Raw genomic sequence first — 110068 nt, 5'->3', positions numbered from 1 at the left:
GTTCATTTATGATTGGTTCAGGTGACCATATTGGAAAACCAGGTTTCAGGTGAAGGTGATCCATTTCTAAATGTAGAGTGCATTTAACTCAAGTATTAGTATTCTAGAACAGGGGTCTCCAACCTTGGCAACTTTACGACTTGTGGACATCAACTCCCAGAATTCCTCAGCCCTGCACTTTACGACTTGTGTACGTCAACGCCCAGAATTCTGGAAGTTGAAGTCCACAAGTCATAAAGTTGCCAAGATTGGAGATCCCTGTTCTACAAGACCTCCAAGGTTCCTTCCAACTCTACTCATTGATAGGTAGGTAGGTAGGTAGGTAGGTAGATAGATAGATAGATAGATAGATAGATAGATAGATAGATAGATAGATAGTGCTTGTGGCTAGAGAGATACAGAGGTGTCTTTGGCCACCTATCTCCAGCTGGCCCATGAACAACCAACTTCACAAAGACTTGGCCATCTTAGGCTTCATGGCTGCAGGGTGAACAGAAATTGACTGAGAACAATTGCCTTCTTAGGAACCCAGCGATGGTCTGGTGGTCAAGACTGTCCCATAGGACAATGATGGTGAACCAATGACACACGGAGCCATATATGAGGACACATGAGGCGTTGTCCTATGTCATTTCTAGTGTGCATGTGTGCTCTAGCCAGTTGATTTTTGGCCTTTTTAGCCATTTTCGCTCTTCCCAGGAAAGCCTCCTTGAAGCTTGAGGACAGTGAAAAATGGCCCAACCAGAGGTTCACTTGTGGTGCATCACCACCAACCTTCAGGAACTTCTTTGGCTTTGGACAGTTGCAGATAGGTTTCCCCCACCTTGGCCCATTTCTTCTGCAGCCAGCAAGGCTTTCCTGAAGACCTCTGCAGTTCATACCAGAGCTCCCAATCGATCTGGGGGTCCAGATCGATCTAGCCGATAACAGAGCTCCCGATTGATCTGGAGCTCTGTGATCGGCTGGAGAGGCCTTCGGGAAAGCCTTCCTGGCTGTAGAAGAAATGGGCCAAGATGTGGGAGGCCTGGTTGCAACTATCTGAAGATAAGTAGTAAGGCAGCTCCATAGCTTAAGTGAGGCCTGTGCGCATGGGTGGGGGGGAGCAGCGCATGAATTTGCGCATGGGTGGGATGAGGGCATTGCATTATGGGTTTGGGCACCCCTGTGCACACCATTGTGCATTCACGCATCCTTTTGTCACCCGAGCCAAAAAAGGTTCTCCATCACTGCCCTAGAAAGTTTCTTTCACGTATAAAAGTAGAAGAATACCATTTATATCTTGGATGTGCAGTTTGTTTTTCACTATAATGGTGTTGTCTTTGAGTAATGGCACTACAACTAGACATCATATCTAGGAGGTGGAGGAAGGGAAGTGACTGAAGGCCAGGATGCAGTTGATATTTAGGGCTTGATTGGCAAGACCCATATTCATGCCCACACTACACCATGGAGGTTTGCCTAGTGATACTGAAACAACCCAATTATTCTTGAATGGATGTGGAGTTAAAAAAAATCCTCTTAAATGAGGAAAGCAGAGTAGACATTTTACAGGTAGTCATCAACTTAAAAAATCTTTCAGTTTGATGTTAGAATGGCATTGAAAAAAATGACACACGACTGAGACTATTGCAACATCCCCATAGTCATGTGATCAAAATTTGAATGCTTGGCAACTGGTGCATATTTTATGACGATTGCAGGGTGCTGGGGTCACCTTTTCTGACCTGGCCAGCAAAGTCAACAGGGTTTTAATATAATTCTCTTTTGCATTCCTACAAAAATAATTTGGCAAAGCGGTTCATTGTCCTTATGTTTAAAAATGATAACGTGTAGCTATAAATGTAAATAACTCCTTAACATATGACTCTAATTGAGACCTGGATTTATCGCTGAGTGATACGGTCCTTACATGAGTTGAGTCTCATTTTACAACTTTTTTTTTGCTGTGGTCATTAAGTGAATCTGGGTTCCCCCACTGATTTTGTTTGTCAGAAGCTTCCTGGGAAGGCAAGAAACGGTGATCTTGGAAGCCATCGTAAATATACTGACTGCCAAGTGATGGAATTGGATCACATGGCCGATGTTGTGTTCGTCAGTCACCTTTTAAAAATTGCTGTGATAACTGACGGGTTGCTAAAGAAAGGACTAATTATAAAACAGTAAGCATCTTAGGGACAAAATGCTGTGAAAATTGTTCCTGAAACAAAAATGTTCAAATGTATTGTACACCGCTCAAAAAAAATAAAGGGAACACTTAAGCAACACAATATAACTTCAAGTAAATCAAACTTCTGTGAAATCAAACTGTCCACTTAGGAAGCAACACTGATTGACAATCAACTTCATATGTTGTTGTGCACATTCAACTTTGTACAGAACAAAGCATTCAATGAGAATATTTCATTCATTCAGATCTAGGATGTGTTATTTGAGTGTTCCCTTTATTTTTTTGAGCAGTATATATACATGAACATATGATTTTAATAATGGGGTGGAAGTTTTGCTGTTTGTGATGCATTTGGGCAATATTATTACTAAAATGGTGAAAGGAACGGGTCCGTCTTCCTTTGAGATTCTTCTGCTCAGTTCACTCAATATGTCAAGTCTTAAAAGTGTTTGCTTTGCATTCAGCGAATCCCCATAATTGGAGTTTATGCAATAAATACAGATATGTTGACTCCATCTTATTTGCACACACTATTCAGCTTCATGCAACATGCACAAGCTCATTTAGCAAAAGGTAATCTCTCTATTTGCATCACTTCTCGAGATTAATTCTTGTTACCCTGCTGATGGGTCTGATTCATATAACAAGCCAGCTTTGCCCAATGTGTTATCCACAACTCTAATCCTATTGTGTTGTTGTTGTTTTCAGACTAAGGTTCGTCTGGTGCCCAGGTTCGCCTGCTGCACCAGTTGCGGCCCTATTTGGACCGGGAGTCACTGCTCACAGTCACTCATGCCCTCATCACCTCAAGGCTCAACTACTGTAATGCTCTCTACATGGGGCTACCTTTGAAAAGTGTTTGGAAACTTCTGATCATGCAGAATGCAGCTGCGAGAGCAGTCATGGGCTTTCCCAAATATGCCCATGTTACACCAACACTCCGCAGTCTGCATTGGTTGCCGATCAGTTTCCGGTCACAATTCAAAGTGTTGGTTATGACCTATAAAGCCCTTCATGGCACCGTACCAGATTATCTCAGGGACCGCCTTCTGCTGCACGAATCCCAGCAACCAGTTAGGTCCCACAGAGTGGGCCTTCTTCGGGTCCCATCAGCTAAACAATGTCATTTGGCGGGACGCAGGGGAAGAGCCTTCTCTGTGGAGGCCCCGGCCCTTTGGAACCAACTCCCCCCCAAGATTAGAATTGCCCCCACCCTCCTTGCCTTTCATAAGCTTCTTAAAACCCACCTCTGCCATCAGGCATGGGGGAACTGAGATATTCTTTCCCCCTAGGCTTTACAATTTACGCATGGTATGTTTGTTTGTATGTATGTTTGGTTTTATAATAAGGTTTTTTTTTAGTTGTTTAGTATTGGATTGTTACATGCTGTTTTTTGTCACTGTTGTTAGCTGCCCCAAGTCTGCGGAGAGGGGCGGCATACAAATCCAATAAATAAATAAATAAAATAATCCAGGATGTTGTGCAAACCAGAACTAGGAGAAGTGTTTCTAGGTTTATTGAGGGGGTGGGTGGCTGGATGAATAAGACTCAAGGGCTAATTTTCCTGTCTCGCTTTCTGCTCCACTCCTCTCGCCTCCAGTGGTGAGTGACATGCAGGAAAATTCTTAAAATGCCTTGCACATTAATCCGAGCTGATCCCCCTTCCTTCTATTGTCCCACACCCTCCTTGCCTATTGCAGCATGCCCGCGAAAGGCTTTCCCCCCCATCGGCTGTGGCCCAGACTTCAAGGTTCCTTTGATGCTACGCCTCTATGGCAGGCTCTTAAATCCGATCTCTCCCTCTCCTGCCCCCTTCAGCAGCTGTTGCGCTTGGGAAGCCGAGCATCCTGGGGCTGCTTTGAGGCTCCTTTGAGGCTTTTCTTTGTCACCGAGTCCAACTACTCTCTGCCACCCGTGGCCGTTCCCTGTTCTGGTAGCCGAGCTCTCTGCTCCTCCTCTGGCTTCTATTTCAGGTTGCTCCGTCCTGCTTTTCTTCCAAGGCAAAAGGTGAGAAAGCCAAACAGGTTGAGTGTGTGTGTGTGTGTGTGTGTGTCCCCCTCCCCAAGTATTGCTGAGATGAAGAGAAAGGGTTCCTTGAATATCGGTCTAAGAGAAACGTGGGTTTGAGCCTCAGTGGGATATAAACAACCTCCCAGAAAGATAACAGCAAAATGAGTTAGAGCAAGTAGGAAAGGATGTTTAGGAGCCTCTGTTGAATGCGGGCAAGGCTGGATATTATGGCCATTTGGGCAGTTGTAATTCCAATGTATTTGGAGGGCACTATTGGATTAGGGAATGTTGATGTACATAGGATTTCTTGGTTCTGAGTTGGGGAGATCTTTGTCAACCTTCCAAGGTGGATCAGGCTATGAAACCAAAATTATGCATGCTAATACTGTCATATTTTTTTAAATTAAACAGTGGTTTTATGGGAACAGAATCTTGCAAGTCTGAATATGTTTTCCCCCCCTCCCTTTGTCTTCACAGGAACTAGGGAGGGTTTTGTCTGAGATGCTCTTTCAGTTTCCAAGGCTCAGATTTTATTTATCTGATGGTTGTCTTGTTGTGGCTCTTCCTCCTGTTCCTTAGAATTAGGTTTATGTACATTATAGCCCTTGATCAAGTTATTCTGTGATTCGACCATAGCCTGCCTAACCATCCACCCACCCACCCACCCATCCCTCCCTCCCTCCCTCCCTCCCTCTCTCCCTCCATGTCTGTCTATCTATCTATCTGTCTGTCTGTCTGCCTATCTATCTATCCATCCATACCTCTCTCCATCCCTCCATCCCTCCATCCCTCCATCCATGTCTGTCTGTCTGTCTATCTATATCTATCTATCTATCTATCTATCCATCCATCCATCCATCTATCATCTTTTATCTATCTCTACCCATCCATCCATCCATCCATCCATCCATCCATCCATCCATCCATGTCAACAGTTGTAATATTTATAGTACATAGATATGAGTTTTCTGTGCAACATCTTAACTGCTCCTACCACTACATCTTCTGGACCGAGAGCACTGATGCTTTTTCTTGGGATCTATTGGAGCCACTCTGCACAAGCCCTAGTGCTCCTACCACCACTGGAACCACTTTGGCTTTCAGTTTCCACGTCTTCTCTAGTTTCTCCTTCAGGGATGTCTGCGTGTAATGTATATATGTATACACATATATTTTTACAACCCTGTAATCCCTTATTTCAGGGTGGGGCAACTGGATGGAGTTGAGCATTTACTAGCCGGGTGCCCTTCCCGACACCGTGCAGAGTTTGCAGCAGATATTTTTTGTTTGTGCCCTAGGAGGGAGACACATCTGCCCTACCTAGGATTGAACTCTCCGAGTGGGAACTGAGCATCTTTACCACTGGGTCACCATGCCACTGGGTATACATATATGTATGTGTATATTTCAGAACAGAACAGAAGAACAGAACTCTACCAGTTAGAGTGCCTGTATTGTACGTGTCACACCGTCAGAGACAGGTGGAATAACAATACACTGTGCTGAAATTTTCAGCATGCTTAACCAGGTTACTGAACTAATTACTGGATTTGTACCAAAGTCTCTAGATATCAGATTCACACAATGCATGCAAATTAAACATATGTGGCATGCTGGATTAATGTGATGATTCGGTTCATAGTTGACCTGGTTAAGGATGTTGTAGGAATACAACTGTCTTTGTGTGTGTGTGTGTGTGTACGCTCATGTGTGCATGCTTGTGTTTCTAAGCTTTCTTCCTTGCCTGAGAAAGCCCTGGGATTTTTTTTTGCTAGTTTCCCATCCAAATTCTATCCAGATGCAAAATCCAAATGAGCAAAATCAGCTCAATGATCTAAGCTAGCCAAGCAGAACTAAACTCCATCTCCAGGAATAACTACATTTAGGAAATATTTTCTCTGGAGATCCAATGCTGATGATAATTGATCTTTTGGGGCTCATTGCACTTTGCAAACTACCCAGGGTGAGAATCCAGAATTTAAGCAAACGCTTTTCCGATTTCCAGTTCTGAGTCACTGCTTTGCCCTACATTTTCACACTTGGTTCTGAATGGAGGGTTTCCTATCAAGTCTTTTAAGGTGGCAGGAAGCAAAAAGTATTTGCATAATGAGGGAGAAGGCTGTCAGTGGCATTCCTAGAAGAATCCTCTTAGATTTCAACAAGGGGGAGAGTCGTGTAGAGAGAAATGTGGCAGGTTCTTCAAAGTTTACCTGTCAGAAATATTCCCACTTAAAAAAGTATATCTTTCAAGTGTTCGAAGCATTGATGGTGGATGCTGTTGAAAATGCCATAAATGATATTCCCCCCCTCCATCCTTAATATCAAGGTTTTATTTCCTCTGCCTGGCAAACTCATTTATAATAGAACAACTACATCAGTGGTAGACAGTGTGTTGCTTCTGCATGCAAAGACTTGAGCAAAAATCTGTCAAGCTGCCTCACCTGACTTTCCCAAAAGAAATTCTCCCTCTAACAGTGATGGTGAGCTTATGGCATGCGGAGCCATATCTGAGGGCACATGAGGCCTGGCCCTATCTCAGCTCCAGTGCACATCAGTGTTCCCTCTATTTTTTTGGGGGGGGGGGGGGCGGAAAAGTATAGTGTCTGAGCGGCAGTCCCTTTGGGACTGGGCGGCGCAGAAAAAACAAACAAACAAACAAACAAACAAACAAAGAAACAACCAACCCTGTTTTGCCTCAGAGAATTTCAAAATAAAATACTGTACTGTGTGTCTATAACAGTGAGCTCATAATAGGGCAACTCTATCAATATCAAAATGCCACTTAAATAGTTGAGCTAGTTTCAAACTAGATTTTGATTTTCTTTCTCTCTTCCTTACTCCCATTCTTTTTCTTTCTCTTTTCCTTCCTCTCTTTTTTCTATCTGTTTCTCTCTCTTCCTCTCTTCCTCTCTCTTTCCTTCCTTCTCACGCTTTCCCTCTCGGCTTCTGGGCAGGTTTGGAAAACTCTGAGTTGATGATTTTTAAGTGAGCGATTGCTCACTGCTTAGCTTAGAGGGAACTATGGTGCACATGTGTGCATTAACCAGCTAATTTTTCAACTTCTTTTCGGCTTCCTAAAGCCTGGGGATGGCGAAAACAGCCCAACCAGAAGTTCACTTGTGTGCATCACCCCCAGCCTCCTTCTTGCTGTCAGAGATCTTCAGGAACTTCTTCGGCTTTGGACAGTTGCAGCCAGGCTTCCCCCACCTCGGCCCATTTCTTCTGCAGCCGGCAAGACTTTTCTGAAAGCCTCTGCAGCTGATAACAGAACTCCAGATCGATCCGGAGCTCTGTTATCGGCTAGAGCAGTGTTTCCCAGCTTTGGCTACTTGAAGATATTTGGACTTCAACTCCCAGAATTCCCCAGCCAGCGAATGCTGGCTGGGGAATTCTGGGAGTTGAAGTCCAGATATCTTCAAGTGGCCAAGGTTGGGAAACACTGGGCTAGAGAGTCTTTCAGGGAAGTCTTGGCGGCTGCAGAACAAAAGCTGTGGGAGGCCTGGTTGCAACTACCTGAAGGTAAGCAGTAGGGCAGCTCCACAGCTTCAGTGAGGACTGTGTGCATAGGGGTGGGCAGCGCATGGGTTGTGCGCATGCGTGGGGGGAAGGCACTGCATTATGGGTGTAGGAACCCGCATGCACCCTATTGTGTGTGTGTATACACTTTTGTCACCTGAGCCAAAAAGGTTTCACCATCACTGCCCTATAATCTTCCCTATCATCTGAAATAAATACGATGCTGGAAGAAAACCAGACATCTTCAGAAAAAGAATAACAAGAGTTGGAAGGTTTTCTAGTCCATCACTCTATACTAGTGATGGTGAACCTTTTTGGCTTGGGCACCAAAAGGATGCGCATGCGTGCGTGCCCACACCCATAATATAATGTCCTCCCATTGCACATGTGCACAAGCTGCCACACACATTGACCCCCCCCTTGCGCATGCGCACAGGCCTCAATGAATCTTCCGGTATGCCTGCTGGATTTCACCCCTGCTTCCATGCCAGCCTAAGGTGACCAGGCGTCCCTCTTTTGGCGGGACAGTCCTGCCTTTTACCCATTTGTGCTGCGTTGTTTTTAAAAAGTCCCGATTTTTTAAAGACATACCAGCCCGTGGCTTGAACGCCAGTTGGAGATTGCGTTGGAGCTGCTTGTCATGCGATCATGTGGCTTGAAGGGACTGTCCGACAAGCAGCTCAGCTTCCACACTGGGGGGCTGTGATGGGCGCGAGGGACACCACGGAGGCTCCAGCGGTGACGCTGCTGAAGAGGCACTGAGGCCACTGCTCCTCAGCCTGCCTGGCTCATCACTGAGTGGCTGACAGTGCGCCCCCTTGCAGGGAGAGAGAGAGACAGGATGGGACGGGTGGTTGGCGAGTCCCGGCTGTCTTCCCATAGAAGCCAAAGCAACGGATTCGCCATCCTTGCCCTCTTCGCCATTCTGGCTCCTGCTGCCCGGGGGTTCATTGGCAGTGTGCTGGGTGCTCTGTGGATCTTCCCATCCAGCAGCTGCGTGGAGGAGCACGCCTACCAGGTCCGAGTGTCTTGGCCAACACACTGCTCTGCCTGCCAACAGGCATGGGCAAAATGCTGGTAGCCGCCGTGGTCATGTACAATTTCTACTGGTGGTTCCCTGGCAGCAAGATCCTCTTCCTGGCCCCTTCACTGAGAGCGAGCGAGCGAGAGAGATTGGAGGGTTGGAGAAGAGACTGAGTGCGTACCACTCCGCCATTCCAGAGATTTTTCAGTAGTGCCCCCACCTGTCAATGGTGTCCTGCTTTACCAAAATTATAACCTGGTCACTTTATGCCACCCCATCACCGAAATATGTTGATTGGTATGTGTGTTGTTTGATTGGACTGTATTGTGGGTTTTATAGTGGTTTTTTTTTATAGTTTAGTATTTATATTTGACTTATTATTATTGTATTGTATTTAATTGTTTTAAGCCACCCAGAGTCCCATGGTATTGGGTGGCATAGCTGTCGAATTAAATAAATAAATTAAATAAATAAAACAAAACACCCCCATTTACTTAGAACTGAGGAAGCTTCCTGGATAAGAAGCAAACTGTTTTTCTTCCTGAAGGAAGAAATCAGTTTGCAGACCCCATTTTGGGAGCAGAGCTCAATGGCCTGGCCGTGTGGGAATATTCTTATATACTATAGAGCAGTGATGGCGAACCTATAGCACAGGTGCCACAAGTAGCACACGGAGCCATATCTGCTGGCTGTTCTGTCGAGCTCTCTGGCAGACTCCTCCCGAAAATTCACAGGTACAAATTTCAGACACACACACGTTTGAAAATTCAAAACAATGTCTTTTATAATGAAAATTCACATAAACTAAGCCCTCTTTTGGTATAGCAAAGAGCATTTGTCTCCAAACAAACTGGTAATTTGTACAAGTCCCTTATCAGTTCTGTGATACTTAGCTTGCAGCTGTGAGGCAATTCACAGTCCTTCTTCTTTCACAAAGTGAAACACACTTTGCTCTGGTTTAGTTTCAAAGCGGGGGAAAATCAGCACACAAAAGGTCAAAGTCAGTAAAGCAGTCACGAAACACAACGATCAGATAATCCTCCACAATGGCCAAACCCACAGGCTGCTCTTTATAGCAGCCTCACTAATCACCACAGCCCCACCCAACCACAGGTGGCCTCATTTTCTTTGATAATAATCTCTCAGTTGTTGTTGCCTATGTATCGCTCTCCGCATGCGCGGATGTATCATTAACTCTTGTTCTGAATCTAAGGAGGAGCTAGATAATTGATCTCCTTCTGAGCTGTCTGCCACACTCTCCTCCCTGTCACTCCTGTCTTCTTGGTCAGAGGAGCCTTCATCAGCAGATTCCACCAGGGGCAAAACATGCCTGCAGCATGTGGATGTCTCCCCCACATCCACAGTCCTTGGGGCAGGAGCTGGGCCAGAGCTAACCACAACACTAGCACATGAGCCCTTGCCCTAGCTCAGCTCCAACATGCATGTATGTGTGGACCAGGTGTTTGTGGCTTCCAGAGATCCTCCGGGGGGATGGGGGAGGGTGTTTTTACCCTCCCCCGGCTCCAGGGAAGCCTTTGAAGCCTGGGAAGGGCGAAACACGAGTCTACTGGGCCCACCAGAAGTTGGGAAACAGGCCGTTTCCAGCCCCCAGAGGGCCGCCATGGGAGTGGGGGAAGCTATTTTCACCTTCCCCAGGCATTGAATTATGGGTGTGGCTGCTCGTGCATAGGTGATAGTATGCGTCCTCACTCTTTCGGCACCCAAGGGTAGAAAGGTTCGCCACCACTGCTCTAGAGTACTCTTACATAATATAGAGTGTTCTTCTGTAGCAGCCATTTGGGGAATGAATCCCCTGCACCTTATCCTCCCTCTGTGCTTCTATTTGGAGACAGTTTTGCAGGAGGATCCACAAAACCAGCATGGTAGCTACCACCATGCAACCAAACCCCGGTCACTGCTCCCTCTTTTTTTTATACTACTACTACTACTACTACTACTACTACTACTACTACTACTACTACTACTAATAAGGACTTGGAGCGGCTCACAAAAACAATACACCCTGTACAAATCTAATGTTAAAAAACCATTTGAAACCCTTGTTATACAAAGAAAACAATCACATAACCTAAGAGACCATACATGTTGTGAGCCGCCCCGAGTCTTTGGAGAGGGGCAGCATACAAATCTAATAAACAAACAAACAAACAAAAAAAAAAAACACCCCCAAACCACAATAGCTTGAGGTATATCAGTTTCCCCATGCCTGGCAACATAGGTGGGTCTTCAGGAGCTTTCAAAAGGCAAGGAAGGTGGGGGCAGTCCTAATCCCTGGGGGAAGTTCATTCCAGAGGGCCGGGGTCACCACAGAGAAGGCTCTTCCCCCGGGTCCCGCCAGATGGCAGTGTTAGTCGACGGGACCCGGAGGAGGCCAACACTGCGGCACCTAATCGGTTGCTGGGATTCATGTGGCAGAAAGCGGTCCCGGAGGTAGCAGTCGTGACTCTTTTTTGACAGCTGCAGATGTGCCTGCTCTAGTTCCAGATGTTGCTGACCTACAACATCCACCCTCTTTTGCCATTGGCCACATTTTCCACCTTTAGAATTTCTATTGCCATTTATGCCGTAGTAGAATGGCCTCTGATCTGATCACAATAAGTTGATTTTGTTTAAATTAGATGATTCATGCCTGGTAGCGTTCAATTTTTCACTGCAAATTGCTGTTATTCGTTTTATGATTCCAAAGCCTTTTCAATTTTTCTGGTGTTAAGCCAATATTTCTTTTTTTATTAGCGTGTCTTGATCTTTGCATTCTTACATATTTGCCCTTTCGTGTTCTTGAAATTACTTGCATCTGATCTTAATTTCTTTAGCCTGGCCTCCAGTCTGATCTTGCACTCGGGGATTGAATGTGATTTCTGCTTTTGGGTTGCTAATTTCAGCACACGGTTCTTCTATAACCAGCACTGTTGTAATCTAAGCAAACTGATCAGTCTGTTCAATGGAGGTTGTTTTCATTCTTGCAAGCGCCTCATTTACATCTTTCATTACTTGGGTCAGTGATGGCTCAAGCACGGGACTCCATATCAGTGATGGTGAACCATTTTTGGCTCAGGTGCCAAAAGGGTGCATTCACCGTTTGCTAAACAATCACAGATTAACGATCGATGCAAACATGTTAATCAAATAGGCTTGGTCGCCAATCCACATTTCAATTGTTAGGACATACAACCGTGGTGAGCAGGCTCCATTATGGTCATATGTTAAGGAATACTTGGGCCAGGACTTTTGGGGAAACACTACTTTTGAGTCCATTATAAGTATACTGTAATTTTAAGTTTATCTCATGCTCTAGGGCAGAGGTCTTCAATTCTGGGAATTGAAGTCCACAAGTCTTAAAGTTGCCAAGTTTGGGGATTCCTGTTCCAGGGTTACAACTTTTTGGAATCTAATTTGTTGGATCATCAAAACCGTAATTTAATTTCCACTCTTTGAAAAGAGTGCAGTTTCGAGACTAAAACATATGGAGAACAGTTGCAGTAATTGTGTATGTCTAATCTAGTGATGGAGAACCCTTTTTTGCTTGGGTGCTGAAAGAGCATGCAATAGCCATGTGTATGCATGGCCACACCCAAATTGCAATGCACTCCCCCGTGCATGTGTACACAAGCCCCCCCTCTGCACTTCTCATCAGGTGCACAGGCCTCACTGAAGCCCCTAGATTTCTGGTAGGCCCATTGGGCTGTTTTTTGCCCTTCACAGGCTCTGGAGGCTTTCCTGAAGCCTGGGGAGGGTGAAGAATGGCCCCCACAGGCCTATTGGAAGTTCATTTCCAAACGTCTGGTAGGGGCGGAGGGGCAGAGGTGGAGGCCATTTTTGCCCCCCTGGAGGGTTTCCTGAAGCCTGGGGAGGGTGAATAATGGGCCCCACAGGCCTATTGGAAGTTCATTTCCAAACGTCCGGTCGGGGCGGAGGGGCGGAGGCAGAGGCCGTTTTTGCCCCCTGGAGGCTTTCCTGAAACAGGAGGAGGACAAAAATAGCCTCTCCCCCCTCCGGAAGGCCAAAAATCAACTGGGCAGCATGCACATGCATGCTGGAGCTGACATAAGCATCTCCTCACATGCCCTCAGATATGGCTGTGCATGCCACCTGTGGCAAGTGTGATATAAGTTCACTATTACGGGTCTAGTCTAATGAAAAGAAGGAATTGTGGTGACTTCATAGCGGTGTTCCAATATTTGAGGGCCTGCCACAAAAGAGAGGTCAGCCTATTTTCCAAAGTACCTGAAGACAAAAAAGAAAAGAAAAGGATAGAAACTAATCAAGGAGAGAACCACCCTAGAACTAAGGAGAAACTTCCTAACAGTGAGGACAAATTAACAAGCGGAACAAGAAGAGACTGGACAGCCACTCTTCTGAAATGGTGTAGAGCAGTGATGGCGAACCTATGGCACAGAGCCAGAGGTGGTGCAGCAGGTAGAGTGCCTTACTGCAGGCCACTGAAGCTGACCATAGATCTGCAGGTCAGCAGTTCAAATCTCATCACTGGCTCAAGGTTGACTCCGCCTACCATCCTTCCGAAGTGGGTAAAGTGAGGACCCGGTTTGTGGGGGCAATAGGCTGGCTCTGTTAAAAAGTGCTATTGCTAACATGTTGTAAGCTGCCCTGAGTCTAAGGAGAAGGGCGGCATAAAAGTTGAACAAATAGATAAATAAATATCTGCTGGCACGTGAGCCGTTGCCCTAGCTGTTGCCCTCCTAGATGAGGAAATTAGAAGGCAAAAACAGCTTTGTTTCCCACCCCCCACACAAAAATTGGGGTGGCCAGAGGGTCTGGGAAGCCTGCAGGGAGCTCCTGGGTTCTGGGAGATGGCAAAAATGCCCCATTTGTTGTGAAAAATGACCCATTTTTTGCAAAAATGGGGACATTTTTGCCATCACCCAGCACCCAGGAGCTCCCTGCAGGCTTCCCAAACCTTCCGCCCACCCCATTTTTGTGTGTGTGTGTGTGGGGGAAACGTGGCTGTTTTTGCCTTCTAATTTCCTCATCTAGCATGACTGGAGAAGGAATTCTGGCAGTAGACGTTCACTAGTCTTAAAACTGTCAAGTCTGAAGTTTGTAAAAAGTGTACATGTTTGTAAAAAGTATTCTGCTACACTGGTGTTTTTGTGAAGAAACAATCCCATTTTTTTGCAAAGGTGTGATGGGGCTTTGAGACAGCAAAAATTATTGTATTCGGTGTATAAGATGAACTGACATTTCCACCCTCTTTTGGGGGGGGGGGGAGAGAAGGTGCGCCTTATACTCTGAAAAATACGGTAGCTATCTCTGAAAGTCCCATCTTCTTCACCAACCATTCCTCCATCATGGATAGTGCTGAATCTTTCCATGTTTTTCTTTCCGTCTTCTGCATGATTTGTGCACATGGCACTTCCACAAGTGAGATGTTCCTGGCCAAAGAGAACTGTTGACTTAGACGCCATCTCTCTGGCGGCTAAGGGCGGATTTTATTTTTCTTCTATGAATCAAATGACAACTGTTCCCCACCTGCCTGCTTTATTCCTGCAGGATATCCCCCAGCTGGTGCGAAAAATGACTCAAGTCATGACAAATAAACCACAGGCATTCATAACTGCCGCAGTAGAGACAACGGCATTTTGAGGGGCTTGTGTGATGTCTCGCATAGTTTTCAGTACTTTCTGAAAACAAGAAGACCTGAGCAAAGATGGACTGTGTTTGCTAGGTAAGACTCAGAGGTGGGATTCAATATTGTTAAAATTACCGGTTCTGTGGGCGTGGCTTGGTGGGCGTGGCAGGGCGAGGTTACTGCAAAATCCCCATTTCCTCCCGATCAGCTGGGACTCGGGAGGCAGAGAATAGATGGGTTACTACCGCTACAGTAAAGGATGGCGCACTGGTAGCGAACAGTGCGCCATGTCCGCAGCTTTGGTTCTCTTGCATGCACGTGTACATCTTAGCATATTTTTGCTTCATGTGCAGAAGCAAAATCTCATCAGGGGACATGCACGCAAGATTTCAGCGATTCTTTGCTTCTGTGCGTGCATGGAAGCACAAAAAATTATCACAATCTTGCATGCGCGCATGTCCTCTTGTGAGATTTCAGCACATTTTTGCTTCCTGCGCATGTGCAGAAGCAACATTGACTGGATGTTTCCCCCCAGGCCTGATGAGGAAGGGGAGGGGGCAGCAACAGCCCCTCCTGCCCCTCCCACTCAGGCTCAGCTGTGCTCTTCCTCGGCAGCAAGAGGGGGGAACTAAACAGCTGAAGGGTGTATCAGCGCTGGGGAGCCATTCTGTCCACAGCCCTCCACTTTCCTCCTCCACAAAGCTAAGTCCCAGCAGCTGCTGACTGGAGCCAGGAGCCAAATCTCCAATGGGAGCAATAGAGTGGGTGGGTGGGCAGAATGTCTACTGCCTGAAGCACCCCCACCCCCAGCTTGCAGCTGTACTCCTAACGTCTCCCATCAAAAATGCCATGAAGCAAAGCAGGCTTCTGGGAGCTGTCTCTGGAAGGGAACTTGCCTGGACTGGGAGAGGGGTTTCCCTTTCTTTGTGACATGGCATCTTCTAACTGTCAGCAGGAAATGAGGGTGCTCTGTGGGCCCCTGCCTGCCCCCTTGCTGCATTAATTTCCACCCTCTTCTTTGTCTGCTGGTCCAACCATTCAAAACATCCCATTTTGTTATCAGCAGCTTGATTTGATCCGGCGTATCCTGGGACCGCTAAGTTTATAGTCAGGGCTGTTCAGATGAGAATACGTTTTATAGAACATATTGGGGTGGCATGCAAAGGAGATGAACTCACTTAAGAATATTTCATATCAGTATCTTAGATTTGTTTAATATAATCCTTTGCACGAGTTATATTCTCATGTTTTACTACTCAATTTTAGCATATTATACTGCATTTTAACTTATTATTTATTAAAATTCCCTCTATTTTAGCCAATTTTATTGTATTTTAACCAGTCACAGTTTTATGACGACTGATGTGGTCCTTTTCCTCGCTTTGATATGGTCGATTGACTAATCAAATAAAGTTGATATTGATTGATACTTTCCATCCAAGCGGTGGGTTACTCCCGGCTCGGCCCAATACTGTGAACTGATAGCAGTGGTCGGAGGCTCTGCCCAGCCACTACTGAATTCAGCCTCTTCGTCAATTCAGCCAGAGGTGCTGGACAAGAGTCATCTCTTTGGTTCGCGTGCAGTGAAGGGCTACCAAAGTTTTTTACTACTACACTGTGGGCGTGGCTTATGCATTTTCTTTCAACATTTTTCAGCGCAAATTGGGTGCTCTGGGGTGGAGCTCCATTTTTTCTACCCCACTGCGTTCCTCCCCATCCAGGCAGTAGCCCACCCCTGTTTGCATGCCACAAGGATGTGTTCGTGTGTGCTAGCACATATGCACAGGCCCACACACATTCCCTCCCCCCTATGCATGCGAACCCCCAAACTGCCACCTCCGCAGGTGCATAATATCCATCGTCCCTGTGCATCTGCACAGGCCTCATTGAAGCCTGAAACGGTGAAAAATGGCTCAATGGGCAAACAGGAAGTTTGAAAAAAAAACGGGCTTCCAGTTTGCTCGTTGGGCTGTTTGTCGCACTCCGGGGCTTCAGGAAGCTTCAGCAGGGTGAAACAGCCTTCCCCAAGGCTGAAAATCAGCTGGCCAGTGTATGCATGTGGGCTGGAGCTAGTGAAGGGCTGCACTTATCTTTGTTATGCTGGGACACCTCTGGGCGAGCATGGGTCTTGGGTCCATGGGTGGTGGCCAGGAGCATGCGCCCGGTATGAAATTTTCTTCCTGCGCATGCACAGGAAGTGATATCTTGCACGAGGATGCACGTGACTGTGAGATTTTGTTACTTTTTGCTGTTTTTGTACTTCTGTGCATAAAAACGGTGAAATTCCATAGCTGCAGGCCTCCTTGGATGAGATTTCACTTCCTGTTCATATAGAGCAGTGTTTCCCAACCTTGGCAACTTGAAGATATCTGGGCTTCAACTCCCAGAAGCCCCCAGCCAGCTGGGGGCTTCTGGGAGTTGAAGTCCAGATATCTTCAAGTTGTCAAGGTTGGGAAACACTGATGTAGAGGAAGCAAATCTTACGCCAGGAGTGGACGTACGGCCGCCGGTCAGCTGGAGCTCCATTTTCACTACCCAGACGGCGTCCCCCGCATCTGGGCAGTTGCCCATTCCTGGCTGAGGCTGACATAGGGCAATGTGTCACGTGCCCTCCGATATGACTCCGCGTGCCACTTGTGGCGTCCGTGCCATAGGTTCGCCATCACTGGCCTGGTCCACCTGAACTCTCTGTCTCGGTTTTGTGTTTGTCTGTTTTCTAGCTTGACAAGCCTGTCTGGACTTGATGTGCTACATCCCTGTTCCCAGTGGAAGAGAACAGAAGAGGAAAGCAGGTGAGCTCAGAACAAAAATTAATTTGCGGTTCAGTTAAGTTAATTGGGGACAATTTTTGAACTTCTGAAAGTTTTATAAACCCTGCAGCCTTTGAAATTACAGATTAACAGAGTTGGAAGAGACCTTGTAGGTCATCTAGTCCAAATGCAAAAAATAATCTGTCTGTCTGTCTGTCTGTCTATCTGTCTATCTGTCTATCTGTCTGTCTATCTGTCTATCTATCTGTCTGTCTATCTGTCTATCTGTCTGTCTGTCTGTCTGTCTATCTGTCTATCTTTCTATCTGTCTTATCTATCTGTCTTATCTATCTGTCTTATCTGTCTGTCTGTCTGTCTGTCTGTCTGTCTGTCTGTCTGTCTGTCTGTCTGTCTGTCTGTCTGTCTGTCTGTCTATCTATCTATCTATCTATCTATCTATCTATCTATCTATCTATCTATCTATCTATCTATCTATCTATCTATCTACCTACTTATATGCCGCCCAATAATCCACACAGGACTCAGCGCAGCATCTTTCCCACCTTCTCTTTCTTCTCTCTAAGTTGTTTGGTTGTGGCCAGATCTTCTTTCTGTCAAGTTCAAAGCATGATTTTGCTATCACAGCCATTGCTGTTTTTGAGCTTGCCACCAAATTGGGAGTGGGGGGGGGGAGTCACTTTTGGAATTGTAGTTCCAGGTGGCAACAAGGAATAGTCCTGTGGGAACCAAGGTCATCTAACCAGATTTTTGGCAAAGACTGTTTCCATAACAATCCTTGGACAATGTGACCTACGCTAGTGGTGGAGGAGGGAATTCCTATTCTTTATTTGTGTGAAAACCGCGGGAATTAAATAGAGCTGTTTTTGCTTTCAATCTGTGCTGAGACGATGTACTCAATAAAGTTTTGCATTTGGAGATTGGAACATCTCGACAGTGCTTGCTTGGAGGATGTCAGCTGGAACTTTGACCCTTTCCTTCCTGTCTTCTAGAGTTGTTGGGATGAACAATTCCACCGTTGTGGGTCTGGCAGATGTCCAGTGTCAGCTCACCGATCCTCTGCAGCATGTCGTAGTGCCAGCCACGTATTGCCTGGTGTTATGTGTGGGATTGCCTGGCAATGTGGCAGCGTTGCTTGTTTTCCTTCAGAGTGGACGAGTCCGGAAAGCCATCCGCATCTACCTCCTCAACCTCACCTTGGCCGATATCTTCTTCAACCTCACCCTGCCCTTCTGGATCACCTATTACCTAGCTAAGGGACACTGGAGTCTTCCAGAAGTCTTCTGCCGCTTGGCTGGAGCCATCTACTATCTGTCCACCTACAGTGCCATGGCCTTCATGACCTTGATCAGCCTGAACCGATACTGTACGGTGGCCAAGGTAGAATTGGTTCTGAACCGGCCCCAGGGGGCACTGATCAGCTGTGTGATGGCCTGGATTTTGTGCCTGCTTTGTGCCGTCCCTTCGTTGACTAAGCAGCAAACCCACCAGGGAGATTTCACCAGCTTGAAATGCTTTGAACAGCACTCTGGCCAGAGGACCTATGCCTATGCTATGGTGGTCATCTTCACCCTGTCTTTCTTGGTTGTGCTGGGGACGTACTTGTCTATCATGAGGACCTTGTCCACTGCAGCCGGCACATGTCAAGGTGGCCACCGGCGCAGAGCACGGGCCATGGTGCTGGGCATGCTCTTAGTGTTTGTGGTCTGTGTGGCACCTTATCACCTCTCCTTGGTTCCTTGGGTCACTGACCAAATGTCAGGCTTAGCCTGTAGTCCTCCATCATTCCTGGACAACCTTCACATGTTGAGTGTGGCTCTTCTGAGCCTGAACAGTTGCATTGACCCTCTGATCTACTGCTTCTCCATCAAGCGCTTCAGGACCGATTTATGGACAATGGTGCGCAAGACCACCAGCTGCTGTCCGGTCTCGTCTTCTCTGCCTCCACCTCTGCCAGCCCCATCAGAAAACCGAGTTCCACCCAATCTCAGGTCTTCTTCCTTAACCTCTTTATAATTGAGAAAAGGCCACCTCCCTCCAACCAGATGAAATGACCTCAACGTTTATTTTGCACCTTCTGGACTCAGGGTTTTTAATTGGCAGGTGCCTACCAACAGAAACATCTCTTGATAGGCTTCTACTTTCAACACACCAAGTTTTCTTGGCAAACTTTTTGGGACCAGCTTGCCAGTAACTTCTTCCTATAGCCCAGTGGCTTCTCAATTATTTACTGTTACTCCCCCCCCCAGGAAGAAGTAAACATTTTGTGCCCCCGCCCCCAACTCTCAGATCTGGGCTCCAATGGAATTTTAGTGTTAATATTTATTATTTTACTTATAAGTCGCAAGCAAACTATTGGCTAAGGAAGGTTGCTTTACCTATTTACCTGGGAGTAAGTCCCACTGAATTCAGTGGAGCCTGTTTTCAGTTAGGTAGGCATAGGCTACCGTGGTTAGGGCCTTCTTTTCATATGGGGCCAGGCCAGCTTCATCAAGCTGATGTTTGGGGTTCACCGGCCAGGCCCATAAGCACCGTCTCTGCAGGGCACTCACAGCGTGGAAGGAGGCTATAGGGTGCCATTCGAAGCTTTTGTCCTCCCTGCAGAGGATGCTACTCCTTGTCCAGGAGCAGGGTCGCCATGCCATTCATGGCTACCATGGCACCTGCCGAGAACAAGAACCCACGCAACTGCCCCACCCCGCCTGGCCTCCTTCTCTTCCGGGCTTGGAGCAGCCTGCAACTGGGAAAACACTCGTTGTTCAGGGGAATTGATCGAGAGAGACCACACATGTTCCCTGGGGTGACACATGCCTCCCTGGCATTGCTCTGTGCCCCCCCAGGGGGCGTCCCCCACTATTTGAGAAGCATTGCTATAGTTAAGTGTTTCCCAACCTTGGCAACTTGAAGATATCTGGACTTCAACTCCCAGAATTCCCCAGCCAGCATTCGCTGGCTGGGGAATTCTGGGAGTTGAAGTCCAGATACCTTCAAGTTGCCAAGGTTGGGAAACACTGCTATAGCTGAAGAGTGACTAACCCAAAATCATCCATCTGTCTTCTGTGCCTAAGGCCAGATTAGTATTCACTGTCTCCCTGTCAATTAACCATTAGACCAAATGGGCTTTCAGGTCAATTCTCATTCCCTGGTTCAAACAAAGAGACATTCCAGAAAGATAATAAAAAGCAGAGGCCAGGGATTTGTGAGACTTATGGATTCAAACCCTGAAGTCACATATCATTTGGAAGAAGCGTTTAAGAGTGAAAAAGTTACGTATCTGGAATGAGAAATGTTCTCTCTGGATATCGATGGAGAGTGTTGTCAGTGCTGAGAACAAGTTAACAGAGAATTTTATCCGTAAGTTGAATTTATGGCTCTGCAGTGAAAAAGGCAAAGCAGTCTTTGTGGATTTTATTCTGCTAATTGTTGCAGACTATAAGGGATGGTGCTCCTCTCCATTTCAATGCCATCGAGCCAGCCCTGTCTGAAGACATTTCTGTGGTCATGTGGCCTGCAGGATGTCACAGAACGTTCTTGCATTCCCATCAAAGTGATACCTGTTGATCTACTTGCATCCCCATGCTTTCAAACTGCTAGATTGGTAGGAATTGAGGTGAAGACAGGAGCTCAGCATATCGCATGGTGCTCGGGCCTCAAACCCAGGCTTCCAGCTTTCCAACTGACAAACCCAGCATCTTAACTGCTGAGCCGCCCCAACTGGATCTGCAGTGGGAAGCAAGAAATATTTTCCTAAGCGAACATAGCTCAGTGGGTTACGATTGCATACCATTTGAACGAACAATGGAAGGTAAAATAATATTTCTTCCCTCTTAAATTATGAGCTGCCCACAGTCTTTGCTGAGATGGGTGGAAACAAACAAACAAACAAATAAATAATCCAGGAATGGACAGCGAATGCATGACAGGTAGCATTTTACAAACTGTGCATCCTATCAGCCAGCTTCTTTGTTGTAGAATGGAAATGATTGAAAAGGTGTTTGGCTCTCTTTTATAATCTAAGTAGATGGTACTGATCGATCCCTTAAGGCTCTGATGGCAAACCTATGGCAGGTGTGCCACTGCTGGCACGCAGAGTCTTCTCTGCAGGCATACAAGCCATTGCCCAACTCAGTTCCACTGTGCATGTGTATGCAGTGGTGGGCTCCTATGGGTACGATCAGGTACGCAGTACTGGTAGCAAACATTTTGTCAGGTACACAGTACCGGTAGCAAAATTTTGATTTTTTTTCTTTTTTTCCCCTTCTGGGCTCTGGGTATGTTTTTTCCTATCACAGTAAATGAGGTTGAATGTGTATAATTTTAGAAGAGCTGTGCATTTGTGTGTGTACATACACTTTATATAGTAGGGAATCAGGGGTGGGCTCCTGCCCGGATGGAGGGGAATGTGGTGGGGTAGCAAAAATGGAGCTCCACCCCAAAACACCCAATTTGCACTAAAAGATGTTGAAACAAAATGCATAAGCCAAAACACAGAAAATATGGTAGTAAATATTTTGGTAGCCCATCACTGTGCGTATGTGCGCTGGCCAGCTGATTTTTGGGATGTGTGGGGGTGGGTGGGGTGGATGCAGGAGGCATGCGTGCATGCTCGGGGATGGCATGAGGGTGGGGTGTGTGGTGACCATGCAAGGGTTCCCTGTCGCCAGCACTCCCGGTGCACTCCCGGTGATTGGGTGGGTGTGCATGCGTCTGTGCGAGATTCAGAGTCTGGCATGCGTGGAAGCAAAAATCCACCAAAAACTGGTGAAATCTTGCATGCGCGAGCATCCTCATGTGAGATTTGGCTTCCTGTGCATGCATGAAGCTGAATCATGCGCAGGTGTGCATAGCCACCCACTGGTCACACAGAGCTGCATGGGCAGCTCCATTTTTGCTACCATTCTATAGAATGGCCCATACCAGCTTGAACGCATTACTGGTGCCCCCCATGGCCCGGAGGCTGCGAGGAGGCCTGCTAGTCCCAAAATAGGGGGAGGGGTTGCACATGCATGCGTGTGTGTGTGTGGGAAGCAGGGGATTGTGTGCACACGCATGAGTTGCATTGCATTATGGGTGCCAGCACATGCCCTGCTATTGTGTGCACATCTGCACACTTTCAGCATGTGACAAGGAAAAGGTTAGCTATCACTGCCTTAAGCTTTTACAGTGGGAATTTCTTAGATGTTCTATTATGTTGTGCCCCCATGTACAAAGCTTTGCATAACATCTGCTTCCCCTCCCCAGATTGGAGTAGGGAACTGGTCTATTTTCACACAATGTTATTTTCTCTGGGTTGTTTCCTCCTCCCACCTCAATTATTCTGAGCACCAGGAGGCAGTATGCTCTGGTTTTATCTCTTTAAATCCATGCTTCCAGTTCCTGGTCCAAGGTTTGAAGCTATCGGATAACATCTGGCTACCTTTGTCTAAATACAGTGGTACATCTATTTAAGAACGCCTCTACTTAAGAACTTTTCTAGATAAGAACTGGGTGTTCAAGATTTTTTTGCGTCTTCTTAAGAACCATTTTCCACTTAAGAACCTGAGCCCGGAAAAATTTCCCAGGAAATTTGAGAGTGGCATGAAGGCCTGGCCAGTTTCTGCCATTCCCCCTTTAATCCCGGCTATCTCAGGCTTTTCTGGCCTGCTAGAGGAGCCTTTCGGTGGTGCTTAAAGAGGCTTTGGCAGTCCAGAGCGAACGAAGCATTTTCCTTTCTCTGGGTGCTTGGAGAGGGAATAAACCTCTGCCAGTGCTCAGTGAAAAGAAACGCTCCCTTCGCTCTGGGCAGCTGGGGAGTCACCACAGTGAAGGAAAGGCACCGGCTACAAAGTGAGCGAGTGAGAGGAGGGGGGGGAGCCCTTCAGCATGGGAAGGAAGAGGCAGCAGGTAGCAGCAGCAGCAGCAGTAGCCAGTGTATGGGAGGCAGTGTATGGGAGGTAGCCTCGCACCGGGTGTATCTCTCTTCCGCCCTCGAGCCCACTTTGGAAATCCCCGCCGCGTCGTGTTCCTTTCTTTTTTTTTCCTTTCGGCACTGGCGAGGGGGATTGAACGAGGGGACGGGCCTCCGCCGGAGCTCAGTCCCCGCCCCGCTCATCATTTGGGAGTCCCGCTGGGGGATTCTAGCGCTTGTTTGTGTGGTAAAATCATTCAAATGAAGCTGACTTCAAAACCCGCGATGAAGTGAAGCCGCGGCAGGTGAAGCGCGATATAGCGAGGGACTACTGTAAATGCATCTATCAATAAATGGCCACATGATTTGGTTAACAACTCCAGTGGTTTGCTTAATAAAAAAAGTTTGCAACATTGGACTCAACTTGCTTAACAGCTGCTTCGCTTAGCGATGGAAATGCTGGCCCCCATTGAGGTCATAACCCGAGCTGTAGTGAGGCAGAAAGGCAACATTTCATCCATTAAACTAAATCTTGGTTTGTAACTGTAGACTGTTGGCTGTGTAGGAATGCTTCGTGTTAAGATCCAACAGATAAAACAGGTTCCCCTCGCACATATATGCTAATCATTCCTGGCTCTAGGGGGCGGTGCAGTGCTCATCTCCATTTCAAAGCTGAAGAGCCAGCGCTGTCCGAAGATGTCACTGTGGTCTTGTGGCCGGCAGGACTAAACACCAAAGGCTCACAGACTGCTGCTACCTTCCCACCAAAGGTGGTCCCTCTTTTTGTAGTTGCATTTTTAACGTGCTTTCAAACTGCTAGGTTGGCAGGAGCTGAGACAAGCAACGGGAGCTCAGTCGGTTACGCGGCGCTAGGGATTTAAACCGCCAAACTGCCAACTTTTCTCATTGACGAGCTCAGCGTCTTAGCTGCTGAGCCACAATGTCCCCTGTGATAGGGACACGTCCAGGGGTGGGCTGCTGTCCGGACAGGGGGAAACACAGTGGGGTAGCGAAAATGGAGCTCCACCCCACAGCACCTAATTTGCACTGAAAGATGTTGAAAGAAAATGCAGGGCGTCCTGCATAAGCCACGCCCACAGTGTGGTAGTAAAATTTTTGATAGCCCTTCACTGGACACATCCAACAGATAGGTAAATGCAAATCCATGGGGAACATTTGCCCTCATCCCTGCCTTCAGAAAGCTCTAATCTTGAAAGGGGGCAGAGCTAACACGCCTGCCTTGAACATCAAAATAGCTTTTGGGTGGCACCTTTGCCAAACCAATGGCCAATCCCTGTAGAGAGGAACACGTTTAAAAAATAAAACAAAAGCCAGAGGCGAAACTTCAGACTTGACCATGCTCTTCCAAGCAATGCTCTGGGTCAGTAATATTCAAAGTGTATGTTTTTTAATTATGTTCATTATTGGAATTATTATTGTTATTATTATTATTACAGCTAAAGTCATTACAATAAAAATGGAACCACATGGCACAATTACTGTACAGTAGTTTATTTTGCCTTACAAGTGGAAGGCCTTCTTCTTTTTCAGGCACATCGCTAAGAACTAAGCTATGGACCTAGCCCGAGAGGGGTGACCAGGTCTTAGTCTCTGGCCATCAAAGCAGAGGAGATTGAATGGCCCAAGATCCCTTTGTGCCTTTAGCTGCTGGCAGATCTCAAATCGAGCGGACCTGCTTCCTGGGAAAAGTTCCTGAGATGTACCTAGTTTTAACAAGTTGCTAAGATATGAGGTTGTGCTAAAGTCCCTCCACGTTTGACCTCAAGGGTGAGAAGATTTGGACACCTCCCGCTGGGCAGCTCTATGTGGAAAGGATGATTCGGTGAAGTTTGTTTCAAAGGCGCTACTTCCTCTACCCCTAGTAATCTAAAACCCACTTGGGGATATCTGGAGAGAAAGTTCCTTGTCACCGTCAACTGGCAAAGCTAGTTTTTGCCCTCTCAGGACCGCTGGCTCCATTGGAAATCCATCTCTCAGTGGACAAGCAACTACCAATATTGAACTTTCTCCAGAATTTTATTCAAACATTCGTTCAAAACATTATTCCAGAAAGAAAAATTGGGAGGTGGGAGAGAGATTTTATTTTAAGGGTGGTTTTAAAGACTTACCTGATTTCTTTTTAAAGGAGAGGGGATGAAATCAAAGGTTGAAATTTGGTGTGAATTTAAAAAAAAGAAAAAGAAAACGGCAGAGAGTCCGGGGCAAACCTGTCGACGTGTTCAAATTCAATACCTAGGTCGACATCATAATTATGGAAAAACATTACTAAAAGCTTGTGTTTATTGCAGGAAGCCTGCTGATATTCTTTTATAAGGTAGGAGCAGATGTCTAGGCTAGCCGCTCATCACTTCTTCAGCACCAGGGACTGGTTCCATGGAGATAGGTTTTTGTGTGGACTGGAGGGGTCAGAGTTTTGGGTACTGCTGGCATCCCACAGATGAGACTTCATTTGGGCTGGTCCATGTACGGGACCCCTGGTCTAGACAGAAGAGGATAGCCCTGAATTTAATGGAGACTGACCATTTTATCGTCAATTAGAACCAAATACCAGCCTCCTTAATCAAAAGGATTCCATGATATATGAGTGTAGCACTGCTGTTTTCAACAGTGATTTTGTGCGGTTCTTGTGGCCTAGGAAAAAATCTCATCATGGAGAGAGTTTTTTGGGGGTGGGTGGGTAGGTGGACAAATGCTATCAGCTTGCACCTTCTGAATTGTTAGGAGTTGCAAGCCCAGGATATCTGAGGCCCAAACTTAGAAAGGAAACTTGCTGTTATGAATTGGGCAATTTGTTGGCGGTTCTGGGTCATAAACCATATTTTGATGAGCCACGTGGAGCAAGGCAGCGACATAACATGGCAAGAGTGAGAGTGACTGAGGCAGGGATATGTGGCATGAGAGTGACTGAGGCAGGGATATCTTTCCAGGCTCTGCCATCCCCCAATTTTGGACAGGTGGGTTAGCAGAGTTTCTTTCTCTTTGAAGGTTATCCTTCCAGTGTGTTTCCTAACACCTAACAGTGGTCAGCGTTGCAATGGATTTTCTGCAGAAATGGATCCGAACATCCTCCCTGACGACTGTGGAGTTGTCACCCCTGATGTAAAAACCACTCCAGTTGAGGAAAGCGGAGGTACAAAGCGAGCGATTCTCCAGAAAGAAAACAAGAAAAAGGCTACACAGTTTGAAGAGAAGATTTGGCTACGTGGTTGGGCGCCTTTCTAAATGGTGGTGGTGGTGGGTTGCTTCTAAATCTGTACCTTTGACATTTTGGGTTGAAGGTGGATTGAAAATACTTTTTAAGCAATCATCACCATCAACATCTCACCATTATCATCATATTATCATATCACCATCATTGTCATTGTCATATCATTATTATTATCATCATCATCATCTCATTATTATTGTCATATCATCATTAATACCATAATCTCATCATATCATATCATATTTCATATCATATATCATATCGTCATCATCATCATCTCCATCATCATCATCATCATCATCATCAACGTCATCATTATCTTTATCATGGTCAACACATCATCATGTCATATCATATCATCATCGGTTCTACAATGTTACAGGTGAACAACCAGACCAAATAACCCAAGCAGGCTCAGCTGTTGTGCTTGTAGGTCACTTGGAAATCTTCCTTAGAAAAAGAACCCGCAGAGGAAAGGCTGTTTGCTCTGGAACAGGGAGATCTGATTTGTGCTCTGGAAAAAGCTGAAGAGCGCCTTGCTTACCCGTGTGTTTTCCCAGCATTCCTCGGGTAGGAAGGTCCTTGACAGTCCAGCCATGAACCCAACCAGGCATGGCATTTTTCAGGAGGTGCTTGCCCGGTCCTTGTACCTTAATGGGGACTGTGCCTTGCTTGAAAAATGTCCGTTGCGTGCTTTCCTTGGAACATTTCTTACAGAGCTTCTTCTAACTCAAGAGGTGGATGGAATTAAACAACAACAACAACAACACCACAGGCTCCCACCCACCCACCCCGGAAAGATTTTTCACAGTGCAATGGGGGCTCTCTGGTTGGAAACCTCCACAGATTGCGCTTGACTCACCACAGATGCAGGGTGGCCTTCTATCCCTGCTTCCCCGTTAACAAAACCCTCCTCTGATGGTGATAGAAAGTTGGCCACCTACTTTTCCTATGGCTCTAGGGATGTGACGGGGCAATTGACTTGAAAAACCATGAGCAGGCAAAGAAGGAGGATGAAAACTTGCAGGACTACTTGAAGGGCTCTGGACATACAGAGCACTCTTTGGCCTGGATGACCAAGGAGTGTTGGACTGCTTTCTCAACAACCTCTGCAGACTGGCTAGTGGGGTGATGGTCCACCATCTCAAGTGGAGGGCACCAGGCTTGTTACGGATGCCCTTCAGAAGGCCTTCCCACCAGTCTCAGCCTAATAGAAGATAATATTTGTAGCTCAGGGTTGAAGTCTGGGGCCCTTGATGTTCTCTGAGCTTGGTGGTTATTTTGCAGATGTTTCATTGCCAAACTAGGTAGCGTCATCAGTGCTAGAAGGGAGTGGGATTTGCTCTTATTTCTTATATGCTAATAGTATATAAAACCTGAATAAAAATAAGAGCAAACCCCACTCTCTTCAAACACTGATGATGTTGCCTTGTTTGGTAATAGCAATAACACTTAGATTATATACCACCTCATAGTGCTTTGCAGCCCCCTCTAAGCAGTTTGCAGAGTCAGCAAATTGCCCCCAGCAATTTGGGTCCTAATTTTTACCGACCTTGGAAGGATGGAAGGCTAAGTCAACTTTGTGCCTACTGAGATTCGATCTACCAAACTGCTGGCAGCGGGTGATAAGCAGAAGTAGCCTGTAGCCCTGCACTCTTAATCACTGCACCACCATGGTTCTGTAATGAAAAATTTGCAAGAAAATCATCAAGCTCTGTGAGCATCAAGGACTCTACAGTTCTCAGCCCTTTGTCTATTTCTTCCAACCATGCCCACAATTTTTTTTAAAAAACCCCTTCTTCAAACACTTGTTATCAGTTCTCCTACTGAGGATGAGTGGTGTGAAGATTTGGGGTCTAGGGGAGAAATCAAAGAACATTTTCAACCTTTCCGTGTCACTGCTTTAGATGAAGGATCTCCAACCTTGGCCATTTTAAGACTCGTGGACTCCAACTCCCAGGATTCCTCACTAGCTGAGGAATTCTGGGAGTTGGAGTCCACGAGTCTTAAAATGGTCAAGGCTGGAGATTCCTGCTTCAGAGGACTGACCCCAGCTACTCATTCTTCTCCTCTCTCCTCTGAATAGAAAAATTGGCTGATTTCTATAAAAGTTTACCTCAGAGTCTGTAAAAATGTGGGTATATATTTTTTGCCTGAGCAGAATTCTCCATCTCCATCTCAGATGTTGCTTGGGCACTAAATGTGGCAACAACTTAGAGGTCAGGGTGAAAAAAACCCTCTTCTCCCTGAGAAGCACCATAAATAATCTTTTAGCAACATTCCTACTTCCTAGAGATGTCTTGTTTGAACAAGAACTTTCTTACTAGCATGATGCAAGACAAATTTTTTATTAACAGCCTTGGGGGACATCAAGCCACAGGCATCAAGCACAGAAAGTGTGCAAACATCTGAGGAGCTTGCCTCTCCTGGTCCATATTATGTGGTTTACAATGTGGACATTGTAGAGGTGGATCTAGTGCAGTGATGGTGAACCTTTTGGTTCATGTGTCAAAAGGGGGTGTGAGTGTGCTTGCATGTGGCCGCACCCATTCCCTCCCCTCCCCATACATGTGCACAACCCCCTCCTTCTGTGTTCATGCACGCAGCCCTCACTGAAACCTGGGATGATGAAAAATGGGCAAACCAGAAGTTCGGAAAAGCGGGCTTCTGGTTTGCCTGCTGTGCTGTTTTTTGCACCCCGGAGGCTTCAGGGAAGCTTCTCTGAAGCCTCCAGAGGGCAAAACGGCCTTCCCCCACATTGAAAATTGGCTGGACAGTGTGTACACACATGCTGGAACTGACGTAGGGCAATTCTTCATGTGCCCTTCGATATGGCTTCGCATGCCACTTGTGGCAAGTGTGCCATAGGTTTGCCATCACTGTTCAAGTGTGTTGCCTTGATTATTTTACTGATTCTTTGTTTTCTTTGTGAGATTTAGAATTAATGCAAGCCTCAAGGGCCAAAATCCAAGATGCTGCAAGCCTTCTAATTCACTTTTCTCAGGATATTCCCTAGCCCACTGTATGAAAGACTGAATGTTCATTTATTAATCCTTTAGGCTGGAGCTCTCATGGAAGTAGTCAAATACACTACTGTCTGTCCTCTTTTTTCTCCCTGAAAATTTGTTATTTTATTTTATTTGTCATTTTCAAGGTACACAAAAATTTATTTTTAAATTTGGCTTGACGTTGTTTTTAAATTTATTTTCATGTTGCAGGTAACAGAAGCTGCTGCTGCTGGGTTGAGTTCATTGGCAATTATTTACACATTTCTCCATCATTCTTATTCTCCTGGTTTCCTACAATCCCTGATCTGAATAAGGGAGGAATTCTTTCCTGAAATCTTCTTACGGAATGGAACATTCCAAATTCTGGATCCCATGTGCCAAGGATGGGTGGGTGGGGAGCAATTCAGTTGCTATTTGTCATTGTGCTGAGCCATTTTTGTATTTTTGAGCCAATGCATGAACCAAATGTTAATTAACAACAGAATTGGGCACTTTTCAAGGCTAGGTAATGCTGTTTAGTAGTTTTTTTTTAAAGTACATGAAGTAAAAAAATCTTATGCAGAATGAGAAACGCACTTATTCCTGAAAAGGGTGTACAAAATTACATGGTTTGAGGGAAAACTCTTTGCAATGTGACTGTAGATGCACAATTTTTGCAAACAAAAATGCTTGGAGAAATGTGCACCGAAACACAGCCAAACATTTTCAGGTTTGACCAACACTACTTGACATCTTTAATCCCCCCGTACAAAAGAGCAACTGTGTTATTATTATGTACATAACTAGTTGGGTTTGGCAATATATATAAACAAACTAACAAGGTATGCTTAAATGTATTGAAACACTATAGCTTTAAGAGTTATTGTTGCAGATTGCCATAAGAGGGAGCCAGAAGCGTGATTCACTCTCTCTGCTATTTCTGTTATTTCTCTTGTGACTGCTATAGTAAGAACTGTGTGTTCAAATGATGGTTTATGTATTTGTAAGCTGAAAAAGTAAGGCTTTAGTATTGTTAATGTCTGGAGAGTTATTGATTGATTTAACTGTATATGGATTGTTCAACTTGACTAAGAGATTTGCCAAGGTAAATAATGTTTTATACACTTTAATGTATCTGGTTTGTATGATTGAACCATTACTCATATCTCTGGGCTCTCAGCTGTTCCTTTGTGCATATGCATCTTTGACAACTCAGAGTTCACTGTGCACACTCCTTAACAAACTGAAAAAAAAATGCATTCATCCATCCCTTATACCAGGAGTCTCCAAGTTTGGTTACTTTAAGACCTGTGGACTCCCAAAGCGAGCTAAAGAATTCTGGGAATTGAGGTGCACAAGTCTTAAAGTAGCCAAGGTTGGAGATCCCTGCTTTAGAGGACTGGCAATGAAGTCCTTTTCTCAAAATGACCCCAGATTGAGTCCCTATTTTTCCCCAATGGCCATGGGCTAAAGGTTGCAGTGCTATTCTTTGAAGAAATAGGCACATCAAAAAAGCAGTACCTGGTAATCCCTGACTCATGACCAGAAGTGGGCTGCTAAGGTGGAACGGTGCCATGTGCTCACCCCCGTGGCTCTGAGTGCTAGCGGAGTCCAGCCCAATTCTGCTACTGCGCCTGGACGGGTAGCGAAATCGCATGTGGACATACAGGGGTGCCTGCAACCCACTTCTGCTTATGACCATAATCAGCCTGGCAATTACAGTTGTAAGCCATGAAGGTGATAAATAATAATAATAAATTTAATAATAATTTATTAGATTTGTATGCCTCTCCTAGGACTCGGGGCGGCATACAAATCTAAAGCCACCCCAGGTTTTTGGAGAAGGGCGGCATACAAATCTAATAGATAAATAAATAAAGCAAGTCATCATGTGACTGGCCTGATTTTATGACCCTTGTTTTGTGACGGTTGTTAAGCGAACACCACGGTCATCAAGCAAACCATTGTTTCTTGTGGGCAGGTTGTGCCAGAAACTGGAAGTCAATGGGATTTCTGGCAAAAAATGTTTCAGATCAAGATTACAATGGGGTGAGCCTGGTGGTCAGAACTTCAGAACTGGCTTGCAAGTCCATTGTAACTTTGAACGATATCTAAGCAACTGAGGGCTACCTTTAATCACCCACATAGCAAGCCAGCTACACTGTTGATGCTTGTGGAACAATACTGTACTTCCTTCCTGTCAACGACTACTTCAGCTTCAACCACAACAATACATGAGCACACAAACAGATACAACTCAAAGTTAACCACTCCAAACTCAACTGTAGAAGATACGGCTTTAGCTACTGAGTAGTTAATGCCTGGAACTCACTACCTGACTCTCTAGTATCATCAGCAAACCCCCAAAACTTTACCATTAGACTCTCCACTGTTAACCTCTCCCGATTAGTAAGGGGCGTGCATAAGTGCACCATGTGCCTATCGTCCCTGTCCTAAGTTTCTCTATTATTAGTACCAATATCATGTACAGCATATAAACATTGTTATATCTTTGTATGCTACCAATAGATACTTGACTCAATAAACAAACATTTTTTTAAAAAAAATCAATAAAAATAATAAATAAATAAATAAATAAATAAATGCATACATACATACACACACACACACACACACACACATACACACACACATACATACATACAGTGCAACCAACTAGGAATCAGGCTTCCCAAACCTGCAATCATCATTATAATTCAAACTTACCCCCTAAAGGGTTTGCTAAGAAGATTCAGGATTATTCTGTCGATTTCCAGATGCTTGGGTACCAATCCCCAGCAGCCCCGGCCCTTGTAGACCCATAGCAAGGAATTGTGGGAGATGGATGGCTTGCCTTCTCTTGTGGGGCGATGCTGGAGCTCAAAGATTTGGTGGGGTCCTTTCAGATGAACTATGAGCTGTGGGACCTGACTCCTAAGGGTCATCCACAGGGCGTCCCAGTGCTGACAGTGGAATAATGAGGGCCTCTTTGGTTGGATTGCAAATGACTCAGGCTAAGAAGGAAAGAAGGGGATTTAAAAGCCAGGCTGATTTTTGACCACAGAAAGCCAAAAGGCTCTACTTGCTGCATTTCTATGCCAGCAGAGAGCAGTATTGCTTTCTGGATTTTTTTAAAAAAATGGACCCCCCCTCCCAGTTTAGGAAAGCTTCATTGTTAGGTGAGGGCAATCTTTCGCCAAAAAGCCAAGGAGTGACAAAGCCTAGGTGACCAGAATTGCAGGGAATTCTGCAATTCTGGAATTCAGGAAGAGGGTCAAAAAAACAGTGTGTTTTCTGCTGAAGGAGAGAGAGAGAGAGAGAGAGAGAGAGAGAGAGAGAGAGAGAGAGAGAGAGAGAAAATAATCCCCACCCCCAAGTGTTAAAGGTTTTATATATTTGGGACGTCAGTTCTTATGATGTCTGACAGCTGGTTGGGACTCACTGGAGTGGAAGTTCAACAATTTTGCAAGGCAACAGATCAGTAGTAAAGTCCAATTTTTAAATTACCGATTCTGTGGGTGTGGCTTAGCTTGGTGGGCGTAGCTTTGTGGGCATGGCAGGGGAAGGATACTGCAAATCTCCATTCCCTCCCCACTCTGTTACAAAATCTCCATTCCCTCCCCACTCTGAGGTCAGTCAGAGGTGGTATTTGCTGAACTACTCAACTACTCAAAATTTCCAAACTATTCAAAATTTCCACTACCAATTTTCCAGAATCTGCTGGATTTCACCTTTAGAATAGATGGGGGTGGGTGGTGAGATGGAAGGTACGGTAAGGAATTCTTTCCACCTACTTTATGAAAAATTGCTGCCATGTGCATTCCCGCTCTTTATATGAAGTTTGATATAACTTTGAAAATGGTTTGTTTCAACTGCCTCAATGTATTTATTATTTATTTATTTATTATTATTTATTCTGTTATATCAACTTTCCTGGGCTGTTTAGGCTAGGAATTACTATATGGTTTGACTCAAGTCCAGCTCTAGGAATCTGGGTTGCAAATTCCAATCCAGAATTGACTTAATCTGCAGTTCTCAGATTAACCTACTTATTTGCCTGCTTTCACACTTCTTGGATATTCTTATGCTATTTCATGCCTTTTTCAAAGGCATGAAAAAGATATTTTGAGAGAAAATACTCCAAGGGTGTGAATTTCAGTAATATTTTCCCCCCATGCAGTTTAGAGTTTCAATGCAAAATCTCATGCAGACTAATGTGGTGGCACAAAAGGAACGGATTTAGCAACAGTAATAGCATTCGGACTTATGTACAGGTTCATAGTGCTTTACAGCCCTCTCTAAGCGGTTTACAAGTGTCAGCATGTTGCCTCCAACAATCTGGGTTCTCATTTTACCCACCTCGGAAGGATTTAAGGCTAAATCAACCTTGACCCAACCGGTCAGTATTGAACTCCTGGCTAAGGGCAGAATTAGCTTGCAATACTGCATTCTAATCAGTGCGCCATTGTGGTGCTTTTGTTAGTGAGCGCATGACCATCAGGCCCAGGTGGGAAGAGAATGGCTTTGACACACTCTGAATCTCATTTTTTGCTTTTCTTATAAGATTGAATGGATATTAAGCACAACTAAACTTAGCTGGATTTCTTCCATTATAAACAGAGCAGTAAAACACATATCGCTAATTAGTTTTCCCCTTTACTACCCTTGGTATAACTGCAAAATATCGCCGGGAATGTCTCCGGGACCGCCTTCTGCCGCGCGAATCCCAGCGACCGATTAGGTCCCACAGAGTTGGCCTTCTCTGGGTCCCATCGACTAAACAATGTCGTTTGGCGGGTCCCAGAGGAAGAGCCTTCTCTGTGGCAGCCCCGACTCTCTGGAACCAGCTCCCCCCCGGAGATTAGAACTGCCCCTACCCTCCTTGCCTTCCATAAACTTCTTAAAACCCACCTTTGCTGCCAGGCATGGGGGAATTGAGATATCTTCCCCGGGCCTATACAATTTATGTATGGTATGTTTGTATGTATGTCTGATTAATAATGGGGTTTTTAAAATGTTTTTAAATTACTGTATTAGATTTGTTGTGAATTGTTCTATTGCTGTTGTGAGCTGCCCCGAGTCTACGGAGAGGGGCGGCATACAAATCTAATAAATAAATAAATAAATATAAATAAAATATCCCAAGGTGGGAGATCCTTTAAAGGAGGCAGAAGTGTCCCCATGAGCCTAACCCTAACCCTAAAATTCATGATGGTAGTCATTTTGTTGCACATGGGAACCAGATAAAGATTTGATCATGCCATCTTGTCTTTTTGACCATGCCTGGAAGTACTGCTGAAGTGATGATTAGTTGCTTGCACTGAAATTTACTTTAATCGCAATAACAATAGCAATAGCCCTTAGACTTATATACCTTTCCATAGTGCTTGACAGCACACTCTGGGTGGCTTACAATGTCAGCATATTGCCCCCAGCAATCTGGGTCCTCGTTTTATTGACCCTGGAAAGATGGAAGGCTAAGTCAACCTTGAGACTGTCAGAATTGAACTTCAGTCTGTGGGCAGAGTTTGTCTGCAACACTGCATCATAACCAAATAAAAAGGACTCCTTTTTAAACACTCTGGTCCCTGACAAAATTAGCTAGCCAATATATTTAAGATGGATAATTGTGACACTTAATCATCATTGACTAACCCACCTTTCTTGGTTTGCATTGCACAATAAGATATAAACTTTGATCGCAGTAGCTCAGTGGTTGGCAACCTTAAACATTCAAAGAGCATCCTAACCAGAAGCCTCCCATTCAATGCTGGAGCCAACTGGAAGTCTGGTCCTCCCACCATAGAGTCTCCTCCTAACTGAAAGCCCTACCAATTGTGGAGCTGACGGGAAAACCCCTCTTTGCCATAGAGTCTCCTCCTGGCACACCATACGTTCCCCCTCCCTAACCAGAAGCTCCTCTCAAAATTGTGGCACCAACTGTTGAGAGGGAGTTGTGATAGAAGGATGAAAGAGCCACATGCAGCTCCAGGGCTATAAATTGCTGACCACTGAACTAGCTGAATTGTGCAAGATTCCTGGTTAAATTATGGTTTGATAATTCATCATTTACCTTCCTGGAACTTTGCATTTATGTGACACACTGACTTACACTAAATTGCCCCTTAAATTACGAACACAAGGAAACAGCTTTTGCCAAAATTTAGATCCCCCATGAGAGGTCAACAGAAATTTTTCAATCACTATTGGATATTCATATGGTTTGTCATTCTTTTTTTCTCATCACATTAGCTTGAGAGTCTGTACTTCCATCTATCTTCACATGGGAAATAATATATATATTATTATCAAAAAAATAAAGGGAACACTCAAAGAACACATCCTAGATCTAAATGAATGAAATATTCTCATGGAATACTTTGTTCTGTACAAAGTTGAATGTGCTGACAGCATGTAAAATTGATTGTCAATCAGTGGTACTTCCTAAGTGGACAGTTTGATTTCACAGAAGTTTGATTTACTTGGAGTTATATTCTGTTGTTTAAGTGTTCCCTTTATTTTTTTGAGCAGTGTATATATAAAACTAGGGACTATAATCTTTCTTCTCTGGACGCGTATTAAACGAAGGGCATACTTTATTGACCGAGATGGTTTCATTTTTAAATATTGATTTGCTTGCCGGATACAGTCTGAATTGCTAATAGATGTATTAAAAATGAAGCATGAAAATGCAAAACAGGTAATAAATCTTATATTGGGCCATTTAATGCAGATGTAGCTAAATATTTGCTTTTCGCGAAATTCTTAGGGCCTCTGCAGAATCCAATACACCTGCCCCCCCCCAGGAACAGGATAGCCTATTCTAGATTTTTTTTTAGGGGGGGGGCTGCCAGCAACAGAGCTCCCCCATCCCCCACAGAAAATTAACCATTGATTCATTTTATGTGTATTCCTGTTGAAATGAATTCCTAGTCTGCATCAGAGTGGAAAAGCTACCTGATTTCATCAGATTATATTGCTTGAGCATGAGTCATAGTCCCTAATTACCTTTTCAGTTATCTTCCTCTTATTTGATGTGCCAGACAATATTTGCATCTGTGTCTATGGTGTCAGAGTTGAATAATATCCCAGAAAGACATTCCTTTTCCCCTGCAATTGTGGACTTTAAGGAAGTAACGTGGCCAGCGGGGGGCATTAAGAAAGTGGGACATGGCCTAGAGGTAGAGCTCTTGCCAGTTCGATGCTAGGTAGAGGCAGATGCACAGCCTTCGGCTTGGGCAAGGGGTTGGATTGGATGACCTGCAAGCTCCCTTCCAACTCTGTTAATCTGTTAAATCTGAATGGTGAGAAGTCCTAGGGGGACTTGCACAATCTTGCACGAGATAGTGGTGACCTATCTGACATCTTGCATGATCTCAGACAAGGCAACCAGTTTTGTGATCTCTCTGTCTCCCTCTCTCTGTCTCTCACACATAGACACGAAACTGGTTGTCTTATCTGAGACCATGCAAGATGTCAGATAACACACCGCTATCTTGTGCAAGCTCTTAGGACCTCTCACAGTTCAGATCTCAGGAACCATAATAGATGTCCCACTCTTAGAAGATCTAAGCCTTTGACATCTTTTGGAGAATGGACCAGGCACCAGAAATATTTTGGAGTGTCTTCTGCACTGTTATTATCATTCACCAGCACCAACAACGGGTCTTTCCGTCCTATTTTTCACAACACTGAGCTCAAAGCAAACCAATGATATCTGGCTTAGTTCAACATGTGATTTACTCTGTGGAGTTGTTCTATCATAACAAGAGAGGAAACCCCAAATAAATACAATTCTGGGAGATAAACTAAGAAGTAATACATTCAAAGCTGAAATAAGTCCAGAAAAGCTCTAGTTCTCTTTTTTCAAAATTTGAAGCTGAATTGGTTTTGGAAGTCAATAGAAAAGGCTAAGAATTGTCTTGTGTGAAAATCAGTGGTGAAATTCATTTTTTAAAAACTACTGGTTCTCTGGGCGTGGTTTGGTGGGTGTGGCAGGGGAAGAATACAGTACTGCAAAATCCCCATTCCCTCCCCACTCTGGGGCCAGCCAGAAGTGGTCCTTGCTGGTTCTCCGAAGTACTCAAAATTTCCGCTACTGGTTCTCCAGAACCTGTCAGAATTTGCTGGATCTCACCCCTAGTGAAAACCCTTTTAAGAAACCAAACTTATTTGCTCTTTTTCTCCCTTTCTCTCCCCCCCCCCCAAGAAAACCTGCAGGTGCTTCTGCCATACTAAACCAAATATAAAGAGTTGACATTCATGGTTATGCATGTCAACCTTTCTAAAATATTTTTAGTAACTTCAGTTTTTGGCAACTGAGGGATGATTGTAGAACAAATCATCCATTGGTTACATATACATGAAAAACCTAACTTCGTTAGATAAATACCTTGCAGATGCATTCACACAATCATTAAACTTGGTTAGTTGACACTTTTATTTTTGTGGTGGTTAGGGTGTTATCTAAGGGGGGGGGAGGTATGGTGGCTCAGTAGTCAAAGACATTGAGCTTGTCAGCTGAAAAGCTGACACTCTGGGTTTGAGACCTGAGTGCTATGCTATGGGGTGATCTCCCCTTACTTGCTCCAACTCCTGCCTACCCAGCAGTTAGAAAGCATGCAAATGTGAGTAGATAAATAGGTATCACCTTGGTGTGAAAATAACAGTGTTCTCTGGGGTTCGGAATAAAATCATACTGACCACATGACCATGGAAATGTCTTCAGACAACATTGGCTCCCTATGAACAGCACCCCATAGAATCAGACATAACTAGACAGGGGAGACCTTTGCCTTTACCTTTACCGGTGTGTTGTGCAAACCTAGGTAATAGGTTAGTTTATGTTTCAACATGCAACAAAAACCAAGCAAATGGGATATTTCAGCCAGCAACTTAAAGCATTATGTGGATGCAATGAAATATTCAGGATCCTGCTAGCATACTCTTCCTGGATCTGATGGTGACCTCAGGAAGGTTTTGTCTGTGTCTAGATGGGCATGATAGGAGCTATAATTTAATACTTCTGGAGGGCATGTCAAAAACTAGTTCACGCTACTTTACCCAAGCTAGTGTACTTCATTCAATGGAGATTGATAACTCTTTGATGACAAACTAGGAACATTGTTGAACGAACAGAATTCTGGCATCTGTTTATGACTTGCAGTTTTGTAGCTGTAATTTATTTTATTTTTTTGGTGGAGGGAGGCATGGTAATTCAGGGTTCTTTTTTGGCCAATGTGATAAGCCATGTCCTAGTTTGTCCTGGCTCTCTTCCCCATTTCTTTCTTTCCTGATGTTCTCCCATTTTTGGTTGCCATGATTGTAAAAAGGATGTTGAGACTTAGAAAGAGTGAAGAGAAGAGCAACAAAGATGATTAGGGGACTGGAGACTAAAACATACAATGAATGGTTGCAGGAACTGGGTAGGTCTAGTTTAGTGAAAAGAAGGACCATGGGAGACATGATAGCAGTGTTCCAATATCTCAGGGGTTGCCGCAAAGAAGAGGGAGTGAAGCTATTCTCAAAGCACCTGAGGGCAGGACAAGAAGCAAAGGGTGGAAACTAAACAAGGAGAGAAGCAACTTAGAACTAAGAGGAAATTTACTGACAGTTAGAGCAATTGATCAGTGGAACAGCTTGCCTCCAGAAGTTGTGAATTCTCCAGTACTGGAAGTTTCTAAGAAGATGTCGGATAACCATTTGTCTGAAGTGGTGTAGGATTTCCTGCCTAAGCAGGACTAGAAGACCTCCGAGGTCCCTTCCAACTCTGTTATTCTCTTCCCCTCTTAATAACCACTGAGAATAGGCAAGAATGAGGATCTGGGCTATCTTTTCTTTTGGGATCCAAGACCTAAGGCAGGGTTTCTCAACTTTGACAACTTTAAGACAATTGGACTTCAATTCCCAGAATTCCTCAGCCAGTCACACTGTCTGGGGAATTCTGGGAGTTGGTATCCATGTGTCTTAAAATGGTTATGGTTGAGAAACTGCTGGCTGAAGATTTCTCTCTTTCTCTGATCTGACCATGGAGGTACCAATGACTCTGAATGCCATCGGATGCTACCCTGTCTGGAATTAAGCTTCTTCTACGTAGGTTTTCCCTATTTTCCCTTATCATTTATGTACCATCAATTCTTTGGTTATAAGCTAGGAACTAAGAGACCCCTAAATCCACAGGTCTCTGTCTTGTAATAAAAGCATATTCCTAGCATTCAAAAATTCAAGGAGTGCTTTCCAGGAAGTCCCATGGAACAAGGGCATGAAGTCAACCTCAGCAACTTGGTCCTGTCATTGATTTTCGGTCTTTTAATGGGAGAGAGCACAGGGATCGGTCCTGTATACTGATGCTGTTTTAAATATACATGAACTGACCTCCTAGTTTTCCTTGCATTAGACTAGTGGCTGTCAGAAGAACCTAATTCTTCTTGGGAACTTCCATCAAATAATCATCTCTTCCAATGTGGAATTGATGGACACAATTCACTTGTTTGTTCTAAGGTAGACTTCCAGAGTCTGGTAGTATCCTTCGTTAATTCTCAGCCACTGTGGCTAATAGGAGTTGAAGTTCAACATATTTGGAGTCCTCCAGTTCCAAGAACTGAAGTCTAACTTCTTGAAACTGACTTTGGGAAGTCTTATCTAGGACGTAGTTTGTAGAAAGTAATCCTAAGGAATGAAAATTCTGGCCAGTGCCCCATATGAAGGAACTGAGCATCTTAGATCTCTGATAACTTTTCAACATGCTTTCTGCAGCACACAAGTTAATATGGAATGATTCCCTAAAGATGAGAAACCTTATATTTCATTGCTATCCTCTATGTTATCTCCAGTTATCATTTTAACTCATCCCATCCCAATTCGCTGGACTGCAACTCCCTTTCCTCCCAAATTATTGTGGCTGGACATACTGTGAGTTGTGCTCCAATCTATCAGGAGTACACCTGATGGGAAAAACCTGTCTTAGATTTATCCCGAGCCATTTGGGTGTTTCCAAATAGCAGGCTACAAAGGCTATCAACTCAATAAGAGGACATAAACATTCCTTTTCCCTCCTCAGTGGGCTTTCACTGATTCTTTCGAAAAGTTCAGCTCAGGCCTGGCATAACAGAAAAGAATTAAGAATGGAAGACATTTTTAGGAGGGGCCCCTAGAAAAATCTATGAATGAGGCACTAGCATAGATAGCCCTCTGGAAACATCCCTTGATCTTCTTAGAGATTCTTTATCATCACCAATGTGCTATTCTAAATCTCATTCGGACTCTTGTCAACAACTTCCTTCTTGAATAGCAAAACCGTGGCTTTCTATCTGGGCCACAGGTCCTATTCGATGCATACGAATCAGATATTTCTCCCTTGAGGGGCACCACCAACCCTTTAACATAAAATAACGTTCTGAACTCTCCTACTAGGGAACATTTTTTTTTTTTGCAAATTTCTCTAGAGGTTTTATCCCCAAGGCTCCTTAGGGAAACTGCTATGACATGCCAAGATTCACTAAAACACTGATCTGTCAACCTGACCGCCATGTAAGACTTGGTTGCTTTGCTAATGGTCCCAGTTTGAGACATATGTGAGTGGGCGGAAACTGAGGGGGTTCCGTAATGGTTTGTGCACGTGAACGGTGAGAAGGGGGGCTGCGGATATGGAAGGGAACAGGGTCTCCTGAGGAGACGAGAAGCTCTCGCCATCAGAAACACAGCTGTGGTCTTGGGGGCAGTTTCTGCCCTTTCGGTTATATTTATAGAAGTACATATACATATATATATATATTTTAATATAAATATTGATGGGTCTAGAACCCATGGAGGTGGAGTGAGAGGGTGGTGGGAGGGGGCCCGAGCCTGCAGGACAGTGAGAAAAGCTCATATACTGGGTTGGTTTAAAGTGGAAGGGATAATGCCCGCTGATGGAACAGGAGGCAAAGGTGATAAGAAGAGGAAGGGAAGGAGACGAGGGTCCTGGATGGATCCGAGGACAGCTTATGATATAGGCTGGTTGTTTGTTGCCAAGTTCTGCTGAGAGGGATGAGTGTAAAGGGCCAGAACTTATTTTTCTCAACTGTCTAGTGTGAAGTTCATGGATTTCTCAGAAGTTCCTCTTTTTTTCTTTAAAAAAACCCCCAGCAGAGACTGGGTAGATCCTTGGTGTTTCTCTCTTGGAAGAAACCGTTGGAACATAGCCAGCAGATCCCAGAATGCTGTGCGCTGTGCCTGGCGGAGGGTTAGAAAAGGTGGCCCCAGGCATCACAGTCTGGTCTGGGCCTCTGGGATGTAGATCTCAATGCTGTCCGCACTCTCAGTAGCTGAGCTCTGGCGGAAGGAGGCAGCGCGCTTGGCGGCCAAGAGCCTCTTGCGAGCTTCCTGTCTCTGCCGGTCCACAGAGTCCAGCGATCGGTCCTTCACCGGGTGCAGCCGGGAGCGTGGCGGCTTCTTTGGTATCGGTGGAGGCACCTTCTTTTCCTCCTGCTAGAGAGAAAAATAAAAGACAGAGAGAGAGGGAGAGAGAGAGAGAGAGGAGAAACGTAGAGAGAAAAGGTATAAGCAGTAGTGGGCTGCTGTATAGACTGTCTCAGTTGGAAAAATGGAGATGCGCCTGTGTCTCTGCATCCCTGACATGTGCACGTGGATCCCCACATGAGATTCAGCTTCTGCGCATGTGCAGGAAGTGAAATCTCAGGCAAGGATGCTCGCGCACGAGACATTTCAACACTTTTCAGTGAAATCACCAAGAATCGGCAAAATCTCGCACACACGTGCATCCTCGTGCAAGATTTCGCTTCCTGTGCATGCGAAGAAGCTGAATCTCATACAGGAGCATGTGCGCTTGCACACCAGTTGTGCATGCACCCGTGCCAGTCACCAGGAGCGCACCAGGGATGCCACTGGTGGGCAGCCCTTCACTGGGTATTGTTCTGTCTCTCATGGCAGCCGCCCAGTAATTAGCCCCAAATTAAAACTCAAACACAAAAGTTTCAAAATGGACAAGAGTCTATTTATAACGGTGTTTGTTGAACTGCACAAATGAAGACCAAAGAATGTCTTTAAACTGCCAAAATCCAGGCCTGAGGCCAAATTGATAAGATAAATTCCCAAACAAGTGCTTCTCTTATCAAAGACTACTTACAAGAATATAAACCCTATAAATGTCCAATACTGCAGAGCAAGGTTTGTCATGCAAAAACAACTCTTCATATGCTCTTCTCCTCTGGAGGCATGAACGTTGGCTTTTTGCAAAGAACACCTTCCAATTCCTTCCCGTTATATACTTTCTGGGAGTGCAGACTATGCAGAGCTGTGCTCACTTCCTCTTTCTAAGCCTCTGTAACTGCTCTTGCCTCCCCCGCATCCTTCTTACCCATACATTCAGGATCAGATCCCTTATCTCCTCTTCCTCCTCCTCAGACCCTGGCAAAGCCCCAGTTGGGGGCTGCAACTCCCCAGTTGGGGTTTCTATAGCTTCTGCAGGCTCCACACACCCAGATTCTCTCTCTTCCTCCAGCTCACTGTCTGACTCCTCCAACAGCCATATAGGCCGACCATGCCCAGATGGCCCCAGTTCATCAAGCTCAAAGTCCATTGCTAGAGGACCTGGCTGCGGGCCAACCACAACAGGTATAAGCCATTTATGGGTAAAAAAGAGATGCAACTGAAAAGGTTCCTCTGTCTTAGAAGACCATATATGGCCATCAGAGATAAGACAGATTTTGCAGCACTCCAAGATGGCCATCACAGAAGGTCACAATTAAGTTAGAAATGGATTAAGAAAATTCCTGCCCAGAATTCTGGGAAGATTCATCAGAGTTTTTTTGTAGCCTTCATTGTTTTCAAGTAAAAATTAAAACATAATTAATGTTATTGATTTCTTGGAGCCCTGTGACTTCTTGGGTAACTACAACATGCCATCCACTGTTAAGTCCCAAAAGTGCTTTTTCAAGAGGCAACTGGATTTTTCTTTGAAGATGTTTTGCTTCTCATCCAAGAAGCTTCTTCTGCTCTTTTACAGAGCTGAAGGAGCTTCCTGGATGAGAAATGAAAAGTCTTTGGCTCCCTTTAGTTTTGCTGAAGTAATGCAGGAGGAGAAACAGAAAATGCAGATAGATGAAGAGCAGAGAAAGTTTTTATTCCCACATTAGATCAACTTTCCATATCCTGGAGTTCCTGGGAGGTTTTAGCTGCACATTCTGTGAATTAAGGAAACTGCTGTCCCAAGTCATCAGGATTAGGAATGGTGAAGAAATTCAGGGGGTGTGCAAATAATTTTAATTCCTCATTCTGCAGCCAATCCACAAAGCAAAAGCTTTTCATTCAAATGTTACCTGTTACTGAATTTTGCAGTGCAGATTGCTTTTAAGGGTAAGGACATATTAAGGGAAAGTCTAAACTTGTAGATAGAAGATATAGCTATAGATATAAATATAGAGATAGAGATAGATGTACATCTATCACTCTATAATGCCCTAGTCAGACCACAACTAGAGTGCTGCATTCAATTTTGGTCACCCCACTACAAAAAGGACATTGAAATTTTAGAGAAAGTACAGAAAAGAGCAACCAGAATGATAAAGGGACTAGAAACGGACCCAAGTCTTTGGAGAAGGGCAGCATACAAATCAAATAAACAAACAAACAAACAAACAAACAAATAAACAAACAACATCAACAACAACAACAACAACAACAATAATTAGTGAAATCCAAAGATCTAAAAATCGAACTGCAACAACTCTGGCATAAGCCAGTGAAAGTGATCCCAGTGGTACTTGGCACGCTGGGCGCATTGCCAAAGGATCTCAGCGGACATTTGAAAACCATCGGAATTGACAAAATCTCCATCTGTCAATTGCAAAAGGCCGCTTTACTGGGATCGGCAAACATAATTCACTGCTACATCACGCAGTCCTAGGTGCTTGGGAAGCGCCCGACTGTTGATGAAATACGAAATCCAGCATAGTGATCTCATTTGCTGTGTTGTATTGACATAATAATAATAATAATAATAATAATAATAATAATAATAATAATAATAATAATAATAGTAATAAACCAAGACATACGAAGTGAGGTTGCTGGAACTGGGCATGGATAGTCTAGCAAAAAGGAGGGCAAGGGGGACATGATAGTAATATACAGATATTTGAGAGATTGCCACAGAGAGGAGGGGGGTCACACTATTTTCCAGGGCATCAGAAGGCCAGACCAGGAGCAAAAGATGGAAATTGACCAAGGAGAGATTCAACCTGGAAATAAGGAAGAACTTTCTGATGGTGAGAGTGATTAACCAGTGGAATGGCCTGCCAGTGGAGGCTGGGAATGCCCCAACAGTCAACACATTCAAAAGGAAATTGGACTGCCATCTGGCTGGGTGGTGTAGGGTTTCCTGCTTGAGCGGGGGGTTGGACTTGATGACCTGCAAGGTCCCTTTCAACGCAAGCAAGCAAGCAAGCAAGCAAGCAAGCAAGCAAGCAAGCAAGCAAGCAAGCAAGCAAGCAAGCAAGCAAGCAAGCAAGCAAGCAAGCAAGCAAGCAAGCAAGCAAGCAAGCAAGCAAGCAAGCAAGCAAGCAAGCAAGCAAGCAAGCAAGCAAGCAAGCAAGCAAACAAACAAATGTACATGTACATATAGACAGAAGATAGATGACAGATGATAATAAATGGAGATAATAGAGATGATAGACAATAGATAGACAGACAATAAATACTGTAGATAGATGACCTAGATAGATGATAGAGATAATAGAAATAATAGGTAGATAGATGATTGATAGATGACAGATAGAGCTCATAGATGGAGAAAATAGATATGATAGATAAATAGACAGACAGACAAACAGACAGACAAACAGACAGACAGACAGAAGAGAGACAGAGGGAGAGTGAACACCCATGAATGAATGAATGTATGCATATCTATGTTCATTAAAATCGTGTGCAAAAAGGAATTAGGGCCACTGAATTATTTGCAAAAATGAGATATATTTGGAAGAATCTTGGCTTTCCGCATCCTTAACATGGAAGATGCAGAAGAAAGATCCGTGCAAAGGACCTGGGTTGGAAATGGGCTTCCTGCCATGCTGAAATGCTAAAGAGGACAGGCCTCTGGCCATCACCCAACCCTGCCAGCCAGACATGTCCAGCCATTGTCTGGAAGTGCCTAAAAAAGACAAATCCACAGCTGTCAGTGGATGCACGGAAGTAGCTTGAGGTGCACACACGCAGACATACACGAGCGCGCACTACACAGGGTGAAACAACAGACGCTCTAAAACGAAACACATGGCAAAAAATAAATAAATAAACCAAATCTGGAACTTGTTTCTCAGCCAAATTCTGAGCTGTTCCTCACCTCTCTATTTTCAGGAAGCCTGGCTGTTTTCCTTTCTCTCTCTTTTTTAAATATAACGAAAGAGAACAAAGATTCACTAAAAATGCCCAATTATTTTGCCGTGGCCAGCAACACAATTTTACAGAGATCGCTGTGTGTGTGTGTGTGTGTGTGTGTGTGTAGGAGGAAAACTGGCCATGATTGCTCTCTCTCTCAATCCTTTATCTCTTTTATGATCAGCAAGACTCCCAGGCCACCGGCAATTATTATTAAGCTGAAAGCCTGTGATGATGATGATGATGATGATGATAATAAAAATAATAATAGTAGTAATAATAATAATAATAATAATAATAATTTATTAGACTTGTATGCCGCCCCTCTCCAAAGACTCGGGGTGGCTCACAACAACAATAAAACAATAGATACAAATCCAATAATTAAAACTGTAACTAAAACCCATTATCTTAAAAACAATCGATACTACACAATCATAACCACTCATAACTTTAATGGTCAGAGGAGGGGATACACTAGTTGCCCCATGCCTGGCGACATAGATAGGTCTTCAGGTGCTTGCAGAAGGTGAGGAGGGTGGGAGCAGTTCGAATCTCGGGAGGGAGTTGATTCCAGAGGGCCGGGGCTGCCAGAGAGAAGGCTCTTCCCCTAGACCCCACCAGACAAGATTGTCTGATTGACGGGACCTGGAGAAGGCCAACTCTGTGGGACCTAATCGGCTGCTGGGATTTATATTATTATTATTATTATTATTATTATTATTATTATTATTATTATTATTATTATTATTGCTACTACTACTACTACTACTACTACTACTACTACTACTACTACTAATACTAATACTAATACTACTACTACTAATACTTCTGGCCATTCCTAGGAAGGATGAGAAGCTGGGCAGGCCACTGTTTTAGAGAACTTCCTGTGAAATGCAAGATAGAACCTTCAAAATGACCTGTTCATTGTCTCATACATAGCCACAGTCCATCCAAGTCTTCCCTACTTGGACAGAAATTTCAAATTTTCATACGCAAACTTATTTTCATCAAACTTACTTACCTCAGATTGAAAAAAGAACCAATAGGATAAGCCAGAGATCCCCAAACTTGGCAACTTTAAAACTTATGGACTTGAACTCCCTGCTATGCTGGCTGGAGAATCCTGGGAGTTGAAGTCCACAAGTCTTAAAGTTGCCAAGTTTGTGGACCCCTGGGATAAACAAAGAAACCCAAGCAAGCTAGGGAACTTGCTGTGAAATGCAAGCTAGGACCTTCATTGTTCATTGCCTCATTCATACCACAGTCCATCCAACTCTTCTGTACTTGGGCAGAGATTTCGGACGCACACTTACTTTCATCAGACTAAATAAGAGCCGGTAGGGTCAACAAAGAAATGTAGGCAAGGGATTTTATTCCGTCCCCTTCCTCTTCCTTTTTTTTTTACCTTAGCCTCAATGGGCTTCCACCCGTTAGATTTGAGTTGTTGAAGTTCTGCAAACTTCATGCTGACATCCTCAATTGAGAGCTGCAGGAGATCCCAGAATCCAGCCAGATCCTGGAAAGTGGGCATGGGGAAAGCATTGGGATCCTGCCAGGAGGAAAAGGAAAAAAAATGTTTAGAGTTTGGTGGCAGAGTCAGATTTTTGCAAGAGCGATTGCGCGATGTGGGCAAAAATATAAAGAGGGCATCCTTGAAGGTGAGGGCTGCCCATTCCTGACTATACTCTGTAGACCTTCCTGGCCTGCTGAGAACCAAAGTTGAAGAACATTCAGAAGGCAAAGTTTTGTCCATTTCTGGTTCAGTATGGCATGTGGCATTTTCAATGACAACTTGGCATCTACTGTAAAATCACGCCCGGGGAAAACTGGCTGAACTCACTGGTAGCCTGGACAAGTTTTTACAACTCTCTCTTTTCTTCCAAAATCTCAGAAGGTGGCAGCACAAGGCTGACCATTGAAACATAAGGAGGAACCACCAGGAATTCAGGGTTAGAGGTTAGACATCCAATCAACCAATTTATTTTTTATTTTTTTTATTTTATATCGACAAACATACAAACAACACTAAACATTTATACTTATCTATATACATAATAATTAATATTTTACAATTCTGTTTTTTTACATTATATTCTTAATACTAATTCCTTTTCTTGTTTTTTTTCCTATCCAGTTATACAGTTTCTCCCACACTCTGTAGTAGTTCTTATTTTGTTTATCTTGTAATTCATACGTTAATTTACTTAATTTAGCGCAGTCTAATATTTTCTTACTCACCATCTCTTCATTTGGTGTTTTTTCTTGTTTCAAATTTTGTGCGAATGACAATCTTGCTGATGTTAGTATATGTGTTATTAAATAGTAGTCTTCTTTGCTGTGTTGACCTCTGATTATTCCTAATAAATACATTTCTGGTTTTCTTTCTAATTTATATTCCAATATTTCTTCCAGCCAGCCCTGAGTTCTAGTCTAATATTTTCTAATATGATAATATGTTCCTATGGCCGTTTTGCACTTCCAGCATTTATTACTTATACTCGGGTGTATTTTAGTTAAGCGTGCTGGGGCATAATGCCATCGGTAAAACATTTTGTATAGGTTTTCTTTGTATGGTAGAGATAATGTCATCTTATAATTTACTTTCCATAACCAACCAATTTAGAAGACATTTGTGGCAAGCTAATATTGCATTGTTGCCAAGGAAGTCCCTGGACAGGACTGTGAAATCACCAGAAACTAAGTTCTTGGAGAAAGCTGGACCTTTTTTTAAAATTAAAAAACCATTCTAAATGTGGAAGGCATGTTAAGAAAGCCTATTTATGGATCATATCAATGTATATCATATATCAAATGTTCCCCTCACCATATTTTGCTGGCAGAGTCGGTAAAACTGCTGGACTTTCTGGCTCATCAGTAGCTGGGCACTGCCAACCGCACTACGGATCTTCTCAAGAACTGGATAGCAACAAGATAAAGCAAGAAAATCAAATAGAAACGGTCACGATTGGGATAAAATTTAAGCCTGCTCTGTACTAGTGATTTTTTTAAAATCATTCCTCTGCGTGACAAATCAGCTTACAACAGCCTCCAACCTTGGCAACTTTATGACTTGTGGATTTCAACTCCCAGAATTCTTCAGCCAGCATCGCTGCCAAGGAATTCTGGGGGTTGAAGTTCACAAGTCATAAAGTTGCCAAGGTTGGAGAGTCTTGAATGACATTGCATATGTTTTTGCATTTAAAGAGCAATCTCTGGTTTTGGTTTTTTTTTACAGACAAGGCAACCAGCATTGAGAGAAGCTTATTAATGCTGCAGTTGAAACAAGCTTGGAAGAAGATGCAAATTCTTTGGAAAACTGGCATTTACAATAGGCAAAATGCCCCCAAATTTGGCATCAATAAGCCGATTTCCTCCAGATACAGAAATTGTTTCCCTCCCATCTAAATGTCTGAAAGGATTAAATCCTTCTCCCCTTTCCAGCTGTTATCTGGGGAACATCCAACCCCATGCATTCTATTTCCATGTTTCAGAATTGGCACGTTAATTACAAGACATCAAGAACATGTTTGAATGATCTCCAAGAATGGGGGAAAATATTTCTACCTATTATTATACTCTCTAGAACCAGCTCCCCCCAGAGATTAGAACTGCCCCCACCCTCCTTGCCTTCCGTAAACTCCTTAAAACTCACCTCTGCCGTCAGGCATGGGGGAATTGAGGCATTCCCCCCCTCCCCCGGGCCTATAAAATTTATGTATGGTATGTCTGTGTGTATGTCTGGTTTAATCATGGTTTTTAATTTTTTTTTAAATTTATTAGATTTGTTGTGAATTGTTTTATCATATGTTGTGAGCCGCCCCGAGTCTACGGAGAGGGGTGGCATACAAATCTAATAAATAAATGAATGAATGAATGAATGAATAAATAAATAAATAAATAAATAAATAATACATTTCTATATGAACCTTCCACTTATTTTTCTATTTATGTTTTCTATTTACATCTTATTTATATCTTATTATTGCCATGTTGACTTTTTTGACTTTCTGTGCAATAGTCTTGCCTATGTACAATCCTCCTGGCAATAACACTATGGTCATACTAATATTACCATCAAACAATTTCTGCCAATCCCAGGACATGGGAAGAACTCAAATGATGGATAAAATGCCATAATCTGGACTACATATCTGGCTGATTATATGACCAACCATAATGATCCATACGAAAGCTGTAACCAAATCTGCTATGTGTTTATTCCAGCATGTACTGCTTTCTACCTCAAGATCCAGCAGGATATCTTAATTTCACTTGGCGCTATTATTGGACATGGGAGAGGAAGCAACATTTGCCACTGTTGTTTACCATGACATTATCTTTCCATCCCTTGAAAGCTCTGTAAGGTTCCATAATTACCATGTATACAGTTTATACATGGTATGTTTGTGTGTATGTTTGCTTTTAATAATGGGTTTTTTAGTGTTTTTTAAATTATTAGATTTGTTCTTACATTGTCTTTGTTATTGCTGTGAGCCTCCCCGAGTCTACGGAGAGGGGCGGCATACAAATCTAATAAATAATTTAAAATTAATAATAATAATAATAATAATAATAATAATAATAATAATAATAATAATAATTTATTAGATTTGTATGCCGCCCCTCTCCGAAGACTCGGGGCAGCTCACAACAGACTCAGGGTGGCTCACAACAATTCCCAGGCAGAAAAAGTTTCACGAAAGAGTTTCCCTTCCTTGGGACTGAATCATTGCATGGAAAGCCAAAGTAATAGTGTTCTCTGGAGAGTCGGTTCTGAGTCAGAAAGGACCCTCGAACACCTGTTTAATACAGGTGGCCCTCAATTTACAATAGTAGCTGAGCCCAGAATTATAGTCATAAGTGGTGCCAATTACTAAGGGAGTCTTTCTAAGGTCAGCTGGATTTTACAACTTGTTTTGTCATGCTTGTTAAGTGAATTACCATGGTCACTAACGAAATTCATAGTTGTTAAGTGAATGCCATGGATGTTAAGCAAATCTATTGTCTGCAATGGGTGCATTTTGCTGAAATTTTGGTCAAAATTGTTATAAATGGCGGTCACATGCTTGCAGAAGGCTGCAAATATTCTTAAATGTAAACCTGTTCCCAAGCACTCAAAATATGATTATGTGACCACAAGGGCCCCTTTGTCACCAGAACTTCAAATCCAGATCAAAAATACCATTTTTGTGTATGGGTGTGTGTCAAAACTTAGAACAGTCATTAAACAACAACAACAACAACAACTAATAATAATAATAATAATAATAATAATAATAATAATAATAATAATTTATTGGATTTGTATGCCGCCCCTCTCCGCTCCGTAGACTCGGGGCGGCTAACAACAATGATAAAAACAGCATGTGACAATCCAATAATAAAACAACTAAAAACCCTTATTGTAAAACCAAACAAAAGACACAGACATACCATGCATAACTTGTAATGGCCTAGGGGGAAGGAATATGTCAACTCCCCCATGCCTGGTGGTATAAATGAGTCTTGAGTAGTTTAAGAAAGACAGGGAGGGTGAGGGCAATTCTAATCTCCGGGGGGGGGGGGGGAGTTGGTTCCAGAGGGCTGGGGCTGCCACAGAGAAGGCTCTTCCCCTGTGGCCCGCCAAACGACATTGTTTAGTCGACGGGACCCGGAGAAGGCCAACTCTGTGGGACCTTATCTAGTTGTAACTTAAGGATAATCTGCAATGAATTAAATGAGGGAATTTCAAGAGGAGTTCCTGGATATATATTTCCATTTTAAAAGTTTTTGAATGAGCAAATTCTTTATCTAACACCAAGGGTGACAATTTCTGCATAGCCCTCTCCCTCATATTTTCTGCAATCTAAAAGCAACTAGAAATGCAGCACCTATTTATGGCTTTTGATTGATTGTTCTAAATGTTGGACGCTGCTCGTCGCAATCACCATTTCGTTCTCTAGTTAGGTATTAATTTTCTTGTCCAAAGTATGTCCAGCCACAGAGCCCTACAGTTTGGCTGGCACCCAGAGAGAGTGCAGATGGAGCTACCCCACCTCCAAGCCCTGGGGAGACTCACTCTCTTCCGGCAGATCGTAATCCTCGGCCTCCAGTTCCATCTGCTGGCACCAGCCTTCCATCTTTTCCACCTCGGCCTGCAATAACTTGATGAACCACTCTCCGTCCCGGTGACAAGGCGACGCTCGGCCAGAATCCGGCAGGCTGCGGGAGCCTCGCTCCATCCAGGACTCCGGTCGCGGCACTTCCACCGTGTCGTATTGCATCTGGTAGTCTTCCCGGTAGGCCCATTGCCCTTGCGTGTGGACGGTTTTGTAGACGGAATATTGCCGCGTGGACTCGGGCTCGGAGGAGTGCCGCTGGAAGGAGCGTCCAAACTGAAGGGCCTTGTCCTCGGTGGCCACGGCCAGCCCAGCCAAGCCTTCCAGCTCTAAGTCAGCCTGCACCCCTGCTGTCACGCTGTTGGACCGCTTGAACCGAGCACGCCTGAGAGGAAGAGGAGAAAGGATTAGATTTCCCTGTGGGGTGGAATTATAGTAGGGGAGGTGGATTCTCAGAGGGGTAAGAGGCAACTCAGCCCAGATATTTTATGTCAGAGAAAGAAGACAGCCCCTCCATAATAGTTCCCCAAAGCAGTGGTGAAATCTTGCTCGTTCTGTCTGGATCACGCATGCTGCATGGCGAAGTGTGGTTTGGTGAACCAGTAGCAGCAGCAGCATGGCCAGTAGTGGGTTCCTATCGATACGGATGAGGATGCCATTCCAATAGTAAAAATGGAGCTGCGTGCGCAGCTTTGAGTATCTGGTGTGCGTGTGTCCACACATCCCAGTGAGATTTTGCTTGTGCGCATGCGGAGGAAACAAAATCTCACAAGGGGACGTGTGACCGAGAGGGATTTTGGCAATTTTTTGCTTCCTGAGAAATTCACCCAAATCTCTCTCATCCCCTCGCAACATGGTGCATGCACAGAAGCAAAGAAATTGCTGAAATCTCACGTGCATGGGCACCCCCTCATGAGATGATAGTAATAGTAACAGTAATAGTAATAGTAATAGTAATAGTAGTAGTAGTAGTAGTAATAATAATAGTAGTAGTAATAGTAGTAGTAGTAGTAGTAGTAGTAATAATAATAATAATAATAATAATAATAATAATAATAATAATTTATTAGACTTGTATGCTGCCCCTCTCCGCAGACTCGGGGCGATACTTTCCTCTCTCCTGCAAATGCACAGTAGCAAAATCTTGCTTGGATGTGTGCGCACGCAACAGAGATATGGAGCTGTGTGCGCAGTATACTGGTAGCAGCAGGAGCAGCAACCCCTGCCTGAACACAGATAAACTTTCAGGTGGCCTTAAGACTTGATAAAAGAATGCAAATGACCAACTGTCTGCAAGGAGTATAAATCCTTCCATTCTCCAACATTCAGTCAGAGCGGAAGAAGCTTCTTGGATGAGAAGTGAAACATCTTCAAACAAACAAAACTACCAAAAAACCCCAAAGTCCAGTTGCCTCTTGAAAAAGCACCTTTGGTACGACCATGACCTGGATGATTGAGAATCTCCATAGACATTGAGGCAGGTTATAAAGTTCTTCATTCTCAACCAATGAGAGCCATAAAAACCTGTGGGTGATTCATTGACATTACTAGAGAGAGAGGGAGTAAGGCTGGAATGCTCAGCCTCTCTTTGTGAATGGTGCTCAAAATATATTAGAGATGGGCATGCGAAATGGGAAGCCTGGCATGGATTTTAAAAAATTATTATTCTTTTCTTGGAACACCTCCGTTTTCTCCTGGAAGGTGCTAATTTGTGCAACCGAGTGATGGTTTGTTAGTTCTAGATGTTCAAGGACTGACAAAGGAAATGGTTCATGGTTTCCAGAGGTCCTTCATGTTTGAATCTAAATGATATGAGCAATCAGGGGAAGAGCCTTCTCTGTGGCGGCACCGGCCCTCTGGAACCAACTCCCCCTGGAGATTAGAACTGCCCCTACTCTTCCTGCCTTCCGTAAACTCCTTAAAACCCACCTTTGCCATCAGGCATGGGGGAACTGAAACATCTCCCCCTGGGCATGTTAATTTATATATGGTATGCTTGTGTGTATGTCTGTTAGTATATGGGGTCTTTCTTAAATCTTTAAATATTTTAAATTGTCAGATTATTTATGATTTGTTTCCACGTGTTGTGAGCCGTCCCGAGTCTTCGGAGAGGGGCGGCATACAAATCTAAGTAATAAATAAATAAATAAATAAATAAATTTCTGCCATTGTATGAACTACTTCGGGGCCCAAGAATTAAATGGGGAACTTTGGGGGGGGGGAAGTGTCTTTTGCATCGAGTGTGATAGCTTACCTCTCTTTCTGCAACAAAGCTACTGGGTCCCAGAGGCTGGAACAAGAGTCAGAAAAACCCTCAACTAGCAGAAACAAATCCCATGCCTTCTTGTTTGAGCATCCCTTGCGTTTCCTGGCCTGTTTCTATGGCAACTGGTGTTGGATGGATGCTAAAGGACCAGAGAAAGACTGATGAATGCAGCAGAGGCCGTGCTGGCCAATTGCTCACGGGAAGAAGTAAAGGGATCGCTTGCTAGGGTCTGTGTGGTGAATGGCAGGGATATCAATCCGGACAGTCCGAAAATATTATAAATCCGAGTTTCTGGCTTGAGCCTTTATTCTTCTTTCACAGTCAAGATTGCTTCCTTCCACGACTCCAACTGATGAGTCCCTGCTCAGTCCCACGCCACACAGATGGTCCTCGACTTACAAAGAGGATTAGGGGACTGGAGGCTAAAACATACGAAGAATGGTTGCGGGAACTGGGCATGTCCAGTCTTATGAAAACAAGGACTGGGGGAGACATGATAGCAGTGTTCCAATATCTCAGGGGTTGCTACAAAGAAGAGGGAGTCAAACTATTCTCCAAAGCACTTGAGGGTAGGACAAAAAGCAATGGGTGCAAACTAAACAAGGAGAGAAGCAACTTAGGAGAAAATTCCTGACAGTTAGAACAATTGATCAGTGGAACAGCTTGCTTCCAGAAGTTGTGAATGCTCCAACACTGGAAGTTTTAAGGAAAATGTTGGATAATGTGGGTGTAGGGTTTCCTGCCTAAGCAGGAAGTTGGACTAGAAGACCTCTTAGCTCCCTTCCTTCTATTCTATTCTATTCTATTCTATTCCATTCCATTCCATTCCATTCCATTCCAGTCCATTCCAGTCCATCCCATCCCATCCCATCCCACCCCATCCCATCCCATTCCATTCCTGGCTGGGGAATTCTGGGAGTTGAAATCCGGACACCTTCAAGTTGCCAAGGATGAGAAACACTACTATAGCTTTCCTTGCTTGAATTTCTCTGCAAATTTTGCCTTGCAAATACTGATCAGAGGGAAGACGATACAGCTGACAAGTTTCTTGCATTAATGCAGGAGTCTGTTGGCATGATGTGTGCTTGTGTATGGGTGTGTGTGTGTGAGTCTGCCTGTGTGTGTACGTGTGTGTGTGAAGAGACTCAGGCGTGAGATACCTGCTTAACCAGCCATACCGTTTATCTTCTTCCACTTGAACACCGATGGAGTGGAACTCTCGACAGCTTCGGCTTTCGGTGTCAGAATCGGATATGGTTTCCACCTTCAGGGGAAGGGAGAGAAGACAGCGAGAAGGGAAGAAAGAAAGAAGTTGATTAATGGATCCGGAAGAAAAACCTAATTAGCAGAACCGAGGAGAGGTGGGTAGCTGCTTAATACAAAAGTAAGTTTATTAATAGAACCCAAAAGAAAAAGAGAGGAAAAAGAATTGAGACTTAATAACAAACATAATCCTGACAGTCTTCATAATTCATAATTAGGACGAGAATTTCTGTTGCTAAGCAAGGGAGTGTTTTAAGAAAGTCATGCCTGATTTTTAAGATCTTCTGTGCCACTGTTGTTAAGCATGGTTGTTGAGTGAGTCACATGGCCATTAAGTGATTTTGACTTCCTCCCTTGACTTTGCTTGTTGGAAGCCAGCTGGGAAGGTCGCAAGTGGTGATCCAGGACACCACAATCATGGTAAATATGGCATTGACAAGGGCCCAGATTTTGCTCATGTGATTATGGGATACTGTGATGGTTATAAATGCCTAACAAATGTCTCACTTAACAACAGCAATTTTGGGCTCAATTGCAGTCATAAGTCGAGGACTAAAATAGAATAAAATAGAATTAGAATAGAATAGAATTAGAATAGAATAAGGAATAGAGAATAGAACAGAGTAGAATTAGAATAGAATTAGAATAGAATTCCTAAATGGCCAAGTGTGATTAGACTCACAAGGAATTGGTCTTTGGTGCAGATGCTCTCAGTGTACATGGGAAAAAAAGATAAATTCGTCAAGAGTCATAAAGTACAACACTTAATGATAGTCATAGGATAAAAATAAGCAAATCATATTAGGAAATAGTCAATATAAATTGTAAGGATACAAACAATGTTACAGCCATGCAGACAGAAGTGGATGAGACGGATGATAGGAACGGTGAGAAGATTAATAGTAGTGCAGACTTAGTGAACAGTTTGACAGTGTTAGCAGAGTGAGGGCGTTTGGGAAAAAAACTGTTCTTGTGCTTAATTGTTCTGGTGTGCAGAACAACCAGGCTACCTCTATTTATTCAACCATTAGCCAGTTCACTAGCTCGTTTTCCCTATGAGACTCCACCATCAAACAAGAGAAAATGATCACTGCACAAATGCAACTGTTGCATGGTGTGTGAGCATGGCTAATCGTTAGGTTTTTCACAACATGGACCACCCAGTGCCTGACCTCTATTTTAGCCTGATGTGCAAACACACTTGTTAGTGTGCGATTTATGTGCGCATGAAGATGTTTGTGTGTTTTTATTTATTACAGAGCTTCCTTCAAAGCAACAGGAAGCAACATGCTGAATTCTAACCCCATGAGGCTGCCAGATCTGCAGAAGATGTTTGGTCCATTTTGGCAGATCAACCCGCCCGTGGTTACCGAAGGCTACCTGGGGTCATTGGGTCATAGGTTCACTTCTGTTGCAAAAAACAGACGCCTGGGGAAGAAGCTGTCAGCTCGCCATGCCAGGAAAAGCTTTAATTTCTCAAACCTGCTAGGCTGCTCTTAATGGCACCGCACTGGTTTCAAAGCAAAACAAAGCATCAAGTTGGAAATTCCAGAACTGTGATGGCAAACATATGTGGAGCCATATCTGCTGAAGCACGAGCTGTTTATTTATTTATTTATTAGATTTGTATGCTGCCCCTCGCTGTAGATTCGGAGCGGCTCACAACAAGAAACAATACAAATCCAATACTTAAAAACACTTTAAACCCCTTAATATAAAAGACAATCATGCATCTCATACATCATCATCATCATCATCATCATCATCATCATCATCATCATCATTATTATTATTATTATTATTATTATTATTAATTAGATTTGTATGCCGCCCCTCTCCACAGACTCGGGGCGGCTCACAGCAGTAATAAAACAATATACAGTAACAAATCTAATATTAAAAGTCTAGAATAACAAATCTAATATTAAAAGTCTAAAAACCCATTATTTAAAAAGCATACACACAAACATACTATACATAAAACTAGATAGGCAAGGGGAGATATCTCAATTCCCCCATGCCTGACGACAGAGGTGGGTTTTAATGAGTTTACGAAAGGCAAGGAGGGTGGGGGCAATTCTAATCTCCGGGGGGAGCTGGTTCCAGAGGGTTGGGGCCACCACAGAGAAGGCTCTTCCCCTGGGTCCCGCCAGCCAGCATTGTTTAGTCAACGGGACCCGGAGAAGGCCGACTCTGTGGGACCTAACCGGTCGCTGGGATTTGTGCGGCAGAAGGCGGTCCCGGATATATTCTGGTCCGATGCCATGAAGGGCTTTATAGGTCATAACCAACACTTTGAATTGTGACCGGAAACTGATCAGCAACCAATGCAGACTGCAGAGTGCTGTTGTAACATGGGCATACCTAGGGAAGCCCATGATTGCTCTCGCAGCTGCATTCTGCATGGTTTGAAGTTTCCCTCAGCTTCAATGCAAATGTGCATGCTGGCCAGCTGATTTTCAGCTTGTTCAGAGGCTCTGGAAGGGCGTTTTTGGCTCCCAGAAGGCCTCCGGGAGGTTGGGAAAACTGTTTTTGCCCTCCCCAAGCTCTGGGAAAGCCTCTGGTGTTTGGGGAAGGTGAAAAACGGGTCTACTGGACCTACCAGAATTCGGGAAATAGGGGAGTCATGTGCGCATGAGGAGCAGTGCAGAGGGGTCACTACCACATGTGTAGGGGTGCATGGTGCATGGGGGCATTGAATTATGGGTATGGGCACATGCACAATAGTGTCCATGTGCGCACTTTTGACACCCCAGGATGAAATTTATTTATTTATTTATTTATTCATTCATTCATTCATTCATTCATTCATTCATTCATTCATTCATTCATTTATTGGATTAGTATGCCGCCCCTCTCCGTGGACTTGGGGCGGCTAACAACAGTGACAGAAACAGAATATAAAAATCCAATATTAAAACAGCTAAAAACTCTTGTTATAAAACCAATCATACATACAAACATACCATGCATAAATTGTAGAAGCCTAGGGGGAAAGATTATCTTAGTTCCCCAATGCCTGATGGCAGAGGTGGGTTTTGAGGAGCTTACGAAAGGCAAGGAGGGTGGGGGCTATTCTAATCTCTGGGGGGAGTTGGTTCCAGAGGGCCGGGGCCACCACAGAGAAGGCTCTTCCCCTGGGCCCCGCCAACCAACATTGTTTAGTTGATGGGACACAGAGAAGGCCCACTCTGTGGGACCTAACTGGTCGCTGGGATTCGTGCGGCAGAAGGCGGTCCCTGAGATAATCTGGCCCGGTGCCATGAAGGGCACTATGGTTCACCATCACTGTTCTAGAGGCTTGCAATTGTCTTGACTATATTTCGAGACAGGTTCTGGAGAGAACTGGCACCGAAATAGTAAATAGGTTTTTTCAAACCTTCTAAATGGCCTGTAAAGTATTGGCGTCTTGCGGAACACAACACTGGACGGCCGAGTCTTTGAAAGACTGGCACTGCAGCTTAATTGATTCATTGGTGTCAGCTTGGAGAGGTTTGTTAACTGCTGTCCCCACCGCTTTTGACGTTTTGACCTTGTCAAAAGCAACTGCACACCATGCAGTTGGATCAGACACTTCCTTTCCGCTTGTTTTCCCCCTCGGCTGAACCGCTTGGATACCCTTGTCTAAACTTCATTGAACCTCTCCTGGCAACACCTGGACGGATGCTAAGTGACAAAGCCTGCTAATGAAGGAGGCAGCAGGGCAGGTGGCAGAAACGCATATTTAGAAGAGGAATAAAAATGAGAAATGGTCCAAAGCGGGACAGCTCTGAAAGGAGGAGGGGGTGATGGTCAAAAAAGTGAGGACAATGGTTGCAGCTGCACAATAACAGGCTGGCCTCCCTTTTATGCAAAGCTATAAACAGACATAGGCTAGAGCTACATGATGGAGATAGTTATGCCGGGTTTCCCTGGAAATAAGACCTTGTCTTATATTGTTTTTGAACCCTGAAATAAGCGCTTGACTTTCTTGCCATGCACTCAAAAGTCCGATTGGGTTTATTATCAGGGGATGTCTTATTTGGGGGGGGAACAGGGTAGATAGGTGATAGATGATATAGATAGATGGGAGATTGGTGTTGTTGATGATGGATAGATAGATAGATAGATAGATAGATAGATAGGATAGATAGATAGATAGATAGATAGATAGATAGATAGGATAGATAGGATAGATAGATAGATAGGATAGATAGGATAGATAGATAGATAGATGATACATAGATAGATAGCAATAGCATTTAGATAAAATAACACTTCACAGTGCTTTACAGCCCTCTTTAAGCAGTTTACAGAGTGTAAGCATATTGCCTCCAACAATCTGTGTCCTCATTTTACTGGCCTTGGAAGGATGGAAGACTGAGTCAACCTTGTGCCTACTGAGATTCGATCTACCAAACTGCTGGCAGCCGGTGATCAGCAGACGTAGCTTGCAGTACTGCACACTAACCACTGCACCATGGAGATAGACAGACAGACAGACAGACAGACAGATGTAGATGATAGATAGATAGATAGATAGATAGATAGATAGATAGATAGATAGATCATAGATCATAGATCATAGATCATAACTGTTCTGTCTGGGTGCCCCCAGACTTCAAAACTGGAAAAAACAGCCAGACACGCTGGTAAAAGCAAAGGCACTTTATAGTTTGAAAAATAAACACAGAGAAAAACCTGTTCTTTCCAACAGGCAGGCTATGAGGCTTCACAGCAGAGTCCTGACGGCCAGACAATACAGCAGACTTCTTGCTGGCACACACACCACTGTAGAGAATAAGACCCACGCCTTTCCCCCCAAGGTTTCAGCCTTCAAGGCCACAAGCCAAAGATCATAGCCAGGTCCCAGGACTCCCAAAGATAATACTCCACAAGCCAGGAAGGGTGGGTCTGCCTTTTCAGCCTTTCTGAGGAGAACCACACCCAAACCCAGCTGTTGCCTATTTAGGGCTGGAAATACCTGGCTAATTGTCCCCTTCGTTGTGCTGCTCTTCTCTGCCTGAGATCGATGATGGCTTGTGCATTTTCATCTAAGGACTCCAGGCTGCTTGCTGGGGAGAGCTCCACCCCGGAGGACTCAGGCTGTTCTCCCTCTCCCTCAGCCTGATATTCCTCCTCCCCGTCTGCCTGGGCCTCCTCCTCCTCTTCCTGTTCCTCATCCTCCCCCTCTGAGCATGGAGCCGGCAGAGGTTCAGCTGTTCCCTGAGGAGCCTCAGATGGAATCACAACAATAACTAGCTAGCTAGATGATGGATAGATAGATAGATAGATAGATAGATTGATAGATAGATAATAGACAGATAGAATATAGATGACAGATAGATAGATGATAATAGATAGATAAATAGATGAATGGAAGATGTGTATGCTGCTTTTATAAATTCACCTTTGGGTGCACACATGCTGGCCCACCACTTCGGTAGCCTGGTTCCAAATGGGCCGTGGCCTGGGGGGTTGGGGCAGGAGTAGGTTCTGGCTTACCTCACTTCTGCTTTGCTTCCTGATGCAACACACAGACGTGCATTTGCAATGTTAAACATGCACAGAAGCAAAACCCAAGAGGGCGCCACTGAGAGAGTCGGGTTGGGTGTGTGTGTGTGACTAGCAGGCCATTACTGTCAGTTGGCAAGTTGGTGGTGGTGGGGAATTCCCGCTACCAGTCCAAACTGTCAGGAAGCCACCTCTGGTTTGGGGACTGCTGTGTTAGATAATAGCTAGCTAGATGGTATTATTATTATTATTATTATTATTATTAATTAGATTTGTATGCCGCCCCTCTCCGTAGACAGACAGACGATGGATGATAGATAAATAGATGACAGTGATAGATACATGATAGATGATGGATTGAGATAGACGGAAGATAGAGAGACAAAATAGAAAGGAGGCAAAACTTTCACAGCACAGTCTTAATTTTTAAAAATTGGCTGTGGATGCCCTGCAGTCAAACGAAAGGCCCGTTAATGAGGTGCTTTGAAGGGTGCTTCAGTTGATCACTTCCAACTTTTTCTGTTACTAAGGAGAAGTGAGAAAAATGTGATTGTCTTGGTTAGAAGGCAACTTTGCTGCTCCTCTGAAAGCATTGGGGGGAGAGGATGTTTCTGATGCTGAGATTTTATAGTCCTCCAAAACCGGGGGTGGGGGGAGAAATGGAAAGCTGGCATTGAATTTATATTTGTGCCTTCGAGTGGGTATTGACTCTTGGGGAGTGCCTGGACAAATCCCAGCATGCTAGCACACCTCCACACCCCTTTTGGCACACAGACCAAAAAAGGTTTTGCCATCACTGTTCTAGTCCAACCCACTGCTCAAGCCAAGCTATCATTTCATACAAATGGTTGTCCTGTCTCTTCTTAAAAACTTCCAGTGGTGAAGCACCTACAACTGCTAAAGGCAAACCATTCCACTGGTTGATTGGTCTCACGCTCAGGAAATTCCTCCTTGGTTTTAAGTAGCTTCTCTCTTGGTTTGTTTCAGTTATTTTTATGCGCAAACAAATTGCAGTGTAAGATGATCAGATTTTTATATTGGTAAAGCGGGACAACATTGACGGAGGGGGTGGGGTCTTGATTCTTGAGCCATCCAGACCGAATAAAGCTTTTCCTTCCTCTTGGAGCTGGGAGAAGTTTATTCCCCCTCCCAGTGCCCAGAAAATGAAGCGGTTTATTCACTCTGAGCCACCCAGAGCGAATAAAGCGTTTCCTTCCTCTTGGTGCTGGGAGAAGCTTCCTTCTCCCAGTGCCCAGAAAATGAAGCGGTTTATTCACTCTGAGCCACCCAGAGCGAATAAAGCGTTTCCTTCCTCTTGGTGCTGGGAGAAGCTTCCTTCTCCCAGTGCCCAGAAAATGAAGCGGTTTATTCACTCTGAGTAGTGTTGGGCGAACCGAACCTGCAAAGTTCGGGTTTATACCCAACTTTGCATGGTTCAGCATACCGAACCCGAACCTGAATTTTTGCAAAAGTTTGGCAAAATTTCGGGTTCAGGTTTGGGTTCAGGAGAGAGCCAGGAAGTGCCGCCGCCCAGCTGTCACCTTCTGAAACAGCCGGGGAGCTGTCGGCCAGTCGGGAGGCGAAAAAGGAGGTGGGGAATCCCACGAGGAGATTCCAGGGGCAGAGCTTTGACGTCATTGAGACGTCCTTCCTGGCCGGCTGAAACGGGGACTCCAACTTCGTTGGGTTCGCCCAACACTAACTCTGAGCCATCCAGAGCGAATAAAGCGTTTCCTTCCTCTTGGTGCTGGGGGAAGCTTCCTCCTCCCAGTGCCCAGAAAATGAAGTGGTTTATTCACTCTGAGCCATCCAGAGCGAATAAAGTGCTTCCTTTTTCTCGGTGGTGGGAGAGGTTTCCTAGTGCATTCTTTCTAAAAATTGGGATTTTAAAAAAATGCTGCGGCACGCAAGATTGTTAAAAATTGGGACTGTCCCCCCCAAAAGTGGGACGTCTGATCACCTTAGCTTAGTGGGACAACCTAGTTCACCCAATCTGCTAAGTCATTGTCTTCCATCCCATAAGAATGACAAACAGAAACCACCTAACCAGTGTTCCCTCTATTTTTTTGGGGGGGTGGGCAGAAAAGTATAGTGTCTGAGGGGCAGTCCCTTTGGGACTGGGCGGCACAGAAATAATAAATAAATAAACAAATAAACAAACAAACAAACAAACAAACAAATAAAAAACCCACCCTGTTTTGCCTTAGAGAATTTCAAAATAAAATACTGTACTGTGTGTCTATGTGAGCTCATAATAGGGCAACTCTATCAATATCAAAATGCCACTTAAATAGTTGAGCTAGTTTCAAACTAGATTTTGATTTTCTTTCTCTCTTCCTTACTCCCATTCTTTTTCTTTCTCGTTTCCTTCCTCTCTTTTTTCTATCTGTTTCTCTCTCTTCCTCTCTTCCTCTCTCTCTCCTTCCCTCTCACTCTTTCCCTCTCGGCTTCTGGGCAGGTTTGGAAAACTCTGAGTTGATGATGATTTTTAAGTGAGCGATTGCTCACTGCTCAGCTTAGAGGGAACTATGCACCTAACCCTAGTTTTCCTTTTAAGTGAGTTCAATCTTTGTTGCGAGCGGCATCTACCTTTCCTGAAAATGTAAAGGGATTTGAAAGGGAGAGTCAATGCATGCTTTTGTCATTTTTCTTTGGCACCAGAATAAATTAGTTGAGGATTAAGGAGAAGAAGGGGAGAGGATTATAATTTGATTAAGTATATATTTAGTCAGAAAAATACCAACCAAAAAAAAAAATTAAATAAATCCCCAAGGGAGTTTTAAAAGTCTAAAGATTGCTTAGGATGCTCAAACAGTTTCCTGGTTTTCATTTCTGACTTTTAATGTTTGTTTGTTAGTTTCAGGGTCAAGAAAAAGAAAGGTGCTTGGGCCAAAAATTTTGGACTACGCAATAGAATTAGCAAGTGACAGAAATTGTGGGATAGAAATATTAAATTGACGTTGGCCACTGCATATGAGGAAAACTTATATAAAATGTTTTATAGGTGGCATTTTGCATTGGCAAGACTGGCAAAACTGTTTAAAGATAAATCGGATACATGTTGGAAGTGTAATCAAACATCTGGTTCATATTACCACATGCGGTGGACATGCAAGAAAATATTGGACAAAAATACACACATGGCTGGAGAGAATAATAAAACTACACATTGACCTGAAACCAGAGATATTTTTGTTGGGCATTCTACCGGAAAAATATGATAAAAAGACTGCATATTTGATTCTGCATATATTAACGGCAACTATAATTGTATTTGAGCAACTGGACAAATGATTTGTTCTTGTTTGAGGAGAATGTACAGTAATTTAAAAATATTAGATTGTGTAGGAATGGATAGATTAACACTTGACATTAAGGATAAAGAAGAAACTGGTTTTTTTTGGATATGGGACACATTTTATCAATGGTTAGATAACAGAAACGGAAGTTAAAAAGGGGGAGGTTTAATGGGAGGAAATGGTATAGTGCATTTTCTGAGCTATATTGCATACATTGATTGACTGATGGATTCATCACATTTACAAAACTGCACAACTCTCTCACAGAGTGATTCTAAATGGAGAGTTTTGAGTAGGATGGTGTGAAAACCAGTTGCTCAGTTATAGAAGTGGCCAAAATTGTGGAAACCTTTTGGGAAAAGTATATTTTCTAAAACTAGCTAATAACACCATTTTGGGAGGAAGTAGTACCGTAAAATTATATATCAACGGAAAGATAATTTCATCAAGAATGTAACACAATAACTTTATAAAGGATTTGCTATTAAAATACCAGTTACAGCATAAAGAAGTGAAACTTTGAAACCCCCCCCCGAGATATACAAAAATTATCACCATAGAAAAAATGAGATATACAAAAGTTATCATCTTGTCAGTTAATACTTAGTTGGGTAATCTTTAGCATGAATTACATCCTTAAAATGTCTTCCCCTGGAGTGAACCAAGTCTTTTAGTTATGCAGCTGTTATAATGTGAAACCAAGATTGAATGATTGCTTCTATTAACTGGGTATTATTGCTGGGTGGCTTCTCACTAACAATTTTTTTTAGTCGGCTCCATTGATTTTCAATTGGGTTAAGGCACAGGTCATATTTGGCAACTTTAAGACTTGGCTGGAGAATTCTGGGAATTGAAGTCCACAAGTCTTAAAGTTGCCAAGTTTGAGGATCCCTGGGTCAAGATCTGGGCTATTCCCAGGCCATTCCAGCAGTGGAATATGATTATCTTTAAACTCCCTCCCCCCAAAAAATTGGTCATCAAACCCCAAGATACACTTTTCTCAAAAGGTTTCCATAATTTTGGCCACTACTGTATTTATGAACTGTAAAGGTAAGTGTTCCCCTCTTAGTTTGTGTATGATCTAGGACAGTGATGGTGAATGTATGGCATGAGTATCACAGGTGGCACGCGAAGCCATATCTGCTGGCACGCAAGCTGTTGCCCTAGCTCAGCTCCAATGTGCATGTGTGTGCTGGCCAGCTGATTTTTGGCCCACACAGAGGCTCTGGGAGGGTGTTTTTGATTCCAGAGAGCCTCCGGGGGGGATGGGTAGGGAGCTTTTACCCTCCCCTGGCTCTAGGGAAGACTCTGGAGCCTGGGGAGGGCAAAATATGAGCCTACTGGGCCCACCAGAAGTAGGGAAACAGGCTGTTTCTGGCCTCCTGAGGGCCTCCAGGGGGCAGAGGAAGCTGTTTTCATCCTCTGCAGGCATTGAATTAATTAATTCATTAAATAATAATAATAATAATAATAATAATAATAATAATAATAATTTCTTAGATTTGTATGCCGCCCCTCTCTGAAGACTCAGAGCAGCTTACAACAGTAATAAACAATGTACAAATCCAATACTTAAAAAACATCTAAAACCCATCGTCCCTACTGCAGCGTTGTCCCAGTATCGGCCACTCTCACTGGCTGATGCCTCTGTGGTGATAGTGTCCCTGCTTTTCTCTCAAGTTGGCCTCTCCTAGTTTGATGTAAATGCAGTATGGGTATGGTGCAGGTTTCCTCATTCTTCTCACAGACCCGGCGACTCTACTTGCATCGGTCCCGTTCACCTCCTCACTCCGTGTAAATAAAATTTATTTTAAAAAATTTAAAATAAAAAAGAAGTTTCAAGCCGATGCTATGCAAGGACCCAGGTCCAGGCTGTGGAGCACCCTTTGCCTTCAAAATCAAAGTGCTGCTTAGTGTAACCTACGGATTCTTTGGAGCAGCAGCTTATCAGCAAAACCAGCCTGCCAGGTCCAGTCCTCGGAGGAAAAATGTCAGCAAACTATGCAAATGTTTATTCAGTCAACTACAAATATATCCCTTTGAGCTTTCTTTTAAAAAACCAAAATCTTTAGATTTGCAACTTTTGGGAGTGTTCTTGGAGAATGCCCTGCCTGGTGGGATAACTGAACTGAACTAGTTGGACTGGCGAAAATGTATTGTGCTTTCCAGGCACCTGTACAATGTGAACTCTTGTAGCCCTACAGTTTGGCAAGCGTGGCTGCCTCAGAGGGTGGAATGTTTGAGAACCAAAAGAAAGAACAACAGCCCATCAATAGACTTGATTACATGTGTAATATAAACATAGCCAAGATGTCTTCTAGCATAGGGGTCCCCAACCTTTTGGACCTCAGGGACCCCCAAATTCATAATTTTAAGTCCTGCAGGCCACTAATATGATTAAAAAAAAAAGATAAATACATTTATAAAATAATGATCAGAGAACTTCCATTTTATTAATATGAAATGCATCTATTTAATGTAACAAAATTATAAATTATTATTTAATTATAACAAGATCATAAATGCTTATGTAATCGTAACAAAATCTTTCAAGGTTATTAAAATTATTAAAGGTAGTGTAATTATTGCAAAATAATTGAAGCTTATTTGATGGTGGCTTGCTGATGTTGTTGGGAAAGTCAGTCCCATATTCCAGATTAGTAGCTGTAGTCCCTTCCCTTCCCTTCCCTTCCCTTCCCTTTCTTCTTCCTGAACTGGATTAATTGCACTCAGCCATATCAGGGCCAGGGGCCAAGACTTCTCCACGGACTACCAAAATTTTATCATGGACCACCAGTGGTCCACGGACCACAGATTGGTGACCTGTGTTCTAGCACACCGATATCATTTCCACATTAGTGATTTATGGCTTCTTCTTGAACCATATAGTTTTCATTATCCCAGAATAAATGTAGTGTAGACAGGCTTCATCTCACTTCAACAATGGATGGTTCGTGCTGTGAAGACACTGTAAGTCAGTAGCACAGAAATAAAACTAGAAACCAGAAACACTCTTTGGTCTCTTTGTAATATCTTATTGCTTTCTTTGCAGATCACAACACCAGCTATTTTACTGGTAGAAATCAGAAATCAGCAACCACGACGTTGCACCTGTAAGCTTGAAAACAATTTCATTTTTATGATGATGTGAGATGGATGGAAGAACCCTCTGTAGTCCAAATTTCATGGACCTCCTAAAGAAAATTCAATTTACTCAAGATTCAAGATTTTCTGTATGACTTGCAAATATGACTGAGGAAGCTAAAGCTTCACAAAGAGTACTTCAAAACCCGCCAAGGACGAGTATAATAGAATAGAATAGAATATGGAATGGAATGGGAATAGACAGGAGTAGGAATATTGTAAAGTAGAAGAATGGAAAGGAATGGAAAGGAACAGAACAGAACAGAATAGAATAGAATAGAATATGGAATGGGAATAGGCAGGAATAGGAATATTGTAAAGTAGAAGAATGGAATGGAACGGAACAGAACAGAACAGAATAGAACAGAATATGGAATGGAATGGAATAGGAATATTGTAAAGTAGAAGAATGGAATGGAACGGAACAGAACAGAACAGAATAGAACAGAATATGGAATGGAATGGAATAGGAATATTGTAAAGTAGAAGAATGAGATGGAATGGAAAAGGGAAGGGAAGAGAAGAGAATATGGAATGGAATAGAGAATAGAATAGCATAGAGTAGAGTAGAGTAGAGTAGAACAGAATAGAATAGAATAGGGACAGGAACAGGAACAGGAACAGGAACAGGAACAGGAACAAGAACAGAACAAAACCGAATAGATATAAAGATGTCTCATTGAAGTATTTAGTCTGTAGAAGATCCATGACTTGCATAGAATAAAATAGAAGAGAAGAGAATGTAGAACAGAGCAGAACAGAATGTATACTGCTAAAAAAAAATAAAGGGAACACTCAAATAACACATCCTAGATCTGAGTGAATGAAATCTTTTCATTGAATACTTTGTTCTGTACAAAGTTGAATGTGCACAACAGCATGTGACATTGATTGTCGATCAATGTTGCTTCCTAAGTGGACACTTTGATTTCACAGGAGATTGATTTACTTGGAGTTATATATTGTTGTTTAAGTGTTCCCTTTATTTTTTGAGCAGTGTAGAATAGAGTAGAGTAGAACAGAACAGAACAGAACACTTTATTTGGCCAAGTGTAATTAGACACACAAGGAATTTGTCTCTAGTGCAGAAGTTCCATTTTTCTTTCAAAGCAACAGAATAATCATCATTATCCTCATAATAATACCAATTAGAAAAGAGTAAAGGAGATACTACATTTCTGATGGTCAATGATTATGTCAGAAGTAAAGCAAGAGGCTTTGTCACAAGCAGTGCTTCTTGAATGGCCCCAGCCAAGATACAACTTCCCTCCATCAGTGAAGCCATTCCAAACCTACCTGAACACCGATAGATGGACGCCATTTCCTCTGGCGAGCCAGACTTCTTAGCTCTTCCCTTCCTGGAATTGTCCTGATGATAAGGGTGGAAGGTTTGGGGGAAGTCCGGGCTTGGACCGAAGGCAAATCCAGAGACATGGCAGTGATCTTGGTACTTTCCAAACTCTCCGAAGAGTTGCAGTGCTTGGTGGCCTCTTTGGTCCAGGATGGACTTCGGTTGATCTCTCTGGGCAGGAAACTGTCATGGGTCGATTCGGTGCTGCTTTGGGCTGTAACAGCAATGAGGGGCTTGGCTTTGATTCCTGAAGGGAGGGCTGGTGGAGCTTTCCGGTAACTAAAAGCTATAGGTAGGGAAGAGAAAGGAAAGCAAAATGGAGCAATTGAAAAGGATGCTTACACTTTAATTACCATCTACTAGGCTACACCCAGGGCATCATAACCTTTGTCAGCGTTTCAAAAAGCATCTGAGAAATAAATCAGAATCCAAGGCTTGGCCTTCTTCAAAGTTCAAAGTTATTAGCCATGTCAGCACAACTGGAGAAACCTGAATCTAAAGTCTCAAGGGTATCCACCCAAGTTAGAGCTCATTTCCTTGCATCTCCTCCCACAAGCCCATCACATGAACCATATATCTTCTGCTAGTGTTCCTGCAACACCGAGCAGCTTCCTGCCCACCGAGGAACAAAAGCTGACCTTGAGAACCTAAAAGGATTGTGTCATGGCATACAGCCAACCTACCCACTGTTCTGTTTGGGTGCCCCCAGACTTCATAACACCAACTGGAAAAAGCAGCCAGACACGCTGGTAAAAGCAAAAGCACTTTATAGTTTGAAAAATAAACACAGAGAAAAATCTGTTCTTCCCAACAGGCAGGCTATGAGACTTCACAGCAGAGTCCTGATGGCCAGACAATACAGCAGACTTCTTGCTGGCACACCCACCACTGTAGAGAATAAGACCCACACCTTTTCCCCCCAAGGTTTCAGTATTCAAAGTCACAAACCAGAATTCCAAGACGCCAAAGATCACAGCCAGGTCCCAGGACTCCCAAAGATAATACTCCACAAGCCAGGAAGGGTGGGTCTGCCTTTTCAGCCTTTCCAGAGAGCACCACACCCAAACCCAGCTGTTGCCTCTTTAGTGCTGAAAGTACCTGGCTAATTGTCCCCTTCGTTGTGTTGCTCTTCTCTGCTGGAGATCGATTATTGCTTGTGCATTTTCATCTAAGGAATCCAGGCTGCTTGCTGGGGAGAGCTCCCTCTCGGGGGACTCTGGCTGTCCTCCCTCTCCCTCAGCCTGAGATTCCTCCTCCCCGTCTGCCTGAACCTCCTGTTCCTCATCCTCCCCCTCTGAGCAGGAAGCCGGCAGAGGATCAGCCGTTCCCTGAGGGGCCTCAGACGGAATCACAACACCCACCAGCAAGAAACATTCCAAAAGAACATAGCATGATGTGGCAGGCCAAAACTTCTAAGCACCTTGTCTCAAGGCTACTTGGTTTAGTACTAATGTAACGAAATGGGAAGAAGGAATAACTCTGTGGAACAGCAGGAAGAATTGCAACCAAAGCAAAGTCTAAGGGGTTGCCACAAAAAAGAAGGGTGTAGTCAACCTATTTCCAAAGTACTTTTGGAGAACAAGAAGCAATGGATAGAAACTAATCAAGGAGAGAAGCAACCAAGAACTAAGGAGAGATTTCCTGATGGTTAGAACAATTAATCCATGGAATGACTTGCCTCCAGAAGTTGTGGGCACTCCATCAATGGAAGTTGGACAATAAGAAGAGATTGGACCACCACCTGTCTGAAATGGTGTAGGGTTTCCCAACTGAGTGGAGGATTAGGCTAGAAGGCCTGCAAGGTCCTTTCCAAATCTATTGTTTTGTTATACGGTAATCAGAGAAAAAAAATCTGAGTTAGAGGCTATTTGAGGAAACTTTCAGATCTGACCTTCCCTCGTTCTCATGAAGATTACGAGAGGGAGGGAGCAAAATTCATTCAGACTTGATGTCAATTCTGCCAGGTAGACCAGACTTGAAATCCAAAGACCCTCAAGTAAATCTTATTTTTATTGTAAGGTTATAATAACAGAATCTTGCAAATCTCCATGTATCCTATTTTCTCTTCCTTTCTTTATCTTCGTGAGAATGAGAGAAGGTCGTATGTAACATGCTTTCTCTCATTACAGGACTCAGATGCCTTTTATCTGACCTTTTCTTAGTTGTGGATCTTACTCTTGTTCTTCAAGGTTATTCCTTCTATCCATTACAATTATATAGCCCCAGTTTATTGATAAGATTGGCCAAGGACAGAAAACCAGATCAGTTTTTGACTTGATTCTTTCCCGTACAAATACAAATGGATGTGAATTGATTCATAGCAAAAACAAGTAAAGTCACGTTTAGACACAATAAATAGCATTCTACATTCCTGAAACTGAGAGTGATAAGTAAGTTGGATTGTTAGCCTGCAAGTTGGTTCAGATATAGCTTTCTGTCTAAAACCAGGGTGAGCGTCACATCATTCCATAGAACAGCGTTCTCATACCTTCCTCAAAGTCAGCTCCAAATTCCTTTCCACCAAGCAACATCTTATTACCAAAGGGTCTTCTGTTTAATCTCACCTACCTAGAGGTTGCTCATCGCATGCCTAGAGGTTCTTCTTGGGTACTTACAGGTGCTTGGCTTGAGGATGCTGCTGGTGAGAGGTTGGCCAGGCTGGTGAGTGGTTGTTGCCAGGGTGAAGAGAGAGAGGCAGTCATCATCCTGGGAGCAGCCAGCTTGAATGGCCCGCAGGTAACTATGGCTGCGCATGCGGAAGCAACCGGGCAGATCCAAAGCCTCCACAGCCTGGGACTCCACCTCTCCGAAAACAGACTCACACACAGCCTCAAACTGATGGTTCAACTCATCATTGATCTGGGAAGACAAGGGAAGGGTGAAGAGGAGGGAATTCAGACCCATTCACCCTTCAATAATTTATCCCTATTGTCCTACTAAGTCTATCTTCAAAAGATTGTATCTACCTCCAGGGGCAGATTCCTATTACTGCTACGACTGGTGTGCTGGCGCACAGCTTTGGTTAGCTTGTGTTCATATGTGTGCATCCCAGTGTATTTTTGCTTCTTTGCCTCTGTACAAATCGATGGTGAGACCACATTTGGAGTACTGTGTACAGTTCTGGTCACCTCACCTCAGAAAGGATATAATGGAACTGGAAAAGGTGCAAAAAAGGGCAACAAGTATGATCAAGGAAATGGAGCACCTCCCTTATGAAACCAGGTTGCAACGCCTTGGTCTCTTCAGCCTTGAAACATGGCGTTTAAGGAGTGACTTGATTGAAGTGTATAAAATCATGCGCGGGATAGAAAAGGTGGATAGAGAAAATTATTTTTTCTATCACAATACTAGGACAAGGAGGCCCTCCCTAAAGCTCATAGGTAGGAAAGTGAGGACAAATAAAGGGAAATATTTCTTCACCCAGAGGGTCACTGGTTTATGGAATTCACTTCCAAAAGAGTTTGTGACAGCTATCAGCCTTGATAGCTTCAAGGCAGGATTAGACAGATTCATGGATACCAAGTGTACCAGTGGTTATTGAAATGGATGTCCATGTGCCACCTCTATGTTGGTGGAGGCAGGCAGGATTCCCTTGAGTACCATTTGCTGGAGGTCAAGGAAGGGTTTTGCCTTCTCTTTCTGCTCAACATCCCCATGTACAATTGGTGGGCCACTGTGGGACACAGAATGCTGGATTCGATGGGCTTTGGCCTGATTCAGCATGGTTCTTCTTATGTTCTGTGCATGCAAAATCTCACAAGGGGATAGGCACGCATGTGAGATTTCTGCAATGTTTTTGCTTCCACGCATGCGCAGGAGCAAATATTTTTCAAAATCTCTCTTGCGTGTGCATCTCCTTGCAAGATTTTGCTTCCTGTGCATGCGCAGTAGCTGGGACGCATGCACACGCAAGCTAATTGAAGCTGCGCATGAAGAGCAGTGATCGCTACCAGTGCGCTGTCTTTTACCATACTGGTAACAACCCACTACTGTCAACTTCGTGTCAACTTTCTGATGGGTCTATGTCTATGATGGCGAATCTATGGTATGCGGGCACACATGCCATCACCAGCTGCACTGATTCCATCACATACATGCGTGAAGACCAGTAGGCCTGGTGCACATGTGAGTGAAGCTAGCCGCTCTCTTCTGGGTTTCATCATGTGCATGCATGCGGACCAGCTGGTCTTCGCATATGCACATGATGGAACCCAGAAGTGCAGCTAGAAACAGTGTGCATGCGCACTGGTCAGTTGCTCTCTTCTGGGTTTCAGTGGTCCGGCACATACACACGCATTCCTGTGTCGGCGCTCAGTGCCAAAAAGGTTACCCACCACTGGTCTATGTTATCACAAATCTCTGTCACATTCATCAGTGCAATGAAAGTGTATTGCTGGTTTCTTACACCACTTTAAGTCCAACTGTGGTATCATCTCAATGTATTGTCTGAAACTCCCCATTTGTTTCACAGACCAGATCTAAATCAACATTGAGGCATTGAATCATCCAAACCCTTGAGTGAGATTGCGCAGGCAGCCCTCAACTGACTGTGGATCACTTAGAGACCATTTAAAGTTGCAAACTGAATTAGAAGTTCTGACAGCCGGTCCCTCCCCTACGATCATGGGATTGCATTTTGGGAGCTGGGCAATCAATCCATATTTCAGCTGTTTGCAGCATCCTGCAGTCTGGTGATTACAATTTGCAAAGATTTTTTTTTTTGCTAGAAACTGGCTTTACTTTTAATTTCAGTCAAAATAAAATACCCATTTCGTACAATAGGACAATCACTTAAAAACCAGCCCGTTCATTATCTTTGTTTTATGACCTTTGCTTTATGACAGCTGCATTTGTTTTAAAATTGCTGAGTTCATTTAATGACTGCTTCAAAAAAGATTGTAAAATGAGGATCAGTCACCTGATGATCTGTTTAACAACTGGCAACACTTACAATCATAATTCATAATCGTAATAAGCAGAGGACTATTTGTAAAGTGAGTCACTGCAAACTCCCAAAATGCCAGGCAGTGTTCAAGGAAAATTTGTCCCCAGTGAACTGTGTTCAATCTTAGGATTTAGCAGTGGAACAAATAAAGTTAAGTATAGGTGTAAATTAGATTGGGAACCTTGGATTGGTCAAAGCCTTAAATTAATTAGCTAAGAGCTACAGCTTGAATTGATTATTCAGACAAAACCACAGAGTTCCAAGTTAAAAGCAAATCAGTCTTATTCTATAAAAGCTGGTTGATTCTATTATGCCGCTTAGTTGGGATTGCTGGAAATTGCAAAGATAATTTTTGCTTTGATTCGCGCCATACTTCAGTTCCACTCAAACCTATGTGAATGGTTAATTGCCAGTAAGAGGGATGAATTGAAAACTTCTTCTAAATGAAACACAGACTTGTTTTGGGTCGTGAAAAGGTATGTTGTGCTTTTTTCAATTGTTCAGAAAAGCACCTATTTCAAGCATTTGGAAATCTGCAGATATATGTTGTTGGGGACATGGGAGAATCTGTCAATTTCAGTTGCTCTCAGTTGCTTTCTATGTCTCATTTGTGCAAATCTGTCAGTTTTGATTCTGTTTCTCATTTTTCTTGGTGGGTATTTTGCTTGTCTAGTCCCGCAGTAAATCAAGATTTCCTCCCCCCCCTCAAAACCCCATAATATATTGTAATGAATTTTGCACACAATTATTCTTGTACAGTTTTTGTCTGCAATTCTGCCTCTGCCTTAATATTATGATATCATATAATATCATACATCTTTGTGTGTGTCTATGTGTGTGTAAAAGTACAAAGTCTGAAGAACAATTTTGATTTGTACATTGGTTTGAAAATGCAAAATTCATTGAAAAAATTGTCTCCAATTTCTAAATGCCCTAATCCACAATTTCACTTACTCTAACTAATTCTTTCCTTGAAATTCCACTGGACCATCGCTGCATCTTGTCCTAATGGATCTCATAAGTTAATTAAACATATTTTAAGAATGTTTCCCCTTTACACTTCTCAAATTCCAGCAACACTGACACAAATATCTGTTAATCATAAATAGGACAGTCTTTTTATGTTTGCAAATCCAATGTGCTGTATGCAATAAATAAATATCACTGCTCTCACTCTCTTTTTCCCAATCACAATGAATAATAAATTTATAAATTACTGACACCTCGCATCATGGACATAAATTGTTTCAACTACTACCCTCAAAACGATGCTATAGAGCACTGCACACCAAGACAACTAGACACAAAAATAGTTTTTTCCAAAACGCCATCACTCTGCTAAACAAATAATTCCCTCACCACTGTCAAACTATTCACTAAGGCTGCATTACTATTACTATTAGTCTTCTCATTGTTCCTAACACCCTTCTCCTCCCTCTTATGACTGCAGGGCCGTAACTTGTTGCTTGTATCCTTACGATATATATTAATATTGATTGTTTCCTGATTGCTTATTTGTACCCTAAGACAATAATTAAGTGTTGTATCTCATGATTCTTGACAAATGTCTCTTTTCTTTTATGTACACTGAGAGCATCTGCACCAAAAACAAATTCTTTATGTGTCCAATCAAACTTGGCCAATAAACAATTCTGTTCTGTTCTATTCTATTCTATTCTATTCTATTCTATTCTACTCTATTCTTTTCTTTTCTTTTCTTTTCTATTCTATTCTATTAAAACACAGCATGATTTGTTACTTATCATTTCTCTTTTTCTTTCCAGGATGCAGCACAAATGAAATCTCAGGAAAGTGTGAATTTTTGGCTCCAGAGACTGAAAGCCATTCCAGGATTACTCTGCAGAAATGGGTTGGTCTATATGGTTCTCTGAATAACTGAATGGCAAAGCATGCAGATGCCAAAGCACAGGGAAAGACGAATAATTCACGGATGCAAGTAAGGTGAGCATGCATCAGACCAAAGCATAGCAGCCAAGGTTTCTTAAGCCAAAGCAGCCTGACTAGCAAGTCTGGTATCCAATCAAATTTAGTCATTTCCACTGGCAATCCTGGCTCAACAGAGAGGGCTTGCATTGCAGGCATTTGTTAATGGGAGAATTCCTCATTTGCATGAGGGCATTGCCATTTTTCAATTAGCTATCAGACCAAAAATTCATCATTCGTCCGTCATAGAGCTATGAGCGGTGGTGGCAAAATAGTTAGAATGCAGCATTGCAGCCTGACTCTGCCCACTGCCAGGCGTTCGATCCTGACCAGCTCAAGATTGAGCCGCCCCGAGTCTGCGGAGAGGGGCGGCATACAAATCTAAATAATAAAATAAATAAATAAAATAAATTGACTCAGCCTTCCATCCTTCTGAGATTGGTAAAATGGGGACCCAGATTCTTGGAGGCAGTATGGTGACTCCGTAAACTGCTTAGAGAGGGCTGTACAACACTATGGAGGGGTATACAAGACTAAGGTCTATTGCTATTGTTAGCTTTTGTTCCAGAAAGCTTTTGCTCCACAAAAAAAGACCGTCTAGAATTCTTGCTTGGCGGAGCATTTCTTAATGAAACATCCCTGGAGAACAAAAAAACAACAACATACTTGCAAGCATCTCACTAGGGACAATGAAATGCAAACAAATGCCTCCTTGCCCTAAATTGATTTATTTTTTTAATTTGATCATACCACTACAAGCAGGGGAAAAAACACACACACACAACAGGCTCTCAATATTCCATATCCCAAACATCCAGTTATCATACCGTAAGTTATGTGACACAATTTCCCACTCAGCTAAATGGACACTGGGATTACTTCTCATGACTGTCTTTCACTTCTACTTGGTCAGTTTTCTACCATCCAAGAAAGGAAGAGAAAAAAACCACCTCACCTGCCCGGTGGTGAAGGAACGTCCATACCCTTGTCCCCGGGGCCGGATTCGGGGTGGTGTGCAGCAGCTGGGACAGTTACAGATATATGAGTCAGAATAGTGTCTACTTGCAAACCTAATGAGAGACATGGGGAAGAAAGGTTTCTCAACAAAACCCCAAAGCAGGACAGGAGCACAACACATGAGTTGGCTGGCTGGTTTTACATGGCCAAGTTCTCCGCTCCTATAAAATAGGCAAATTCTTGCAGCTCATTTCATCAATATATATTAATGAAATGAACTCTTGTGGTTATAACCTCCAGCAAGTACCAGGAATTGGCACTAAGGAATTGGAATTGTATGAATCGGGAAGGCAAATAAATAAAAAATAAATAGACCTTTATTACAGTCAAAGACCATTAATATAATAATTTTTTTTGAAATACAGAACGTCCAAGAACCGTTTCAGATTCTTAGAATCTAGACATTTTAGTATCTCTTTGATCTTAGTAGAAGATTCTTGGGTGATAAATGTAGTCCTGGACTTACAGCAGTTTGTTGACCATCCAAAGTTAGTCGTCACCCAAGTCAACAAATACATGCTAGGTGTTGAGGTTCTTGGACATCTGGAGACAAATGACTTACAAAATTCATGACTTTTGGCTGACCAACCAAAAACTGACCCATTGTAAATATACAAAAGATGTACATATCTCGCTATGTTGAAGGCATACATTTGCAATGAATCCACACTGCTGCTGTGAAGAATCTGGCCACCTGTGCTGTAATTATGACCTGTTCATCTTTAAGCAGCCACTGGAGATAGGTAGTGTCTGAGTGGCCAGGATACCTTGCAATTAGTGGCAAAATATGTTTTTTTTCCTTAATGTCTGTATAAAAGGAGCATCTCAGGAGCTTATGTCCCTCAGTCTCCACCTCTCCTGAGCCACAAGGGCAAAATCTTTCAGTTAATGGTATTCTTTTGCACGGGAAGCCAAAAGAATCAGCTTTACAGAATGTGATCCTAGACTTGACCTCAACACTTCACTGATAAGGAAGGAAGTTGGGTTGCCAAAGAGAGCAGATCTGGAGAATTTGGGGCCCTTAACATGGTACCATATTAGCTCCAGGACAGCATAGAAGGAGAGAATCAATGACCAGAAAGGTAGACTTCAGACTGGCTGTCATTAAGGGGTTCTTGATGGTCTCTTTTGTGTGCTTGTGTATGTAGATTTTTTTTAATTTTTAAACTCCATATTCATACGTATATCAATGCATATATCTTCAAAACATATCAATAACATAATTCTAGCTGATCTCTTTTATTTTCATATCAACGGAAACTGCAGATCGTGCAGAACGCAGCCGCGAGAGCCATCGTGGGGCTTCCTAGATTCACCCACGTTTCTGCAACACTCCGTGGCCTGCTGCCGATCAGTTTCCGGTCACAATTCAAAGTGTTGGTTATGACCTTTAAAGCCCTGCATGGCATTGGACCAGAGTACCTCTGGAACCGCCTGCTACCACACGAATCCCAGCGACCGATAAGGTCCCACAGAGTTGGCCTTCTCCGGGTCCTGTCGACCAAACAATGTTGTTTGGCGGGCCCCAGGGGAAGAGCCTTCTCTGTGGCAGCCCCGGCCCTCTGGAATCAACTCCCCCCGGAGATTAGAACTGCCCCCACACTCCTTGTCTTTTGTAAATTACTCAAGACCCATCTATACCGCCAAGCATGGGGGAGTTGAGACACCTTTCCCCCAGGCTTTTTTTATATTTATGTTTGGGTTTGTATATGTTGTTTGCTTTTTAAAATATGCTAGGGTTTTATGTGTTTTTTAATATTAGATTTGTTTTCGCTGGAATATTGTTTTTATTATTGTTGTGAGCTGCCCCGAGTCTTTGGAGAGGGGCGGCATACAAATCTAATAAATTGAATTGAATTGGATTGAATTATCGTATTAATAGGTTATCAGTCTGTGTTCATGTTTCTCTTTCTCACTCCCCTCCTACTCTCTCCATCTCTCCCATCTATCTTCCTTCCCTTCTCTCTGTCCTTCCTTTCTTTTCCTCTCCACTCCACCTCTGCCTTTCTCCAACTATTTCCTCTCTCTCCTTCTTAATCTTCCTTTGAATGATTTCAGTTCTAATAAATTTTATGTTATACAGACTGATTAATAAATAATTATATTCTTTTGGTGTCTTTCCTCTTCCGGTATTTTATAATATTTATAACCTTTAGTAGTTGGTATATACTTTAAAACTAATATTACCATTTCCTTACGTTCTATTTTTGTCATCTGCATTTAAAGTAGGCAACATCATTAGTACTGGTGTGTATTAGTGCTAGTACTGATAATGTTACCTAGTTTGGGTAATGAAATAGCTGCAAGAAAACAGCCAAACTCAGAGAGCATCAAAGACCCCTCATTTCAGCCCTAAGCTACAAATATTTTCCTTTATTGACAGTCATTCAATTGCTCCAATGTTTCTCATCGGTTACCATAATAAAGTTTTGATTTGACCTGATTTTCAGTTCCTCGAGAAGCGGTGGGGTCAAAGAAGAGGAAGATTGGCTCAGGAAGGATACAAACCCCCAGATGGTTGGGGGCATGTTGACTGTCTGGAGCTATCCATGGTCCTGAAGGTTAGGTTTTTTTCTTCCCTGCCCAATTCCTTCAGGTATCCCGTGTCTTGCTTAGGTCAGGAAAAATAATTGGCTCTTAATCTGAGTTCGGGAAAAGTCAAACCCATTCCCAATTGACTTTTGCTGCTGCTCTCTTTCTATGATTTCCCTGATCAGAGACACCATTATCCTCTATCCTTACCCGCTTTGCCTTCCCCCATAATCTTATTACTGGCTCGAGGTTGACTCAGCCTTCCATCCTCCCGAGGTGGGTAAAATGAGGACCCGGATTGTGGGAGCAATATGCTGGCTCTGTTAAAAAGTGCTATTTCTAACATGTTGTAAGACGCCCTGAGTCTAAGGAGAAGGGTGGCATAAGAAAATCAAATCAAATCAAATCAAATCAAATCAAATCAAATCAAATCAAATCAAATCAAATCAAATCAAATCAAATCAAATCAAATCAAATCAAATCAAATCAAATCAAATCAAATCAAATCAAATCAAATCAAATCAAATCAAATCAAATCAAATCAAATCAAATCAAATCAAATCAAATCAAATCAAATCAAATCAAATCAAATCAAATCAAATCAAATCAAAATATATCAGTTTGGCTACTGGTATTAGGAAACCTCACTCAGATTTCCTATGGCTTCTTCCTCTCAGTTAAGAGAGTATTCTTTATGTATAGACCACAGTTCAGTTCAATGGTCATCCTTTCTTAAGCATCCCCCCCATACTCTTCCTATGGTAGTTTCTTACTTGGTTCTGGCCTGATCTACGCTGGATGAACGGCGGTATGCCTCACGACGGGCCACCTCCTTGGGAGACACTTTGGTGCTGGTATCTGAGTCCCCACTGTCATCATCTCCCATGGCCTTGATATAGCTGCCACTCCGCATCCGTCGACAAGGGATCTCGCCGTCCTTCCCCGATGTTGGGTATCCTCCCCAATCATCCTGTGGCACCTGAAGGAAGAAGAGACTTTGTGGAGGAAGAGCACATGGTATGTTGGATCAGAAGGAAGTTCTATGGGAGGTCTTGGCTGTAATTAAAGCAGACTTTATGAAGTGCAGTTAGAAGGGAGGTCTTCAAATTTGGCAACTGTAAGACTTGTGGACTTCAACTCCCAGAATTCTGAGAGTTGAAATCCACAAGTCGTAAAGTTGCCAGGTTTGTGTCTCCCTGGGATAAACAAAGAAACCCAAGCGAGCTAGAGAACTTCCTCTGAAATATAAGCTAGGACCTTCATTGTTCATTGTCTCATTTCAGTTGCAAACTTACTTTCATCAGAGTAAATAAGAGCCGGTAGAGTCAGCAAAGAAATATAGATAAGGGGTTTATTCCATCCCTTTCCTCTTTCTTTTTTAACCTTAGCCACAATGAGCTTCCACCCATTAAGATTTGAGTTGCTGAAGTTCAGCAAACTTCATGCTGACATAGCTGGCTGGAGAATTCTGGGAGTTGAAGTCCCCAAGTCTTAAAGTTGCCAACTTTGAAGACACCCCCCTCCCCCTGAATTAGAATATTGGAGAGAGGAACTGAGGCTCATTGTTCCTTTTGTAGCAACCTACTAAAAGAATATGCTTTAAATGCTATCTTTTAGCTGTCACTTTGAGCTCAGCTTTTTTTTGGGGGGGGGAACTGTAAAAACTACTGACTATTGGAACATATGTCTCAGTGAATGTCTTCCTTTCCTTTATGGTTTTTTTTAAAAAAAAACAGAGGCTGGATTTGTGGATTCCTTAGTTCCTTTCCAGCTCCATGATTCTGTGATTCCTCTCCAATATTCTTTTTCATTTGGCTCACCTTTAATGGTTCTAAAAAAAGATAAAGATTTTCTGTCCACTCATATCTAACTCCAGGGGATGGTGCTCATCTCTATTTCCTAGCTGAGGTAACCAATGCTGTCTGAAAATGTTTCCGTGTTCATGTGGCCAGCATGACTATATGCTGAGGCACATGAAACGGTGTTACCTTCCCATTGAAGTGGTACCTATTTATCTATTAATCTCTAGTGAGCCACAATGGTGCAGGGGTTAGAGTGAAATACTGCAGGCTACTTCTGCAGACTGATGGCTCCCTGCAATTTGGCAATTCAAATCTCACCAGGTTCAAGATTGACTCAATCTCCCATCCTTCCAAGATGGGTAAAACGAGGACCCAAATTGTTGGGGGCAATATGCTGATTCTGTAAACTGCTTAGAGAGGGCTGGAAAAGCACTGTGAAGTATAATATAAGTCTTATTGCTATTGCTACTCACATTTGCATGCTTTCACATTGCTAGGTTGGCAGGAACTGGGGCAGGAATGGGCACTCTTCCCATTATATGGTGCTTGGGTCTTGAACTGTTAACCTGCAGGTCAACAAGCTCAGTGTCTTAACCACTAGGTCACCACACCCCCTGTAATGGTTCCAGTGAGCACTACCTTATCCCACCATTTCCTTAATCCCATTTAAAAAAATACCCTGTCCTTGGCACACAACAGGTCTCAGGATCAGAGAGGCTGACATGAGCAGTACCTGCTATAAATAGGATATATTATATATATACTGGTCAAAGAAATAAAGGGAACATTCAAAGAACACATCCTAGATCTGAATGAATGAAATATTCTCATTGAATACTTTGTTCTGTACAAAACTGAATGTGCACAGGAGCATGTGAAGTTGATTGTCAATCAGTGTTGTTTCCTAAGTGGACAGTTTGATTTCACAGAAGTTTGATTTACTTGGAGTTATATTCTGTAGTTTAAGTGTTCCCTTTATTTTTTTGAGTAATGTCTGTACGTACGTATATACGTATGTATGTATATAGGATAAACTTAAGTGCACCAGTGTGCCTTCCGTCTCCTGTCCTAATGTTTCTCTCTTACTAGTATTATGTATATAAACATTATTATATCTTATATATGTCATATCATTGTTATACCAACAGTACTTACTTGACAAAACAAATAAATGAATAAAATAAATACGAACAATAGAGTTGCTATGTTCATTCTGATAACCTTTCTGAATATTTATTGGGCTTAAAAAAATCAGCATCAGAAGAGTACTGGCAACTTTCAACTTGGCTGTTGGGGAAGACTCTAGATAACACCATGGTTAGAAATTGAACTGATGGATCATCAATCAGAGTTTTCACGTAAGGCTCAAGAGACCATCTACATTTTCTTACTTTAAATAAAGTTCTCTTAAAATGCTTTAATTGCTTGGAAAGGCAGAAAGAAAAAGAAGAGAACAACCAGTAACAAAGGGGATGGACTTAGTTATATTAAGAATTATTGCACCATTAAGAACTTGAAAGAACAGGTTAGAGACAGATCATAACAGACAAAATCTGGCCATCAGGAGATGAACATGAGTAAACGCCACATAACCAACCAACCAACCAACCAACCAACCAACCAACCAACCAACCAACCAACCAACCAACCAACCAACCAACCTAAACACTTGTCCAAGGCAGCCCCATGAAAATTCTAGTGTAGTTACTGAATAGGAAAGTGATGTAAGGGAATATCATTTGATTCAACTTTGATTTTTCAAGAAAAAGTGTATCACCTGAAATAGCAGATGCCTGAACCATATGCAGGGATGATGTTGGATCTAGGTCTCACTGTCAAAATTAGTGTTACACTCCCATAAATACATTTTCAGGGAAAATAATATCCAAAAATATATACACGTGAATGCAACTTAATCTGTTCTTGAGTTTAAATGATCTATATATCTGTCTATATCTATCTATCCATTCTCCCCCAGTCTCCCCCATCCATCCTCCTATCATGTTCCTTCCTTCCTTCCTTCCTTCCTTCCTTCCTTCCTTCCTTCCTTCCTTCCTTCCTTCCTTCCTTCCTCCCTCCCTCCCTCCCTCCCTCCCTCCCTCCCTCCATCCATCCAAACACCAACCCCCCCGAGCCCGCCCCCCATCCATCCATCTATTATCATCTATCCAGTGAAGGGCTACCGAAATTTTTACTACCACACTGTGGGCGTGGCTTATGCAGGACGCCCTGCATTTTCTTTCAACATCTTTCAGTGCAAATTGGGTACTCTGGGGTGGAGCTCCATTTTTGCTACCCCACTGCATTCCCCCCCTTGTCCTATCTATCTATCTATCTATCTATCTATCTATCTATCTATCTATCTATCTATCTATCTATCTATCTATCAGTCTGCACATTTTTTTGTCATTTATTGAGCATGAATTTCCCAGAATATATTCTTTTGCAGCAGAAAGATGGAAGCAATCAGTAACTACTCATGCAGGAAATAGTAATCAATATTTTTAATTATTGTTTCTCTTCTCCTCCCTGCCTTATTTCTAATCTTGTTCAGTTTTGGCCTATGGCCAAGACTATCAAACTAATTAAGAGACAACAAATCATGAAAAAAATGGATAGGTGTAGGAAAGGGAAATTTACTGCTGTGTTCACAACATTTATTTAAGCAAGTTAAACAACAATCCAGGTTTTTCTCATCATGGTAAACTTGGCTAATGTTTGTTCTGTCTGGGTGCCCCCAGACTTCAACACCAACTGGAAAAAACAGCCAGACACGCTGGTAAAAGCAAAGGCACTTTATAGTTTGAAAAATAAACACAGAGAAAAACCTGTTCTTCCCAACAGGCAGGCTATGAGGCTTCACAGCAGAGTCCTGACGGCCAGACAATACAGCAGACTTCTTGCTGGCACCCACTCCACTGTAGAGAATAAGACCCACGCCTTTCCCCCCAAGGTTTCAGCCTTCAAGGCCACAAGCCAGAATCAGAGACGCCAAAGATCACAGCCAGGTCCCAGGACTCCCAAAGATAATACTCCACAATACAGGAAGGGTGGATCTGCCTTTTCAGCCTTTCTGGGGAGAACCACACCCAAACCCAGCTGTTGCCTATTTAGGGCTGGAAATACCTGGCTAATTGTCCCCTTCTTTGGGCTGCTCTTCTCTGCCTGAGATCGATGATGGCTTGTGCATTTTCATCTAAGGACTCCAGGCTGCTTGCTGGGGAGAGCTCCACCCCGGGGGACTCAGGCTGTTCTCCTTCTCCCTCGGCCTGATATTCCTCCTCCCCGTCTGCCTGGGCCTCCTCCTCCTCCTCCTGTTCCTCATCCTCCCCCTCTGAGCATGGAGCCGGCAGAGGTTCAGCCGTTCCCTGAGGAGCCTCAGACGGAATCACAACAATGTTCATCTTAAATTTTTCTGTGGAAAAGCTTTAGCCTCTTTGGTTGGGTTAAGATTCATTGTATTGTGTTGACCCAGGAAATGGGTTAATGCAGTAATTAAGTAGAGTGTATGGTACAAAGCCAACCAATTTTTGATTTAACACAATTGCCAAATCCTGGACATTTTCAGAGGACATTCATTCATTAGACACACAGAGATAGAATGTAGATGGGGGGAAATGTCAAAGAACTAAATCCTGTATAATCATTATTAATGGAACCTTGGAGATGGTTTTCTTTCTAATTGATAAAGCAGGCTTTCTTGTCTTTAATTTTATCTTTATAACAACTTTGTCAGGTAATTGAAGCTGAAAATGAACTCTGCAGTGAACTAAGAGGGGCTTTGAACCACTTTCATTTTTCCATTCTGTCCCTGACAACTAGAATGCTACTATGGTCCTTGCGAAAGTAAATGTTTCTACTGAGTGATTTGAAAGGGTTTTTGTAAACACTTGCTCCAACCTAGTAAATTTCCAGATGTTTTGAGATAACAATTTGCAGAAATTCTGGGATTGGTCATGCCTACACTTCTGGGGAATACCAGGTAGGAGACATCAGCATGACAGTTGAGATGTTAAGTGGAAGTAGGTTGTCCATTGTATCCAACTAATTGGAGTTATTAAATTTCTCTAACTTTGTTGTAATGAAGGTGGGAAGTCAGTTTTTCTGTTTCTAATTCTGTATTCTTTGTTTCTTTACTTTTTATTTCGCTTTCTATTCCTTTGTATTCTTTTTTTCTCTTTTACTTTTTAGTTTGTAATTAAAATTACTTACTTACTTACTTACTTACTTACTGACTGACTGACTGACTTACTTATTTATTTATTTTGTCCAATACACAATGAGGGTTTTAGTGGGTATATATCTATATACACATAGTAAAATACATGATGAAGGTTATAGAGGAGATACTCATAGTAAAATATATCTAAGAAATAATAGAAAAGAAGATATAGTAATAGAACATATCAATGAAAGAATAGAAGAGATATAGGAATAGAAGAAAGGTATAGGAGATATAGGAGAGCAATAGGACAGGGGACGGAAGGCACTCTAGTGCACTTGTACTCGCCCCTTACTGACCTCTTAGGAATCTGGATAGGTCAACCATAGATAATCTAAGGGTAAAATTACACACACACACACACATGCACATGCATACAAACACACAGATGCACACACACACACACACACACATACACATACACGCTTGGCTAAGCAAATAATTTTACCTGCAGCGAACAGGTTGCCAAGATGAAAACAAAAATGTGGCTTTTGGTAGATTTTCTCTTTCTCCCAAAACTCTTCTATGATGATTGAGGACTGAAGCAGATAGTCACAATGGGGACCAACAACAGATTAACAGAGTTGGAAGGGACCTTGCAGGTATCTATTCCAACCCTCTGCCTAAAAAGGAGACCCTACATCTGCCTCTACCTAGGATTGAACTCACAATCTCCAGTCACAATTCAAAGTGTTGGTTATGACCTATAAAGCCCTTCATGGCATCGGACCAAAATATCTCCGGGACCGCCTTCTGCTGCACGAATCCCAGCGACCAGTTAGGTACCACAGAGTTGTCCTTCTCAGGGCCCCATTGACTAAACAATGTCATTTGGCGAGACCCAGGGGAAGAGCCTTCTCTGTGGCGGCCCCGACCCTCTGGAACCAGCTCCCCCCAGAGATCAGAATTGCCCCCACCCTCCTTGCCTTTCGTAAGCTCCTTAAAACCCACCTCTGTCATCAGGCATGGGGGAATTGAGATATTTCTTTCTCCCCAGGCCTATACAATTTATGCATGGTATGTTTGCATGTATGTTTGATTTTTAATAAGGGTTTTTAGTTATTTTAAATATTAGATTTGTCATATGCTGTTTTATTATTGTTGTTAGCCGCCCCGAATCTACGGAGAGGGGCGGCATTCAAATCAAATCAAATCAAATCAAATCAAATCAAATCAAATCAAATCAAATCAAATCAAATCAAATCAAATCAAATCAAATCAAATCAAATCAAATCAAATCAAATCAAATCAAATCAAATCAAATCAAATCAAATCAAATCAAATCAAATCAAATCAAATCAAATCAAATCAAATCAAATCAAATCAAATCAAATCAAATCAAATCAAATCAAATCAAATCAAATCAAATGTGAGGCAAGAGTTCCACCTCTAGCAGTATTGTTTGTCTTGCTATCAGCATGGTATAAGGATACCGTATCGGTAGTGAAATTTGTGCTGTGTGCATAGCTTCATTTCTGTGTGCGCGTACAGACGTCCCAGTGTATTTTTGCTTCTGTGCATGCGCAGGAAGCAAAACCTCATGAAGGGATGTGTGGGTGAGTGAGATTTTGGCGGTTTCTTGCTTCTGCGCATGCGGGGAAGCAAAAAACCCCCCCCTGAAATCCCACTTTTGCACACGTCTCTTTGCGAGACATTGTTTCCTGAACATGAGCAGAAGCAAAAAGAGATTGGGACGTGCATGTGCATGCAGTGAACTGGTAGTGGCAGGAATGGGAATCCACCCCGGACCTGGACTTCACCTCCCAGAATATCTGGACTTCAATACCCAGAATTCCCCAGCCAGCATTCGCTAGGTGGGGAATTCTGGGAGTTGAAGTCCAAATATTTTCAACTTGCCAAGGTTGGGAAACACTGCTCTAGGTCACACACGATGAAGAACATTCTAATTTCAGTATCCATTCTCATTTCCATTCAAGAGGATAAATCAAGATACCTCATTCCACCTTTCTTTCCATCCCAGAAAAACAGAGTCGTATGCTCAAAAGTACTAGCAATTCTGTCACTGCTGGTTTGGGCTACTCCTTCAGCCCTTAGTCACCGTAGAAGAGGTTTCTTTTTGTTTTTAAAAACCCCTTTACTGATACAATGCAGAAAAGGTTCAGAGAAGAAACTGACATCAGATTTGACGGAAATCATCCTCTTTCCTCACTCCGGTGCTATCATTTTAGCGGAAATCAGAGTTTGCAAACCATAAAATGCAGGGTGTTAAAAGTAATAAATTCTTGATGTATTTCTCATATAGCATAGTTCTGGGAAGTGACAGAAAATTCTCTGCCCAGAAAAATCTGGTAATTTGGGAAAGATGATCTTATCTACACTATATAGACACCTCCCCCAGGCTTTTATATTTTATTTTTGGTATGTATGTGTTGTTTGGTTTTAAATGATGGGGTTTTATATGTTTTTTCTCTTTTAATATTAGATTTGTTCCATTGTAACATTGTTTTTATTATTGTTGTGAGCCGCCCCGGCCCCCGAGTCTTCGGAGAGGGGCGGCATACAAATCTAATACATTATTATTATTATTATTATTATTATTATTATTATTATTATTAATTATATAAGAAGTCTATATCACGGATGGCGAACCCTCAGGTGCGCAAGTGCCTACACCCTTAATACAATGCCCTTCCCGCATGTCTCGCCCTCTGCACATGTGCACGTGACCCCCTGTGGATGATTCCCCCACTCCACGCTGGCCTCACATCCCGGAATGGAGCTGGGAGGAGGGGAAAAACTTAACAGTACTGCAGGTGGAATCTCCAGAGATCTGAGAAGGCACGAGCGGCAGAAAGTGAGGAGAAAGCATGCACAGGTCTAACCTGAAAATCAGCTGGCGGGTGGGAGGCATGTGCACATGCGCAATGAAGCCAAGCTGGTCAAAAGCTCCTGTGCCTGCAGAGGGGACTCCATGTGCCACATGAGGCACGCGTACCATAGGTTCATCATCATGGGCTTAGGAAAAAGATCCAAAGTATCTTACCTAGAAATAATTTCCTGTTCCAAAATGAAACCTCTGTCTTAAAGGAACATGGAATAATGGAAGGGACCTCAAGGGTCTTCTAACTTAACTCTATACCAGTGATGGCAAACCTTTTTTTGGTTTGCATGCCAAAAGGGAGTGTATGCCCACGCTCGCACACATGTGCATTCCCACACCCATATCCTTCCCCCATGCACACTGCCACTTGCACATGTGTAAAGCCCCTCCCCGCACATGAGCATAGGCCTCAGTGAAGCCTGGGGTGGTGAAAAAACATCCCAATGGGCAAACCGGAAGTTTGGAAAAACAGACTTCTGGTTTGCTTGTTGTGCTGTTTTTCATACTCTGGAGGCTTCAGAGAAGCTTCCCGAAGTCCCAGAGTGCGAAAAACAGCACAATGGGCAAACCGGAAGTCCATTTTTTTGAACTTCCAGTTTTCCCATTGTGCGGATTTTCTCACTCTAGGGTTTCAGGGAAGCTTCCCTGAAGCCTCCAGATGGCGAAATGGCCTTCCCCAAGGCTGAAAATCAGCTGGACAGTGCACACATGTGCGCTGGAACTGACATGGGCAATGCCTCACATGCCCTGTGATATGGCTCCAAGCCATAGGTTCACCATCACTACCCTATAACAGGGGTGCAAACTCAATTTCATTGAGGACTGCATCAGGGTTGTATTTGACCTCGAGGGGGTGGGTGGGTGTGACCAGCTTGACGTAACTCCTGTCAGGTCACCTGTAGCCCAAGCACTTTGCCAGTGAAAATGGGTTCCTGAGCTCCGTTTTCAGCTGGGATGGTCTCCTGCAACCCTCTGCCAGTGAAAATGGAGCTGGCGAGGACCACCTGTAGCTCTCCTGAACTCCTTTTTTGCTGGCAGAGTCACTACAGGCCAATCCTTCACTGTTTCCAGGGTAGTCCCATGGGCTAGATCTAAGCACCCTGTAGCCCAGATCCAGCCTATGGGCTTTGAGTTTGACACCCCTGCCCTATACCATGTCAGACAAATGGTTACTCAGTCTCTTTCTGAAAGCCTCCAATGATGGAGCACTCACAACTTTTGATGTCAAAGTATTCCATTGGTTGACTGCTCTCATGGTTAGGAATTTTTTTTAGGTTGGCTCTCTCCTTGGTTAGTTTCCAAGTTAGCATTGTTTTCCTTTTAGCATTGTTGCAAAGCTTGAAACCACATATTTTGCAGTTGGAATACTTTGACTCTGTTCCACACCGTTCAAAAAGAAGAAGCTGCTGTGATCAAGGGAAGATCAATATGGGAATGGCGGTACTTCTGGCCTTTTGCAGTGGCGTAGGCTCACATCATAAACTGCACAGCCTCTGCTGGGTACAGAATGCGAGTATGTGATGCAAACTTTGTAGCTAGGGGAGAAATAGAAAACTCACCAAAGGCCACATTTTTATTTTGGTCTTAGCAACCGATAGTGCTGCAGTTGCTGCTGTGTTTTTAAAGTTGTGTTTTCTGAGACTGTGCCCTGCGTTTGAATCAAAATAGCTTTATTCCATTCCAGCATGAAAGAAACATTTTCTTGTTCATTTTGGGGAAATATGGAGAACTCAACCCTGACTCTTCCATGGAAGTACAGATTCCGAGGCTGAAGCTGAAATACTTTGGCCATTAAGATGGGAATAGAAGACTCATTGGAAAAGACCCTGATGTTGGGAAAGATAGAGATGGGGAAGGCAGAGAATGGGATGAACATGAAGATGGACAAATTCTAGGAGACAATGGAGGATAGAGTAGAATAGAATTTTATTGGCCAAGTGTGATTGGACACACAAGGAATTTGTATTGATGCACATGCTCTCAGTGCACATAAAAGAAAAGATGAGAAAAGATAGGAGGGCCTCGTTTGCTGTGGTCCATGGGGGCATAAATAGTTAGCAACTATTTGCTATGACTTAGCAACTGAATAACAAACAACAATGCAGAAGGAGGAGGAATTTTTGTCTGTTCTCTAGCCAGTTTAAGAGATGGGTTCCTCGTGGTTCACACCGGTTCTATAGAACTGGTAGCAAACCATTGATGACGTCACTTACCCAGTTCTGTGGGCACTGGTCCATGGTTGCCACCATCTTTTAAAATAATTTTTTGGTAATGTTTTGCACCCGTGCACAGCCATGCAGTGTGGGAAGAAGCGAGCCAGTGGCAAGTTACAACCCAGCCCTGAGCCAGTCCACAACAGGACTGAACAGCAATTTTTTCACAGTGCAATCAATAATTTCCTGCTTGACTTTAACTGCTTCTCTAAGTTCCGTTTCTTTTCTCCTACCAGCATCTCATAATTAAAAGTGATGGCACTCAGAAGTGCCCAGAAGCCATATTGGGGAAGAGAGATTGGAGAAACATAATATCTAGGAGATAGGCTGGAATACATGTCATGGATCTAGTGCCAGGATGGCAAACCTATGGCACACAGGCCCAAAGCGGCATGTGAAGCCATGTTCCCTGGCACGCAGGGCCTTGCCTATTTGCTTCTGAATTTGTGGCGCACATGTACGTGTGATGATCATCTGTCCTTCACATGCGTAACAGTGCCAAAAACACATGCACATCCAACAGCTGATTGTTGGGTGCGCATGTGTGCCAAAACCCGGAAGTTCAGCTTTTATGGACTGCAATCCCTTCATGCACATGGCCTGTGCATGCATGCTGACTAGCTGATCATCAATCATGCATATGCACTAGAATCCAGAAGTTCGGCTTTTCCGGAGCCCAGCCCTGATGAACGTGAGTGTGACATTTCCATGTGACCTTTTTGGCACTTGGTGCCAAACAGATTTGCCATCATAGATCTAGTGGGTGAAATTGATTTAACACGGAGAAGATCTAATGTCCCTCTGAACCTGTTACAGCTTTATATTGACATTTAGCTGGAATCTGACAGATTGACAGATGTGAGTCTAAGATCCCAAATTTGTGAACATAGAAAGGAATATAATTGTGTTTGGACAAACCAAAAAGTAAACTAGATTAAATGGACAAATACAATCAATATACATGACTTTTTGCCATTTAATGCAGGTGTAATATATGTAAAACATGCACGCATAAACTCTTATTCAGAAATAACAGATATTTTGCTTTAATGGAAACTCTTTCCCTACTGGAGCATTAAATTGAAGGCTGACTGAGGCAAGACAGGATGACCAAAAAGTTTCATAAGACCTTTCAAGAGCTTACAAAATTATCCTAAGTGGGTCACTTGGAATTCTCGACAATAGGTATGCATCAGTGGTTCAGAGGAGCGTTCCTTCTGGTTTGAACTGGTTTTTCTGAACTGGTAGCAACCTGCTGGTAACGTCACGATGGTGCTGGTCCATGGGCGACGCTATATTTTTTTGAATTTTTTTAAAAAAAATTCTTCTGATCCTGCACAGGAGCCAAGTTTCTGGCATTTGCATGCGGTCACCATCTTGTTTTCAGCTTTTTTGAGGGGAGGGAATTTTGGCACTGTGCATGCTTTCTCCCAGTCAGGCAGTGTGGGAGGAAGCAAACTGGCAGCGAGGAAAGTTAAAACCCACCCTGCAGTGGTGAGTTTCAAATATTTAAAACCCACCCTGCAGTGGTGAGTTTCAAATATTTTTATTACTGGTTCTGTGGGCATGGCTTGGTGGGCATGGCTTGGCTTGGTGGGCGTCGCTTGGTGGGCATGACAGGGAAAGGATACTGTAAAATCCTCATTCCCACCCCACTCCAGGGGAAGGTTATTGCAAAATCCCCATTTCCTCCCGACCAGCTGAGATGGGGCCAGGGCCAATCAGAGGTTGTATTTACTGGTTTTCCAAACTACTCAAAATCTCTGCTACCAGTTCTCCATGACTGCTGAAACCCACCTCTATTGTACATAAATATCCTCAACTGTGATTCAGAATGGCTTTCCCCAACATGATGCTCTGAATATGTGCTACTCCATAATAACCATATTCTGTATTCTAATCCATCCTGGGCTCTGGTTAACTTTTGATTTGTTAGATTTATTTCCCTCTCAGGAGTTCAAAGTGATGCACAATGTTCCCTCTTATTTGTCTCCAAAAACAGTAACTCTAGGCCAGTGATGGTGAACCTTTTTTGGCTCAGGTGCCAAATAGGTGTGCATGTGCATGCTAGCCCACACACATAATGCAATGCTCTCCCCATGCATGCACAGAACTCCCTGATGCCCCCCACAGACCTCACTGAAGCCTTTGGACTTTTGGTAGGCCTTTTTGGGCAGTTTGTCACCACCCCTAGGGTTCAGGAAAGCCTCCTGAAGCTGGGGGAGAGCAAAACATGGCCCAATTGGCCAACCAATAGTTCAGAAGCTAATTTCCAGTTGGCCCAATGGGCTGTTTTTTGCCACCCCCAGGCTTTAGGAGGCTTTCCTGAAGCCTGGACAGAGCAAAAATGGCTAAAAAGAAGGCCAAAAATCAGCCGGGGTGTTGGAGTTAACATAGGGCAACACCTCACATGCTTTCAGATATGGCTCTGAGTACCATAGGTCTGCCATCACTGACATAGAACATGGACTCACGGGACTGGAAGGCACCTCAGAGGTCTTCTAGTCCCACTCTCTGCTCAAGGCAGGAGACCAAGGCAATCAAATGGTTGCCCAGTCTATTTTTGAAAACCTCCAGTGATGGAATATTCATAACTCTGGTGACTAGCTATTAACTAATTAATTTCACTGTCAGAAAATTTCTCCTTAATTCTAGGTTGGACCTCTCTTCCACCCATTCTTGCCAAGCTTTCTTACCATGGGTCGATTCTTGGTCAATCTAATCAATGATCAATGTTTGGAGAGTGGATCACTTTCTACAGAGAATCTTTTTTTCTCTCCAGAATTTTCTTCTCTGTTTCTCTCCTTCCCCCTTTCTTTTCCCATGATGCTCTATTGTCCTGCACAAGGCCATAGAGTGTTGGTGATTAAAGAAATGTCAGGGCCGTAGTAACCTCTTCTCCAAAGAAAAAAGGGGAAAAGCAGATAAAGAGAGTCTTGTAAAAAGACTGAAGATTTCTAAAGAGTTGGACACATTAGCTTTTCAAGATATCGAAGCTCTTCCAACTGCCTGGTTGCTTTTGCCAGTAGTACCCAAACAAACAATTAGCAAGAACTACTAGCTTGTATGGCAGAGAACGGCTATTGCACAGGGCTAATCAATGGTCTCTAAGTACTAATGAGGGAGAAAACAGAATCATAAGAGCAACCAGCAACTGTCTGGGAGAAGACAATGAAAGCATTTTTTCCTGTGTCTTTTTTTTTTTTTTTTGCCATTTCTACTCTCTCCAGGCTTCAGGAAAGTCTCCCGAAGCCTGGAGATGGTGAAAAATGGAAAAACAGGTGAACTGGGAGTTAGTTTCTGAACTTCTGGTTAGCCCATTGGGCCATTTTTCACTCTCCCCAGGCTTCAGGAGACTTTCCTGAACCCTGGGATGGTGAAAACAGGCCCAAGGGGCCTATCAGAAGTCCAGAGGCATCAGTGAGGCCTGTGCATATGTGCGGGGGACCAGTGGTGTGTGGACGTGTGCATGTGGGGGAGGCAGCATGGAAGTTGTGTGCATGGGGGAGAGCATTGCATTGTGGGTATGAACCCACGTGGGCATGCTATCATGCACGCGCACACCCTTTTGGCACCAGAGCCAAAAAAGGTTCACCTCCATTGTCCTGTCAGGCTGAAAGCCATCATGTGGAGTTAGAGGCTTTGGCCTGCCACAGTAACACAGCATGAGGGAAATTAGGAGGGGTAGTTAAAAGAGAGAAAAATTAATAGTCACAACAAATTCCTTTCTCAGATTCCAAGGTCATCTTTTGTTCTGCTTCAACTGAACAAAAGAGAAAGTCAGTGTATCCCTGCACCCAGACTGGTCCTTGTGATGTACTTGTGTGGGGATGTGAGATGAACCATAACCTGGGTGGAGTACTGGATAGAAGTTAGTATCAGAATGGCTGAAACATAACCAACATGGCTCTGCTAATAAATTGAACCTTATGTGAGAAAACTGGAGGGAATTTGATTTTTTTCTCAGATGCTATTTGGGGTGCTGACAGTTCTATGTTTTAGTTAAAAGTCTCTACCACCCTTACCAGGCATCTTTGATACTGCAAGCAACAGCTATCATGAATTAAGTAGACACAACACATGCTAGAATTGGTCACCTCATAGTCATATCCATTGCTATTAAACATTATTACTAAACAAATTTTATACGGTTGTCCAACTCACCCAACAAGTGGTTCCTGGTGACTTACAATATTGAAAATTCAGAACCTAACAGAACACAACCCCCATGGCAGCTATAACACAATAAGATCAAGCACTTGATGAGCTCCATCTCCATTTGTGACCCCCAGTCCTGTTGACAACACTACGTCTCCAGGCCCTTTTGGAAAAGCAACCAGGCGGAGGGCCAATCATATCTCAGAAGAAATGATGTTCCAGAGAGAAATCCATGCAGCATGTTGGCATTAAAAAATCATTATGGAATTTGGAAGGGGTCAATAGGCAGGTGTGCAAAATTTCTCCTCAGGTGCAGGTTATCAAGGAACCAGTCCCGGAGCACTTACAGCTAATAGATTAACAAAGATGGAAGGTGGGTCATCTAGTCCAACTTCCCTCCCAAGCAGGAGACCCTACACCATTTTTGACAGTCTCTTCTTGAAAGCTTCCAGTGATGAAGCAACCACAACTTTTGAAGGCAACCTGTTCCATTGGTTGTTTGCTCTCACTGTCAGAAAAAAATTGCTTATTTCCAGGTTAAATCTCTCTTGATCAATTTTCATCCATTATTCCTTGTCTGGCCTTTAGGTGCCTTGGAAAACAGCCTGGCCTCTTTGTGGCAGGGATTGGCATCCTTCAGTCACGAAATATCATGGTATCAAGCTCTGGATTCCCTAGACAAGAGCATGAAGCCTGGGTACATTAGTATGGAGGATAGACTTGGTAACAGTCTATCTCTGTGGCAGCCCCTCAAATATTGGAAGGTTGCTTACATGTCCCCCCGGTCCTTCTCTTCACTAGACTAGCCATGTCCAGTTCCTGTATATGTTTTAGTCTCCAGTCCCCTAAACATCTTGGTTGCTTCCCTCTGCACCTTTTCTAGAGTTTCAACATCTTTTTTGCAGTGGTGAAATCCAATTTTTTACTACAGGTTCTGTGGGCATAGCTTGTTGGGTATGGCTTGGTCAGCATAGCAGGGGAAAGATATTGCAAAATATCCATCCCCATGACAATCCAGAGGAAGGACACTGCAAAATCCGCATTCCCTCCCAACTCTGGGGGAAGGATATTGCAAAATCTCCATTCCCTCCCCACTCCGGGGGAAGGATACTGTAAAATCCCCATTCTCTCCTCACTCCAGGGGAAGGATACTGCAAAATCTCCATTCCCACTCCACTCCAGGGAAAGGGTACTGCAAAATCCCCATTCCCTCCCCACTCCGGGGGAAGGATACTGTAAAATCCCCATTCCCACTCCACTCCAGGGGGAAGGATACTGTAAAATCCCCATTCTCTCCTCACTCCAGGGGAAGGATACTGCAAAATCTCCATTCCCTCCACACTCCAGGGGAAGGATATTGCAAAATCCCCATTCCCTCCACACTTTGGGGGAAGGATACTGTAAAATCCCCATTCTCTCCTCACTCCAGGGGAAGGATACTGCAAAATCTCCATTCCCTCCACACTCCAGGGGAAGGATATTGCAAAATCCCCATTCCCTCCACACTTTGGGGGAAGGATACTGTAAAATCCCCATTCTCTCCCCACTCCAGGGGAAGGATACTGCAAAATCCCCATTCCCTCCACACTTTGTGGGAAGGATACTGTAAAATCCCCATTCTCTTCCCACTCCAGGGGAGGATACTGCAAAATCTCCATTTCCTGCCCACTCCAGGGGAAGGATACTGTAAAATCCCCATTCTCTCCCCACTCCAGGGAAAGGATACTGCAAAATCCCCATTCTCTCCCCACTCCGGGGGAAGGATACTGCAAAATCTCCATTTCCTGCCCACTCCAGGGGAAGGATACTGTAAAATCTCCATTCCCACTCCACTCCGGGGGAAGGATACTACAAAATCTCCGTTCCCACTCTGGGGCCAGCCAAACTACCATTTCTCCAGAACCTGTCAGAACCTGTTGAATTTCACCCCTCCTTTTTTGCCTCATTGCCTCTAGAGAGTTCACCCTACAGGTCAGTTTGCTTGTTTGTTTATGTTTCTTATTTCTTATCTGTCCATCTCTTTCAGAGAGAGAGTTACTGAATTGTCTGATTTTCAAGGCTTGCACAATGCAGTGAACCATAAATTAAAAGAGGTTAGGCTCACAGTTGCCTGCTAAGCCATAAAAGCAAACAAAAGTGAAAACTAACCAAGTTAAGTTGTGTGCTAGATTGCTGCTGTGTGAATACCAGCGCAACTCCTGGGGCTGAACCTGACCTGGTGAAATGTCTTATTTCAAATGTCATACATTGATATTTATTCATTTAGTAATCAAATTCATATAGCTGTCCATTCCACCAAAGGCGAGTGAGCAATTCATGACAAACGGATAAAACCACACATAAAAACAACAAATATAATATATATTTTAAAAAGCAAAATGTTGAAAAGTAAATATTATTTTTTTTTTAAAAAACCAAAAGCAAATAAACTGACAATAGTAGTTCAGTAGAATCCTGCAATTTAGTACCAAAAGTATAACAGAGGAAAATAGAATAATAGTTTTCTCCCAGCTAACACAGAACAATGCAATGTTTGGCTGCTTCACAGGACCTGCTTCATCTTATTAATCAGTTTCTAGGGTTAGATACTAAACCATAAATTAATCAAATAGAATGGTTTTCATCAGTATGCTGCTCAAAAATGGAAGAAAAATTAAAAATGCTCAAGCAAGATTAAAACTAGCCAGGGTGGTTGAATTATGTGAAAGCATCTGTTAGGTGTTTATTGGAGCTGGCAAAATGTGCTGTTGAATGGCAAGACTATAGCATTATCTGCAAGAATCAGATGGTTTCATCAGAATGACAAAATTAATGTTGTCAGGTTGGGGTGTAAGCTGCATTTCTTCATATATGTTTGTGCAACGCCCCAGGGCATAGTCAGAACGGGATGAGTTTGCATCAGGACATTACAATGCTTATTTATCTCTGATGATGTTACCTAGATTGGTAATGAAATGTCTGCAGGAAAAGCACCAAGCTCATAGAGACCAAGGAACCCACCCCACCAACAATACTTATTTCATCCTGAGCTCCTCCTTGATCCCATTGGAGATGCCCCTGGAATGGGATGAGTTGAAAGAATCTGTGGACTTAGATAATGCAATCTTCTGCTCAATCTTAAGATTCTTATATACAACAACAGAGTTGGAAGGGAGTTTGGAGGTTTTCTAATCCAACCCCCTGCTTAGGCAGACAAATGGTTTGTTTTGTTTTGTTTTGTTTTCTGCCCCTCTCCGCAGACTCAGGGCGGCTAACAACAGTAAAAAAGACAATATAAACAAATCTAATATTAAAAGTAATTTTAAAAACCCCAATTTAAGAAAAACCAATCATACATACAGATATACCATGCATAAATTTTATAAGCCTAGGGGGAAGGGAATATCTCAATTCCCCCATGCCTAACGACAGAGGTAGGTTTTGAGGAGCTTACGAAAGGCAAGGAGGGTGGGGGCAACTCTGATATCTGGGGGGAGTTGGTTCCAGAGGGTCGGGGCCGCCACAGAGAAGGCTCTTCCCCTGGGCCCCGCCAACATCTTCTTAAAATTTCCAGTGTTGGAGCATTCACAACTTTGGGAGGCAAGCTGTTACACTGATCAATTTGTTCAGGAAATTTCTCCCTAGTTCTAAGTTGCTTCTCTCCTTGATTAGTTTCTACCCATTGCTTCTTGTTCTACACTTATATGCTTTGGAGAATAACCTGACTCCCTCTTCTTTGTGGCAATCCCTGAGATATTGGAAGACAGTTATCATGTCTCCCCTGGTCCTTCTTTTCATTAAACTAGACATATCCAGTTCCTGCAACTGTTCTTCATATTTTAGCCTCCAGTCCCTTAATCATCTTTGTTGCTCTTCTCTGCACTTCTTCTAGAGTCTCAACATCCTTTTTACATTGTGGTGACCAAAACCGAATGAAGTATTTGAAGTGTGGCCTTATCAAGGCATTATATAGTGGTGACAATTCACGTGATCCTCTGTCACTTCACAGTGAAAAGGCTGAAGACAGCAAGGATACAGAACACAATTTCCCAAATGGGGGATTAGCCAGATGGTTCTGGTCACATTGACTAGAATTTGGAAGTTGTCATCAAAGGCAGATTGTAAAAGGTGGACATAGGAAACTGACGGCAATATGGCTATGCACAGATAGTGCTTGAGTTAAAACTATCACGGAGCCTGTCCATTGCTGTCGTAAGTTGTGATCGTGGAGGAGGAGCAGAATTTTGGCCCAGGTCAAATACCTTTTGGGGATCTGTCATAACTTCAAAGGGTGCTAAGTGACTGGTTAAAAGTCAAGGACTACCTATATCCCCAGCAAATTAGAATTGAAGGCATAAGATGGACACCCTGGGTAGTCTACCCACCTCCTTACCTGAAGATAATGATAGGACCGATCCTTGGCCTTGGCCTCTTGAAGCATCAAGGCTTTTTCTGGGCCTCCTCCTGAGCTGGGATAAGCCTCCCGTGCTTGGCTGACCGTCATTGTATGCCAAGAACTCCTCTTAAGAGTCTGGCCATCCAAGGACATGGACATTCCTGCACAGGCTAAACACTTGCCCTCTCCACCTCCACTTTTGAGACCCTTCAAGGTCAAGTCTCGGAAGGCACTTTCAGGGGTGTCCACACAGTACTGGGTGCTCTGGTCAACAGCGTGTTGTCTTCCGGACACCATGTAGCTGCTATCACTGTCCAGGTTATCATCGGAGCTCCACCAGCCCATCATCTTGTTCCGATGGCGGGAAGAAGACGACGAGGAATCCATCTTGCGGTCTTTGCTTTTGCTACGCTTGCCGTGCCGCGACTGGCGGTGGTGGTGAGAGTGGTGGTGGTGGTACCCTCCCTCGGTGCCCCGCCCTTCCATCTTGGTGCCGTTGTACTCCCGCTTGGATGGGGCTTCCAGGGAATGAGACTTGGCAAAGAGCTTCTGGACGGAATGGACGAGATGCCGAATGCGGCTGGGACTCTCGCTGCGTGGCTGTTCTGTGCTGCTGGCCCGCTGGTACTGCAGGGTGTGGAAGCCGTCGTGGTGAAGAGGCAGCTGCTTCTCGAACTGGTCCAGGAGAGTGGGGGGCAGCCGGTTGATCTTGCCGGAAGGATGGGCGGCCGCCATGCACTCGTCACAGGAGTCGTACTGTTGAGGTGTGTGGTGCATTCTAGGAAAGGTGCTGCTACTGCTGGCAGCAGAAAGTGGTTCAGTTAGGCTGAGGGGAGGGTCAGCAGAGCTCCGGGATGAGCAGTAGTGGTCCAAGGAATAAGGCTCACTGGGACTGAGGAGGTATGGCTGGCGAGATTCCTGGCTATGGTGAATGTATTCCATTGGCTGGTCACAGGCCTCTGGGATGCAGTGGCAAGGGTGTTCCCGTGACTGGTTGCGGTCCCCATGGTAGCTCTTCATGGTGTCATCACCGGGCAAGTAGGGCACTCATCCTGCTCTCTGTGGGTCAGGGGAAGAGGAAGACCCAGCACCTACAAAAAAAGAGAGAGAATGTTAGAGTCTAGAAAGGCAGGGCCACAGATACACCTGTCGTGAAAAAGGATTCAGGTTTAATCCTTGACACTGGAAAGATACTGTAGGAGTTCACGTAAACCTCTGCCCTGAGTCTTCGGAGAAGGGCGGCATACAAATCTAATTAACAACAACAACAACAACAACAGTAGTAGTAATAATAATAATAATAATAATAATAATAATAATAATAATAATAATGTCGGCGACTTCTTCAGCTTCAACCACAACAACACAAGAGCACACAACAGATTTAAACTTAATATTAATCGCTCCAAACCTGACTGTAAAAAATATGACTTCAGTAACCGAGTTGTCGAAGCGTGGAACTCATTACCGGACTCCATAGTGTCATCCCCAAACCCCCAACACTTTACCCTTAGATTATCTACGGTTGACCTATCCAGATTCCTAAGAGGTCAGTAAGGGGCGAGTACAAGTGCACTAGAGTGCCTTCCGTCCCCTGTCCTATTGCTCTCCTATATCTCCTATACCTTTCTTCTATTCCTATATCTCTTCTTCTATTCTTTCATTGATATGTTCTATTACTATATCTTCTTTTCTATTATTTCTTAGATATATTTTATTATGAGTGTCTCCTCTATAACCTTCATCATGTATTTTACTATGTGTATATAGATATATACCCACTAAAACCCTCATTGTGTATTGGACAAAATAAATAAATAAAATAATAATAATAATAATAATAATAATAATAATAATAATAATAATAATAATAATAATATTAAGTAGACAACTTTGAGCTAAGATTGCTTAGGCTTTGACTAAAGCTTATTTCCTTTGGCTTGGTTATTGCCATGGCAAGGGGTCAAGCAAAGAAATTGTCTAGTTTTTAAGATAGTTCAGCTTCTTGCAGCCTGAAGCTCTTCAGATATGTCGGGCTGCAACTTGCAAGATGTCTCAGGTAGGTCCTCCAAAATATCTGGAGATGATTGGCATAAGAGACCTTTCCAGGCTAGGAAATTCTTGGAAAGTAGGAAACGGATTTCTTGGATTTAGCCTTTTTATTTTGAAGGGTTCCCACTTTCCAGAGAAGAATTAAAGGTCATCTGAGGTCATATAGTTTTAGAACACTAGGGGTGGAGAAGAGAGGAAAACAAGAAAAGAGCAGGGATTGTCTAATCATAAGTGGATTTCGTGAACCCGTTGCCTCTATGTGGCAGCCATTCTGCGAACAGATGTTTCTAGTCTTTCCTTTTAGGTATTCAAGGTTGACTTCTACTAATGGGTGTAATCAGAAGTCACATGTGTATATGGATGTTATAGTAAAGGCCAGTGATGGCTAACCCTTTATGTCATCGTGTGCCAACCTGCCTGCCAGAAATGACATGCAAAACCATCCCGCCTGGATCATGTGGCCTTGTATGCACGTGTGGCCTCCTATGCGCATGCCGGCACCCAAATGTCCAGTTTCCAGCACAGACAGCTGGCCGTCAAACAGCTGGTCATCATGTAAGCATGTGCCAAAAAACCAGAGGTTTGGGTGCCCTTGTGCGCATGCACGCCGAGATGCTGCTCTTCTGGGTTTTGGTGCTTCCATGCACAGGAAGGCCAGTTGAACAGCATGCATTTATGCATAGGGACATGGAAGAGGAGCCAACAAGGCCGTGCATCCCGCATGAGATGACTCTGCGTGCCACTTCTGGCACATGTTCCATAGGTTCACCACCATGGTTATAGGCTATGCTTTAGTGGGGCTACTGAAAGTTATGGTTTGGAGACATCGGGGCAATCATCACTATAGCTGGTATACCCTGAAATAAGCTTTGGCTATTCTTCACCCATGGTAAAAAGTAAGGGCTAATTTTTTCTCAGGGCATCTTTGGCGTCATTGTAAGCAGTGAAGGGCTGCCATGGGTGAGTTGGTAGGAGTGGTTTGTCACCCATGTGACCAGGTGGGAGTGGCTTGACAATCATGTGACCGGGGGTGGCTTAAAAGTCATGTGACTGGATGGGATTGGCTTACTGACCAAGATAAGTTTGCTTGGACTTTTTTTCAGTTGATTAAGTCACACAGATTATTTAATTAGCCACAAAAAAGACAAACGAGAGACAGCATTATTTGTTGAGGAATACAGTTACATTTTAAAGTTTTGTACTGAACCCACAAGGTTCAGTAGATAACGGATTAAGCAAGTAGCTCAATTTTCTTTAATTGTTATAAAAATTTAGTTCTAGATAATGATTAAAATACTTAAAGCATTTATGGCTAAAAACATGCTATTTAATTACAGTATTTCCTATTTTAAAAGTAATTAAGGATGATACTAAGGTACTAGAAAAGGAGGGACAATTTAAAAAATATTGAGTATTCAATACATAGTGCATAAACTTACTACCCCCACTGTCTTTCCCCCACCTCGTTGGGGGCCCATTATTGATTGTAAGGCTAGCTGAACAGAAAATACCATTTAGATAAAATCAGTGCTTAGGAAATATGACCAAAAAATCTTGATGTGATGCTGACCTTTTTGCTGTGGTAGGATTGGAGTTTATGAGACAGCTTAGTGGACAACCGATTTGTCATGGAGAGGGATGGGGACAGTGTATATCAAACAAAGCAAAGTGGTCCTTAAATGGGAACAGGCATTTGAGTCAATAACTTGAACCCTCTCTGTATTTTGGGCATTTCAGCTGCCCAAAGAGCTCTTGAGTCCTTATTCTCCAAGAGTCAACAGCAATGGTAGATTTGAAAGAAGACTTTATTTTTGCTCATCAGCTTGCCAAGGCAATGTCTCTGGCAATGGGCCCAGGACTTTATAAATCTACTTTTTATGTAAGTGGATTTTTTTCTGCTGGTGTTTACAACTTGGGGAGTTTTGGGGGAAAAAAAACCTTCTTTGAGACACCTCCACAATAGCTCTATGGTGGCTCATAGAAATGAGCAAAGGAGATGTTTAAAAAGGGAGAGGTTTTACCAAAGGATTCCTTGCTGGGGCTTTATGAATAAGGTACCAGCAGCTCAAATTTAGGCTTTTAAATATTTTTTAAATTGGAGTGTCCAACTTGCATCTCTCAGCTCGTCTCCTTTGATGCTCAGAAGCTGAAATGAAATGGAGTCGATGGGGCAAAAGGCTACCTCATGACTGGAGGCTTTGATCCAGATCCATCCTCTCTTGAAAAGGGCTGCAATCAAAGCTGATGTTGTTTGAGAGATATTTTTAGACATTTCCTTAAAGCCTCCTGAATCCCTTAACTATTTGTCAAAAGCAACTGATGATTAAAGCTGGAGTCAGACTGAAAGGAATCCAGGGATGAAAAAAATCAGGCAAAGTTAGGCTAGAAGAGATCACCACTAGTGGCAAAACCCATTGATGAAACCAGGAGAATCAGGGGCTGAAGTTTTCTCTGGACTCTACCCTTCCAGAATTTGAGAAGAGTTGGGGGGAAACATACTCTCAGAGCTGTCATCTTGTTAAGGAGTGTGCAGAGTGATCTTTGAGTGGTTAAAGATGCACATACACAGAGGAAATGTGGAGGTCTTACAGATATCTCTGATAACTCAGAGATGCAAGTAATAATTCAGTAATACAATCCAGATACATTGAGTCTATAAAATATTATTTACTTTAGCAAATCTTAGTCAAAAACAGTCCTAGACATTCACAGTTAAATCAGTCAATACATCTCAATGCTATAAACTTACTTTTCCAGCGTATAAATACATAAACCATCATTTGAACACACAGTTCTTACTACAGCATATTCACAAAGACAAAACATAAATAGCAGAGAGTAGTCGAGAGACTGAATCACACTTTTGGCTCTCTTTTATGGCTATCCATAACACTAGCTCTTAAAGCTATAGTGTTCCAATATATGTAAGCATACATTGCTGGCTTATTCTATATATTGCAAAACCCAACCAGTTATGTACATAGTACTAAGACATCTTTCACCCGAGTTTCACACATGCTAGGTGTCAGCCTGCCATGAACTATGGGTATGTGTGTGTGGAGGGAACTGGAGGGGAGGGGACGACTTTTACAGACACAACTTTAAGGTCACCCAGCTGGGAATGGCATGCAGCTCTGCAACGCCCAGTCTACAGTTGATTTCCCAAAATAATTTATTTGAATATGATTGGACAATGGGGGATTAACCAGCAATGGGAAGGGACAAAGTGGGAAGAAATTAACCATGGAAGTTTTGATACATGAACTTCAGTTCTGGATTTGCTCTATGTGTAATCCACTTGGCCTTTGGTAAAGGAAACCTTTCCACACCCAATGGAATCAAGGGTCATTCTTGCTTCAGAGACCATGTTGGGGGCGAGACTGACACTTATAACACAATAAGCAGAACTTTGCCAATTTTCTATTGTTTTTTAAGCCTTGCAATGGTGATGGACTCAGAAGTAAGAACCACTTGGGTTTCTGGAGAAACCTTTGTTCTTTAATAAAGGTAATGAAACGGAATCTCGAAAGATGGCCAAAGCAATTCTCCAGATCTACTTTAAACCTAGCTTAGTTAAGTCAGAGTCTCTTTCTTATGCTTCTTTTCCCCACCTCCCTTCTTGGTGCCAAAGTGTTTCGTTTGCAACCATCCTGTTTCCTCACGCATATTTCCAGGGCTTGCTAGACATTTCATCGCAGGCAGGAAGGTGCTCATCCTCAACTTGACACCTTTTAAATGTGTAGGATTTGGCCATCTGGGTAAGAATTTCAAGTGTTGTAATTACAGCATCTCACAAAGTGCCAGGTTGGGGAAGGTGTGGGACTGTATTGATCTACCCACCCACCTATCTTTCTATCTATCTATCCATCCATCCATTATCTATCTATCTATCTATCTATCTATCTATCTATCTATCTATCTATCTATCTATCTATCATCTACCTACCTACCTACCTACCTACCTACCTACGTACCTACCTATCTATTTATCTATCTATCTATCTATCTATCTATCTATCTATCTATCTATCTATCTATCTAACTACCTACCATCCATCCATCCATCCATCCATCCATCCATCCATCCAAACACCAAACCACCCCCAGCCCCCCATCCATCTACTTATCTATCAACTATCTATCTATCAATCCATCCATCCATTATCCATCCATCCATCCGTCCGTCCGTCCTGGTCATACTTGGATTGGAAGAACAAAACGTAAAATACCTCAGATTTCTCTACACATTAAAATCTCTAAACATATACAGAATAAGTTTAACCATTTCTTTCTCTCTCTTTCTCTCCCTCCCTTCTTTCCTCCCTCAGCATGTGACACTAAAACACATGTTCTGTTTTGTTAGTTTAACATTTTATATTGGGAATGAGTCCAGAAAATAGATTAAAGTTTGTTCAGCCAGTGTCTCCCACAGAAAAAACTACCGGGATAGAACTTGGATGGTTTGGGTGAAAGCTACTGGACCGGCCCGCAAAGATCCAAGTGATCACAAAATCACAGCCAAGAATTAAGAGTTTACTGGGGCTTATTTATTTATTTGTATCTCTATTATTTTTACAAACAGCCCAAGGTAGTGAACATATGACAAATGTATCTTTTTCTTTTATGTGCGCTGAGAGCATATGCACCAAGACAAATTCTTTGTGTGTCCAATCACACTTGGTCAATAAAATTCTATTCTATTCTATTCTATTCTATTCCATTCCATTCCATTCTATTCTATATCCAGCACACCTTCCTCTTCCTATTTTCTCTCCAACAACAATGACATCCCTATGAGGTAGGTTGGGCTGAGAGTCAGGGACAGGCCCAAAGTTACCCAGCTGCCTTTCATGGCTAAGGAGGGACTAGAACTCACAAACTACCAATTTCTAGCCTGGTGCCTTAACCACTGGATCAAACTGGCATTACCTGTGGTTGCCCTATAATTTGGCACCTCCAATTTGATACAACTTGTTTGGGATGATATCTGTAATCTTGAATTCAATTGCTATTGCAACTTCAAGATAATCCCCCTTTGCTAATTTTTATAGCTAAAGAAAAAACCCTGCTTAGGATGGCAACCAGACCAGGAAGTGGTACATTTTAACAGTCATTCTAGGTGTGATCTTTTCTCCTCTCCCCCTTGATAAAATCATTCAGCCGCTGCTGAGTTAAAAAGAAAAAAGAAATTGCTTTTAAGCCATGGTCAAAATTGGTGGGTTTTATCACTTCGGTTTTGCCTAGAGGGGGAAAAAAAATAAAAGAAGGATGGGTTGATTTTTAGCCAGTCATAAAAAAAATGCAAGAATGAGCGAATGAATGAAAAAAAGAAAGAAAGAGAAGACCAAACGGGGGAAAAAAAAGTTAAGGAGAGGGTAGAGGCAGGAAGGGCTCTTTGTCTAGGAGAAAAGGCACAAGGTCACTCCATTCTCGGAGGAGATTTATTACGGCTTCATGCCTTTCGGCTTTTGCAAGGCACAAATCACCCTCCAATTATTCATAAATATAAAGCTGCAGCATTACAAACCGGAAAGTAACCAACTGCGGCAGCGGCCAGCTTCCAATTGCCAAACAAGTGGCCTTGTCAGTGAAACGCTTCGTGCATCTGTTTGCTGAAAAAAAGGTGAGTGAGCATCCAGCTGGGGACTGAAGAGCTCCAAAAGGCATCAAGAGCAGCCCGCCCACCCGCCTCATATGAGAAGGGCAGCCTTTCATCGCCACCCCTCCCAAAGGGCCAGCAGCCTGTCCTGGAGAAGGTACGGGAGTGAAGAATTGGAGCCGTCCCGGACCCTGAATTTAGCAGTAAAGGAAACCAGGTGGCGCGAGCGCTGGAGGAAAACCCAAGAGGGGACAAGCTCACGCACTGCTACCTGGAGGCGTTAATCACTCCTGTCTCTCTTGACTAGCTTGGTTCCAGATGAACAGCAGGCAAAACAAATGAGAGATGCTGGATGTCTTTGTTCTTCTGGATGATCGAGTCACGCCTTTCCTTTGCCCTCCTCTGTCTGTTCTCGCTCACTGGAAAGGGCACTGAGTTGTTAACTGAGTTGATGGCACATCCCTGGACTTTGGAGGTTACCCCCACTCGGTTAAAGACCTCACAGTACTAAAAACAAAAGACCTAAGTTCAGATCGTGCAGAATGCAGCTGCGAGAGCAATCATGGGCTTTCCCAAATATGCCCATGTTACACCAACACTCCGCAGTCTGCAGTGGTTGCCGATCAGTTTCCGGTCACAATTCAAAGTGTTGGTTATGACCTATAAAGCCCTTCATGGCACCGGACCAGATTATCTCAGGGATTGCCTTCTGCTGCACGAATCCCAGCGACCAGTTAGGTCCCACAGACTGGGTCTTCTCTGGGTCCCATCAACTAAACAGTGCCGCTTGGCGGGACCCAGGGGAAGAGCCTTCTCTGTGGCAGCCCCGGCCCTCTGGAACCAACTCCCCCCAGAAATAGAATTGCCCCCACCCTCCTTGCCTTTCGTAAGCTACTTAAAACCCACCTCTGCCGTCAGGCATGGGGGAATTGAGATACTCTTTCCCCCTAGGCCTTTACAATTTTATGCATGGTATGTCTGTATATATGTTTGGTTTTTATATTAAAGGGTTTTTAATCATTTTTAGTATTGGATTATTATTGTACACTGTCTTATTGTTGCTGTTAGCCGCCCCGAGTCTCCGGAGAGGGGCGGCATACAAATCCAATAAACAAACAAACAAACAAACAAACAAACAAACAAACAAACGCCAAAGCCCACTGCAACAACATCGACAAGAAGGCTTCAAGAGTTGTTAACCTGATCCTATGTAGCCTCTGCTCTGGCAATCTCACACTAGTTACCAGAGCTTACAAAACCTTCACCAGACCTATCCTGGAATACAACTCCTCTGTTTGGAACCCAGACTGCATCTCGGACATTAACACCCTTGAAAATGTCCAAAGGTACTTCACCAGAAGAGCCCTTCACTCCTCCACTCGAAACAGAATACCCTACGAAACCAGACTTACAATCCTGGATCTAGAAAGCTTAGAACTACAACGCCTTAAACATGATCCAAGTATTGCCCATGATCATATGCTGCAACGTCCTGCCTGTCAATAACTACTTCAGCTTCAAACACAACAACACAAGAGCACGCAACAGATTCAACCTTAATATTAACCGCTCCAAACTTGACAGTAAAAAATACGACTTTAGTAATGGAGTTGTCGAAGCGTGGAACTCATTACCGGACTGCGTAGTATCTTCCCCTAACCCTCAACATTTTACCCTTAGACTATCCACGGTTGACCTCTCCAGATTCCTAAGAGGTCAGTAAGGGGTGTGCATAAGCGCAGTAGCATGCCTCCCGTCCAATTGTTTCTCCTATATCTCCTATATCTTTTCTTCCATTCCTATATATTTTCCTCTATTCTTCATTGACATATTTTATTCTTATATCTTTTCTTCTATTCTTTCTTTGATATATTTCACTTCGAGTATATCCATTATAATCTTCATTGTGTATTATTATGTATTGGACAAAATAAATAAATAAATAAAATAAAAGTATATCGGGAGGATTCACCCAATGTGCAAAGGACCCCCCCAAATCATTATATAGAATAGAGCTGGGTGGGACTTTGGAGGGGTCTTCCAGTCTAATCCCCTGCTCAAGCAGGAGACCCTAAAGCAGTGATGGTGAAATGTTTTTTGGTTGGCATTCTAAAAGGGGTGTGTGGGGCTGTGTGAGTGCTAGCATGCATGCACGTGCCAACAGTCATGCCCTCCCCCCCATGCATGCACACACACACACCCTGTGCTGGCCCCCGCGCGTGCGGACAGGCCTTTCTGAAACCTGGTAGGTGAAAAAAAAATGCCTGAATGGGCAAACCGGAAGTTCAGGAAAACGCACTTCCGGTTTGCCCATTGTGCTGTTTTTTGCACTCCTTGGCTTCAGGAAGCTTCCCTGCACCCTCCGGAGTGCAAAAACCAGCAAAACAACAAACCAGAAGTGCGTTTTCCTAAACATCCGGTTTGTCCGTTGGGCGATTTTTTTTGCCTTCGGGACTTCAGGTAAGCTTCCCTGGAGCATCCGGAGGGCAAAATGATCTTTCTCATGGCTGAAAATCAGCTGGCCAGTGTACACATATGTGCTGGAGCTGAAACATGGCAAAATCTCACGTGCCTTCTGATATGGCTCTGAGTGCCACCTGTAGTACACGTGCCGTAGGTTTGAAATCAAGGCCCTATAGTGGTGGTGGTGAACCTGTGGCAGGCATGCCACAGGTGGCATGCGGAGCCGTATCTGAGGGCACACGAGGTATTGCCCTATGGGCATGCTGGCCAGCTGATTTTTGGCCTTCTTTTCAGTCATTTTGCTCTCCCCAGGCTTCAGGAAAGCCTCCTGAAGCCTGGGGAAGGCGAAAAACAGCCCAAATGGTCTACTGGAAGCTTCAGACCTGTGTGGCATGCGCGGAGGGGGACATGGGATTGGTTGTGTGCAGGTGTGTGGGGAGGGTGTTGCATTATAGATGTGGGTATTATTATTATTATTATTATTATTAATTAGATTTGTATGCCGCCCCTCTCCGAAGACTCGGGGCGGCTCACAGCAGTGATAAAACAGTATACAATGACAAATCTAATATTAAGCCTAAAATAACAATTTTACATTAAAAACCTAAAAAAACCCCTCATATAAAAACATACACACAAACATTCCATACATAAAACTACATAGGCAAGGGGAGACGTCTCAGTTCCCCCATGCCTGACAGCAGAGGTGGGTTTTAAGAAGTTTACGAAAGGCAAGGAGGGTGGGGGCAGTCCTGATCTCCAGGGGGGGGGGAGCTGGTTCCAGAGGGTTGGGGTGGCCACAGAGAAGGCTCTTCCCCTGGGTCCCACCAGCTGACATTGTTTAGTCGACGGGACCCGGAGAAGGCCAACTTTGTGGGACCTAACTGGCCGCTGGGATTCATGCGACAGAAGGCGGTCTCGCAGATATTCTGGTCCGGTGCCATGAAGGACTTTATAGGTCATAACCAATGCTTTGAATTGTGACTGGAAACCGATCAGCAACCAATGCAGACTGCGGAGTGTTGGTGTAACATGGGCATTTCTAGGGAAGCCCATGATTGCTCTCGCAGCTGCATCCTGCACACAAACACACATGATAGCACATTCATGCACCCTTTTGGCACCTGAGCCAAAAAAAAGGTTTCGCCATCACTGCCCTATACTATTTCAGACAAGTGGTTGCCCAGTCTCTTCTTAAAAATCTTGAGTGATGAAGCACCCACAACCTCTGGAAGCAAATCTGTTCCATTGGTTAACTGGTCTCACTGTTGGGAAGTTTCTCCTTAATTCCAAGTTGCTTCTCTCCTTGATTAACTTCCATCCATTGTTTCTTGTCCTGACATCTGGTGCTTTGGAAAATAAATTGACCTTTTTGTAAAAGTCCCTCAAATACTAGAATATTGCTATCATGTCA

General features: G+C 43.4%; 2 protein-coding genes and 1 long non-coding RNA gene across 4 annotated transcripts; 2 read left to right on the top strand and 1 right to left on the bottom strand.

Annotated features, from left to right (window-relative positions):
• Positions 1 to 4088: 4088 nt before the first annotated feature.
• Positions 4089 to 17117, top strand: LOC139174291 (uncharacterized). The gene is made up of 3 exons (XR_011560341.1): positions 4089 to 4174; positions 14247 to 14421; positions 17046 to 17117. It is a non-coding gene; the product is annotated as an uncharacterized lncRNA (long non-coding RNA).
• A 978-nt stretch (positions 17118 to 18095) lies between these two features.
• LOC139174050 (platelet-activating factor receptor-like) lies at positions 18096 to 19455 on the top strand. Its single transcript, XM_070764095.1, has one exon. The coding sequence runs from the start codon at positions 18096 to 18098 to the stop codon at positions 19107 to 19109; it is 1014 nt and encodes a 337-aa protein (XP_070620196.1). The 3' UTR covers positions 19110 to 19455.
• A 21580-nt stretch (positions 19456 to 41035) lies between these two features.
• On the bottom strand, positions 41036 to 99561 carry DLGAP3 (DLG associated protein 3). 2 transcript variants are annotated; one of them, XM_070764747.1, is made up of 10 exons: positions 98538 to 99561; positions 79702 to 79907; positions 76335 to 76449; positions 71106 to 71349; positions 68436 to 68776; positions 55119 to 55204; positions 51635 to 52059; positions 48401 to 48492; positions 46982 to 47125; positions 41036 to 41664 (listed from the first exon to the last, which is right to left on the bottom strand). In XM_070764747.1, exons 1-10 carry the CDS (start codon positions 99558 to 99560, stop codon positions 41443 to 41445), a joined length of 2898 nt encoding a protein of 965 aa, XP_070620848.1. In that variant the 5' UTR covers position 99561; the 3' UTR covers positions 41036 to 41442. The 2 variants fall into 2 exon arrangements, with proteins under 2 accessions (XP_070620848.1, XP_070620849.1); XM_070764748.1 differs by having other exon boundaries at positions 41036 to 41661; positions 71130 to 71349; positions 76335 to 76401.
• Between the last annotated feature and the right edge of the window lie 10507 nt (positions 99562 to 110068).

The sequence above is a fragment of the Erythrolamprus reginae genome, chromosome 11 (genome assembly GCF_031021105.1).
Source record: "Erythrolamprus reginae isolate rEryReg1 chromosome 11, rEryReg1.hap1, whole genome shotgun sequence".
Lineage (NCBI taxonomy): Eukaryota > Metazoa > Chordata > Lepidosauria > Squamata > Dipsadidae > Erythrolamprus > Erythrolamprus reginae.
This window is presented reverse-complemented; position numbering and strand designations above follow the sequence as displayed.

Coding starts and splice junctions, on each gene's coding strand:
- LOC139174050 (XM_070764095.1), top strand. CDS start 18,096: ATGAACAATTCCACCGTTGTGGGTCTGGCAGATGTCCAGTGTCAGCTC.
- DLGAP3 (XM_070764747.1), bottom strand. CDS start 99,560: ATGAAGAGCTACCATGGGGACCGCAACCAGTCACGGGAACACCCTTGC. Junction 52,060..55,118: donor CAAGTGGAAGAAGATAAACG/GTATGGCTGGTT, acceptor TCTTCCTCTCAG/GCGTGCTCGGTTCAAGCGGT. Junction 41,665..46,981: donor GGAAGCCCATTGAGGCTAAG/GTAAAAAAAAAA, acceptor TTTTCTCTCTAG/CAGGAGGAAAAGAAGGTGCC.